Source organism: Halichoeres trimaculatus, unplaced genomic scaffold (genome assembly GCF_033239565.1).
Source record: "Halichoeres trimaculatus isolate MK-OKI-2021-1 unplaced genomic scaffold, fHalTri1.1 fHalTri1_scaffold_11, whole genome shotgun sequence".
NCBI classification, from domain to species: Eukaryota; Metazoa; Chordata; class Actinopteri; order Labriformes; family Labridae; genus Halichoeres; species Halichoeres trimaculatus.
This window is the reverse complement of record NW_027437189.1, coordinates 19556887-19701065: the sequence shown is the minus strand read 5'-3', so window position 1 is coordinate 19701065 and position 144179 is coordinate 19556887. Positions and strand designations below refer to the sequence as shown.

The 144179-nt window shown below is 40.2% G+C and overlaps 1 protein-coding gene across 9 annotated transcripts; it reads left to right on the top strand.

Moving 5' to 3' along the window:
* Positions 1-26464: 26464 nt before the first annotated feature.
* chl1a (cell adhesion molecule L1-like a) lies at positions 26465-104318 on the top strand. 9 transcript variants are annotated; one of them, XM_074680556.1, is made up of 31 exons: positions 53739-53867; positions 55897-56072; positions 57765-57873; positions 57957-58144; positions 58284-58406; positions 60524-60694; positions 60995-61033; positions 61219-61330; positions 61423-61604; positions 61738-61872; positions 65104-65241; positions 66501-66612; positions 67391-67557; positions 68070-68235; positions 68713-68843; positions 69074-69178; positions 71262-71459; positions 71816-71886; positions 71974-72196; positions 73114-73229; positions 80272-80476; positions 81349-81471; positions 83138-83320; positions 95513-95551; positions 95984-96046; positions 96496-96609; positions 96934-97095; positions 97484-97615; positions 98904-98976; positions 99170-99239; positions 103834-103972. In XM_074680556.1, exons 2-30 carry the CDS (start codon positions 55925-55927, stop codon positions 99237-99239), a joined length of 3798 nt encoding a protein of 1265 aa, XP_074536657.1. In that variant the 5' UTR covers positions 53739-53867; positions 55897-55924; the 3' UTR covers positions 103834-103972. The 9 variants fall into 9 exon arrangements, with proteins under 9 accessions (XP_074536651.1, XP_074536657.1, XP_074536656.1 ...); XM_074680555.1 differs by having other exon boundaries at positions 97484-97663; XM_074680550.1 differs by lacking the exons at positions 53739-53867; positions 99170-99239 and adding an exon at positions 26465-26797 and having other exon boundaries at positions 97484-97663; positions 103834-104318.
* Positions 104319-144179: the final 39861 nt, after the last annotated feature.

Here is a 144179-nt window from a genome sequence, read left to right as displayed (position 1 = left end):
TTTGAATCCAAATAACTTCAAGTTTTAAACTGAGTACTTTATCCAATAGACACTAATAGTACAGTGCTGTTTTACTTTTTTTTTCCAACCCAAACTAATTTGTGCTTGTTAGGGGGTACTTGGTGGAAAAAAATACGTGTCATAGGGGGTACGTCACTGAAAAAAGTTTGAGAACCACTGGCCTAAAACACTGCATTCTGCTAAAGTTGTCTTGGGCATTCATGTGCTCCCTAAACAAATGCATGTGTTTGGAATAATCATGTATTTACAGCAATGGGTGATAGTACACAGGGGGAACAGTGGCTGTGACCTAAATTGCATACCGTAGCCTACTTCTCACTTGAATGGCTGGTGTGACCGTGCCTTTACACTTACTATTTGAGTAAAGCTGAATGTGGAATGCTGGACACTTCTCACACTTTACAGTCGCCATATTGGCCACATAGAAGAAGGGGTGGGAATGGATGGGAATGATGACTGACGGTTGCAATCAGTAAATAACACAAGAACACCTGTGAACGGTTGTGAAATGCGATTGCCATTTCCACTAAGTGTAAAGCAGCAATGCTTGATTCGAGGCAACTCTACCCTGTGAGATTTCAGGCACTGTTCTAGTAAAAACATAGTGTACACAGTGTACTCCATGTAAAGTCTTGTTTCCACCAAGTAGTTCAGTTTGGTTCGTCTCAGCACGGCATGCAACATGTGGCGTTTCCACTCACTAATCCCGGGACAGACCCCCAAATAACTGAGACGAGCCATCCCACTTTTTTGGACCCTTCCATCGGGGTGCCAGACTAACCAATCCGATCCCAGAAGGTGGAGCCACATCACTGCAGACCACTGAATGGCTAAAAGAATCGTCACTTACCATGTGACTGCAACTGTTTCTCCTTGCGGCACACAGCCTTCTCTCACAAAGAAGGTGAATTGCTGGATGTGTTGCTGTTTATTTACTCTGTCATGTTTTTCTTCTTTGTCGGATATATAAGTGGGGTACCCTGTGTCGTGCTGCTACAGCGTCATGCTACCACGTAACTGTTGCTGCAATCGGCATCTGGCTTACACGCAGCCTACCATGAGGGGCCACAGTTGGCTGTTGAAACACAGGACCAGGCTAAACCAAGCCAACCCATACCAAATCATACTGATCTATACCGGACTGCTTGGTGGAAACAAGGCTTAAGTGTACTAACAGATGTATGTGATTTGAGACAATAGCCATGGTTACATGAGGAGGGGGAGGCGGCATTCTATTATTATGGTCCCCGATTGTGGAATAGCCTCCCGGAGAGCCTCAGGGGCGCAGAGAATGTTGATATTTTTAAAAAGAGGCTCAAGACCCATCTTTTTAAACAGGCTTTTAACTAACTAGATTAACCTCTTTTTATGCTTACCCCTATTTTTACACTTTTTTATTATTACTCTACTTTATACTATTATTATTAATTCTATTTTGTTTATTAATTAATTAATTAATTAATTAATTAATATATTTATTTATTTATCTATTTATCTATTTATTAGATTAGTTTATCCTGCTCTATTATGTTGTTTCATTTCATTGTTGTTTGATGTTTATATTAGGATAAATATTTATTTAATCTCTACTGTTTTATTCCTTCAGTTTTAGCTTCTAGACCTTTTATCTCATTCTACTATTTTAGTCCCTCGGTTTTCCAGTGTTTCCTCCTGGGGGCCTGCCACACCGGGAGCTGTTTTTGGCCCACTGATTGGGGCGCTGTCCCATGGATGGCTCCGGCCCTGGTGGCTAGAGAGCTCTACACCTTGGTGTGGAGCCTCCTGTCTGCCTGGGCTGGGGTGGTCCCTGTGGTGGCGCCCCTTTCAGCCATGGGCCATGGCTCCTCCTGGTGTGCGCAGCCCCCAAAGGTAGCTTTTTCCTCACCTCAGATCTTGGTGCCCAGCCATGTCTCCTCATCAACAGCCTGTCTATGTGTGTGTGTGTGTGTGTGTGTGTGTGTGTGTGTGTGTGTGTGTGTGTGTGTGTGTGTGTGTGTGTGTGTGTGTGTGTGTTTGTGTGTGTGTGTGTGTGTGTGTGTGTGTGTGTGTGTGTGTGTGTGTGTGTGTGTGCGCGTGCGTGTATGTTTGTGTGTGCCGGTATGTATGTCTATGTATGTGCGTGGGTGTTACCGTGTTGCAATGGGTATATTTGTGGGGGTGGGAGGTTTGGGGTTTTAATGGTATTCCTTTGTTTTTGTTTTTTTTTTTTTTTTTTGTTTGGTCTTGCCTTTTGTTTTTATCCTCTGTGAGGCACTTTGTGTTGCACAAGCATGAAAAGTGCCATACAAATAAAATAAAGTTGAAGTTGAAGTTGAAGGAGTTTTTCGTCTTTCCGAATGGAATCTTTCTAAATGACTTTTCCGAAAACAATAGTATACATGGAAAGGAATATTCCAATCTCTGGTCTACATGCACCACTATAATCAAACAGAATAGTCAATGGGGCATGCGCAGAAAAACGTAAACATCACATGATTTATCAAAGCTGGAGGACGACAGTTTGTTTATATGTATTGCAATACTCTGTATTGCGAGTTTGTCGTCCGCACCCTGACAACTTTCCATTTGAGTGGATAGATGATACCTCAATCAGTTTGGGGAAAGGAATATTCCACCCCTGTGAAACCGATTAAATGTCCATTCATATTGGCACTTTTCTTTCGGAATGAGGTGTATACAAAGGTTAAATTCTTTCCGTTTGAGCAAATAAACTGAATGCAAGCGGAATATTTGGGTCCATGTAAACAGGGCTAGTGTCTTTAGGGAAGAGAAACACTACTGACTCCAGCTACAGGTGTCACTGCAGTCAACACCAAATGTCCTTAGAGTGCATTTAACTAAGAAAAGAGTCTGTTTGATTTTCATGACCCCATACATTTGAGAGGGTCGTGCCAATCCAACACATCTTGCTGGACACACTTTAAGCAGTCACGGCTGAAGCTCTCACCATATCAAATATGGTTTCAGTATCATGCTTATTCAAAAAAAAAAAAAGAAAATAAATAGAAATGAATAAAAAATCTTTTCAAGCAACCATTGCTTCATAATTAATAAATAAATGCTGTAAAAAGGATTGGGCTATTTAAAAAATTTAGCTCTGCCTCACTCTGTAGAATTTTTCTCTTCTTTGCTAAACTTTCTTCTCCACTTTTGATGGTGCTCTGGAAGGAGGGTGGCTCCCTGCCGCTGCTCAGCCCAGCAGGGTGACCCTCATCAGAAAAACTGTGGTAGGCCAGCCTGGCAGTGCTGGCGGAGGTTTTCTTGATTTTCTTAGCCACATCCTTGCCATCGCCAGAGCTCACATTGGGAGAATTTCTCATCAGCTTCATGCTGGAATTCTTACTGAAAGGTAACCCGAGTCAAACGGTCTTTTTTCTTTATATCAGTGCAGAGATGACACACACGTCTAAGCACGCACTTGCTGGGAGCTGTTCGTCAACAAGGTTGCTCAGAGTTACAAAAGGATGCTGAAGAATTTGTCAGGTGTTATTATTTCTTCAGCGTTCACCTTGACAGTTTCCATCAGGAAGTCAACAATGGTCACCCTATCACCCTCATCAGTTTTAAATCTTCTCTTTAGAGACCTGCTGACATGTTGTACTGGATTTAAATGAAACTAACAAAACAAAAAGAAAATGAAAGATTTTCCTTTTGGTTTTTCATTTCATCAAGTCTTAATGTTGGTGTACAAAAAGTATGATTTCTGTAAAAAAAAAATACTGCCTCTATCTAACTGCTTAGACTGTTTGCTGAGCGAGTGGCACAGATGACCTTATTTCCTCAAGTGTTGATCAAGGCGAAGAAATGATAAAATTTGATTTCAAGTAATTTCTTGCTGTGACTGGCAAACACAGCATTTTTAAAGCAACTTCATCTTCAGATGATATTATATCTTGTGAATTCCTTACTATTGCTCAAGGATCTGCATTAAATGGTCCCATATTATGCAAAAATCACTTTATTAAGTCTTTTAGTGAAATTTGTGGGTCTCTGGCTTTCCTCCCAGACCACAAAATGTGATATTTCATGAAAAAACCTGTACCTAGTAGTGCTTGTGAATGTAAAATCCTGACCTAAAACGAGCTGTTTGGATTTTGGGGATTTGCAGATGTCAGCGATTCCCTTTTTTGACCAATCAGGAGCAGGTCTGACCTGATTGGTCCACCAGAGGAGCTACCCCTGCACCCACTCCCTGCCCACTCCCCTCCCCGCTGCTGGAAGAGGAGAATGCTGAAGTAAAAGGGCCATCACTGCTTTGTTTTTGGCTGTGAACAGCCACATAGTTCCATGCACAAGCTTCCCATCTCGGAAGAAGGCAAGACTAAGTGGCCAGAGTTCATTTATCAAGGAAATATGCCAGCTACACTCAGTAAAACTGTGCAAGTGTGTGCTAGTCACTTCACGGCTGACTGCTTTTCCAGCTTTGGACAGTACAACAGAGGGCTAGCAAATAGACTGGTCCTGAATCAGGCACATTACCATTACAAACCTCTGACCCTGGAAATGTGAGTATTTTAAATGCTGTGTGCTGTGGAGCAGATGTAGGAGCTTTTCCTCAGTGTCCCCCTGTCTCTGTATTAGCTTTAGGATGCTAACTTTAGCTGCGGTTAGCCTGTTGTTTTAGCCTGTAATGTTACAGTAAACCAGCTTCGTTGTTTTCTAAACATTGTGCACTCAGAGCTTGTGGCACCGCTCTCAGTGACGTGGAAGAGCAAGGCGGTATCAACAGTGGCTCATTTACATATGAAGGCCACGCCCACTAAATCAGAGTGTTCTGAACAGAGGGGCTATGAGAGCCTGGAAACAATGCTGCTGTGCTTGATTTATTGGCTTTTTGGACCAAGAACCATTTCATGAAGACATCAATGATCCATATTAAACTGCAGAAAAGGAGCATAATATGGGACCTTTAGGACATGATCCAATGGCTTCTCAGGGCTGTAGACGATATTCCTCATCTGTGGACACAGCACAAGGCTATGCTCCAAAGTTATATAATGATCTCTGGTCTTGAGGCATAATGTGTTTAGTTTCACAACTACTGAAAATACAATCTGCTGTGTTAAATACTTAATTCTGATTGGTCAAAAGTGACCTGAGGGAAACCTAATCCCAGATGTTATATAATCGTAATCTGTGGAGAGGAGGTTGATACATTTCACCTCTACAGGCTGACAATGCAGACTGTCTCAGGCTGATCCTGCAGATCTGGATAAAAACAGTCAACAGATGCAGATGTCAGAACAGACTGATTAGCTCTTGAGCTTCAACCATCCTTGAGAGTCAGGGTAGCAGCAGTATAGCTGGTGAGTGCATCTCTGGGTTTCTGATTGCTAAAAAGTAACCATGGGTGGCAGTGGTGAAAGCATCAGTGTTCAAAGTTGTGACTTTACCTCATTTATGTTTAAAGGTGTTTCAACTGCAAAGCTCCTCGAAGAAGGAGAGCTGAACGGGGGCAGAAATGTCAAAATCCTTGAAGAGGGGCTGCTTATCTTGTCTGATGTTACCGACAGTGGAAGTGCACAGTTCAGTTTTACTTATGGAAAATAAACAAGCTAAGGTCGTGAATGGACTGTGATTTAAACTGTTCAGTCTAATGCTGAATCATGCTGCAAGGTTACTGACAGAAGTTGTGCTGTTGATGTAATACTGACTCTGGAATCAGGCTATTTAGCCAAGCTTTATGATTCTGTCTTATACCAATAAAATTAATTTAATCCCTTAAAATCAATTTACATTTTGTCTATGTCTGTAGTTGACAGCTGGGTAAAACTCCCCTGAGTGAGACAGGTCTCATGTTTGCTAATTCTAATTTGCATAATTCACCCAGCCACCCATTCACTACAGATTATCTTGAATTCAACAGAACAAGACACAAGTAAATCACAGTTATCACCATTTTTAGTGTGTTCTTAGTGACACACCACAGCATAGCAGAGACTTTATTACTCTGGTCACTGCTTGGCAGCTGAGGAATACACATCAACATTTCAGCTGCAATGCAGCCCAGAGACCAAAGATCTATCTGTGAGTTGAAGGGAGCTCCCAGCAGGACCTCTGGGGATCTGAAACACAGTGAGAAACAGAAAAATATAAAAAAAACTTGTTAACTGTCAACTCTTATCTCTTACTTTCTTGGATATTCAACATTTTGGTGAGGCAAAGGCCTAACTGAAAACTTGAGAAGCAGCCTGCAGAGCTTCATTGATTTGCTGTTCTCTTTTTCTGATATACAGATGTGTTGTTAGTCAGTTACTTGTACTATAAGGTCTGAAGAGAGGTCTGAAAGCTTTTGCTTTTAATGGTCCCATACATGGTCAACATCATAATGTTTTCTGGCTTTATAAATAATCTCTGCACTCTCAAAAACCCCAGCACCACAACCAACCGAGAACACAAATACCAAAAAAAAAAAAATCTCTTAGGCAGTCATCATTTAAAGGTAGAGCCTGCAGGAATTTTCCTTACTTGCAGTAAACACAACATTCAAACTGGGCTCCTCTTCCTTGGCTCAGTGCCAGCGGCAGCACACACCCACAGCCTCTGACCGTGACTATGTGAACACACTCACTAGCCTAGCAACCACTTGTAGCATCACGTTTCTATGAGGGGTTCAAGGAAGACACAGACACTGGCAGACATGAGGTCCAGAAGTGATGATTGAGCAGGACTATTCCTGTAAAAGTTGACCTTTTTTAGGGAAAATCCTGCAGACTCTACCTTTAAATCAAAATAAGTCAACCAGCTACTTCATTGAGACAGACAGAGGTCTTGAGAGAGACCATCATGCTGTGCAAATTAAGGATTAAAATGAGTGGCATCTAATTTTAAAAAGGGTTATTTATAGTTTAACTATGAACAACTTCAATCACTTGCACTCTTATCCTAAAAATAAAACAGATAACTAAAAGCACCAGTGACTCAGATGGATGACAAACTGGATTTCCTTCTTATTTTGATTATTTGAGGTCCAATTCTGCACATGAATAATTACATAAAGAAAGATATATCATATCCATAGAAAAACAGTACTTTGTTTATCGCAAACTTACGTAAGTTTGAGCTTGATAGAAACTTCTACGGGTGTGTCTTAACTGAAAAAAAAGACCAGGGAGAGAAAGGATTGAACCAATTATATAATCAATAACTGTTTGTCTGTACCCAGTACTTTTCTATTATTAACTGCATTTATTCCAGAAACATGTGGATGAAATAGAAGGATCAGAAAATATGGTTTTATGTTATTATTGCGAAGTTTAGTGAAAGGCTGCTGTTTTTCTGTGTGGGAACAGGTGGGATTTGGAGACTTTAATCAACTGAGCAGACGCTCCAAGGTGACAGCGGTGTCATTGATGTTTTGAGTTGAGTTTTCACAGAAAGTTACTTTCTTTCAAGACTTTTTTCAGGTTGTTTTGAGGTTATCAAAACAGCAAACACAGTGAAATGACTAAAAAAAGATGAAGATGAAGTCCCCTCACTGTGACAGTTTGCTTTTGTCTTGGTAGAATACAGCAGAACCTCAGACAACACGCAGGATGTGATTAATTTTATCTTATTTTATGCCTCAGATTAGCTTATAATATGGTCTTCTTTATTGCACATTTGAATGTGAGTGAAACTCTAAGTGTGTCTCATCACGATGGCCAAATTAAATTAGCTCTAAAGTGTCAAAAATGGTCAAAGGTCAACACAGTGTGAACAGTCCACTAAAGCATGATCACTGGCAGACTGGTTAGAAAAAACATCTGAAGGCCTATTCCTGGTGGGGTGAATGAGACACACTAAACTTTGATGCCCCCATTATGCTTGGACCATAATGACAAAGCACAAGAGAGCAGGTCGCAAAAAAGTGTGATAGGTATTTTTCCTCACAAGCCCCAGACCCATCGTTATGTTGATCCACAGTGAAATAGACCAGTCAAGTTGTGTCAAGAGTAATAACTAAAAACATTGTGTTCGGAAGTAGACTCTTTGGTGAGTTGAGAAAAAGACATTTTGTGGCTTTCACACAGCTTCAAATAAAACTATGAAAAGAATCGTGTGGTGCTCTGAGCAGGTGCAAGGGATTGAACACACGGCAGAAAAAAATAAAATAAAATAAAGTCTGGGTTTCTTTGCTTCACTTTCACTCAACTAATGCCAGGACTTTCTCTGTCAGAGCCAAGGGTCAAAACAAACCCCTAAAGATCAACAGTTACATAAATACGAACAACAAATAACATGTAGAATGCATTTATAAAACTATCAATACCCTAATCTCCATCAGTAAAAACAACTTTGATTCCTAAAAATGAGTCTAAAATATGAGACAACACAGGAGTGCAAAAATCTATTGTTTCTCTGGTGTCCGCTTGAGGCTGGCTCCAAAAGTATAGGAAGTCACATACACACCAAGAAGAAAAAAACGGCAGTTTTCAAAGCAAAAATGAACAAAATTATAGCCTCTTTCTCCTTCATGAATCAGTGATCTCACTATAAGCACACCCTGTATGGGGAGATTTTCTTTCTAACTCCGCAGTTTAAAAGGTATTGAGATAATTGACTGTATATAGAGTGGACTCCGACATTTACCATTGTACGGTTTTGAAGCCAAAATTCATCCGTCACAAGCACAGCAAAAACAATACAATATTACAAAAATAAAATATATATTTTTTCTTTCAGGAGTCTAATCGCTTCCTGACTCTACCTCCCAACATATTTTACAGTCCCTGAAAAAAATACACAAGAACGGCAGCTGTCAATCATCGTTAAACCTCGTTTTTAACCTTGTTTTTAACCTCTTATAGCTACTGAAAACGAAACTTTTCAGAAAAAAAGAGGACTTGAATCACAAATAATATCTTCAAATCACCACAACAATTGGACGTGAAAAACATTTCTACAAGGTGTACTTATTTTTTATAATTTGACCACAGCCCATCTGGAATGACTGGAGAGCTGCATTTTTTTTTACTTATGCAGCAGCCAGCCACCAGGGGGAGCAGTTTTCCTGGCTACCTCACTTTGAGCTGAGCAAGATGACGTTCATTTTTTTACAGTCTATGATTGAGATCATGAGTTCGCCCAATCAGAGGCAACATTCAGCTCACCTGAGTGACAGGCACCCTATTGCTGTTAGTGTGGAGACTTGATGCCTGCATTACTTTTAATATGACCATGCTAGCCGATCTGCTTCAAAGGCCTTTTTAGGAACAGATGGATGACGTTGCAGAGACTAGGTCTGTTAAGTAATACAGTCTATTGCCAGTACACATAAAAAGTTGCTGAGAACGCATCACATTTCAAGCATCCAGTGCTGTTGTCACATACTAAAAGCATCATCTTGGGCCCCTGTGAAGCAAACACACACACACACACACACACACACACACACACACACACACCACACACACACACACACACACACACACACACACACACACACACACACACACACACACACACACACACACACACACACACACACACACACACACAAGGCTACCATGACCTGGGTAAGCTGAACCATCAGCACAACACATTACCAACAGAGCTTCAAAGACACTACACTACAAGAAGTCAGTGGGTAACACATAGGAAATTTTGACTAAACCAGTCTAGACATTAAACAAAAATCAAATAAGACAAACCAGCAGTTAGAATTCATCCCAGATTATGATTGTAAAATAGTGTTTTAGTGCAAACAACAATGATGTTGTGTTTTGAATAGAATAGAATAGTCAGGAAAAATGATGACACCTTATTCTTTATGCAATAATCATTCAGCTAAGGGTCTTGAAGAGCAAGAAAGTGCAAGTTTTGAGAGCCACAAAGTTACGGTCTTCTCCACTTGAACATTAACTTTGTCTTAAATAATAATAAGAAATGATATTAATAATAATAAAAAAAAAAACATTTTATATTTGAATATGATTATAACAGATTCAAATTTTAAAAACCTTGAAAAGCTTTCAGATGCTAGCCTGTGTCAGTAGAGATTGTTTTCACCTGAGCTGCCTTATTTTGGTGTTGGAATGGTATGGGTATCACACTTAACTTCAGTTCAAACCCTTCAGACTTAATACCTCTCATTTAAATTTTTCATTGTTTTAGAACAATTAAATTAGAATATCTTAGCTGGAGCTCAAAATCTTATTCGTTAACAAACAGTCATTTGCATCATTGTTTTCTGGTACTATCTGCTCTTAGGTCTGAAGCAAGCACTCAAGAAAAATGTGCCCGGGGTTGCTCTGGCTCAGCTTTGTTTAACTTTCCTATTTCAGCCATCATTTCTCACCAGACAGCATAAAACCAGCGTGAGTTTATGAGCTAGTAGTGGCTGCCTGTTGTAATATGTGGGGTCACTAAGAGCCATTGGGACTCAAGTGCACATGCACCAGAAAACCCAATATAATGAGCCAGACAAGTGGCTGAAAACACAGAACTGCAGAGTGGGGTGTTAAAATTACTCTAAAATGGGTGAGTGTGGCTTCTTTGTGTGCAAGTGGGGCATGCATGGGGGCTGAATGACATCACTCAAGCTAAGTTCTGATTGAAAGAAGGCTGAAGTGTTGTGGGTACAGCTGAACCTGTTTTCCATTGTGCTGCTCAGCGCACAAAAACACAAAAAGTGCACCTTTTTATGGAAAGCTAATGGAGCAGGGACATGCAGTTGAAATCCAATAATTCTAGTTGAGTGTGCTGCTGATAAGTCTGATATTGATGGCATTACAATTATTTTTAATTTCATTTTCTGGTTTTCCAGAAATTTAATGTGTCACTGTGGGAAAAACACAGATCTATGCAATTAGAATTAATTAGAGCTGAATTTAATTTAGCTGCTTTAGTTTCAGATAATTGAACAGAACAGCACCGTCTCTGCTTTTTATTAAACATTTCAATATGCCTGCAATAAAAAGGCTTTTTCATGCTGCTGTATAACTGTATAGCAACTGTTATGTGATGTTCCAGCAGACTCGATAGTAATCCTGTAACTGTTTACCTAATGATATCATGATGAAATCTTTTACTTGTACATGCCTGTCATCCTATTACTGGCTATTCTGCTGGAAGAGATTCTTCCTCTGCAGCTCTTTCTGAATTTTCTGTTCTTCTTTTTTTCTTCACTGTGAGGATGTTTTTTCCACCATTAATCTGAACTGAGGGTCTGAGGATAAACAAAGGGCGGTGTATGATGCACAGACTGTAAATCCCAGTGAGACAAATTTGTGATGGGCTATAGAAACGGAAATTTACTTCACTCGACTCAACTATAATTCAAAACTGGATTCACCAACAGAGAGAAATTGACTTTGGTAGCAAAAGGCTGACGCGTCACTGTTTTTGATAAGCATCGGCTGACAGCTTTGGTTCATGGTGAAAAGATGTATTCCCCATGACAAGACTGGAAAGAAACGGCCTTCTTTTTCCAACACTATCTTCCTTTTTCGCTTCCTTTCTTCCTCACACACTCTCTCATACACACTACCCTTCATTAGTCTCTGTGCTGGTCTCTTTGTTTATTTCAGCCTCTTGCTCTCAGACACAAACATTGAATCTCTCTTCTTTACTACTTCAGTCATGCTGCCCTTGTGTGCATCACCAGCAGCTCAATATCTGCACTGGGCCTCAGTGAAGCCTAACTGCATTATGGTAGGTCCCGTAGTCCCTCAGTCTACTAGTAACCCCATTAAACCTACATTGATCATCCTCGTTTCAGGCCCAGGTTCCTTTAGCATGGCCAGGGCATCATTAATAATGCTCCATACAGCAGCCATTTGACATTTCCTTTAATTATGCCTGTAATTTATTCATGCACTTGATCCTAGGAGCTTGTTGTGAAAAGCTTCCTCCAGGAATATTTTATCCTGCTTCTCTCGAGGCCAACGGATTAACCATCTTAATAGCAAACCCCTGAAGGTATTACTTCCTTTACTGTCTGTGAGTGCATCTGCGTGTGAGCACGCGCATTAGGTGTGTGTGTGTGTGTGTGTGTGTGTGTGTGTGTGTGTGTGTGTGTGTGTGTGTGTGTGTGTGTGTGTGTGTGTGTGTGTGAGTGTGTGTGTGTGTGTGTGTGTGTGTGTGTGTGTGTGTGTGTGTGTGTGTGTGTGTGCGTGTGTGTGTGTGTGTGTGTGTGTGTGTGTGTGTGTAAGATGGCAATGAGCATTGTGCCTGGAACGTGTGTGTTAAGCTGCAAAAGTCATTAGGTCTTATTTCCCAACCATTCAGACGACTCAATGTAAATTCTCCTGTATTACTAGCTTGTCTAATTTTGGGAGAGCACAAAGGAAAGTGCAAATGGTTGCAAGATCCACGCTTATCGCACACTGCAGCGACCCCCATGTTTAACCCACTTCTGCAGAGGAAAACATCACCGCTTAATTTGCACACTCTGCAGGTCGTTAACAGACAGGGAAACACAGCAATTTCCCTGAAAGTGGCGCAGGAAATCTCAAATGCAAACTCTTCAAACAGGATTTAAGATGTTAATTATGATGTTTCGTGAGAACCTAACATTGCTCAACTCCTGACTGCACACCTGACAGAAAGCCTCCATGCTGTGTGAGGGGGAAATGTCTGTTTGAAGACTGGGGAGTAGAGGCTCTTATATGAAAGGAAAACGCACTCAGACTCACAAACACTGGTAGAAATGGAAGGAAATTTTTCATTTTAGAATGGAAAGTAACTTGACAATTTCTCTATTTGTCAAGATATGAGAAAACACTATGAAGCTAAAAAATGCTGCAGCTATTGCTTCAAATATATGACAATCTTACATCACTTTCACTTCTGCTGTAATCATTCTCACGTACATAAATCCTCTTCCTTTTTTCATGACCATTTGCACTGTTGTATGATACATCTCAACATAAAAAAACATCTCTCACCTACGTGCTTGTCAATCGTCTGCAGTTCACTTATATATATATCACACAGACGCTCTTAATGATGCCTGCTCTTTCTGTCTCTCATTTAAACTCAGTCAGCTTCCCATGTTGATTCTTTGATATGAAAAAAAAAAAAATAGGGTGTCTTTAGTTCATTAGCCCGACTGTTTTCAACTGCCTCTCATAGAAGACTAATGGGCCAGCATACCTTTTATTGCATACTGCAGTTCCATGGCTGTGGTGGTCCATTACTTTGGAGGATCAAGAATTTACTCTCTCTTGCTGCTGATAGAGAGGCCTTGCTAGGGGCTAATGAAGGGAAAGATCCACTTTAAGATAAATCCTCCTGTAGGTCAATAAAAATTTAACTTGGCTAAAGAAGAGAGCTGGGAGCAGAAAGCTGCTTGTGGGGTCTGACACGGGGTGAGTCAGGGAAAATCAGCAGGGAAATCTGTCATTATGTCTATATTAAGACTGTAATATTCTATTTGAAAGAGCATGTTGAGAGCAAGAATATAGCATTCATGGTTAGAAGTTCAAGATAAATGGTCTGCAGAGCTTTAAACTATCAGTCATTTCTTACCCACAAAGCACCAAAGCAAAACAAGTTAATGCCAGGAAATTTAGAGACATTTAGACCATACTTTTGTTTGATGCCCAAACAAGCTTCACGATGAAATATGCTCTACATTTGTAAATAAAGCAAGTTCAGAACACATGCAGAATTTTAAACAACAACTGAAATGCTTTTAAAGGTCCCATATTATGCTCCTTTTTTTGCAGTTTAATATGGATCATTGATGTCTTCATGAAATGGTAGTAACATGTTTTGGTCCAAAAAGCCAATAAATCAAGCACAGCAGCATTGTTTCCAGGCTCTCATAGCCCCTCTGTTCAGAACACTCTGATTTAGTGGGCGTGACCTTCATATGTAAATGAGCCACCGCTGATACCGCCCCGCTCTTCAGTCACTGAGAGCGGCGCCACGAGCTCCGAGTGCATAATGTTTAGAAAACAGCAAAGCTCGTTTACCATAACATTACAGGCTAAAACAACAGGCTAACCACAGCTAAAGTTAGCATCCTGAAGCTAACACAGAGACAGGGGGGACACTGAGGAAAAGCTCTTACAGCTGCTCCACAGCACACAGCATTTAAAATACTCACATTTCCAGGGTCCAAGGTTTGTTGGTGGATGGTTGGTAATGCGCCTGGATTCAGGACCAGTCTATTCGCTAGCCCTCTGTTGTACTGTCCAAAGTTGGAAAAGCAGTCGGCCGTGAAGTGACTAGCACACACATGCACAGTTTTACTGAGTGTAGCTGGAACATTTCCTTGATAAATGAACTCTAGCCTCTCAGTCTTGTCTTCTTCCAAGATGGGAAGCTTGTGCATGGAACTATGTGGCTGTTTACAGCGGGGAGGGGGTTCAAGGGTATCTGCTCCGGTGGACCAATCAGGTCAGACTTGCTCCTGATTGGTCAAAAAAGGGAGTCGCTGATATCGGCAAATCCCTGAAATCCAAAAAGCTCGTTTTAGGTCAGGATTTTACATTCACAAGCACTACTAATTACAGGTTTTGTCATTAAATGTCACATTTTGTGGGCTGGGAGGAAAGCCAAAGACTTCACTAAAAGACTCAATAAAGTGATTTTTGCATAATATGGGACCTTTAAGTGAAAGTAAAGCAAGCAAGGAAAAAAAGTGAAAACGCAACCGTAAGTAAAGATGATCATTTACAGATTTTTATAATTTATTAATTTATTTTATTAACTTTCCATCAGGCTGCATGTCTGTGAGGGGTGACCACAGTGAAAACTGTGCAAAAACACAACTAAGTAACACTGTTTGAATCCACTGACTGTCAAACATTGAGCTTTTTAGATCTCAATTTATTTGTGCTGAATTTCAATGGTCAATGTAAACCAATTGTAAAGCAATGATGAGGCACTTGACCGATCAAAAGATGTCCACATGGACCAGGACGAGTCTTCCACAATGTTGACTGGCCAGTGGTCACTTAACACCCATTGAACAAACTCTGTAGTTTTGATTTACACTCTCAAAAATGGCACTTCTCTGGATTTTGTAATGTTGTTGTCTGCTGATCTGACTACAGCAAGAGCAAGAAGATGCTGCAGAAGCTTAACTATGGTGGGCTGAAAGATACAAAATACCATGTTACAAGAGCACTAAGGTAAAAAAAAAAATAATAATAAAAAAAAAAAAAAAGTTAACACTGACAACTGATTTTAAAAAAAGAAAAAAAAACCTCTAATCTGTTCAATAAGACATGATTGCAGATAACCTGTTGGCAATGCTAAAGGTACCACTTTCAAGCCTAGCTAAAGTCATGACTCTCATATTGCCATGCAACTTGTACTACTATTATTAGACTCTGTCAGACTCTGAAAACAGCATGTATATTGTACTACATTGAAAACCTGCAGCATGTTTGCTTTTCACAGTCTTTGTTTCTCTGTGAACATTTCCTTTTTAGTTGCAGTGCATGTCTACGATGGTATCTATTTTGGACTTTTGCACTGTGTGGATGAATGTGCATCATTTATGAACTTGCGGCACCCAACACAAGAACCCATGAGCAAACGCTTTGCAACATTTGGCAACAACAGCAAGGAAAAACTTCCTTTAAACACATACAAACCTCAAGTAGATCCAGATTTATTTGTGGATAACCCTTGTCTGCGATGGGATGGTCCAAGAATGGGACAGGGATGTATATACTTACAGAGAGACAGACAGAGATACAAAGTCAGCCCCAGCATTTGTAGCAGATAAAAGCGTCATTGCCCAATGCAAGTAAAGTTATGTTTAATATCAGCATTAGCGGCATAGCATAAGCGTGACTTGAAATATATGAATGCAAAAGGTCTAATATGGTCATGTGCAACTGTAATAATGATGTCTTTTTAATATTACATGACTTCCACTGACTTCACAGGCAATTAAAGACTCAATCTTACACAAGGACACTCAAAGATGCATGCTGGGAGAACCATTAGTGGACTACCCACATCACTGCGTTACATGGTGTGAAACTAAAGAGGCTTTTATATAATAAACACATCATTCCCACAATTACAGAGAATGGGCTCCATGTAGCTTTTTTTTTTTTTTTTTTTTACCAATAATCAAGAAGATTTTTTTTACTTTGTAAAAAAAACATGAATCACAAATTACAGCTATAAGGACAAAATCTTTTCACTGGGAAGATATTGTGAGTCAGTGCATACAGGACTCCATACAGGAATTCATACAGAATAAATACCCTTGATTCATGACACAAAGAGGGAGCATGAGTCCAAAGGGGTGGGCAGAGCATGAACAGAGTGGACCAAAGCTTTTCTGCAGTAGCAGATGGTGCTGTGAGTGTAAGGCTGACCATTCATTATCACCTCTTTTATTCTTACTCTTTTACACTAAGTCATGCAGAGTGATGCTGCAGCCAGCATACTGCAGCCCACTCCTTTGTTACACGGAGCACCACGGTTTATTGGAAACATGGTCATCAGACCATAATCCCCAGTTGGATCATAATTAACTTGCATTTACAATACCACTGCTGTGCAACAGAGGCTACCACTAATCATCTCCACCACAGCTTCATTGGTTTAATCAAAGTTACTCAAGTACTCTATTGTAACAACAGTTATACATAGTATTGATCACTACAAAATGCCACATTGGCATCACTGAATGACTTTTTCTAGCTAGTTTACACACATTAGGGGACAGACAGACACATTTTAGTGCTTACAATGGTCAGTTGTGCCAGAGACCGTCAGATTCAACTCAATGGTCATTCAGACAGTACAGTTTGAAGTGTTATTAGGCAAATGCAAGGTTAAGTGTTTTCAGTCGGCATTTATGAGAGTGTACTTGTAACCACTGGTTCTTTTCAGTGAAGCAGTTGTCCAGTATGGAGAATATGATTACTGAGAACTTCCTTTTGATGAATGTGATTGTTTATTTGTCTGTGAGACCATTTCACCCTCAAAGTGACAAAAAAACAAAAAGGCAGCCTCACACAAGTGAGTCATTTGGTGGCTACTTTACTGCACCAGAGATCTGATTATCACAGCTTTTACAAAGGCTTTGAAAGTCAACATAAGGCAACTTAAAGAGGCACAACAAGGCCAGACAGTCTCTTAATCTGAGCAGCAGTACATCACCCACACATTAATTTGGGGTTTAGTATCTTACTCAAGGGCTCTTTAGCGGTGTTTGTGGCCTGTAACAACCACCACTGTGCACTTGATAGCAAATAAACTGTCCTCACTCAATCCCAGGAATTAACCTACCAGAGTCTGTTGCAGTAGTCTGCTGACAGCCAGTATCACTTCCTCAAGGCCAACCTTGAAGTTTTGACAAGATTAAAAAATTGCACTGACGTCATCATCCGTGGATGCCTTTATGGCCACGGTGAAGGAACCCTAAATCCTAAACTCACACAGAGAATTAGACTCACAGCCTCCAGCCCTGCACTGCTGAGCAGGAAACATTGCAGAAAGGAGCAGGTGGCAGCACACACATTGCTGCCCACGTCCTCATGCCAGTCTGAACAGACATTTTCAGTGGTTATAAATTCTGCCAATGGCTACACATTGTGGTAACAGAGTTAAAATTGCTTTAATGCTTTCTTTTCAGTCAGGACAGGGGGATGGGGAGGTGTTAAGTATGGTAAAAGATGGGGAGAGGAGATTTTCAGATGGAGCAATTTGCCATGTGTTGTTGAATTTTCATACAGGGGGTCTGTCCTTCGTTCATGTTCCTGGCTACTTAATTCAACAACATGATGGATATGTGCAGATTAAATCCTGCTTTTAGACAACTGTGATTGTTTGTATCCACTGAGCCCGACAGGTCTCATGTGACTCATGTTTCACTCACCTTAACATCCCAGCTGTTGAGGTTGTGCAACCACAGCTATTTATTTTACCTGCTATAAATATTTTAACTGTATAACTATTGTGGGGGACAGCACAAAGGTAGTTTCAGCTGAATATTCATTACTTATAAATATTTTAGCTCTCATTTCACCGGCTTCTCATTGATTCATCTTATCTCTGTGTGCGCACGCGTGTGTGTGTGTGTGTGTGTGTGTGTGTGTGTGTGTGTGTGTGTGTGTGTGTGTGTGTGTGTGTGTTCATTCATGAGAGTATTGTATGCTGTCTACAGAGTTCAATTTTGCTGCCGAGTATTAGCTTGTCTGACATCTGGGATCGATAAAGCTACATAACCTACAAGGTCAGCTCAACACACATGAGATTTTTTCTCCCAAGAAATTGCATGAATCTACAGGTCTGTCTACCGATTCATCTTTCCCACCCTGAAAATAATATTTAAAGACAAAAACATTAAACAGCTTTTTAGATTTGTTCTCAATACACAAAAGTTAAGTTCACAAGTAAGCCATTCATCTTTATTCTGATTCAACTACACACACGTACATTGTTCACTTGAGTATCTGCAGAAATAAATCAGATATCTCACAGGAGACTACAAATGAACCAGACAGTCACGGTATTCATGAAAACTCACCTTTGAGTAAGTGAGTAGATGCTATTATTAGCAAGAAAAAAAAAGTGTTTGAAAATCTTGCAGCTTCAACCGGCTTGTGTAACCCAACAGGTGCAGCCTGGTCCTGTAGCTCGCCTCCTTAAATGAAATGTTTGCCTCCTTCATGAGTAAACGAGGCAGTTGGGAGTTGTGTTTGCTTTCATTTTGAGAGCATTAGAGGCCTATACGTGAGTGAACCCTGCAGTATAATGGAACAAACAACAGAGATGTCACCCGAGTGGGTTCTCTCCCATACTTTCCCTCTCCAGAGAGGGGCTCCTCGACATAATCACACATCATGGATGTTCAGTGAGCGTGCAGCCCTGTTGCTGCCGGCATTTGTTTTCACACATTGTTCTCAAGAGTTCAATGAAAAGATCTATCCTGGGTGATTGGGATTTGGATATATCAGGGTCCAAGGTGCAGACCACAATATAGATTTTCAATAGTCTCTTACTAATGAATGTTTTCACTCTTTTCTTGTCGATGACCTAATGATCCCCCACACTGAGAATACATTAAAAGCAACAAAAATATTAGCTTATGGCCACAACAAAGATCAAATATACTTTGATTTGGGAGATTTGCTTCAGTTGCTATTAGACCCTGACATCAACGGGACAAGCACCAACACAAAACGGTCCCATCAGCACACTCAAGGAAGTGCTAAGACACAATCAACCCCAACAGCTGGTAACAAACAGCCACTCTGCACTTCCCAAGTGTTAACTTGCACATTTGTTGGTGACAAATGATGCAGAAATAGTGTGCAAAGGCAATGTTTTCTCATTACGGCTTCCACAAACAGCGGTAGATCTGCTAGGCTCTCAGATTTTCATGGATGATCATTAGCTGGTTAAGGGTGAACACATCTGTTCCCCGATGCCTTTCCCCGGCGTAGCATTCAGGACGTCAAACACATGAATAATTCAAACATCTTGATTAACATTGTGGATTCCTCAATGGTCAACATGCTGACTTATGAGCACACATAGAATTGAAAATCTATATTACTGGTTTATGCAGGACCAGACCTGGCATGTTCAGGGCTTTAGGCAGTTGACCTGACTCCTCAACCCCTCATCCCCAAAATATTAACTGTAATAATTCAACACAAATCACAACTTTCAGAATTATTTAATTATTTTTGATACTTCTGTTCAAACACTATTAGAATTATAGTTAATGCTATATGTCTTTGTATAAATTTCCCCAAATCTTTCAATTTAGCTCTGACAAGAAACTGATGGAGATTTCCACTGATGAAGAAATAGAAAAAGATTAGCCTGTACATAACCATCCTTCTGTAAAATCTCTTGTCCAATCACCACCTTCAAACACCACAGCTGGATCTGTTTAGTGTCCCTCTCATGTAAAACCCAATATTCTATTTTTATTTTGCACCTTTTAATCTTTTCCTGCTTTTTCTTGAGTTTTTATTTTTGCATTTACTTACAGCAAACACACTGTCATCACCAGAGCTTGACATAAGTACAGACAACATGTCAGAGTCTGTGTTAGAGCTGAATCCCTGCTTTAGAAAGACAGCACTCCTCAGAATGCCATGAAAAACCAATCAGAATTAAGTATCACACTTAGATGTGTGATACCAAATCATAAAAGTATGAGCACACACACGTTTTTCAGTACATGCATTTTTTGGTAAAACTTAGCTGAGAAATAATGGATTAAATGAGTTTCTGGTTTTAGTGTTTATCTGTTTCAGAGGCATTGTTATTAAGCTAGCTACTAGCATTAGCCATTTGGACAGTTTCCAGTTGTGTTTGGATGGTACTGCATCAGCAGCAATGCTGGCACTGTGCCGAACTATCATAGTGAAGAGGCAGCTGAGCGTGAAGACTAAGCTTTTGATTTTTCAGCCAATCTACGTTCCAACCCTCACTTATGGTCATCATCTTCAGAAAGTAACTGAAAGGCTGGGATTGCAGACACAAGCTGAAATGACTTTCCTCCGAAAGTGTGGCTGGGCTCAGCCTTTGAAGTAGAGTCAGGAGCTTGGACATCCTGAGGGAGCTCAGATTAAAGCCAGTTGAGGTGGTTTGGACATTTGATTAGGATGCCTCCTGAATACCTCCCTTCACAAGTTTTCAGGTCGCATCCAACTGGGAGGAGACCATGGGAGTAGATCCAGAGCTTGCTTGAGAGATTATACAGTCGGTCTAGCATGGGGTTGCCTCAGGGGCCCCCATGGGGAATGGGAAAATGTTGCAGGGTAGAGGGAGGTCTGGGATAACTTGCATTGCCTGCTGCCACCATGACCCTACCATAGATAAGCAGAAGTCAATGAATGGATAGATGGATGGAAACATTTGGTTTTATGAGTCCAGACTAGCTGACTCCACTTCCAATGGAAAGAAAAACCTGCTCACCTGAAGAGATGGGCTTTTGTTTAAAGCAGTGTTTTCTTGTAGGAAAGTTAACTAAAGAAAAATAAACCACCATATGACCTCACAGATTTCTCTAAATGCTCTATGTTAAGTCTAAATACACAAACAAAAGTAAGCAAAAATAATTCTGTACTAAAGTTTTCAGTTGGTAAATGCACACTTAACACACTTGAATCCCATAACGATCCAACGTTCATGTCAAAGCTTGGACAAACAGAAGTTTTGTCACACAAAACAGCATTAAATCAATCTGTCCTTACTTGCATGTCAACTAGGCAAATTAATTTTTCAGCAAAACAAAATCAAGCTAGAGTATAGAAACACACATTTGTACCCCCACATTTACAGTATGCTCAAGGGAGGGCAGAGAACAACACAACAAAACATTAATGAAGCCCTTAGTCACATATTCCCAGTGTGCATGTGTATTAAAGTCATTTAACATTTCAATTTAAATATTTCCCCTGGGCAACAATAGTCTAGCAAGCTGCCTTTAACACTGCTAAGTAGTGATGATGTAACATCTCTTATTCCACTGCAACTCTGATATCACACACATTCTCAGACATACTCGCCCCCCTGGGTCTTGAGTCAATAAATGAAGGCAGTTGTCTTTGAATGCACTTATCGTATAACAGTTATTCCCAGTCCATCTTCATTTGGCCCTCATCATGTTATTTTTTATCTTGTTAGGCAGCAAATATGAGATAGTCGATTGCTACCACTACTGATATTTTGCTTTACAAGCTCTCATTTGAGTTTTCTAAATACAGTAAGTCATTACAACATGCATGCATATGAGCATTTCCTCCACTATGAGAAACTTGATGTCTTATGTAGCACTCTTCCCCTGAGAGAGCATTGCTCAGCACAGCTTTGTTTTCTTGCTCTCCACATCCCTTTCTTCACTCTGGCACCCTTATGACACTGTAAAGTAGGGTTGGTCAGATTCAATGCAGCAAAAGACCCCAACTGTTTTCTGCCAATGGATGCAGAGAAAGATCTGACAACTTCAGGTCAATGTGCCCACATGCTGGGCTTCAATACAAAGCAGCTCATAATTGGATGATTTTATACAGTGAGCTGTAGTTCAGCCTTGTATTAAAGATAATCCTTGAAGCGCTGCTAATATTCACACTCTGATGATAGCCTTGCAATGGCAAGAGGACAGCCAGTCAAAAGCAGATGGCAGATGATTCCTTTGAAATGTTGGCTGTATAGCATCAGAGACCTCAGTAGGTGTGAACCATAGAATTCTAATTTCATCCTCACATTTTCTTTTACTGCATGCATTTAGTTTGCATTCTGGCCAGATTTCTGTCATCTAGAGGCAGGACAAGACTCCCTGATAAAAATAGTATGCTTCAATCACCGATGCAGTTCATAATGCTTCACTTATAAAAAAGTGTGAGAATAGCAGGAAGCCACATCAATCATATCTCACACTCACTTTTGTTAACTTTATATATGCCCTTTCACTCTTACACATTACAGTACAACAGTTTCTTAACTTTGTCTTAATTGCATCCTTTAAGAGTTATCTAAAGTTCCATGCCACAGTAAGAAAAGCTCGTTACATTTGTCCATGGTGTTTTTAGTGACAGGTTAAAACATGAGGAAGAACTTAAATTGTTCAGAGAAGGTAACGCAGGTTCAATTCCTTTCAACCAAGGTGAAGGGCTTTAGAGCTTCGGCACTTTGGAACAATTTGACAGCTATTTGCAAAATATTCCCTTTAAAGGCAAGGTCAGTGAATTGATATATTATGTTAAAACACTCTACCTGGATGGCTAAATTAACTTCACAGACAGCACTGTGGAAAGGCAAGCATACTCAGAGGCTCCCTCTGGTGTTTAACTCCAATAAATAAAATACTATATGTCAGCAGCAGTCCCTGCAGTAGAGACTTCAGAAGAATATTTCTTGCCTAACGTAGCAACTGCAGATCTGTCTCATATCTTCCTCCTTTTGGTAAGAACAAAACACAAAGCAGCAGCATTTTTAGTCCAGTATTTTCAGCTATTGGCAGAAAGCCAGATTTTTTTTCTTTTTTCCTTTTTTGGCTTTAATACATCTATAGGAAGAAGGAGCTATATTTCTACTGCATGAGATAACAGAAGTAATATAGTGCTATAATGGTCTTTTATTTGTTAAATCCTTTTTTTCATGCAAACCTCTAAAGATACTCACAGCTCCATCTGTCAAATGTTATTTCCAGAGATGATGGTGCCAAAAATTGATGAAAAATCACAGACATTAGAAGACAAAATGGTGAAACAGCTTCACAGTTTCTGATCTCCAGACAGTAAGTCTCTAAAAATACTATTTCTGGACTGTTTTGCTGCTTCCCTGGTGTGTAAGGCCATTTATGATGTCACTAGGGGGCATTGTTATACCACAGGAGGAAAGACACTCTACCTATAAAACATACATCTATTACCATGGCAACCAGATCCTCTGCACTCCCTTCTCTGTGGAGTATACTTTTCATTTCTTCTCTGTAGATCAAATACACAGAGGGCAGAGGTCAATGTGAACTAGACTAGGGCTGTATATATTGACAAAAATAAATTGCTGTGAGTTTTCTGACTTAACAGTGGAATACGGAGTGTTCAATTTGGGTGAAATGTTGTTTCTCCCCTCACACAGGAGTTACTTCTATTAATGCTCACTAAAAAGAGGAATCTATAGAGTTCACTTGTAGGCAGTGAAGTGCCTCAAGCAAAAGCAAAATACAACTTGAGGTCAAGATTACAGGTCAGCACAGCACAATGGCCTCATAATGGGTGAAGATGTAAGAACTCCAAGCCTCGCTGTGGTCCCTCCCTCTCTGAACAGAGGGTAATGTCAAGGTTCAGGACACGTTGTTCACCTCTGGTTCAAGTGGTAATTGGAATGCAAGCGTTCTCTCTATAGCCTTACAATTAAGTGTGGACATGGTGGGAGCAGAGCGTGGCACAGGCAACTTCAGAGTGAAGAGCTGTGTTTATGGTCCACACATGGCAGCTGAAGGCTCTGTGCTAAAATGTATTTGCAAATTCAAAGCCTTGAACTTGATTCAAGACCTAATAAAGCTATTTAATACATATCAGGATTTTAAAGAGAGGTAGGGGAGCTGAGGGTACTGTAACACCCCTTGGGTTGACTGTTATTTATGCCTACATTCACAGTGTTCTGCCATGACAATTTTATGCGTAATCTTGAGTTTTTTCTCCTTCAGTTATGTTGTGATTGCTGGTCTTGATTTCACAGCAGTGTTTGAAGGTCTTAGTTTCAAACATCTGGTTCATTCCACCAGGAGTGTAGATCTACGGATAAGACTGGAGTGCATCTTTGACGCGTACGGTTCATATGGCTCCTTTCCAAATGCTTCATGAGTAGGTAAATCAATCTGAGCCTCTCAACATTAATTCAAAATCTAAATGGTGGCTGGCAGCTGATGTGCACAAAGAATATTCTAGTTTTCACTGTGTTAAGTGTTAAGACATTGGTAAAAATTCATCTGTCAAATGCAGAGTCCAGAGGAGAGTTGGGTACGTTAAGGTGCACTGTAACCCCCGCCACCCTGCCAGCCAACAGTTTCATCAGCACACCCTATTGAAATGATTTCCCCTTGACTTTGATCTCTACTATAAAACACAACTGTTCTAAATATTAACCATTAACTATAAATAAATACACTCCTAAATGTATAACAAAGTCAATAAAAATGTAAATTCTGTCAATTTTATTTTATTGTCCACTGGAATCAATTTAAAGAGGTAATTTTTTCTTTCAAGGTTGAAAATTGTCCTTCTGACACCCTGTCTGTAGCTTTACATGATTTACTGCTCAAAAAATCCCTTTTTTCCCCCCTGACACTGGTGACTGGAAAACCCTTAATCAGCCTCTATCTGGAAAGCATTATTTTGGCTCCTGTCTCTTTAAGGTTCCCACTCCACAAACCCCCTCCTCTGTGAATGGCCGGCAGAACTTGGTTTGAGGTTTGCTGCTCCAAAGTGCCTTGGGTGTGGGGTTTAGGGGAGGTGTTAAATCAGTTTTATTTCCCCCATTTTTCTCTTTTAACATGGTGCAATCAGTTAATAATGGACTTGGATATGTTATTCAATAATGGTTCATGTTCCTTTTATCCTCAGACCTTGCAACGTCACCCCTGAGTTCACAGATAATTTAAGTTGCTTGTGTTTTCAAATGTAAGTATTCTTCTTTATTTCGATGAGGGCCCTTTTTCAGACACCTGTGCTCCACATTCCCTCAGATACTTGAACAAACACTTCAGGTGACTGAATGTTTTTACTCCAGGACCGTAAAGTGCACAGCACACTTTTCATTCTTGCTCAGTGTTAATGGTGTTTGTTCACTCATTGAGCTGATATGCAGCTCTCTTGCAGCTGAAGTATTGAAATGAACTCAGAAGGGTGTGTCACTGTACGAGCACAAGCACAGCTGTATGTGTTTTCCCCTCCTTACTCTGAGTGTACATGAGAGAAAGCTATTGAACTTTTCCATTTATATTTGAAGCAATTTTAACATGTCGCCTCTAATTTGAGCGAGTCAATACAATAGAGAAGGGCAAAGTCATTCAGCAGTCATTTATCCTCTTCAGGTCCTTGGAAAGGGCAATTACCTGCATGAATGAACTGCGATTGTCTTCCAAAATCACAAATAACAAATGTACCTGATGCTTTTGGGGGGACTCAGTACTGTTTTTTGGCCTATCAGAAGTTGTCAGCAGGAAATGGAATTGTAGGGGGGGATTAAGACTGACTACTGCTCCAATGAAGGATGGGGCATGAAAGTTATAGTTATTATTTGATATTGCTCTCTCTTTATCAAAGCTATAATTGTTATTAGAGAATTATAAAATGATTTTAAAGTTTTATCTGGTTTGCTGTGGAGTCCCTCTCTCTCTGAGGTTTATGAATTATAGTCATAGGCTGTAAAAAAGTCAAAAAGTAAAAGGAATTTATGGTCTGAATGACTTCAAAACCCAAAAGAAAATTTTTCATGAAGACTGCGTGTGAATACCTACCATAAATGTAAAAGTGACTGGAGAAACCTCTTCAATGCTGCTCAAATAACAGGAAGGAAAAATATTAGGTCTTTGACATTTCATTACATATTGTTAGATTCAGACCTCACTATATTTTTTTCTCTGTGCTTTTGCGGGTATTTCCTGGACTTTAAAGAAAACAACATTACTGCAATATTTTACATTCAAAGAGTCATAAGAAAGTGCTGAGCTGTTTTTTTTTTTTTTTTTGAAATAAGTAAGAAACACGTTTGGCAAAAAGTGTAAAGCAGTATGTTCTTTGGCTAAAATACCAAGTTTAAGTGTGTGCTTCTTATTCTCTCTTGGACACACGTTCACGTGATGAATTATAACCACGGCGTTTTAAAACGAACACAGCTCTGAAGTCCGTATCTCTGGTATCTCTACATTGGGTCTAGACTTCCTGTAGACGTCACTGTTGGCGGGCAGGTAAACAACGTGAAAACGTAATGATGCCCTCGCGCGCTTGACATGATTGACATGCGCCATGCGCGCGCGCACGCACGCTAACTGAAATATTTCCCTACACTTTGTACACGCGCTTATAACCGAAGCCTGTGGTTGCTATCCGGTTATAGTATATGACAGCAGTCATTCCACACGCGGAGTCCCTGTGTGTCCTTTGACCCCTTTCGTTTCTAAAATAGAGATACGACCTTGTGGAGACTTGAGTCATAGTTGCAGTTGTTGAATGCGCAGTTTTGGCCGTACGTCAGAGACTTTCTCACGTTGGGCGTCTGAGGGGGGAGAAAAACACAGCAAGAGTTGACATGCCTGTCACTTCTTCTGCACTGACTTACTTCGCGGAGTAAGAGTTGTCTCAACTTTTGGACGTTTTCATCATCTCACCAGTTGCTCTTCGTATGGGTAAGTTGTCATTTCAGCAAAAGTTAGTGAGGGGAAAAAAGCCAACATTTGAGCTTTAGATGTGTGCTTTATATTGGAGAAGAAAGTTGGCTTGGAGTCAGAATGTGTAAAAGCCATCAGTCAAACCGGAGCATCACACACAGCAGGTCCTATTTATCACTTTAAACCAGGTAAGGACTTTACCTGAGCGTTATGTGGTTCCTGTTGTGCTCAGAGGCAAAACAATCAGAAGGGAACAGCAGGACTTCACATGCAGGTTATAGTAGAAAAAGACTTGAAGCTGACAGTAAATAGGCTAAGACAAAGTCTGAGAATACGCTTTGTGCCTGCCATATATGAAGATAATTAGCCACAGTCCTCCAGAGATTAACATTTTTATGAGCCAACTGTTTTATTCTCATTACATTATAAAACCTTTCCCTATTATTTTGTAAAGCAGCTGTTTATTTAAAAGTTATGATGTCTTTCATGTGTTTTGTATTTACGGCTTATCTTCTGACAGCATATTCTCGCTATTATTCCCTAATGGATTTAAGTGAATCATACATTTCCATCCGCTCAGTGAAGGACTTTGAAGGACTTTTAACAGTCTTTGAAGATGTGAAAATTTGGGCTACTTTAGAAAGCAGGTTTTTTTTATCAGTACATTCACTACAGCTGATGAAATATGAATGATACTCAGAGTTAAAGTTTTTATTTACCTTCTTCCTATGAATGACTTCCAGATTTCCATTTTTTTTTCAAAGACTGATGATTTTCCTGTTCATTTGTGTTCAACCCAATCGAAACTTGCGATCTCCCTCTTTCAATAGCCAGAACTCTTCAATGAATGCAAATGCTTTACAGTGAGCTCACATCTCTGCGTCTCTTCTTCTGTTCGGACACTCAGAGAGTGAAGAGGAGTGTTGGCGACTCCAGAGCTTTGGCCACGCTCGGTCCTGTGAAGGCGGCCCATTCAAGCCCCTGCAGCTTTGTCGTAGCCAAATAGGTTGAGTCTCCCTCTTTGTGTGACCCAACTTGACTGAAATGTGGTAATTGGGGGGGAATCCTGGGATCCTCAGCTCCCTGTGGTGTTGTGTTGGCCAGCCTTTCAATGAATTAATTTACAGTACAGCAAGTTTTTACATGAGAAACAGGTCAGCTTATGATCCAAACTCTGAAAAACATCCAGTAATGTGTTTACTCAGGCATGCTTGGCTGTCTTTCTCGCAGATACTCTTGCATTCAAATCCAAATCCACAAGGTCAGTTATGAACTGTATGTGAATGTAAAAGAGTGGCAAAAAACTGATGAATACATCTTCTATCACTTAAGTCTGGCATGCTGCACTCTGACTGCACATATTTTCATATTCATGTCCAGCAATAAGTAACTAGAAGAGAAAGTTGATAAAAAAAGACTGAAAAGTTATGGCTAGTAGTTTTAATTATGTATTAATCTTTTTATTTTGAGCTCATCAGCTGTCAAGGTTCCTGGCTTATTTTTTTTTTTTCATCAGTGGTGACTAGCTTTGTTTGCACGATGGATGAAATACAGCTCCACAATAAAGTTTAATTTTTGTAAAATGTTAGAAAGTAAAATAGTTCCTCCATATTCACCCCCAACCGAAACTTATTTCCTTACATGCCATGTTTAGTGTGGCAAACAGTCCAAAATCAAAAGATATCCACTTTGCTGTCATGTATAAAAAAGAAAATCATTACTTCCTCTATTCCTGGGACGGACCACTGTCAGGCAAAGCGACTGAAAGCGATCCAGAAACCAAAAACCTGCCTATTGATTTTTTTTCTTTTGATTGTTGCGACTCTGCTTGAATTCATCAGCCCACTGAAAACACCCAGTCATTTCTAGCTGAGCCTTTTCAGCGCGCAGGTTTAATTCATTCTCTCTGTCTGAAAATCACTGTGTGGTGCAGCTTGTTTTGACTAAGGGCTTCTCCGCAGAATTAGATTGAATCTTCCAAATCCATTGCTCACGGCATTTTCTGGCTTATTACAGACACAGAAAGGATGATAAATTCTAAATGTCAGAAGAGGAGTGGTTTGTCTGAGTGCACTTCTCATGGAGGGAAGTGCTTCAGTGTAAACTGACAGTGGATTCATGCTGGAAAATGTCATAATGCTTTGACACCATGAAATGGAAATCAAAACTTTCCTGAGCAAATAGCTCCCCAGTGGCAACACAGAGAGGACATAAAAGTAAGTGTTCCAGTAAATCACTTTGTTCTGCCTCCTCAGAGATTGTACACAGCTTGAGTCGGGGACAGGTATGTGTGTGTTGCCACTTGCCAGGCATGCTGTCTCCACCTCTCTAGTTAGCCTTCCTGAGAAAAATACAAGATAATTGCTTCTCATGAGCTCCTGTTATTGTATAATTGAAGCCTGTTGGACAAGTTTACCTATAGCAGCTCAGAAAATCTGCTGTATAGGTCAAACTATTATTCCCCAGATATGGCATAGTAAAAAATACATCCCCATACCTGACATTTGGGTGCATGAGTGTCTGAATCCTAAGCAGTTTCTGGTCATTTGCTGCTTCTGTCCCTTTTTTATTCTCTGTGGTTGTACTTTCTCTGCAAAGTGAAGTCCTGCACTTCTGTAGATTCAGGACAATCAAAGCTTTAGGCTGATGTAACCTAATTATGTCTTCATGTGGTGTAACACAATTTAAAATCTGTAAATCATTGGTTAAAAAAATAAATAAATAAAATAAACAAGAATACAAAAAAAGGATATATAATTTGTTTTTGATTGTATACTTTAAAAAGAAATCAGATACCTTCAAGCCTAAGGAACATAGGAATAATACTGGCGGTGGGCCTTCATTCAAAGATGATTGGATTTTTTTTTTTTTTTTACACACTGTGGTTTCATTTTTCACTGCAGTAACTCAAAGTCTCTTGAGCTGTACAGCATGGTCAGACTGAAAGAATTGTCACATTATAACAAGCTATGGACATGCATTAACTCTTTATAAAATATTTACATTCAGTACTGTCACACCTGTTTACAGTCTACAAATCAGAGGCATCATGCCATCTGCAAAGCAGTTTTTGCCAACAATGAGACTGAGCAGAAATGTTATGACGGCGAGACGACACCATGGGTAGGGATGGGTACCAAATTAGGTACTTTTATAGGTACCAACTGAATCATGTCAAAAGTACAGGGTATGGATTTATGTAAAATCAAAAGGTACCATGTTTAGGTACCTAAATGAATCTTTGTGACAGTAAGGAAGTGGAAGAGTCGGTAATTTAGACCTGAACATGAACACAGCATTTCAAGGTCATATATTAAAGAATAAATGTGTAAAATTGAAAAAATTATACATTAAAAAAATAAATAAATAAATAAAACAGATACTTTTACCACATAAACACAGAAAAGTACCGAAAATTGGTACCGTTTAGTACTGGCAACGATTGCCAGGTACTGTGCATTGGTACCGTATCATTTTAAATGTGAAGGTACACATCCCTGGCCATGGAAAGCAAGATTCAAGAGATTTTTGAAGCCTGAACACAGAGTGTATGTCCATTATTCAGGACTTGCTGGAAGTTGTTAGAAGCGTAGATGTATTTGCTTTTCACAGAACTTAGTAGGGCTGGGACAATGTGCTTTTTTTCCCCCTGATTGGATGCTTTCCCTGATTGGAGTGCCAATTTGATTTAAATTGCAATTTTTCAATATTTCAAATTCGTGGTTTTCTTTTTTTTTAACCAGACCATGTTTGAAAGTTGAATGATGATCTACAAGTACAACATATCAGTAGCTATATTTTAACAAAAACGCACATCATATGAGTCAGAGAAAAATATAAGACTTTTTAATAACTTGACAACCCGATTTAAAAAATAATGAAATAATGTTTAACCATGATGCTAATAGCACTTGTGGTGCATTCAGGTACCCACAGAAACTTGAAAATCTACGCATTTTTTTTGTCAACAGTTTTTGGATCAAAAAATGGTTTATAAATGCCAGTTATTTTTAAAAAAGTGGTATTTTGATCCCTCCAGCCGTATTGCTGTTTCAGAGGGATAAGTATTACACCATTACTGGATTATCAGGACATTTTGTGGACAGCATATTTACACAATGTTCTGTTTTCATAAATGGGTCATGAATGAGTTGCAAACGCTGCCAATTGTGTCAAGACTGAAGATAGCATATATTTAGCTGCTGTCAGCGTCTGAGCTGCTCATTGTTATCCATTAGAAAAATCTCAGCAGTGTAAGAGCCTTACCAAGCAGGGGGCGAGATTCTCAGTCACTTAATCTGAGACCAGCTCGAGGGAGAAATACTCAGTCACTCGTGCCAACAGTGGAACACTATCAACATGCAGCCTCTTCATGAGAGAATATCTTTTTAAACCGACAACCCAAAGGAGGGAACAATCTGAGTCACTAATAACTTTGTCCTTTTGCCGCTGTCAGAGGGTTTCAGGTGGTTAGATAAGGTGATAATCAAGAGGAATGTTTGTTTTATAGAGATGATGTGGTATTGAGCATGTGTTCTTGGCCAGTGATGTTGTCTGCAGCTGATGAGGTGACACTGATGAAGCTGCAAAGAATAGGTGTTAATGGGGTGATAGAGTCATGTTCAACAGATGTGAAAATGAAGCTGAAGATATATTATAGATATGGATAGATATGACCAGGTGACAGGATGAGCTTCAAGCTTTAAGAGTGAGCAGCGCGAAGGAGAAAATGCACAATGAATGAAGTGAAATGAACAGTGAATCAGCACGCTGCATCTCGTCTCCCTGACTGAAATCGCCAAAGCTTCATTTGTCGTTAGTCACAACAAATCAATCTCTGTGTTGGAGCTTTATCGACGAAGCCGTGTGTGTGTGGGCGTCTTCTCACTTAGAAAACTAAGAAAGAGAAGCAAACACATGTGAAATCAAAACCGATTATTTAACCACCAACAACTTATAAAATCAAGTCAGTCAACTGTTTTGTATACAGAAATAAAACATCAGTCATCACTGCAAAAAGTAGTTTTATTCTGGGAAGCACAAAATGCAAAAGACTTTTATGAGCAAAATGTTGTGATTGCAGCATGAAAAACATTATCTAACTGAGTGCACTATCATTATTGGATTCCTTATATTGTTCCAGTCAATCTGTTGAAAACCAAACCACAAAGATGTTATTTATGTTGGAAAAAGCAGGCAGATTTCTCCCTGAGGTAAGGAATGATTAAAAGAAATGTGATTGTGATCGGGTGAGGCCCAATACTCACATCCTTAACATATCAATAGACTTAGAGAAGGGATTCATGTGGATTAACTGTTAAAGCACTTTTAAGAAGATAATCTGCAAATACTGCATACGTGAATAAATTTAGCAGTCTGTGTTCAGAGGAATGTGAGATAACAGCTGTCAGAAACAAAGCGTCATACTTGGTGTGCACGTGTAAACAGGCAAGCTAAAATTGAGCTAGTATCTGTTTGAAAGAGTCTCAGCACAAAAACACAATGCATCACCTGCAGCAGAGGACTACAATGAAAGTTATTAAGAGGAATTTGATCTCAAGCAGAATTAGTGTGTTTGATAAAGAATAGCAGGTGGCTCCTCTGCTTCGTTCCCATGCTCCTTCCTGCTGAGAGCGTTAGTCGCTGTAGTAGTTCCCTGCCTCTGTGCCATAAAAGGACACGCAGGCATCCCTTCCTCTTGCTCAATAATTTAATGATGCTTGGGTGGCTTTGATCAGAATGTGGCCCTGAAAGAGAAACTAAATGGCCGGAGCACTGATGTGTGTGTTCGGTAAGGGAGAATTTATTGCTCCCCTCTGAGGAGAGCCAGTCCACGTTTGGAATGCTTGTGAAATATTTACTGGAGTCACTGACACAGGAACTTACTGCCGTCAACGCTTCGGTTTAAAATAGAGGGATCACTGCCAATAACTGGTTGTGTCCTCACACTGCCAGTGTTACCCCTTTTTTTTTTTTTAAGTATTCTGACAGATTTGTTAGCATCAAACATTCACCCAAAGACAGGATTTAGCTGGTATCCTGCGGAAATGTTTTCTGTAAATGGATTCTAGCAGTCTTGTTACCATGGTGTCTGGCTTTCTGCCTTTCAGCTCTGGCACGTCCTAACAACCAAGAGCAAAGGTCACGACCGCTCCAGCCGACAACTGTTTGGTGAAATAAACGCCCCTCACAGGGGGCACAAATAACTTTGCACTCTGTCTGAATTGGAGGATCTGAAGTTTCTCGAGCAGGCACAAGAGGACAGGGATGATCTGGCTCAGAGGGCGATCGCACATGCTGTCCTCAGACATCCTTCACCTCTTAAGCTGCACTTTTGGGATCTTGAGATTCCTTCCGCAGCAAGTGAGGAGCATGCTTCGCTGGCACTCGAAATGCTCCTCATGACATTCATCTGGACCCCGTCTTTTGAACAGTGGCCTCACTGTTAAGTCCCCCTGTTCAGGACAACGCACACTTTGAGACAGAAACACCAAAATAAGATGTGACATATACAGCACATCGCCTTGTTGACAGTGACAGAATGTTCTGGTTACCAGACTATGAAGTAAACAACCTCTCTGCATGCGGCCCACCTCCTGCAGATTTCTTAATGCATTATTCCAATTTATTTAGCTGTGCTCCACAAACCTGCAGAGAGGGGAGAACTTTAGAAACACTTGTTCAGAATTAGGCAGGTCACGGAATCAACATTAAATCTTCTCCTCCTACAGCCGGCACATGTGTGTGAAAACATGATGATAAGAGCTCTCCTGTGTTTGACAGGAGGGAAGAATTTGGAGATGACGTATGGTCTCCATGTCCACACATGTTTCCCTGCTCTAAGGCTGGGATGATCTACAGCCAACGATTCTCACAGCTAGTACTAAGCCCAAATAATGATTCTTAACTTATTTGTCTGAGTGCTTTTCCTGTACATTGTGTGATTTTATGTACAGCTAGGAGAGAGTAGTGAGGGACACATTTAAACCTTTCTCCCGAGTAAAATAAAATATTTCTCAGAAGCAAAACACTTTCAGTCATTAACTCAAGTTTTACAATATGACTGTGTTATATATAGGGATTGGTACCTTTCACATTTGAAACGGTACCGATACCCGGTACCTGGCAATCGGTACCGGCACTCAATTTTCGGTACCTTTTGTGTTCATGTGGTAAAATTTTTTATTTATGAATAAAATATTTTGTTTTCAACTTAAAATATTTATTCTACAACATATTACCTTGCAATGCTGTGTTCATACCCAGCATGGAAAATCCCCAACTCTTCCACTCCCTCACAGTCACAAGGATGCATTTAGGTACCCAAACATGGTACCTTTTGATTTAATGTCAATCGGTACCCGGTACTTTTGACAGAATTCGGTCGGTACCTTTAAAAGTACCTGATTCGGTACCCATCCCTAGTTAAATACGTATCATAAGTAATTTTACCAGGGGATGCACGATATTGGATTTTTGCCGATATCCGATATGCCGATATATCGAAACCTCTTTTGGCTGATACCGATATCGATAATCACAAGTTTGTTTGTTTTTTCACTGTAAAGAAAGCTAAGTCTATCCTGTACTGGAATTTATATGTTACTCTTATTGTGACGGTCTTATTTATTTAAGAAACACACATAAAACAAGACAAAAAACATTTGATTTTACCATAAAGAAGAAATGTATTATTTTTTCAAACTCAAGACGTTCAGTATTGAAATACAGAAAAATAATTTCTTTAGATCACATGAACTTTAAATGTACAATGCATTTTTAAACATAACCAAGTTGCATTTGATTGTTTTAGAGCTACTGTAACAACCTGGTGACAGACACAGAGCTCTGCAGTGCAAATAAATGAAGTGCTACATTTTATTTAAGGAGCTTATTTTTCAGATGGAAAATAATAATAATCCTAACTGAATAGCACCTTATCGGCTGTGACTATCGGCAGAAATTTTCATATCCGACGATACCGATATTGTGCCGATAATATCGTGCATCCCTAATTTTACCAAAGGTTAACTTCACTTGCTTGTGTTGTCAGTTTGTATTCAAACTTTTAATATCCATGGTAAACTAGAAACAATAAAATTTGAAAAAATAATCATTTTAAGTTACAGATTCTACAGAAACTACAAATGTGAATGACAAATTGCAAATGTGATTTATGGCGCATTCAAAAAGCCAACCAGTGCTCAGAAAACTTCATTGGATGCATTCATAACAATCTATCAGATCTCTATTCAAAACGCAACAATTTAACCATTTTTTTTCACCTCTTGAGAGACGGTCACATAAAGTGCTTCACTTTTCACTAAACTGCATCATGATGTTGTTTTGGCTAACTAAAGAACTGTTCATTGACAAGAGGTTTGGTTTCTTTGTTTCATTTCGCCAAACTAAGCCAGACTGAAGCCTCTGTGTACTTTACTATCTACTATCAAACTGAAACTCACTGTAAAGAGATAAGAAGACACTCCACCTGGAAAGTAACAGTAAAAAAATGAAGACTCTTCTGTCAGGAATGATTGCCACTGAGTTGGCTGATAAAAATTAAAAAGAGATTTGAAGAGTGATAAAATGAAGGTACCTCAGGAACAGTTACCTAAAAACTTTTTTCAAGAATTGATAAGAAGGCTACTTATTGTCTGAGAAATGTTTGTTGAACACCATCATTAATTTCAGTTGTCATTTATGAGTTCAATTAAAACACTGCCATGTAAATAAGAATTCAGCCATGGAGTCGTCAACTTCAGCGAGTTGTGTATGAAGTTATCTCCAGAAAAGTGTTGTGTTGTGCTGTGGCCAATAATTATTTTGTTGACTATAAATCTGTTGACTGTCATGTGGATTCAAGAGAAAACTAATGAACAGACAGAAAAAAAGAACATGACATCTTCAAATGTCTGAATGAGCCAAGGGGTATTCTGTAATGTATGACAAGAAAATCTCCCAACTTTTATTCCCAGTTGACTGGTTGATTAATAAAGTGAGCTTTACATCACAGTGAGAGTCATCAAACTGAAGAGCAGAGCGCGTAGTCATGTCTGAGCTGTCTGTGCTGTGATTTAATGACCACATGTTAGAAATATCATTTTAAAGCACTCTTTTATAACCATTAGAAGCAGCTGCCTTTTCAAAGCTTGGCATTTCTGCCCGGCGGTGAGCCCGTCTCACAAGTGTTGTACGAGCTTGTTTGAATTCCTACAGTGTGTCATGGTGAAATATGTTATTTTATCTTTGTCATATTTTTGCCCAGCACTCTGAAACCTTTAGCTTTACTTTTGAAGCACACCATGGGAGGATTAATGATGACCCTTGCACCTTCAGACCATTGATTTTGCTCATATGCTGCTGGTATTCCTAACAACAGGCTCTGAACTGAATCTCTGTCTCTTTCCTGCTGCTGGAATTTGATTCATATGCTAATGAGCTGAATTCCCATGGATTTTTCTCTCCTGTGCCGTAGATATCACCCCAAATACTCCCTACCTTCCCCCCTGCTTTCTGTTTTTGTCTTTCCTTTCACTCCCTAACTTTCATGCTTTCTCTGGGTCTCAACCTTGCTCAGAATAATCTTACACAAGATGCTTTATATGGTAGCATGCAGTTCCACCTTTTTCTCTGCTGCCTTCAGGCCAAGTAGAGGTTTAGCCAAATCAGCATGCATCTCCCTGCTTCTCTCAAATGCTTCTGAACAGATAAAGGAAGAGGAGGCAACTCGGAAGCGTCATAATGTTTGTGAATGCTGCTCAGAGCTTTAACTCAGTTAAAGCCATTCTAATTTGATTTAATTTAATGAGGTCATAAGAAATTGAAGTTTTCTGGACTTGGACAGGTGACATTTTTGAAAAATGTTACAGTCGCAGTAGATAATGTTAGTCGAATGCCAGATTCAGTGCTCATTTCAGCCAAGCAGCAACCTCTGATAGCATAAATATAAGGTCAGTACAGAAGAGTAAAAGACTTCAAGACTTCCCCCAGTGTGCACCAGGAGCTGACTTTAAGCGCCAGTGAAACCTAATTCATTGTAAATGCCACACTTTACAGCAGATTTAGATATATTAATAGCCTGGAACAAAACCTGTATTGGTATCTGAACTAGAACCCGACCGATATGGGATTTTTGGGGCCGATGTCGATACCGATACTGGGGGCAAAAAGAAGCTATCGGATATAGTATGATATCTGATATATCGACTGATATCCGATCTATTGGCTGATATATGTAATAAATTCATTGATATACACAGGATAAATACTGTATATGAACACAAGTTATGACTAGCTATTGAAAAGTTCCATCTTCCATTTAATACATGGGACTAAACAAGATTTTAAGTAACAATGTAGCTGCTTTCAAAACATGCAATAAATACAATTACAACAAAATACATTCAAACATTTTCAAAAATTATTTCAAATAAGACAATAACTAGTGAATTTATAAGCCCTGGTTTATCCTGCATGGCGTTACGAAGTGAGACGCTGTGTAGTAGCCTTATATTAATTAACACACAGGAGCAGGAGCAACAGAATCTCCGCGGAGCAAAGCTTTTTATAATCTGCAACATTTTGGCCGATGTTGATTAATTGGTGACAGGCTATAATCAGCTCTAATTGGTATCACTGGTACGGGTGTTGGATATGCCAAATACTGCCATCTTTAGGCTGCATAACCTCTCTTCAGAGTTCATTGACTGACATCACTAAGACTATGTCCACGTTTACAGTTTATGGAAACTGTCAAAACTCATGTTTTGTTACAGCAACAATATTTCCTAAATGGAAGATTTCCTCAACCCGTCCAGGGGCTGTTTTGACTTTGATTTGAATACAGAGCTTTGCGGATATTGTGAGGTGTTTCAAATCTCAGCGGCCATTTACACAACAACGGTTTTAGGGTTGTTTTCGGATGAAACGTCATGTAAACAGGGCCTCAATACTACATTACTGTCAATATTGTAATCCTTTGACCTACACCTCATTTGACCATCTAATAATATAATAACTACATACTAGTTACAGATGTTTGACTATTAGTTAAAATTTTAGATTGTTGCCTTTACAGAGACACCGAACTTTTGTATGTACTCTAGAGGGTTCGAGAACGGCATCTACTTTAATGTGGGTATGCGCTTTACGGATGTTTTGGGCATTCTCTAGGTTAAGTTCCATTTTATCTCTCTCTAGATACCAAAAATCAGAAAAACAAATACAAAATTAAATGTCAATAATGATTTTTCTAAATACACTTTTCTTTTGTATACAGTTAGTGGAGGGAAAGGTTTAGAATTGTAATCAGTGTAATTGCTGTGGACATGGTACAAAGCACAAATGGCAGATGGTTAATGCTGCTGATCTGGCCAGAGAGGCTTTAGAAGTTGCTGCTGGTTGTAACGAACTGCAAACAAATGGGACTCATAATCTGTAACTTATATCATATATTATATACATTTATTTCTTTTAAAAGTTAAATAATTCTAATTCTCTGTAATGTAGTTTTGGAACCAGAGGCAGCATGTTATATATTTAATCTTAAACAATCATTGAGCATTGCTGACATAAGATTAAAGTGATACTCCGGGATGGAACAAGTTGGGTCCTATCACAAGGTTTAGGGCAGAAATTACCCCTACAGCAGTGTTTTTGTGCAGCAGAAGCCCAGAGCGCTTGCACCAAACACACCCCCCCCTGCTCCTCTGCTGGTTTCCTCTGCACTTAGACGGGGCCATTTTTACTTGACCCAAAACACAAATTAACAGACTCCCACTGAAAAACTCTGATATTGGTCTGCATTCACGCTTTATTTAGAGAATTTTCAGTGCGTTACATTCACACACAAACACCGCTAAATAAGGCTCTAGTTCTCATCGTGTTGTAAAACGGTGCTACCTCCGCTGCAGAGCCACAGCTGGGCACGAGGCGCTCGCCGCTTAGTGTATCAGTCTGCGCGCGCGGCGTGCCAGATATAAACAAACTCAGGCAGTCTGCCAGGACGAAGAGACACGATGAGAACTAGAGCCTTATTTAGCAGTGTTTTTGTGGGAAAGTAACGCGATGAAAATTTTCTAAATAAAGCGTGAATGCAGACCGATACCAGATTTTTTCGGTGGGAGTCTGTTTATTTGTGTTTTTGGTCAAGTAAAAATGGCCCTGTCTGAGTGCAGAGGAAACTGGCAGAGGAGCAGGGAGGGGGTGTTTGGTGCATGCGCCCTGAGCTGCTGCTGCACAAAAACACTGCTGTAGGGGAAATTTCTGCCCTAAACCTTGTGATAGGACCCAACTTGTTCCATCACGGAGTATCACTTTAAGAAAGTCCAGAACTCTAGTACATGTCCAAAAAACACATATGGCTTTCGTATTCTTAGCATTTGATTGATTGGAATTCAGATCAGCATGATGCAGAGGTTTAATTTATGCTCAAAGGAAATGCATCCCTGTTTTATAGCCTTTGGATGGATCTGTTTTTAGTGGCTGTCACAAGTATTAGGAGTAAATAGTAAAATATTTTTTCTTTTTTTTATTTTCGTGGTTTTGGGTTTGTGTGTGTGTGTGTGTGTGTGTGTGTGTGTGTGTGTGTGTGTGTTGGGGGGTGTTTGACTACCATGTTGTAATGGATGTCGTCCTCCTTACTCCTCCCTTATCTTTGTGTGGGAAAAAAAAGGTATTTGCTAATTGTTAGTTAGCAGAGTTGCCGGGGGGCTGTTGCACTCTCTGATTTACAGTAAACAGGCTTCCGTTGATTCTTGGCTGTGAATGCCAGAGCAGCCACCCTCAGTTTAATCACAGCCTGCCAGCATGCTCAGTTTCTGTGTTGAAACATTTATGAACCTGTTCTGTGTCTTTGCTTGTTACGTGGCCCACCAGTTTTCAAGCTGTAAGATGTCAAGCAGTGTATCATCTGCATACAGATTGACCGGGCCACCATGTTCCTCTGAACTTTTCTCCTTTGCTGTAAGCACCCCCCTGCATACACCCGCTCCCAAACTTCCGACCCAACACAGTGGAACTCCTAAAACACTCTTTAATGGACCCTTTGAATAGCGAGCGCAGACCAGAACAAACACTTTCATTCATGATGTTCCAAAAATGCAAATGAATCAAGGTCCTGACACTTTCACAGGGGTACCCCTGTCATGTGTCTGTGTCCGACAGCAGCGACGCTATCACTCACACAGAGTAAGGCAAGGTACAGCTCCTATGTCAACTGTCCAGAGAGTAATTTAGACTCACCAAGTTGATGAGTCTCCTCAAGCTCCACTGGCTCAGAGCCATCTCTTTGGAGCAACGTATTCAGGGCAAACCGGGTGAATGCAACCTGAAGTAGGAAATTGGAGCTGTGAATTGCCTCAGCTGCATCGAAGTGCTGTATTTATAGAAAATCCCTGTCAAACAGTTGTTTTTCAAAAGGGGGGTGCATGGTTGTTTTGTTTCTGGGCTCTTCTCTCTGATGAGTTTCAGTGGAATATTTTCTTTATTACACTTTGCAGATGCAAGCCCTTGTCAGAGCTTGCTCATATGTAATGATGGTTGATGAATAGTTTTGAGGGTGCATTTTGAGGTGACTCATAAGCTTTACTATCCTGACATGTTGCAGCAGATGCTTCTTCTAAACCATTGATTGCCAGCTCATCATGACTGGACCAATAAGTCATTTGTTGCTGATTAGCTTCTCACGAGTGTGAAGATGCTCTACATGCCCAAGATGCCAGCTGGATTGCCTTTGGTGTTTTTTTTAATCCAAACAATGCGGTTAATGTGGAGAATTTCAGCAAATATTTCTCTTCACCCTATCAAGATCTACTCCTTAAAGTAGCTCTTCATTATTTATTTTGAATGAGGCTTTTAAGCTTTCATTTGTGTGTTGTTACAGACCCATATGACGGTGATTAAAAGGTATCGTTTTTTAATCTGCAGAGATTAAGCTTGATACTTTTTGATGTGACACATGCTTTTGGTTTTGGAGCCCTGGCTCAGACTCTTTTTAAAAACACAAACAGCTGCTCAGGTAGAAATATCACCCCTCGTCTTTTTTTGGTCTTGTCTGAGAAGAAACTGGGCTGCAGGTGTTGGCCGTTTAGAGTGAGACCCAAAAACGTGTTTTCAAAGTGACAGGAAAATCGCTCTTTTCTTTTCTTTCTTTTCTTTTAGTTTGCCCAGGGCTTGAGCACTGACGTCCATAAACTATGTTTTCGATGTTTAAAAGGAAAGGTGGGAGAGAACATGTGGGAGAGTGAGAGTGCTCACAATGTTGTTTGCATGCTACAAGACCAGACAGGTCTCGCCCTGAAGTGAGGCTTCACTTTGCTTTCTGTGTCTGAGCACTTTGGAGATGAATTTTAATCCCCAGGATGAAACTGTGATTTTTAAAACATCATAAAATGGCATTCACCACGAGTTGTCTCCACTTACGGAGAAGTCTGTTACACCGTGGGTGGCTGTTATTGTCAGTTCTTTTTTTTATCAATGAGAGAAGTAAAGAGATGACAAGAGTTGAATTGTCAACGTGTGCTCTCCGTAGCATCTTATCTGACAAACAGAACATCTCCTGCTGTTATATATGTGTTACTTTAGTATTTATAAATTATAATAAAATTGTCTTTGGTTTATTTCATTAAAAACTTCTTACAGAAAACAAAATGCTGCATCCATCGGTGGTCTGCAAAGTGAAGGGACAGTGTATGAGGGTTCTGTTTTTTTAATCATCTCTCGAAACCCGTTACGCAGGAAGGGTACAGATCTCTGCAGATAAACAGAAGTTTTGACTAGGGATGCACGATATTGGATTTTTGCCGATATCCGATATGTCGATATATCGAAACCCCTTTTGGCCGATACCGATACCGATAATCACAATATTGTTTGTCTTTTTCACTGTAAAGGAAGCTAAGTCTATCCTGTACTGGAATTTATATGTTACTGTAATTGTGACGGTCTTATTTGTTTAAGAAACACACATAAAACAAGACAAAAAACATTTGATTTTACCATAAATAAGAAATGTATTATTTTTCCAAACTCAAGACATTCAGTATTGAAATACAGAAAATAATTTCTTTAGATCACATGAACTTTAAATGTACAATGCATTTTTAAACATAACCAAGTTGCATTTGATTATTTTAGAGCTACTGTAACAACCTGGTGACAGACACAGAGCTCTGCAGTGCAAATAAATGAAGTGCTACATTTTATTTAAGGAGCTTATTTTTCAGATGGAAAATAATAATAATCCTAACTGAATAGCACCTTATCGGCTGTACTTATCGGCAGAAATTTTCATTTCAGCCAATACTGATAAACGTGTTTTTAAGCTTTTATCAGCTGATACCGATATTGTGCCGATAATATCGTGCATCCCTAATTTTGACTGCTTGATTTGTTGCACAAATTCAGTGAAAAACTTTTTTTTTCTTCCCTTTTAAGGAACTTAAAGAGCTTTTACACATTGTCCAGAGTGCTATATTGGCAGTTCAGGTTTGTTTACTTCACATATTTCTTTTTAAATAACGTTTTAAAGAAATATAGGTAAAAAGTAAATTAGAAAATGCAACGATATAAAACTAAATAAAGTTGATCAAGAACAGGCTGACACACAGCAATAGCTACTGAATTAGGTACTTTTATGGGTCTCGACCAAATTCTGTCAAAAGTACCCGGTACTAATCCATGTAAATCAAAAGGTACCATGTTTAGGTACCTAATTGCATCCTTGTGACTGTGAAAGAGTGGAAGAGTGTTACATTTTGAATAAAGAATATGTTAAATAAGAAAAAATACATTTTATTATTAAACAAATGTATATTTTTTTACCACATAAACACAAAAAGTACCGAAAATTGGCACCGTTGAGTACTGATACTGATTGCCAGGTCCCGGGCATCGGTACTGTAGCGTTTCAAATGTGAAAGGTAGCCATCCCTACTGACACATCAACAAATTTATGCACAGGATGGCACATATATCATGTGTGACTGTCACATCAACTACACTGGCTGTTACCAGGTACAAGGTATCAGGACTTCATGATAAAACAGCTCTATGAACCCACACAAGGCTTATCTCTCTGAACCCTGTAAAAACTGACACATCTAAAAAAAAGGGCAGAAAATTTTAACATTTTAAAACTGAGATTTTGAATTACCATTACCTATTCCATTTTTTTAATCACATTTCTTAAAACCATATGTAACACACTGAACAGTCTTTGCAACTTGTTTAAGTAAAACTTTAGTAAAAATTTATTTTTCCACTGCAGAAAATACAGTTTTTCAGAAAATGAGTAACAATTAAGTTGTTATTCTTAACACAACTTCTTGAAAATAAGCAGGAGTCCCCCCCCCCCCCCCCCCCCCCAAAAAAAAAAAAAAAAAAAAAAGTGTGTGGATGAGTTCATGAGAACAGCCAAAATACAACTCCAGCTGCCTGTAGTGGAATGATAATCCTCAAGGTAGTAGTATACATTAATTTACATTTTTGAGCAGGTTTTTAAGGAAACTACTTATCATGTTATTGAGAGAGAGGTCTTTCAAACTTATCTATCAAATATGATAAGTTTGGTTTTATAAGGTTAAACTTAATGAGGCAAGTGAGGGTAAATATTGGTTAATATTTATATGAATAACAAAATCTTTAATGAAGTAACAAGTGGAACCTTGTTTGACTCCCAAAATTACTTGTAAAACAACATTAATAGAAGTTTGGAAGTAAAAACTTTGATTAATGATGAAAGGTTTTCAAAGTTGAACTTCTGCAGGCTTAGTTTGGACTTCAAAGAACTCAGAGAGTGGATCAACAGGGATAGCCATGTTGAAGCAACATTTTTGCCATTTGTTGCACTTCTTAAAAGAGACTTCATCAACCTGACTAAATGCTACGTTATTCCCTCAGGATTATCCCATAAAACTAATTACCAGCTTAGTGCAGACCACAGAGCACAGCACTGCTCCCTTTATCTGCCTCTCTGCCTCACAGATGAACAATGTGTGAGGGTGAAGGAAGGTGTGAAGAGGTCTCCTCGTGGCCTGGTGGTGTTTGAAGGGAGGAAGTTGAGTGTGACTGCTTGTCTCCACACTGTCTTTCCTCGTGCTGTGGCAAACTGATTAAGCTGCTGAATGCCACCCTTTGTCACTTTTCACTTCTGAAAAGGACATGTTTCCATAAGTTTCCATAGAAACTCATGTTTTCTTCCTATCCCATGTCATTCTACAGACTTAATTTATTTTAAACAGGAATTCTTTTTTTTTTCCTTTTGGAGGAAATCATCCTCCAAACATGCCAAACATTACAGAAGGAAGCAATATTGGTTTGAAATACCCAACCGTATGTTCTGTGATTTGGTATCAGGAATTTAAATTTGATTTTAACAGCGTGGCAACTGCTTGCGTGCCAGGCCTGCCTGTGTTTATGGAGGCAGCTCTTAAATGACATTCCACAAAGTGCTGTGTGCCAACGCAGGAACCACTTCAAGCTTGGTGGCTCCTAAATGAGGCGAGACACCTCGCTTAACTTCTAAGAGGCACATGTGCTCTGCAAAAGTAACATTTACATTAAAGAATGAGAGAATGATGTTGGTGCTTTAGCAGGGGGGACTGATTATGCCTGTTTTAATGATCTCTTACCCAATGTGGTTTTCACATTTTAAATCACATTAGCTGTGAGGAGTGATCCCAGGCAAAGATTTGTGTGTTCAGGTGATAGTGTGTGCGTGCTAATGTGTTATAACCTCTATCTTTAATCATGCAAACATTTCACAATGTGTCTGCCAGCGTGCGTACAGGTTTTGAAACATGAGCCACTACACGCTTACGCTTGAAACCTGTTGTGCTTGTATACAATGTAACAGAGTAAAGCTCCAGCCTCTTTACATAATACTGGAAGCACAGGTTTGATGTGGATGTGTTTGATGTGTCAGAGTTGTTTGTGAGAATTCCTGCCTTCATGATTACTAGCTTGTTGAAATGCTTGAGGGACCGAAACAGTCAGTCACATGTTGCTGCACCAACAAGTAATGAGGGAAGCACACACTGACCCCGGAGGTAAGAGGAATGTTTTCTGTGACCTTAACTCGCCTTAATTTTTTTTTTTTCGCGTTACAGTAACCCACATGTGTGGTCCTGTTTTATATCACTCCGGCTTTCACACCTGGTTTGAACAGAAGTACCTGTGTTTTTATAAGATATTTCCATTTTAGTATAATTATTATATATATTTTATAATTTTATATATATTCCTGAAGGGGAACACCTCTGTTTGACAGAGATTGTACAGATATTAGCACTGAGCTAGAGAGCTAGCACTGTAGGGCTCTGCCGGATGTTGGAATATGTTCCATGAGAGCAAACACAGTGGAGAAAGGTGTCAAGTAAAGATAAGTAGAGCAACTGTGAAGTATTGTTGAAAGAGCCTTGGTATCACAAGCATGGAGAAATGACAACATATCCACCTTATTTAGATTGATAATTTGACATCTTAAAATACCTCCCTCTACCAGGAGTGTAACTGACATTTACTTAGTTACATTGATCCTGTTGTATGGTTTTAGTGATTTTAGCAACTTAAACTCAGTACTTGGTCATTTCTGTTTTAATTGTGGGGTTGCTAATAAACCAAAGCTAGATACCTGTATGCATGCCATCTACTTTGTTTACCTTGAAAAGCAATTTTCAATTTATTTGTCCCATTCAAATAAACAAGAAACACATAAAAATGCCAACCAAGGCTGCGCAAAATGAGAAAAAATGGATGTCAAGTTGTTTTTTTAATTCTTTGCTTGTAAATGGCCAGATATACCCATCATGTTATTGATAAAATCATCTTGAATAAGATGTCCTGATGGCAGCTGCGGCTCAGCAGTGAAGGCAGTTGTCTCTCAGCGGAAAGGTTGAGGGTTTGTTCACAGCTCCTGCTGTCACATGCTGAAGCGTCCCTGGGCAAGAAAGGTGACAAAGTCAGTGGTGTGTGACAGGGTATGAATGGGATGACTCAGTTCGGTTGGTCCTGTACTTCAGCATCCACTGCCATCAGTGTCTGAATGAGTGAATGTGACGAGCCATGTGGAAGTGTTTCAATCGGTCAGGGACACTAGAAAAGCACTATATGTTACGCTGGGGGGGTAAATGTAAAAGATGTTAGCACGATAAGTCAAATTAGTTGGTATAAATAGTTTTCATAATGTATGTAAAACTATATCATTACAATTTAATGGCAGATTTTTGTTTCTAAGAGCAAGTTGAAGAAACCAAAAGGTTGGAACATTGAAAGAATTAGCTGGAATCCTGAAAAGCTTTTTGAGTCCCTCATTTTTAAATGCTGGAAACATGCCCCTTGAGTAAGTTTATATTTATGTTTATAAACTGTCATTCGTAAATCCTTATGATGTCGTTTTAAAATGACAAATACATATTAAGTTGTGTACTGTGCATTGAATAGTGAACTCGCCTTTAAGGACACTATTGTTTCCTATTGTATATACACTGCCTGGCCAAAAAGGCCCAAAAAAAAGTGCCACCCGGATTTAACTAAGCAAATAGGTACGATCCTCCTATTGGATAATTACTGCATGGGTCATTATCTTTCAGCTTGCAGCAAGTTGTGTTATGTTTAATAGTAAAAGTGAGAGCATTTCCACACGCGTAATACAAAGTGAACTTGAGGGATTGGGACTGAACAGCTGTGTTGCCTTAAGAAAACCACTAATCACTGAGGCTAACTAGAAAAAAGGCTTCAATTTGCTAGGGAGCATAAAGATTGGATTCTTGAGCAATGGAAGAAGGTCATGTGGTCTAAAGAGTCCATATTGACCCTGTTCCAGAGTGATAGGCTCACCCCTGATCAGGGTAAGAAGAGAGAGAGATGAAGTGATCCCCCATCATGCCTTGTGCCTACTGTCCAGGCCTGTGGGGGCAGTGCTATGATCTGGGGTAGCTGCAGTTGGTCAGGTCCAGGTTCAGCAACAATCAGACTACCAATATTCAGGTAGTCAGCTGACTACCTGAATATACTGAATGACCAGGTTTTACCATTAGTGGATTTTTTCTTACCTGATGGCATGGCCAAATTCCAAGATGACAATGCCAGGATTCATCGGGCTCAAATTGCTGAAGAGTGGTTCAAGGAGCATGAGACACCATTTTCACACATAGATTGGCTGCCACAAAGTCCAGACCTTAACTCCCAATCTTTGGGATGAGCTGAAAGAGGCAGTGGTCAGACTCTAATGCAAGACCTTGGTCAAAAATTGGTGCAGCATTGGATGTAAAAAAAAAAAATATATATATATATATATATATATATATATATGGTTATTCAGGATTCAGCTCTATGGTGGTGGTGCTGGATCAAGTTGCACTTCAGAAATTGTCTCTGTGCTTTTGTTTTAGTCACATCCGGAATGAACATTGTGTTATGTGGATGAGTAAATATTTAAGGTGGAGATAGCACAATGTTAGACTAACGAGCAGGAAGGGAAACCCTTAATTACATCTAAAAAAAAGCAACCAGCTGCATTTGTTTTCATTTCTTTTGAGGGGACTGCACTGAAAACACTGATGTGAGAGTTTGCAGCTGGGGAGTGACACTCATTTGCCTGGTGCTTGCTGAGGGTCCTCTTCCACTTGGACAGTGACTTTGTGCTTTTAGTGTCATCCGTATGGATGATCTGATTAGTGGAAAAGGTGTGTGGTGTTACCTGGTTTAGCTGACACATCATTAGCACAGTTTGCAGGGCGTGCAGCTTTTTTTTGTTTTTTTTCCAGAATATATCACCAAAATATCTCCACTGTTGAGCGTGAGTGTTTCTTTCTTGTCAAGGATGTTTTCAGAGTTGTCTCCAGTGCTGCTGTTTTTCATTTTGGCTGTGTTTCTATACTGCTCCAAAAGTCTGTAAGCATGCCCACCTTTAACCCAGTGGCACAATTGGCTGTTTATCAACATCTTCTCTAATGTTAGGTGGCAGCTAACATTTAAGGAGCATAAACGTTCTGTCCCTATCCACTGTTTTGTTGTTATTATTACTCACAGATCTTATTCAGCCCCACATCACTATTTCGAGCCCTCCTCAGACAGTATGGTCATTAGATTTAGTCATTACTTTCTCAAACTTCAATAAAAGTCTGCTGAACTTTTCCAATGAGGTAAAACTCTCAAACTCAAGTATCCAATAGATTGGCTTAAAACACACTGCTCGGATTGGTCTGGATACTGACGCTTTTGTGTGACGCTTTTGTGCTCTGGACTCACTTTTTAAAGCCTCTATTGGAAATAAAGCAGAGATTTTACTAGGGATGCACCATATTGGATTTTTGCTGATATCCGATATGCCGATATATCGAAACCCCTTTTGGCCGATACCTATACCAATACTGATACCGATAATTACAAGTTTGTTTGTTTTTTTTCCACTGTAAAGAAAGCTAAGTCTATCCTGTACTGGAATTTATATGTTACTCTTATTGTGATGGTCTTATTTGTTTAAGATACACACATAAAACAAGACAGAAAACATTTGATTTTACCATAAATAAGAAATGTATTATTTTTTCAAACTCAAGACATTCAGTATTGAAATACAGAAAAATAATTTCTTTAGATCGCATGAACTTTAAATGTACAATGCATTTTTAAACATAACCAAGTTGCATTTGATTATTTTAGAGCTACTGTAACAACCTGGTGACAGACACAGAGCTCTGCAGTGCAAATAAATGAAGTGCTACATTTTATTTAAGGAGTTTATTTTTCAGATGGAAAATAATAATAATCCTAACTGAATAGCACCTTATCGGCTGTGCCTATCGGCAGAAATTTTCACATCTGCCAATACCGATAAACCTGTTTTTAAGCTTTTATCAGCCGATACTGATATTGTGCCGATAATATCGTGCACCCCTAGATTTTACCTCACCAGTCCCTACATGGTGTACCCCCTGCAAGTACAGCTAGTCTGTAAACATTGAACCAGCTACTGAAGCAGCTGGATGACAGCCTGCTGATCACAGAATCACGTGCAAAGTCTTGTACTACCGGATGCTTGTCTCAGGAATCCAGGTGATGTTTTCTGTGGCTGTTCCTCTGATGAAGGGTTACATTTGTCCTATCAGAAAAACAGGTCCTGTAGACTGGAAATGATGTTTGAAGTTTCCTTTTGTTCACAGTACTGTAAAGTTTTCCCCTGACCTGTTTGAGTGAAACATCAAAATTACTGCACTGTGTGTTTGAGCTGTTAACTTTTACTGTTTTGTCATAAAATTTAACCTGAAAATGATAAACAAATTGGTGTGAATTACTCAAGAAGTCTCATAAATAGTTGACATTTTTGAAATAGCCTCACAGCTTGTTCACTACAGGAGCAGTTTTCTAAAGAAGACCAGAAATGATCTTATTCACACCGTCTTTGCTATCATGTTTCAGTTTAACATCCTGAACTTTAAAAATGAGATGTTTGGTTTCCCAGCCCACTGAGTCTCCAGGGGTCTGCTCGTATGCTCCTTGCAAAAACTAAGTTGACAGGGCAAAGCACTCCAGTATTTGTTCATGAATGGACTTTGTCTGCAGGCTGCCTTCCTGTCAGTCAGTCTTTGCTCATGTTTGAGGACGTCTGAGCCCTCCTCTGTCACTGCTGTCACTCCCTGTGTTGTTGACAGCAAAGCTCGTCATGAAGCGTCTCTCTTTTGTGCCTGCATTCTTATGTTCACTTGTGTGACGCATCGGTAAACACCCACTGGAATCTTTTTTATTGTGATTTCAAACAATGTTTGAGAATGAAAAAGAGATGAAGAGAAAAAGAAATATGAAGAGTTCATGACCTTTAAAGTTTGTTGTTATAGGTCTACAGTAAACACCAAGGTGTGTCCAGGCAGCCTTCCATCCTGCCTTTAATTATACTCATTACACACATCAAGTATGTGTAATGACTATAACATTTTCACAGTTATTCGAACCCAGTCATCCTGCATTGAAGTGTGTCTGGCTTTTCTACAGTTTGTTTGGACGGTATGTTGTAATAACTGTGTAATTGTGAGCTTTGTGTGGAGACTTAAGCAAAAGACGTGTAATTATAAGAAAGCACCAGAGGCGACGACCGCTGAGGAGGAAATGCACCACCACAAAGACACAGGGCAGGGCAACCTCTTCGATCTGTCACCACAGGGGATTGAGATGTTGTTAGAGACGTGAAGTTGGAATTCACAAATGAGGGTTGTCTCTGGTTTGTTTTAACGTTCCTGTTGATTAGACAGACACAATGGCATTGGTCATGATCAGAGACCCTGAAAATACTTGGCAGAATCCACGGCGTTCTTGTTTGTTTGTCGTTCTTCTGTCATCCTTCAAGCTGTGAGTCATTACTACAGTTGTAACTCTATAAACCTGAATCTGTAGAATGATTGTTTATAATTATGTTATATCAGTGTTTGGATATGTTTGTAACAGGGACGATTATGCCTGTCACCGATTAATCAACATCGGCCAAAATGTAGCTGATTATAAAAAATTTAGCTCCACAGAGTTTCTGTCACTCCTGCTCCTGTGTGTCTGTGTGTTGGGCTGCACACTGCCCGAGTGCCCGCCCCCTCCGTCCACCATTATCTAATGGAAGACTATAATACAGCGTTTTAACGTTGTGTAAGTTGCTCATTGTGTGTTTACAGTTTGACTTTTTTTTCCTACTTACTGTGTTTAAAGCTTCTTTATTCATTATTGTGTTAACAGCTTGTTCTTGTTTATCATTGGTTAACACTACAGTTCTTATGTTGACAGTTTTATAATTGAAGTTCCTTGTTTTAATTTAATAGTGTTCTGTCTCTGTCTTGAATCATATGGTTATTATAATAACTTGTGATTATATACAGTATATATCCTGTGTATATCAATGAATTTATTATATATATCAGCCAATATATTGAATATCGGTCATATATCGGATATCGGCCAATATATCGGATATCAGCTTTTTTTTGTCCCCAGTATTAGTATCGGCATCGGCCCCAAAAATCCCATATCGGTTGGGCTCTAGCTACAATGTACAAGTCTTTGGATTGAGATGGTGTCTGATCAGCCTTATGTCACTTTAGGACACCAATGACCTTATATTCAGAATTTTTCTGGACGCCTTTGGTTATGGGAACTGTCAATTCATTCTCAACTAGCTGCCTATTAGACAAAAAAAATGACAGTTTTTCCCACTCAGATATCAATAAAAAAACATCTGATACATTAAAAATAGCCTTCTAGTTCCCCTTTTTTTTATTTTGATTTGACATATCATTTAGACAGTTTTCTCAAAATTGGCCATTTTTAGCTTTTTTTTTTTTTAATGAAGAAATTAGGGCTGGGCAACGATTAAAACTTTTAATTGTAATTAATCGCATTATTTCCCTGATTAATCATAATTAATCGCATTGTGAAAGTGCCATAACATCTGTCATGCAAACACTAAATCAGTACTTGTTATACAGTAATAGTTAAATCACATATTTAGTGCAAATCAAATTTACAAAATGTAAATACAAAATTAAAGCTTATTGCCACTGTCAGGGCATTAAAGTGATACTCTGGGATGGAACAAGTTGGGTCCTATCACAAGGTTTAGGGCAGAAATTACCCCTACAGCAGTGTTTTTGTGCAGCAGAAGCCCAGGGCGCTCGCACCAAACACCCCCTCCCTGCTCGTCAGACGGTTTCCTTTGCACTCAGACGGGGCCATATTTTACTTGACAAAATACACAAATAAACGGACTCCCACCGAAAAACTCTGATATCTGTCTGCATTCACGCTTTATTTAGAGAATTTTCAGCGCGTTACTTTCACACAAAAACACAGCTAAATAAGGCTCTAGTTCTCATCGTGTCTCTTCGTCCTGGCAGATTACCTGCGTTTGTTTATATCTGGCACGCCACGCGCCCGGACTGATACACTAAGCGGCGAGCGCCTTTAAGTTCCATGGCGTTGCTCCTCTTCTCCATGCTTGTTTTGGTTACTCATCGTGTTTTACCGCCAATTTCACTTCCAGTTCCACCGCGGTCAGCAACAGACATTTACAAAATAAAAGCATGTGAGCAACATGTACTAATGTGCGATAAAATATTCAACAGCATTAATAGATTGACGGGTTAACGCAAAAATAACGCGTTAACTTGCCCAGCACTAGAAGAAATATTTCTCCACAAGTTAATACAACTGAATAATTACCTTACATTCTAACTACTGGTATCAACATTTGAAGACAGTTAAGCTCTGTCTTCATTCTAAATTGGAAATAAAATCATTATTCGACAAACAGTGCTGTTGCCTTTTACCACTATTATCCCCGTTTTGTTTGATTGAGCTTTTGTTTTTGCTTTTGAAATTCCCAACCATATGTAAATGAATATGTTTAACATCAGGATTTCCGGTAACAGTCTTACCTTTCCCTGAAATAATACTTGTTCTAGTTTCAAAAACACACAGCCAGGTGACTCTAAGCATATATTTACTTTAACCAGACCATGTATGCTCGGCCATGCCTTTGTCCTCTGATTTACATTAATCCTTTGTGCACATTTTCCACAGAGTACTATGTCAGACTCTGAGGAGACATGCTTGTGTGTTAAGGTTTCCCTTCCCTCTGTTTACAGAAGTCTTGCTCTTTTAAACACGGGAAAGGTCCATTAGAAGTGAAGACAAATGGCTTAAAGGGGCTGCTTAATTATGCCCAGCCATCTGGACCAACAGTGACTTTAAGCTGATATGCAGGCAAGCCGTAATCAGTCGCTGGTTTGAAAGTAAAAAAGTTGCACGGTACAGAAGTTATATGTTTCTAATTAAATAAATATGAGTAAACAAGAACATTGGAAGACACATTTATTAGGCGTAGTAAATGTGGTTAGGATTGTTTTCCCTCCAGAGCTGCTTATTAAAGCCATCTTTAAAATATGAAACTACTTTCAGAATAGCTCCTCTCCAGGGTAAGACTTGCTCTACCTCATTTCAAGCTTTAAAATACTGAAGCTGTTAATGTAAACTCCTTTTTTCCTGCTGGGTGTTTGACCCTGCAGGGCAGTACGAGCATTGCTTAGTTGTTGCGGTCATTATGTCTCCATTAGGCTTAGAAAATTATGTTGCAGATAAAATCTCCATTATTCCTACAGTGCAGATCAGGAGACAAATTGGAAAACACTTTAAACTCTGTGCGGTGTCTGTTTTGCTACCTATACCGCAAATCTCCTCTGTACTCCTTGGAATATAAATGAGTCCATTGAGAGAATTACAAATAGATAAGAGGGAGACTTCTGCATAAATGAGGTGTTTAAGTTGTGTGAGAGAAATAAAGATTGAACACTCATCCCCTGATAAGAAACTATACATGCGTGATAAAAACCTCTCCAGGAGGGGACATAGAGAAAAAAGAGGAAAAAGCCATATCATGTTTTTAAAATGGCCTAGTGGCCGGGTATCACAACATCACGTCTATTTCTGGTATGTTCTCCTTTGCCTTCACCATCAATACCCTGCAGCACTGGGTGGAAATGAAAGTACACTTTCACAAAAGCCCTGGTCCTCTGGGAGAAGATGACTCCCTTCTCTTTTCAATAGAGCAGAGACACTTTGCATTAACATCATTCAGACGGAGCCAGTTGTAAATGGGCGTGCGTAGTTTGTTGAAGGATGGATGGAGGGAAATGTGAAAGAGGGAGGGAGACAACGAGAGAGAGGGAGAGACATGCCTGTACTTCCTCTTCTTCCCATTCTTTAAAGCTCAGTGAGTAGCCCCGCAGTGCAGGCTTTGTCCCAGTCATTGTCACAAGCTTAGAGAGCCTCTTTGCCAAGTGAGAGGCTTTGGAGACATATGTCACTTCACCGAGTCTCCTGTTAGCTGCTTGAGTGGAGGGGCGGGCAGGGAGGCGTGTCTGTGCTCCAGCAGAGGAGCAATGTGAGGTGGAGGAGGAAGGCCGTGTCAGAGAAGTTAGTTCAGAGAGAGTTGTGGGAATGATCCCCTGATAGTCCCGTCACAAACTTTTTTTTGTGGACTTGTAGTGGACATCAGTGCCTTGGGCCACTGCTAGAGTTGGACTAGAGATGTGGAATGACTCAAAAAACAGTAAGTCGTGAACTTTGGCTGAAAGTGATTCCTAACTTTGTTGCTGTTGGTGTATCTGAGTAGAGACACAAGTGTGGAGGTCACTTGCGGTCTTTTTTCTTTCCATCTTCACACTCTGTGTCAGTGCAGAGCAGCTGAGGGAGGTAGTAGTAAGTGTGAGATTAAAGCAGGGGAGGGAGTCATTGTATACAGGGTGTGTTTGCAGGGATTAGTCATGTAGTAGTCACACTTGCATCGCCCTGGCCAACTATTGGCTTAGTGAGCACAATCCCTCTGGATTTGTTGCTGTGATCTGCCATGTGCTCAGGTAATAGATCCTTTACTCCCAAAACAAATGCTCTGGTCTCTGTTTACACAGAGACTCCACCCCGTTTGATGCTTGAATGGTTTTGCCTTTTAAAAAAAGGGTGTCAGCTGCGTTTGAGTCATTATTACAGGGGCAGGCTCAGGGATCTTTGTGCATGTAAAGCCTGTCTCTGAAAAGTATTTCCTCCTACAGCAGGCTGTGAGTTTGCAACACATGAATTGAAGTTGTCTGGTTGTTGCTGTGTTGTCAGTATCAACACTTGGGAACTTAAGGCCACCTACCTAACAAGGGTTTCTGTTTTGCTCTCTGTGATTTAAATCAAAACACTGTCCCTGAAGTTTTTATAGTGCAGTAGGTGGTCTCTAATGCAATTCTGTATCAGTGTGCAGCCTCTGTGATATACTGTATACAAAAGCACCAGACAAAGAGTGACAGAGGCTTACAGCTTTATTACAACATGAAAATGTATGCTTACTCTGCTGGAACAAACATAGCGGCTTTGTTTACCATCCAATTCAGTGGAACATAATCACAAAAAAAGACCTTATTATAAATAATACTGCGCTAAAATCTCTCAATTTGTGTAATTGATTCTAAACTCAAGCAGCTTAATCCTGCATCGAGTCTGGCACAATTACCATATTAACCTTTCTCACTAAGAAGGGACAGCACATGCAGCTTTGTGTCCTTGGGAGAACTCTAAGTAGCACTCAGTCATTGTTAAGCAGCGTACTGTATGACTGCCGGAGCTCCCCTGCCTTCATTCTCTTGATAGCGGGATTAGCTGAGGGGGGTGAACCCATTTGGCATTGCCTGCACTGCCGCCACAAACTCAGCACTGTGAGAAGTAAGCCGTGAAATACTGACGAGCTTAGACCAATTTATGGTCTGCCATCTTGGATCTAGTGATCGTAGCAGACAGCAGCTTTGTGCCAGTCGGGTTTACTGTAAGCATGCCATGCGATGCCACCAGCCAGACTCTACAGTTCAAAGGGTAATCTCCAGACAAGTGCTCTGCTGTGTTGTGCTACGACATCACAACAAAGAGGAACAACCGCCTCTCAATGGGTAGTTTACTCAAAAGGCGATTTTGCATAAATTAGACAGAGTATTCAAAATAAGAGTAAACTTTTTCATTCAAATCAAGGATATTAAATGTGCTAAACTGGCTTAAATTTGAGTGCTATAAATAAAAAGGCCAGAATGATTCTTTTAAATATTTAATTTGAAAGTGTTTATTCCACTGTTAATAGTATCTATTGCCTTTCTGGCTGTTCTGCCTTCGAGTGCTAAGCCTTCAAATTCATTCAATAAAAGCCCTTTGGGTAATCTGCATTTTCTTGCGAAACAGCATGAAGAGCATTTTTCTCACCCTGAGGCACAGTATAATTGAAATGAAATCATCCAAACACTTGAATGCATTTTTCTTGGGACTGACAGAAAAATAGCTGGTGTGACGAGCTTTTAGGTTATCAGATCTTTTTTGTTATTTAAGGATTTGCCTCCTGGTTTTCTTCACTTTCTCTTGGCAGTCAGCCACGTTTTATAAAGTGTCTGTTATTAAAACTGCTACCTGAATTGTTGGCAGCTTATCTAGAGCCAAACACTGACCGCTCAATCAATAGCAGTCTCTAATTTTAGAACAGATGCCAGTGATCTCCTCTTGGACTCCTGAATTAGTTGACCTATAACCATGGTTTCTTCCTACTCTACACCCTGCAGGTCTCCTGTGCCTTACACATTCCCAGTGATGCCAGCTGATCTGCATCAACACATTCTCCTGATGTCTGCTGTCTCTATAAACCAGAGAGCTGGGATGAGGATGTTGGGTTGCCTGCAGCTTGTTCTGCTCGTGGCCTTAACTTCCAGAGCTGCAGGTCTGGAAATCCCACTGGAAGGTAAAGAGTCATAATGCAGGCTAGGGCTGGGCGATATGGCCTAAAAATAAAATCTCTGATTTTTTCACAAAAAAATCGATTTACAATTTTTTGACGATTTTTTTTCCTTTAAATAAAAAAAAACAATAAGTACAAATGACAGAGAAAACTCAAAACCAGTTTTGTTTTGATTTTGTCAAAAACTTAATAAAAGTATCCTCTATTTGACTCTTGGAATTTTAATTTTCAGCTCTTCTTCTGTTTCAGTAACTTCAATTTGTAGTTTTAAAGGAGGCAGAGTTATTTACATTCACAGTGAAAGCTGCACCATTTTGTACATTTTAAATTTAAAAATACTGCTAGGAAAAGTGCACTACAGCACTATTCAGTTATATTCTAGGTTTAAATTATTTAAAAATACACTTCATTTCTGTCTAGTTTTATTTTTTCAAGGCTGTAGCCTGTTTATCCTTTAATTTTAATACAAACAGATAAGTAAAAATAAATGCTATGTATTCAAGTGTGGACTCACAAATTTCATGCCTTCCTGCATAAGTCAGTTCCCTGGTCGGGGGCACCCCAGTCTAAAAAGTCTGGTCCGCCCCTGCTTGATATAGCGCACCTCGATGCTGGTTCGTTATGTTGCTCTGTTCGTCAGGGGATGGATTTATGCTGAATGAAGGATTTAGTTGGCGGAGCAGAGGGAGTTGCAGGGAAAGACAGGACTCAGCTTTACTCAAGTAAAAGTCAAACAACTTCTCAGTCATGTCTGTTCAATCGCCTGTCGTCGTCCCGTCTCCCACCCCGCAGTTTACTTTCACAAATCATGATCCGTCCATGTCACCATAAGAGGGGATTTTCTTCAGTAGAGTGGGGATGTTCTGAGAAAAACTAAAGTATATATCGTTACTATCTAAATCTCAAAATGTTCACAGTATTAACCTCGAAGAGCAGCAGGTTTTACGCGCTTTAGTCACATCATTAATAATCTGCAGGTGAATCTAAAAGGGCCCCGGCTTTGTAAATGTTTCAGTCAAAGATCTAAACAAACTCCTGAAAAGTGACAGATTGAAAACAGAGGATTGGAGGAATGGGATTTGAACGTTTACTGACAAGAGGTCTAGTTTATATCAGCCTCTTTGGGTTGTTGATACGGACTATAAGGAACACGTGTCCGTCAAGGTGCTGGGTCTCAAAGACGCACAGGAACATTTTATGACATTTAGGTTTCAGTTGTTTTGTTAGTGGACTGTTAAATCACGCTGCACACACGATGAGTCAGTGCTTGCTGCGGTATAAAAGGTGCGCAACAGCGGGGAGAAAAATATCGAATTTTTCATTTTTCAAATCGTCCAAAAGGAAAAATTGGAATCAATCGCTATAATCGATATATGGCCCAGGCCTAAAGTTGTTTCATTTCACTTTGCTTCCTTTACCTCACTTTGTGCTCATCCTAAGGTTTGGTCTTCAGTACATATTTAATGTTGTGACTGAGAAACATCAAGCGGAGTTAAATTGTTAAGACCATGGGTATTGCACCTGAACTTTCTTTGTGTAGGCACCTTATTTTTGGGGTTATCCAGCGTTGTTTGAATCAAACTGTGCCATGTCACTGGCTCCTTAGCCCAGTATAAGAAGAAAAAAAAAAGCGTAGTTATAAAAGTTAACATTAAACGTTGCTGTGATCTTTCTGTGTTTGTCCTTAAATTACAGTGGAGCAGCCTCCAACCATCGTTTCCAAATCACCTCTTACTGTCATTGCACTTCCTCTTGACCCCAGTGTAACTTTGAGGTGTGAAGCAAAAGGCAACCCACCGCCACAGTAAGTGACGACAACATCAGCTGATTTGCACAAAACATTTTGCACGCCTGTCTTTAATTCACACTAACCCACTGCTTCAACAGGTACAGATGGACAAAAGACGGTGAAGAATTCATCCCTCCTTACGACACAACAAACAGAACAGACCCCACAAGTGGCACTTTTGTGCTTCACAATGAGCACCTCGTCCAGTTTCAGGGTAAATATCGATGCTACGCTTCTAACAAGCTCGGCACAGCCATGACGGAGGAGATCAGACTGATAGCTCCCGGTGAGTATCCTTCACAAAGAGGCTTTTCAACGAGCTGCCTTTCAACAGCTCCATTCACATGGATTTTCTTTTTACCTTTTCATGGTTTCGTGATAAGATTTACAGTTTGTTGAGTGTCTTATTTTTTTTTCCCTGAAAGGTAACCCAAAGTTTCCAAATGAGAAAATAACCCCAATTATTGTTGATGAGGGAGACCCAGTGATCCTGCACTGTAACCCCCCTGAAGGTGTTGCCCCACCAAAGCTTTACTGGATGTCTATAGGTAAGCTATGAAGGAACTGTACATGCATCTCATTTCTGTGATAAGCAGTTGAATAGCTCCTCTTGAAAGACATGACTGTGTAGGCACACCATGCCAATGAATCACGCGCTATTTCACTAAAGTCCCCTTTACAGGAAAGTAATTTTTTAAGACATTTTAGTTTAGGTGACTCAAGACCTGATATTTTCCAGAGAAGTCTCATTTTGTCTTTTCATACTCAAATTCTGCACAGCAAGAGATTTTCAGTCCTGAATGCCCTTTTAGCTCCTTTTGGTTTCAGTGTTTGTGATGAAGGTAGTGGGATGCTGGATAGAGCATGCAGTAGGAGGATGAGGATGAGTGTTAAGCCATTGTCGCTGATTCTTTGTTAACATCACTAAAGCATGTGTAGGGATGTTTCTGAACACCACAAAACACAACAACAGGAGCAAGCAGAAAAGAGAAAAAAGCTTGTGGTTAATGTTTCTGCATCCATACATCAGTGCATCCTGACTTAATGCAGACCTCTTAATGAAATAAGGGGAGAAATTTGGCCATGCACTCTTGCATACCCCTTCCGGTGTCTGGAATTTGTCAAGAGTGCAGTGCATGCATGGAAAGAACCTAAATATGTTTACCACAAAGTGTAGAAAAGAATAAACTCCCTATAGAAGAAGAAAACTTAGTTATTCATGTTTCAGTATATACATTGCAGTTCCAAGTTTTCATTTCTCTTTGTGAAGTTCTGTTTTTCCTCTGCACAGCCTCAGTCTGCAGTATCCTGGTTTCTATCACAGTGCATCAGGCAGCTTATGCAGGTTTCCTCACAACCAGGATAAGGGCTTTCTCAGATTACAGAAACCAGGATGTGATGCTTACATAATTCACACAAACTGGGGTAACTTCAAGAACCTGATCATAACCAGAATGTGAGTGGGAATGTAAACACACTTCCATGTCAAGGACAGACAACTGCAAAGACCTCAGAATGCTTGGTTGGTGCATGGAAGAGTTTCTACCTTGACCCACTCTTCAAAGGCAGGAAAATGTGGGTGTTATTGGCTCCTTTGAAATATTAAAAAAAGGCATATTAGGCACTGTGAGGCCTTGCCAGGTCATGAGTGACAAGCTGGTGAAGTATGGGCATATCATTGCTCTTGAGCCTTGCCTAGTTTGCAGCACAAATCCTTGAACTTTCTCAGAGGGGAGCTTTGAAAGAGGCAGGTGACCGTCCTTGCTCTCCACTGGCCATCAGTGTAGTCAGCAGTGACAAAAAGATGGACTGTCAGAAAAAGGTACACACTTGAGGCACACAAGTTTACCTCACATCAGAGCCCTTCTTCCCTCCACTGCCAGAGAAAATGATTTCGTCTGAAGTGCTTTGTCAATAGGGACTGAGTTTTCTGACCAACCTCTTGAGAACTCCTCAAGCGTCTCCCACAAACCTGTCTGATGTGAGAAAGTGAAATATATGTTTTTAGGGGCTCAGAAGGACCCAACACTGGCCAGGGTGACAGAGAGCACTAGGGCAAAATTCTGTTTTGAAATTCTTTGCAATGTAATCCTCGTTTTCACTCTTAGTTTTATACAGCTAAAAATATAATCCAGCTAAATATTTTGAATTCACACAACGAAATACAAATAACAATGACATGCATTTACAGAGAAAATTTGTACTCACAGATGACATTTATTAGTTTCAACACATATTTACTCAAATGCTATGAAGGGTTTTTTTTCTGAGTGGGGTTTGAACATTGAAAAAAGCAACTCAGGGCTACATCTTAAAGAAGCTTAAATTCTTTGAATGGGTTGAGTGTTGAATGACACTTAGTATTACTGACCTATGTCTTAAATAATGGCTCTATGTAAACCAAAACCTCTGTCCCATTGTGCTTGTAAGTTCACTGCTTCTATGCAAGAAAGCTTTTGGGTGCAATTTTGTTTGTGTACACCATCCTACTTTCTTATCTCATGACCAGGCTTTTGTTAAAATCTGTTTTGCATTTCACTCTTAGAGTGACCCTTACATGCCCTGACATATTATTTAAGATTTCTGTTCAATCAGTGCTTGCTTAAAAGCCAAAGTTGATCCGAAAAAGCATCTTTTATATATACACATAAATGCTCTCTTTCAGATCTAAAGCGAATTGAACAGGACGAGAGGGTTTCCATGGGCATTGATGGCAACCTTTACTTCTCTAACGCCTTACTGAAAGACAGCCGAAAGGACTACTGCTGCTTTGCTTCCTTCACTGAAATACGCACCATTGTCCAAAAAACCGCCATGGCTGTTGAGGTCAAGAGCTGTAAGTTGACTTTACAGAATGAGCTGTACCTCACAGATTTATCATCCAATCAACGGAAGACTGAGTTTCAGTGTATTTACTGTGGTATCAAAGATTTTTTTTTCAACTGCATCTACCAAGTGGCAGGACTTGTCTTGTCATGTTTATGCCAAATAGCATACCTGACAGCAAGGACAAATCATCATGACTAGAACCAGTGCTGTTGTATCTGGATTTGTTTTTCATTCCAATCAGACAGGTCACTGATTTTTATCACGACCACTTCCAGCATTATTCTCACTGTTTTGTTTTTCATTCCAGTAAAACCTGACAAAGATGCAGCTCAAGGCAGCAATACCAGTGAGTGATATCTACACATCAAAGTCTTTCAGGAGTTAACCAGAGCAGGTGTCTTGTAATGTGTAGAGCTGTCTGGTTTGTTTTCATATTGCAAAAAGCTGCAGAAACACCTACTTACCACACGCATGTCTGATTAATTACATGGATTTAAGACTGAGGAGAACTTTTCTCTGTGTGTTATGTAGCTCTGGCCCCCCCACAGAGGATGCCTGGCCTGCTGCTGCCCTCTGGTGTTCAGTCAGAGAAGGTGTTGCTGAAGGGACAGAGTCTAGAGCTGGAGTGCCTGCCTGAGGGATAGTATGTACATCATCAAAGCTGCATCATTATCCCTGGTTAATATGTTATTATACTCATGAATTATTATAAAATGTTGTTACTTCCTGTCACAGTCCCACTCCCAAGGTAACGTGGATGAAACTGGGAGAGGAATTACCTTCACGGGTAGAGTATAAGAACTTTGGAAAGCAATTGTCCATATCTGCTGTGGAAGAAAGGGATGCAGGGAAATATATGTGCTCAGCTAAAAACTCTGCTGGAGAGGTTGTCCACTACTTCGATGTCATAGTGGAAGGTAGGTCACCACCAGGAGTTAATTATGCTTGTACTTGCGGGTGCATTTGTTTCTATGTGAGAGAGCAAGCTGCTGACACAGAGATGGCAGTTGTTTGGTTTAGACCAACGCAGCTCTTCTTAACATCTCCCAGAGCCGCCTAAGTGGCTGACAGAGCCTCCTCAGAGCCAGCTGACTGTGATTGGAGCTGATGTTCACATCAAGTGCTCGGTCAGTGGAAAACCACCGCCAGACATAACGTGGAGGAGGAATGGCCAAGTCTTCAGTGGTGAGTAGGAACCACTCTAGCTGTGGCTTTATGGGTCTCATGGGAATTAGAACAGCGCAGCGAGCAGCTACACCAAATTACAATCACACCAGCCAGAACTCAAGTCCACAATCAGGGACACATTTCGTCACTCAGAAAACTAATCATTCAGATGCCTGATATCATTGGATGGTAGTAGTTAATGATTAAAACAAAAATGAATATTTGCCACAATTTTTATTTTATCATTTCTTCATACACACTAAAAACAGTTGGGCCAAGAATAAGCTGATTCGGGCTGTTTCATAACCCAACAGCTGGGTCATTTTAGCACCAGCCCAGCAGTAATAAATTTGAACCAGCAAGATGGCTTGCTCCATTTTAACCCAACACATGAATCAAATATTCAACCCAAATTCTGGGTCAAATTAATGGCAATTCTGGGCTGTTTCAATGACATGTATTTGAACAGATACACCCATTAAAAGGGGTGGTGTAATTCAGCTTTATTTTTGGACATATTTCATAAAGCTGTGGAGCACTGACAGCCAGTCCATGCTGTGAAACATGGACAATGGGTCCATGCTGTAAAGCACAGACAGCCAGTCTATGCTTGCGGATCGCAAAGGACCGATCCGTAGCAAGGTGTTTGGACATTTAACTCATATCATTAGTTGGGGATACAGCCTGTGTTTCCATGCGTGCACTAAAGTGCTGTACAGCAGACTCTCATATTCACCACATTCCCTCCTCACTCACGGTTACAAAACGCTGTCACAACAAAAAAAATACTTTGCCAAAACGGATATTGTAAAATATAAAGGAGCACTTATTTTGATGTAAAGGAGCAGTTATTTGAACTTTGGTTACAGAGTAATTTGTAATATTTGACTGAAAAGGTGCTGATATGTATGAGTGCTCGGTGCATGGAGCCTGGCGTGGTCTCTCATTGGTGGAGCACATCTGTTAACATGATGACATGATAACAATTGATTCACAAACAACCTGGGTCAGCCGATGTATGTTGGGTTAATGGATTTTTAATTCATCGCCTGAGTTGCACAAAAATAACCCAATAACTAGTAGTGGTTAAACATTTCATAACCCAGCCATTTTTAGTGTGTATATAGAATATTTGGTAGGTCCACAGGGCTTGAAGACCTCCGGCATAGTGCCGGAAATCCGGCGTAGACAAACCTGCCAGATTGTGAAATCCTGCAGGTCGGTCTGGCTGCCCTCCGTTGATTTCACTCGATCGAGTTCCGACTGAACCAGTCAGGAAAGAGAGGCGGGAGCTGCAGAGAGCAGCTCCCGCCTCTCTTTCACAAACAAGCAGCAGCGGCCCAAATCCGCTACGTCATACCGTGGCTTGATGCGTATTGGTCTATGATGAGTGTGACTGGCAGAACGATCGTCCAATATGGCACTGTCCGTCTAATTTGTCAGATAAATGTGCTTCGTGAAGAGAGTAATTAATGACGGAGGCGGAGAGCAGAAGCGGAGTAGCAACCCCTTATAATGAAGCAGTGATATTGAGAGATGTTTTTGGACAACAAAGAAGCTTGGCTTCAGAGAGCAAGTTTACCACGTAATCGGGATACCCGCTCGAAAACTGCGCCGCCAGCGAGTCTGTAATCACGCAATCGGGCGTGCATGGATGTATTTTTCATCCATGCGAATTTCAGTAAAACCGTCACTCCTACTAGCGACTTCGGCGGGTTGAATTATTTAATTGTAGTTTTCTGAAACGGCATCTGAAATACTAAACCCATTGCAGTATGAGACTACGACACCACAACTCCCACGAGCACTGCCTGCACACAGTGTTTGCTCATTGGTCCCTTCGCAAAGTCTTCTACTGAGAGGCGCCCCAGACGCGCTGGTCTTCACCCTTCGTCTCGGACACTGTGACAGCTCCCGGTGTTTAGCGCCTGATAACGTGTTTTAAAACTTCACTCGCGTCTTGTTTGCTCTCTATGGTAAACGGATTCTGGGATTTAAGTCACAATCTAGCGCCAAATATTCCGTAACTTGTTAAAAGTGAGGACATTTATCAGACGGAGCTCATTTAAGCTCACAGTGCACCGTTCTCACCAGTGACACTCACCTAGAGCAGGGGAGGAGGAGAAGACAGGAGCACACGTAGAGAAGTGAAACTGATCATAGATATGAGAAGCCGTAGGAACAGTATTTAAACCTCCTAATAAACAAACATTTTAAAAGTTATATGTAAAAAGTTCACTCTGGAAATAGTGTAAACAAACCAAATCATTCTAAATAAATGAAACTTATGGTCCAGTGTGACTTATGTAGGCCTACGTTATTTTCGTCTTCATGACGCATTTTTTTGACTGATACGACCTCAAAAAATGTATGACAGTACTACGAAGTGACTTGTAGTCCAGAAAGTATGGTACTAGTTTATTAGTGAAAAATTGCTGTTGTAAATAAATATTAAAGTAGACAGTGTTTCTAGAAAGCTTTTTCAGTTTAGTTTTTATTTTTTCAATTAATCTTCAACCTTCACAACTTTCATTGAATGCAATATTATGCTCCTCCTTTAATTACTTTGTTTCAATAGTCTGCATATTTTCATATTTAAGGAGCACAACCATTTCAGAGCTGAATACTTGATTTAGGTAGTCTTTATTTGAGTGTGCACAGGGGTCATTTATATTTAAAAAGGTTTTAAATCTATTTCAGGTAAACTTTAGCATTTCATCATCCGTCTTGATCATATCAAACATAATTATCCAACAACAAAATTGTGGACCCTACCAGAAGCGATGGCCACAGGTACTTATGCTGTATCGCTGACTGACCGTTTGTGTGAACAAAAAATTAGTGTTACTGTGTTTAATGTTGTTTTTATTATTATTATTATTATTATTATTATTATTAAAAACAAATCTAAACGCAGTAAACCCCCCCCCCCCCCCCCCCCCCCCCCCCCCCGCTTTCAGGCACAGGATTTTTTCCTGCTTCAAGCCCTGGGTCCATAAAATGTTGGTTAAAATGCCCTTCAGATAGACATACTTGTTGTGATTACAAGTTAGTTTTTCTCTGACCAGCCCCACCTTAAACTCTAAGGTGGAGAAAAGTTGCAAATGTTTGCATTTCTGAAGCTTGAACTTAAGTTAAACTCTCTGAACTTCAACGTGTTAGCATTGTGTGAGCCTAAAGTCATGTTTCATGTACTCAAGTATTATCCTTCTAAATCTGTTCAATGCTCTGTCGTTATGTTGCTGTCAGATGACTCAGACAACAGACGAGTGCTTGATGACACTGTGGTGCTCCATAATGCCACACCAGAAGACAGCGCTGTCTACCAGTGTGAAGCCTCCAACAGTCATGGCAGTGTTTTGGCCAACGTCAACATCATGGTCATGAGTGAGTAATACAGCAACATTTGAACCCAACACATGAAGTATTCACAAGACTCACTTGAATTGCCAAATGTTTCACTGGTCCTTCAGATTTAAAGGTGGTTTATTTCCTTCACACATAGAGTTATATCTTCTCTAAAAAACTCTTTTAGCCTATGATGATGCTGGAGAAATTCGCCCTTGGGTGTCATTTCAACCGTGACAGATAGCGACATAGCATGACAAACATTTTTTCACCCTTCAATCAACCAATTTTGTCTGACACATTTGCTGCTGCTTCATCATGTTTTTGGCTGTCAGAAGCAGAGCTCTGCCTCTATGAATAAAAATACATGGCATCCAAATCTGAGCAGCTCCAAGATTTTCTGCAATTTATATCGCTGTATTCCCGACAACTTGAGATGTTTCACTGCATGTTGCTCTAAGCTCTTAAGAGCTTTTCACTCCCTGAGCAGAGAGGTCTGACTGGATCTCGTACGCCTTTATTGAGTACTTTTTTATCTGAAGCGCTTTACAATTGTCCTCTTATTCGCAAACACTCACACATCAAGAGCAGTGCAAAGCAAGCAAGCCACAGGACTGACCACTGGGAGCAATTTATTCATTCAAAGCAGGGGATTTAACTGGTCAGTCCTCTTGAGGATTTGGAGCTCAAGATATTTTGCAGTCGCTCGTTAGCATGGTTTTCTGTTTGCTCTTTGTTTATGTGAGTCACTGTCTCGAGGAGTGGATGTTTACCAAATAAAGAGGCCCACATAGAAAAAACGTAAACTTTAATGAGCGTGTGTAAGTCCCTGCAACATCTCTGTCTCGTTTATACCTGGCTGTCTAGAAAAATGCAGATAAAACTCTGCATTGTACCATTATCAGTGAATTCTTCAATGATTAATATGAGAAAATGGAAGCTTTGATAAATTAGAGTAAATGACAATTTACTTGATAAGAAACAACCATAAAAAACAGTTTAACAGTTTTGCATTTTAAATAATCTACATTTCCACCATTGTTCTGTAAGACATAACATATTTTTATAGAAAACTGTGACTTCTCATGTTTCAGGTAGTTTGTACTGTTGATTGTGGGGTTTTCTTGACTTTAGAAAAGGATAAAGTGCTACAAAAAGCTGTTTTACTTGTGCTCTTCTCAGAATTATAAGTGTTTTTTTTCTGTCCTCTGCACCTTTTCCTCATGAAGGAAAGTGCTGTGGACAATAACTTGACATTTTAGCAGGTCTAACCTCCTTCTGCTTTCCCTTTCTCTTAGATTTGGCTCCTCAGATTTTGACAAGAGACAACCAGGAGTACGCTGTTGTAGTGGGAGGAGACATCGTCATGAACTGCAGTGTTTTCGGCTCTCCTTCCCCCTCCGTCTCATGGTAAGTGCTTAGCAGGGAGGGCTGGTATTATTCTTGGTGACAGCTGACAGTGAGAAGTTTCACAGAACATTTTGACACGTATTACTGTAAGACGGAAAAAGTTCACACCTTCATGCTGCCTGATGTGCTATCTTACGGTAACAAAGTTTTTTGTGCGTTTGCAGCACTGTTCCAGTGATTTCTGTGGATTTTACAGGTTTTTGTGCAGTAGTCAAAAGTATAACCCATACAGAAAACCATGCAGCAGTGACTCGTTATATTAATTCCTACACTGCTTCAGGTATCTGCCTGTTTTAGTCTGATGTCGACATGTATGTCTGTTTAATGAGGTAATCCTCTTCCATTTCTTGAAATTGGGCTAATGAAATCCCATTAAACACCACCACAGCTCTGCTACAGCTGCACAAATGGGAAATAGGATCTTAGACAGAGCATGACAAAGCGCTCTTGAGTTTACAAAGACCCTTAACATTTTAGGATATGTCTCTTGATTCTGTGAAACAACACATTTGATCACTTTTTATGCATTTTTAAAATGAAAAATCAAAGCAAAGGATTGAATTTCAGTGAGTTTAATCATGCAGTATATACCTACATAAATAAACTGTATTAAATATTGGATCATCCTCAACAGAGTTAATGTTAAGTGATAGCTGTACAGACTTCTTGACCCTAATATGATCCAGGTCATATAAGGTACTAATTTATGACTTTATGTAATAAATTGTTTTTTTTTTTCTCTTGGTAATTGAGTTGTTTTGACTCTTCTCTCTTCTAGGACCAAAGACGGGACCCATGAAACGCTGCGAAGTGAGCGCTTTACTGAACAGGAAGACGGATCTTTAAAAATCAGCAATGTAGAAAAAGACGACAGTGGAAACTACGTGTGTGTTGCAGTCAACACTGAGGGCAAGTCAGCTGTTATTGCTGCGCTAGATGTGAAAGGTACGCCACTGACATGACTGACACCATGATTTGTCATTACACAGCCATTTCTTAGAAACAATTTCCAAGTAGTTAACATGTGAATTGATCCTTTAAAATGAATGTAAGTGTGACTGTTCTACATCTAACCCATGACTTAGCTTTAATAGGTCATTTGTTCAGTAGACTGTTGGGCTGGTGTGCAAAACTACTCAAAATCAATGTGCATTTTAAAAGTTGTTGGTCTGTCTCTGTATGGTCCTTAAAACGTGCTTGTGCTGAGTAAAAAATAATATCCAAGCATCCAGACTTTAGATAATGTTTTTAATTGATAAACAGATAGGGCAGAAATGATAATGTGGTAGAAGGTATTTAGTAATCAGAAGTCATGGACATCTCTCAGTGCAATCATGAAAAACACTTGAGAAATATCAACAAATGTAAATTTGCTTTACTCCTATGATAAATCTATGAAGCAGTTTATCTTTTTTTACATTTTTGGGCTTTTTTCCCTGTTTATTTTCTATTTTTAGACCTCACTCGAATAATTAATCCACCTCAGGATGTGGAGATCATCAGTGGGACCACAGCACAGCTGATATGTCAGGCAGAGTATGATGAAAGCCTGCAGGGCACTTTTCAGATGGTATGGGAGAAGAATGGGGAAGAGATTCCACTTTTCTCGGAAGGGAATTCAAGGTAGGTGGCTGTGGTTGGATCGTGTCTCCATTAGTTTCCAGGTGTGCTTGAGTTGAAGATTTGTTCAGTGTCTTTATTTTGATGCCGATGCTTAGAAAAGGGATGGAGGTAGGAGAAGGTGCACAACAAAATCCCCAAAGCATTTTCCTTATCATAGGAGTGAAGGGGCAAAGACAGGAGCTGTTTTGGGCTTTTCCCGCCACATGATGAACCACTTTTTGTTTGTTTCAGAAACATGTTAAGGTTTTGATAACAGCTGTTGGACAATGAGTTCAATCTTCAAACAAGTGCTCTAAACTGAATCCAGGGTACAACTATGTGCCTTTTTATGGTTGTGACTTTGTGCAGTGAGATATGGATTTTAAAACCTAAGACAGTGAAGCAGTTGTTCAGCCGTGGTGAATTGTCATTGACACACTGAGAGCGTTTGACTTTATTTAAGTAACTTCACATACGAATTCACACAATTTCTTACAGGTTGAGGTACTCAGCGAATGATGGCATGCTGCAGATCATGAATGTTAACTTGAGTGATCGAGGAGCGTACACATGCATTGCAAAAACCAGTCTAGATGAGGTCAATGCAACCGCCCTGCTCACTGTTCTGGGTAAGAGAGTTCTACATGATCGTATAGAATATAATTTATTATTGATTATATACAACTGGAAATGCCTTTTAAACATATATGATACAGACAGTGACATACATATTTTAAAGGAGTGTGTTACATTGTGGTTAGAATCTCATTATCATGATAAACCCCCCCATAAGGTCTGCTTAATAATTCAAATGTTGTTGTTGAACATTTCAATTCTGAAAATCATATTTGCATTGCAGATGTTCCTGACGCTCCAAGAAATGTTGTGATATCTGAATTTGGTAATCCGAGGAATGTTACCCTGTCATGGGTTCCTGGAAATGATCACAACAGCTCTGTAGCAGGTAAAAGTTAGTGCATAAGAAAAGGAGAGTGTGAAGCCTGAAAGGGAGGTGAAGTAGCAGTCATGCTAAATAATGCATCAGAAAAGCACTCAGTCAAAGATCAGCAGCGGTCACCAGTGTTCTGTTCAGTGTTGTGATTGCAGATACACTCAACAATACACTCAAACAGTCAACACATTGAACTCATTATTATTTAGTTATTGTTTAATTATGAACAATCATGCTGGTGTTTATCTTGTCTGCCTGTGCCAAATCTGGGCCAGCCCTAAGAAACACCCAGTCAGAGTAAAATACAAAGAAAACAAATTCCAGCTTTATTTCTCAGTAAAGCTAATTATGTTCTTCATGCTGTAGAGGCAGTCATCAAACCAGCCTTTTAAAAGGAAAAACACACCTCCCTGATCAGAAACTACCCATGGTCCTGACACTGTGTCATCTGAATTTTCTGTGAGCTAAATCACATTTAATTTAAAAACATGATAGTGATTGATCTTACATGCTAATCCTTAACATTACTAAATGATGTCATGTGCTGAGGAGGATGGACAGAGTCAGCAGCTGCAACTCTTGACTGCTTACTTAAGTTCTTTAATATGTGAGAGCTGCAAATAGCTGTGAAGTCGTTGAGTGCTGATGATTCTGGCAGGAAAGCTGGTGTCTCATTTGTGCTCCATAAAGAGACCAAATTATTTTTGAAACTAAGTGGTAATGAGGTTTTACATCAAAGTTTTCTCTTGTAAGCTCACAGTGTTTCAGGCTTTGCTGTGTATTTTCTTCTTTTAATCAAAAACTGGAATAGACATGCTAGGTGAAGATCTTCTGTTAAACTGAGATCTGTAGATGTTTTATCCGTTAAATTGAACTTTTAGTAACTGGCGTGATATTACTTTTGAGGCCAGCTCATTTAAGAATTTTATTTATGGAACATGCAGTCTGGCTCGACACCAGGTGGATGTGTTTAAGTATTCATTTAATGTAATTTATATGCTATGGAAAATGCCAAAAGCTCTCGCTGTGATTGGAATCATTCCCTTGTTTACTCATTAATTATTCTTCACATGATAAGAAAGTCTGTTGGCTAGATGACTGATTTATTCAACGCACATGATCATTCACTTCTTGAACTGCTTACAGGTGCAGCATTTTCTTTTATGTTATCTTGTTTGTGTGGATCTTACAGTGAGGAACTATGAAGCTATGCAGTATAAGACATTTGATTAAACAAAGATTGGTAAAACTGCAATAATCTGAGTTCTATTGACCTCCTTAATTAGGCAAGAAAGGGATTGTGAAAACTGATGTATATTATCTTTAAGGATAAGATTTCACATTTATTATAACACACTGTCACACATCCAGTAGCTGTGGAACAACATTATTGTTTATTTGGAGTTGTGTTTTTACTTTATGCAATTTCATCCAACACTGACTGTTTGTCAGCTCTAGTTTTGATCTTTACTTCACCAATTTCTGAGGAAAATAAATGTTGAATCGTCCCTTCTCACACCAGTGAGTTATTAACTATGTTTGTCTGACATTTTCTTGTTGAAGCTGGAAATGTATGAGAGCAGGGAAAGTGAACTTCAGCAGAAAAGTTGGGAACCAAACAGAAAAACAATGAGCTTAAACTTCACTGTAAAGCTGTCAATAGCTGAGGAGCATCGGATTTTTGCTGATTATGAATTCCAGTATCAGGAGGGAAGTAGCAGAACCCAGCACAAGGACTGGAAGCAAGTCTAAGAATTGTAATGAGAATTGTATTGTCAGATGAAATCCTCCAACTGTGTTTCTAAGCTGATCTACTTGCTCCTGACTCCAGTCAAATTTAATACAAAGACATGATAGTGAAAGAAATCCTCTTATAGCACACCAACTACAGAATGTAAACTCTTCTTTAATAAGAAATTTGAAGTTATCTCAGATAGGTTTTGAAATGATGTGAATCCTGTGTTGTGGATATTCTAGCAAAAATGTTGGGTAGCTGCTCTTTTAGCTAGACACATACTTGCTCCCATAGGAGTTATAGTCGTTTTCCTATGCTTGTGAGTGAACGTGTACTCTCCTGTATCTTTCATGAACACAGAGTTCATAGTAGAATATGAGGAGAGCCAATGGGATCCTGGTAGGTGGAAGGAGCTACAAAAAGTCCCCGGTAACCAGGCAACAGCAGAGCTGGCACTACATGGACACCTTAACTACCAGTTCAGAGTGTATGCTGTTAATGCTGTGGGACCTGGACCCCCTAGTGAGCCCACTGAGAGACACAAAACACCCCCTGCTGGTGAGACTCGCTCCCCTTAATTAACATTTTCCGCTGCGGTTATCTGTTGATTGTGAAAGCATGCAAAGTTTTAACATTTCCCTTGAAACGCTCACAGAGATGTCATGTGGAGTGAGTGGGCTTTGCCACAGAACTGTGTAGTGGTAGGGGGTTGTAGATATTTTTGGATCCTAGCGCCCTTTATGCTGTTAAGTAGCTGAAGTACAAGTTGCTGCAGAACCCTGACATTTATGTTAAAATGAATAAAGGAATGAGGATAAATATATGTATTAAAGCAGTCAAAGGTTGTAGATGAAAGCAGTACTCTTGATATGTTTAAATTTGTTAAATTGTACTTATGCACAATCTCTCCAAAGCACCTGATAGGAACCCAGAAAATATCAGGATTCATGGACACTTTCCTCATCAGATGGGCATAAGCTGGGAGGTACGAGAAAGGTTATATTGTTGTATATGTCATACTCCAGAAGCCTTATTAAAGGTTGCAGCTCATCCATACACTGGTATGTTACAGCCACTGTTGCCAATAGAACAGAATGGCCCAGGTCTGGAGTACAAGGTGAGCTACAGGAGGCTCGGGGTGGAGGATGATTGGACTTCACATTTGGTCAACAGACAGACCTTTGATGTGAAGAACACATCCACTTTTGTCCCCTATGAGATCAAAATTCAGAGCAGGAACAGTCACGGCTGGGGACCAGAACCTAAAATTATCACTGGCTACTCTGGAGAAGATGGTGAGTCATACAGTTCATATTTCTGTCTTTGATTATTTGATGTTGTATGTGTGCAACTTTCTATTCTCTCTGTCACTTTGTGTGAAACTTCCCAGAGGCTGAAGTAGCTCATGAAGCTCTTGTTGTTCTTTGTGACTTACTGTGAACTTTTTGTGTTATCATTTCCCGCCCTGTCTTCAGTCGTCTTTTGGCATTGTCTGCGGGAAAATGTGTCAGGTTAAGTTACTTCCTATTTCCCATGATTTTGACCCTGTGCTGGTGTGCAGTTGAGACCCCTCTCTCTCTCCCTCTGAAAACAAAAAAAAAAGAGGAGGAACTTTACTCACTCCAGCAGGTGGCAGATAACCTTTGTAGAGCAGGTGGATGTCAAATTTCCACTTCAGACTGAAGCTGTGGGAGACTTGACAGATCACCAGGAACCTTGTGATTTAGACCTACTGAGGCACAGTGTCTGAACCGCTCGCTAGTCTCTGCTATGCTTCTCTCCTTTTCGTACCACCAGTAAAGTAAAATGTAGAGCAGAATATACGAAGAGCATTTCCATCCCGTGTTTGAGAATGTGTTTGCCTCTTATGCAGAAGAAAATAAAAAGATCTTTGAACAAAGATGCCTCATTTGGTATCCAGCTAAAGGTGTATTTGTCCACATTTATGCTGATCTAACAGCAACAGTGTTTGTGTTTATGATGCTCACCAGCATCACATCTTCTCTGCACAGCCTAAATCAAATGAATGGGCTCCTCTTCCATTTTTGTCCTACAAAGAAGACAAATTGTTTGCTTCTGCATCTTTTTATTTAGTTTCTTGTCAGATTTTTCTTCCACACTCTCTTGTTGATTGTTCTAAGGAGTCTCTGCAAAGATAGCCTGTTGTTCACAGAGTGTCTGTATTCCTAACCTTCCTCTGTGTTTTATTCAGTCCCCACTGCAGCACCGCGGGACGTTGGAGTGATGGTGATCAACACAACTGTTCTGAGAGTTAACTGGACCCCAGTTGCACACGCCACAGTCAGAGGTCATCTCGGGGGCTACAATGTAAGTTTTCATTGTTCTTAAGACTTTCTTCTTCCAGCCTACGCTTCTCACTAAAAACTTTCTGTGCAACACAAACTTTAGACAGCAATAACTCCCAGTGATGGATGTTCTACAACAGTAAAGATAATATTCTGTATTCTAGTGTTCTCAGGCTCGTTTAGTTGCATTTCAGAGCTTTAGCTGGTTAGTTGATCAATACACTCACATTGTTATTAAGCATTGAGGTCTAGGTTTTCTAACAAAGAAGTTGCATGTTACTTCACTTTGGGACATTTGTATCTGCTTCGTAAAAAATCATATGCTCATCAGTTTGCTTAGAAGGATATCCCTGAAAGCAGAGCTGCTTAAAAAAAAATATGATATTATGTGTTTCAAACGTTTCTCATTTTGCTGAAATGTCTTCTTTACAGCCTTTAAGGATACATACGTGGTAACCATAATGCTTTGTTCCCATTAGTCCAGGGGACTTTTTCAAAAAAGGCCACATTTTCTCTTGTGAAAATCGCCCAGAGCCATCAGCTCTAACTGAGGTATTGCACGTTAAAGTGATATATGAATTCTTTATTTGTTAACAGCTTGTTTTAGAAATTTCAAAGAAGCTACAGATTTGTGAAATTAAACCTTAGCTGTCCCTCAATTATTTCATGTAAGACATTATTTATCTGCTGTGATACATGCTGCATAGACATCAGCACACTCTGCTTCTTCTTCAATAATGTTCTCCATTAGTGGGTGATATGTGAAAAATATTTCAGGATCCTTTTATGGTAGGATTCTTTTTCATCATATTTAAGATTATTTTGACCCCCCCAAAAGATATTTTTAGCCATAAATAATTGTTATTCTGCTTTCTGGACAATCAATATGCTCCACTTTTCACTTTTTCTGCTCTATCTCATAGCTGGTCTTGTGTCCTCTAATGCATTTTTTTAAACTCTTGTTTATTATGAAGTACCTTCCCACATCATGCTAGACACTTCATTGAAACACGTCAGCTGTAAGAGGTCATGAGTTTCTGATGAATGTACCAAGCTGTAGCTTTACACAAGTAGTCTTATTAACAGGCTTATAGGAGTTTTTGAGAAGTTACTAGATAAATGACAGCCGCAAGCATCAATGAGCAGGCCCTCGGCCCATGTGGCTGTCATTTCATGCTGCACCTTTCATCGACAATATGCGTTGAATGCACAAGCCAAGATTGGAGCTGATCTAATGAAAAACCTAGGACTAGATTGTTAAATTACAGGGATGCATGGTATTGGATTTTTGCCGATATCCGATATGCCAATATATCAAAACCCCTTTTTGGCCAATACCGATACTGATAATCACAAGTATGTTTGTTTTTTTTCACTGTAAAGCAAGCTAAGTCTATCCTGTACTGGAATTTATATGTTGCTCTTTAGGTGACGGTCTTATTGCTGTGAATGCAGCAATGCATTCACAGTATATGTTCTTCTGTGACAAAAAAATTTATTCTTCTTCTTCTTCTTCTTCTTCTTCTTCTTCTTCTTCTTCATTCTTCCGCCCGCTTTTTTGGACCGCTAAAACTCAGGCAAACTTCAACCGATTTTCACCGTTCAAACTTCAAAACGTGTGTTTCAGTTGGGACAAGGGGGCTATGACTCTTCAGACACTTTTCACAAATACTTTTCGAGATATTTCAGAATTTGTGCGTTTTTTGGTCTCATAGAGATGAATGAGGAATTTTCAAAATTTTCTCCTTTCAGGACATTTTTTCAGCCTGCTTCAAACGCTCCTCATTCAGTCATACATTCAGCTACAAACTCCATTCAAACTTTAAAATATTAAGCTACCTTTTGGCTTCATTCAGTTGGTTTCAAATGTTTCCTAGCATTCATAGTTTCTTCACAATGACCCTTCAAAGGTCATGATGCATTTCAGCTCTTCGAGCCGTTTTAACATTGGTGTGTATTGGACGGAATGTTTCGGCTTAGAGCAGGGAGAGGGTGAAACCAAACCTGAAAAATTTCTGGGTAAACTGCTCTTTTGGTCACAATGTTCGCTCCACATAGGCATTTTATATATCAAAATGGAGGAGGGCTTGTCCTGCTTCTGACAAAGTGGTTTTTAAAGCAAAAGGATGGAGCACTTTTTCACAAAATGGCCAACTGTCATGAGAAGTTAAAAAAAATCCCCATATACCTCCATGTTAATTCCTGAGGGGTTTTCTCAGATATCAGTAAATTTTCCCTCATCTATCTATCGCTCTCGTGGGTTCGTTTCTTGACCTTCATGCATGAAATTTAGACGGACAGCTTCCTCTGGGTCTCAGGATTCCTACGGTGTGTTCATTTTTATTCTAGCCCTCACGGTTTTGGCAAGGTGACAGGAGATTCGGACTCTTGCTTTGCCACAAAATCTTCATAAGATTACAGTCACAAGGGCAAAGTTGTGCACCTGCACCTGCTGCCCTTGACGAGCTGGTCACCGTGGTAACCTTTGATCTCATGCAGCTGTTTATAGTAACTCATCAAAACATTCAGGAACAAAGACAAGCATGTGTGTGTTAATTTATCATTGATCACCAATGCAAAATCTGGCTTCAGATAAGCCTCAGCAGACAGGTTTACATGATTGAACACACACACACACACACACACACACACAGGGCAGAAAGTATCACACTTTAACAGCATTTGACTTCCATTTCCCTGAGTCAGCTCCTTATTTTCCTAGATTTTTTTCTTTAAATTTAAATTCCTTCCTTTAATTTCTGAATTGATTCAGCCATTCAAACTTTTAAATCCAATTTTAGATTACACTGATTCATGCTTCATGTTCATTCTTTTTGTCAGAATTGCAAGCACCTTTACACCCTGATTTTAAAGGGAATGTGTTGGGAATAAACAGACTCCACCAGCTCTCTGATGGCAGTTGGTAAACAATGATCACCATGGCAACATCTGGCTTCAGATGGGCCTCAGCCTACAGGCTTACATGGTTAAAAAACTCACACACAGGACACACAGGATTACATTTTAACAGGGTTTAAGAAAGCCGACTTACATTTACCCTCAGTCAGGTCATTATTTCCATCAATGTTCTTTAAAATTTGATTTATTCCTTTAATTTTTGAATAGACGCAACCATTTCAACTTTAAATTTCTTCATCCATTCCATTTATTCGGCCATTCATTTCCTTTCATCCAAGAGTTCATGGCAGGCTAATTCAGCATTCTGCATTAGCAGTTGAGCGCAAGCTTTTACAGGACTTCTTAAAACAATTTTCAGACATATCCTCAGTCATTCATGTTCAGCATTCTACATCAGCAGTTGAGCACAAGCTTTTCAAGACTTCATTCAACCATTTTAAGACAAATCTTCAGTCATTCATGTTCAGCGTTCTGCATTAGCATTTCAGTGCAAGCCTTGCATGACTTCATTCAACCATTTTCAGACACATCTTCAGTCATTCATGTTTAGCTTCTGCTGTAGCATTTCAGCATGAGTTATTTAAGACTTCATTTAGCAATTTTCAGACATATCTTCAGTCATCCATGTTCAGCATTCTGCATTAGCAGTTCAGCGCAAGCTGCTTCAGCATTCTGCATTCACAGCGCAATTTCTTCAGAAATTGCTTTTCTAGTTTGTTTAAGAAACACACATAAAACAAGACAAAAAACATTTGATTTTACCATGAATAAGAAATGTATTATTTTTTCAAAGTCAAGACATTCAGTATTGAAATACAGAAAAATAATTTCTTTAGATCACATGAACTTCAAATGTATAATGCATTTTTAAACATAACCAAGTTGCATTTGATTATTTTAGAGCTACTGTAACAACCTGGTGACAGACACAGAGCTCTGCAGTGCAAATAAATGAAGTGCTACATTTTATTTAAGGAGCTTATTTTTCAGATGGAAAATAATAATAAACCTAGCTGAATAGCACCTTGTCGGCTGTGCATATCGGCAGAAATTTTCATATCTGCTGATACCGATAAACATGTTTTTAAGCTTTTATCATCCGATACCGATATTGTGCCGATAATATTGTGCATCCCTATTAAAATATGTACCCTATAAATAGTCAAAATCCTACTTTTAACCCCAATTTTTGAAGTTCCTTTTTGGAATTCACCATGGCTTTAAGAGTTTTTTGTAGGTCTTGGCATTATAATTATGCACAAAAAACTTAGGCACAAAAACACTGAATTCATAAAGCTTCTGCTGTGACTGAATTTTGTGGCATGTTAATTTAAGACTTTAAGCGCATTAAAGGCAGGCAGTTTAGGGTTAAATTGGCAGAAAGAATAATAATCCTTAAGTTTTCAAGAAAGCCTTTGCCGTACCCGTGGTTGGCAGGCCCTTACTAGATAAATTAGATAAAAGCACTTGACACAAAAAGTGTCCATGTAAACATAATTCAAAACATGAACATGAATGCATTGTAAGACAGAACCTATGAAAATAGACCTCAGGCTATGGTTGGCCCCCACATATTCATGCAATAATATTTTACCCAAGGATCAACTCTGCTAGCTCAGTCAAACCCTGCCTGATGCTGCTTGTGCTACACAAATATCACTTTCGGTTAACCCAGTAATAATAAAAGGGTATGGTGTGGATATGCCATGTTGAAATGCGCCCTCACAGAAGAAGGTGACTTTTGCTGCTCCATGCTCTAGAGATTACCCCCACAGTCCGGCCACAAGCAGCAGATAGAGGCACGCCACTAGACATAAACAACAAAAGGCAAATAGCTGATCATGTAAACAAACCCTCCTGAGTTCAGTCTATGTGGGTGTGCCCTACACCCACAGGATGGAGAAAAGCAACCTTTCTGACTCCTCAGATTTAAGAAGAAGGGGCAAAGGCTTAAAATTAAAAGGCATGAAGCTAAAGGCTACAGGGATAAACTCAGACATTTGTACACATCCAGGCATAATGTAAGCCCAGGGCCATCTGAAGTGAACTTGTGGGATGCACAATGAAAACATTAAGGTCTTCAACAGATCTGTGGAGGTCAAACGAGAAGCTGTGCAGTCTTGTGTGAAAAATAAGTTCATGTCTGTAAACTCTGTGGGCTGAATCAGGGGCACAAAAAGTAACCAGAAAGAGAGAATTGGCTTTAATCCCTGCTATTGGTGGGTTTCTTTTAAAAGCAGTTTACAATAACATGAGTGCTTGGCATCAACTCATCAAGGCCAACTTGACAGATATAACAAAAAAAGACCTAATTAATAAAAAAGGAAAAGTTCTAAAGATACAGTATAATATTCAAAATAGATTAGTAGGAGTGAATTCCCTGAGACCACTTCATAAATGCCCTCCACTCTCAGCTTTATCTTTCTCCAGTGGATGATGCCCTCAGACTCTTTATTACAGCTGCCAACACTTGTGGGAAAACTGTACGCTTTGAATTTAAACTCTGGTAGATAGGCAAAGAACTGCCACAGTCCTGGATGTGGATAATTCACCTTTTTTTTTTTTACCTCTGAGTAAAGAAGTCCCTTCAGGGAAGAAACTGCCAGGGCCTCGCTGACAGCATGCTCACTATCTCCTCATACCATGTCTTCCCCAGCTACCAAGGGACCACCAGGTCCGAGGACTTATACTTCTAGAAATCCTTCTCAGTAATAGGCTGTATTTTCTCCTTGGGAAAGTGGATACCAGAGTGTATTGGGCCAACCATTCCAAGGGGTGCGTTTAGGTCTGCCATGGAAAGGACAGGAGCAGTGGGTATTTGCCCCCAAAGAGAAGAGATCACATTTCCCTCTGCTCATTTGTTCCAGGCTAGTGTGATACTCTCTCAGAAGTCACCACAATGGAGAGGAGTCTCCCCACAGGTTCAGGTGGCTTGGGACAGGGGTTACTATTAGAGACTTAAAAAGACACTCCACCACAGCAACAGATGGCAAGAGAGAATAAAAGGGAGGCAAATGTCTCTTCTCACTTTTGTATAATGAAAACCACTCTTGTCCTGATCAGAAGATGCTAAATACAGGGCAATGCCCAGAATCCCCCAGCTATGCCTTTGAAGGCAAACTTAAGAAATAGAAGTCAGGAAGAAGTGCTTGATGACATTTAGCATTTTTGACACCTGTTGTTCCGATCCATCACCACACGATGGACTCATTGGCAGCAACAAATGAGACAAATAATGTCTAATTGTTACAGGACACTTATCATGCTCTAAATGTGTTTTCCTTTGAGAAACTAAACCCATGCTGGTTGTTAAGGTCTTGCTCCAGGCAGAATGACCTCAGTTGTGACTTGATCATTGCAGCTTTAACTCCCAGGAGCCTAAACTTGCAGGTGCAGCTACCCTTTAGAGGGAAGTCTGAGAAACTGCAGGCTGGCAAGTGTTTTAGGCAGCTTGGATTTTATATTGTGTCAAGAAATGATTCGCAGAGCCTCTGGCTGTGTCTTCTTCAGCATACTTCACCAGGGTGGCACCAGGTAACTGTCAAAATAAGCCCTCCACAGAAATAGGCTCATCCTAGGAAATGGTTCTGTCCCGGTCTGGATCTTCAGAGTGTCAGAAATAGGTGCCTCTGTGCCTCGACTCGAAAGTGCCACACTCACATGAGCAGTAACAGTGGCTAAAACTAAGAAATGACTAAGTGCTGGAGGTAAAGATGTGTATGTGGGATCGTGTACCTGTGAATTAGGTTTTCTCATTTAGTCCATGCTGGGAAGTGAAGTCTAAAAGTTCTTGTGTGATACAAAGTGAACTCATTGAAAGGGAACTTTTTGGATCCTTTTTTCTTTCATTCAGCCTGTCACCTGTTGAGGTGTTGCCATTAAAATCAAGTAGCTGGCAGAGTAACTGTTTAAAGTGGCAATTTATCACACACTGTCACTGCAGGTAATTGGTATAACATTCTCAGATTCATGGGTGATATGTGATGTCAGATTTCAGGTGCCTCATTACAGTAAAAGGCAGACATAACTTTCTTCTCCTACTTGTTTGGTTGTGCTGCTGTTTCCCTCTGTGCTTCTCGTTCTCTCCCTCTGTTCTGTGGCTTGCTCAGACTTGTTCATTTTTCTCCATTACTTCCATCTCACAGGTTCACTGGTTGAGAAAACGAAGTCTGCTGAACCCCAGTAAGATTCTGAATGAGCGACACTCCCTGTCTTTCCCCGGGAAGAGGAAACACGCCATTGTGCCACAGCTTGAACCTTTCTCTGAGTACACACTCACTGTCAACGTTTACAATAAAAAGGGCAATGGGCCCAGCAGTGACCCGGTCATCTTCAACACTCCAGAGGGAGGTAAGATAACACACATGTACACCACATGTGTTTCTTTATAGGCTCCGAAAAATGTACTTGAGCTTTGAGGAGCTTAGAGAAAAGCACATATTGTGCTTTTAAAGCAACTCAGACACAGAACAAAATGTTTTACTAAAGCTCACTTTACACTTACATTACTGTCCATTTCCATGCAAATGTGTCTGGCTTATTGGTGCTTTACTCCCATGTTTGTGCTTCACAGTGCAGAATAAGAAATGTGCTATTTTGACAGTTGTCAAATTTATCTGTCATAGGAGGAAAACTTCTCTGTGCTCTCCTCAAATCTGAGTTGAAGGGATTTATCCAGCAGAATGATTTGTGACGGTAGAAGTAGTTTTGAAAATCGACCATGTCTCGGTGTGATTTGGACACCACTAGTGCACTTGCACTGACAACAGACCCATCACTGTTGTAAATATTCAAGATGAAAAACATGTAGCATGTTATTTGTTCATTATGTAAAAAAAAGAACAATAATAATGAAAATACCAACATCAGACAAAGATGATAATTTTTACGTCTCGCCATGCCTTGAGGGAAGCTTTAAATTATCTGCAGAACAGTGTTCAGTCTCAGCAACAGAACTGAAAAAAGAAGTCATTTGTGATTCATAAAATCCTTGTGAAAGGCTGCTGTGTGCTCCAGCACTGTGAGGGGAGAAGGACACCTTAAAGATAGAGACTGCATTATGCTCCAGCAGTATGAGTGTCTCTCTTTGAGTCGTTCATCATTGGAAGATAAAAGCTTCAAGAGAGAAGAAATAAAATGTCATTATTTGGATAAATCAAAACAATAAGCTGCAAACAAATTATGGATTTACAAAACTTGTGACAGTATTTTTCTTTTCAAAGTTCCTCAGCAGGTGCCCATCCTGACCGCCTCCAACGCTCAGGCAGACTCCATTAGGTTGGTGTGGGGTCCACCGCTGGAAGCAAATGGCATCCTCACTGGTTACTTCCTGCGGTACCATCGTCGTAAGTACATACCATGAAAAAATGCTCACTGATTCAACAGTTTGGACCTTTGGCTCCATGAAAGACTTGTTAATGATAAAGTTGCTCTAACACTGTTTTTGTAATGGGAGGCATTGTGTGCAAAGTTGGTTAAGGATTGTGGCTGTAAAGCTTAAGGAAAGGGGGAAAAGAGGCAGATTCAGGTTCTACATTTGTTGATAAACCTGAACATAGTTCAAACACTATCTTCCTCCCTTCCCTCTACATTCTGTGTTATCATGCTAGACACTAGGTTGCACTGTTTGACACCAAACTCAGCACAATACTCTGTAGCAGCCCAATTGTGCAGGCTACTTAAGATTGTGGTTTGACAGTTTCCTTAGTGCCTCTTATCTGCTATCCTCCTGGACTACAGGTTCTTCTCAAAGAGGATCATTTACGCCAGTGCAGTTGGTACCTCTTGTATGAATTTCTTTTCGCGTTCATCTCTCAGAAGAATTTCCTCTTACAATAAAAGAGAGGGAGAGAGAACGCCCCGCCTTTATGCTCGAGAACTGTTAGGCGAACAAGTGAGTGAGGGGCTTTCATTACGCTTCCTCTGTTTTCAAAGCCTACACTGTCGTTGGCTGACATTTCTGAAATCTTTTGTGTAAAATGTGAAGGCAGAGACAGCCCTTTGCCGCCTCCACCAGCACCCACAGAGTCTGGCCGGCTCTTCAATACACTCAGTCCCCCTTTCCTTTTTGCCTTTCCCATATCAGATGTCAGGCTTTGCACAGATATTCCCACACAATGCAGGCTGTGGGTGTTGGAGACTTCTGACTGAACTGATTCACCATGATATTCAAGGATATTTGAAATTTCTGTTAATTCTGTGAATATAATAAGTGCAGTACTATAAGCACAGACTGATCGTGCAGCTCAGCTATGAAAGAGCTGTGTAATTAGTCATAGTAGAATCTATTGATGTTCAGAAATATGTGATATTTGCAGCTTTTTGTGCAGCAAATGTCAATTTGCCAGAGAGGCGTAGCAGGCTTGGCACACACTCAGTTCCTACCTGCGTTTTTAACATTGGCACAGCAATGACAGGACCCAATCAGTGTGTGTGGGGGGTATGTTTCTACAGTCTGCACACATACTGTACTTTGATCTATTATGCAAGTTTGATGATCCATTATGCTGCTTGTGATTGCGACTCCTCCGATTTCCCACTACTGCTCCTGCCTTATGTTTTTTTTCTTTTGTCTCTTTGTGTTCCTTCTGCTTTCCCACCTGTTTCTGCAATTTCTTCTCTTTTCATCTGTTTCTCACCTTTTTCTTCATCATACCTCCTCCTCAGTTTCTTCTTCTTCCTTTCCTCTCCTCCTCCTCTTTTCATCCGTTGCTTCTTGTTTACACTCTCCCTCCTCTCCCTCCCCTTGAGCTCTCTATCTCCTCCTTTCATCTCCTCCTGCCTCTCTCTGTAATGTATTCCTCCTCAGCTCACCTGTCACGACTTGTATCTGCTCCGCTCACTTTCTGCATGAGCTAGCATGACATCCCTTCATCTTCTCCCTCCCTTAGCCATTGACCCTCATTACAGCTGTGTTCCATTAACATACAACATGAGCCAACAGTGATGACTTTTCCTGTGTCTCACTCATGCCCCCCGAACTGACCTGACATCTTTCTCCTTCCTCCATAGTTAATGAGACCACACTGGAGGTGGTTGATTCCCAGGAGATAAACATCACTGAGGCTGACACCTCACAGTGGCAGCTCCAGGGTTTAGAGGATGGCAGCCTTTACCGTTTCCACCTCAGTGCGTGCACTCGAGCAGGTTGTGGACCACCGGTAGCCCAGGAGAGCAGCACCATTAAACAAGCACGTGAGTAGAGGAAATCGATGTACCTGCCCTGGTAGTACGCCATGATAGAAATCATACAGTTTGAGTAAGAAAACTCTTCCAGTGCTCAATATTTTTGCAATGTGATAACACTTATGAATGATAGAGACGTTGATAGTTGTGAGTTATTAAAAAACACCTTTAAATCAGCCTTTAAAAACAGCTTTATTATGTCCTTCACAAGCCTGAGGACAATCTGTCAAAACAGAGACAAACAAACTGATGATGGTAAAATCTAGTTATGTCATCGTAGCTTTGAAACATTTTTTTTATTAATCTGACTCTGTATAAATGCACTTTATTACCGTGTACAAATATCTAATCTGAAACTGTTTTCACTGAATCTTGCCTCTAGTAGGGTGAGGGATTTTGGAGACCATTCAACGCTGAAAGAAATTGTTACTTTTCATCATTTGAGGCAAAGATTTTGATCTTTGTACGATTTTCTGTTACATACTGTTGCCTCACTGGATTTTTATTCCTCAAAGCATTTTGGTCTTGAGCCATTCAGAGCTGGTATCCAAGTCAAAACACTTTTATATAATAATTTCTTAAAGATACATAGAGCCAGTGTAGCCCCTGTAAAGCTTAAGTGCAGTGCTTCCTCTTAATAGTTTTGTTTTGAAGTCTAGCAACAAATTATTAATAATTTTCTTCCCCTAAATACCATTTATAGCCTGCTTGAGATGAAAGAATGAATAAGCTTTGTGGCAGCTTGATAGCTTAAGAGCGCAGAGTCCTGGCAGCTTTTCTCACATTGTCTGAGATGTTGGACTTCATCTAAACTTGATTAGATGAAAGGATGCTATTTTGGCCACTCAACAGATGTTCAATTTAAAGTTAAGATCAAATTCGAAAGATGTGGGCTTTAAATGAGGCTTCTGAGTTGATCCTGAAGCAAAGATTCTTGGATAGTGCAGCTCTCTGGCCTTGATGCCGAGTAGAGGGAAATAACTTTTTTTTTATTTCTTGGAGCCGTGGACAGATTTGACTCATCTCGTTCTTTCTAGCAGAAAGGCAGAAAGCAAGTGAGCTTTGGGCTTTGTTCAGCTGGCTCTGCTGAAATGTGAAGTCCTGTGTCTTCTGCATAGCTGAAAAAAAATCTCAGCCAATCTGAAAACATCGACTAATTGAGGCAAAAAAGTGACAAGTGTGTGTTTGCTATCAACACAACTTCCCTGTGCAACAAGTAAAGAAGGTGTCACTTCCTTAACTGTAACTGTGAAATCAATACTTTCCTTCCAGGTAGGTGCGAACAAACACCTTTAAATAAGAGGGAAGCATTGTGGAGATCACATTCTAACAATGCATTCAGATGTATTTTAACTGCAGCGCTTTGTTTTCTTTCAAGAACTCCGACCAGAGCCTCTCCAGAATAAAGCTTTGTTTCAAAGGGATGGTAATTTGAGAACAGCTTTTTTGGTGATTTCTACAGTATGATTCCTTAAAACGAAGGGTTTGAATCAAACCAACGAGATCTTCACTGTGCAGGATGTTGATATTTCCTCTGGATGCCTCAAAACATCACAGAAATTCAGTCTCTTCAGAGGCACCGTTGCTTTCCAAAAAATATCTAAAGACACATTTGAAATGATAGACTACACCAAAATATCAGATGGTGGATTTCTTTTCAAACCTGAAAAGTCTGGGGCAGATATATAAAAAAAAAACATTGCAGCCGCTTGTATTTTGAAGTAGAGAATTCAGGTGTTTTCATCTTTGGCTTCTGTGTAAGCTTTAAAAAGTTTCTATATTTCTGATCTATTGGAAAATTCCTCAAGTTTCTCAGTTGAGTCAGAGGTCAGGGCAGGATCTGAGAGGCGATTCAGAGATAAATAGCCTGACACTTTCATATTTATTCTGATTATCCCAAATAAATAGACTCATTACATACAGTCATATAATATACTGCTTAACTCCGTATTATTTATGCACTGACCCAGGGTTCAGCTCTCTGCAGTCAGTCAGTCGCTCTGTATGGTCTCTTTAGAGCTCCAATAGAGCTGATAAATCATAGTGATGTTCTGTCGCACAACTCTTTAATGACCTTGAGTGTTCATCAGGTTGTTGTTCAGGATGTCATCCATTACAGCCGCAGAGCCAGACTCGCCGGGAGAATTAATGAGCTGATAAGTTCAGAGGACCAAACCTCTGCCGCAGAGTTTTTGACCCTGTTTTCCACCGTGTTGTTCACTGAATCTTGTAGAATAATAACAATGAAATCATTTTTTTTTTTAGATACCTAAATCATATATGGTACCAGAGCAGCCACAGTGAAGATGTAGAAAGAGTCTTATTAATTTACAGGTATCTGGGTACGCGTGTTAAAATCTGGAAATTCAGATGATCCAAGAGAAAATGTTAATAACTGCTGAATAAACATCTGACACACTTTAGTTTTAAAGACAGTAAAGAGAGTTGAAGCGTGGTCGATAAACGCAAACCCTTCCTCCTCATAACATCAAGAGATTGAACTGCTGCATGTACAAATATACATGATTACAGCATCATTTAGCGTAGCATGATATCCTCAACACTTACGTTGGATTTTTTGGAGGAGAAAAACAAGTTAAGACTGGTTAAATTGATGCAGTCCACTAAATGTGTCCATGTCAGCCTCTGTATTTACCACCAGGGGGTGCCAAAGCCAAAAAAAGTTCAACAATAATAGAGTGGCTTTAAATTGTATTTTACATAATGAATAGGGATGCAGTTTCTATGTGTTTATTGAGAGCTGTTTATAAAACACTCACTCTGGTGATTTGATGAAACAAAGAAATTTTAATTCAGCCTTTTGCGCCACACATCAACTCTGTCCTGGCACATTTCTTCCTTACTGGAGAGGAACTGAGGATGTGCTGAAGTTCCTGAAACTCTTTGTCTTACGTTACTTCAAAGAAGAAAATGCATGAGATACATAGTATGTGACCACTCTTTTTGACTATGTTCATCAAAATAGTTCAACCCTCTGTGTTTTTTTCAACCTTTGCTGTGAGGGGCCCTGCCTCTTGTAGGTGAATGCCCAGCCCGAGAGCCATTAGTTGCATTGTTTGTAAATTTGTTTGAGACGAGGCTCCGTTGGGAGATAAAGTGGTTCCTTTTCTGAACACTGTCCTCAGGGCACGTTAGTCACAATGCGGCAGAGTAAATTTATGGATGCCAATAGCACAGAGCAGGGGCACAGTGGGTCGGGAGACGTTGATAAGGAGTGATAGAGTGACAGGGAAAAAAAAGAGTTTGGTGTACACCACTGTGTCTAAATGAGCTTTAATGTTTAAATTGACATTAGTTATGAGAGCTAAGAGTTTACTGGCTCAAAAATAGTGTTGAAAATTTACAAACTAATACTGGATCAAGAAAATACAGCTATTAGTATGTGTGTGTCCAAATGTCTTTGTTTAAAAGGTTTGTAATAAGAGGAGAAGAGACGAAATAAGAGTTTGAAAGGCAGAATGGATAAAACATCAGTAAGAAAGAGAAGCAGGAAAGGCTGAGAGAGAAAAGCTAACAGCCATGGCAGAAGACTGTGCAGACGACAAAAGAATATCTATTCTTCTGCATCAGGTCTCATGAGATAACAAAGGAGCAAAGATAAAGCGGACTGCAAACATGACAGAAAAGCACAGAGTCACACAGAAATAACCAGCTCCCCCTGAGAATAAATCATTTGCTCCCTGACACAACATTTGAACACCCAACTCGTTATCTCCAATGCGTTTGCTAATAGTTTGAACTTAATGTTTGAAAAAGTTTATTTGGAAACATAATTATCAAGGGCTGACTTCAGTTTCATTGCAGCTCTGGATTGAGTAATCAGAGCAGAACAGGCTGTGCTGGTGCACAGCAGTGTTAATTTTTTAATGTGAGTTCACACAATGGAATGCAACAGAGAGAATACAATATTCATACCAGACAGTGTGAGAAGTGTTGCAGGCAACATGTACAAAATCAATGATATCTGTGCCACAGGTATTTAAATGATTTTTCCAGTGAGTGCAAATTCAAATCAGTGTAACAGTGGAAAAATTTCACCTGAGAATAAACACAAAGTGAAGTGACAACATGCCCATAATCTTATACAAAAGCTATAAATTGTAGTGGTCATCTTTTGAGGGTCACAGGAGAATGAAGCCAATCCAAGCTTACAGTTGGAGAAAGGGGGGATATGCTCTTTACAGGTTTCCAGCCAGTCACAGGAAGTGAATGCCAATCATAATGAGCATAAATTGTTTCACTGAAGAACATTTTGCATTTAACTTTTACAAGAAACTATGACCGTAGTAAACTTAGAGTTACTATCTGTTGGCTTGAAACACGTGAATAACCTCTCTGGCAGTTTAAATGAAAAAGGTGTAAAGGTGCTTCTAATTAAACTTATAATAAGATTTTGATAAATACCTGGTCAAAATATTGATAAAATGAGGCGTCATAACACTTCATGTTGACTGTCTTATGCTTCAGCAGCTTTTGATGAGCTTTTACACTCTTAGGAGCATTTATCAGTTAACAAAAAGATATCTCCCCTCAGAAAATCAGAGTTGAATAAAAGGGATGATGGGAACTTGTCAACACTAAGTGTATTACTCACAGGAGATTCCAGCTTGACTTTTTCATTAGGAAAGCAGGTAGAGGTAGAAGCTTAGCTATCAGCTACTGCAGACCAAGGTTATAATAGTTAGCTAAAACGAAACTAAAAAGGAAAACTAAAATTTAAAACACATTGCAGTTAACTCAAACTAATAAAAACTAGAAAAGAAAACAAAAACGACAAGTAAACTAAAACTGTATCTTGTGTTCACAAAACTAACTGAAACTAACTAAAATGATAGACAAAATTCCCTTAGTTATAGTTTTTGACAATATCAATAGCCTTTAGGATTTAAATTAAGCCGACACATTTTCCCAACGACAGTTTTCGGCAGTTGTCAGTGCCGTACGGCACCATCACAGCGATGTACTGGGATGTGCTTATTTACTGCACTGACTGGCTGTGCTCTGTGCTGCGACGAAACGTAGAAGAGCAATGAATTAGAGCATCTGTGATAGTTTCATGCACGTGAGTCTGACTTTATTGTTACAGAGTCCAAGTTTCTAATTATTTAAGCTCATATTATTTTGTTTTATATAATTTATGTTTTTTATTATTTTTATTTAATTCATGTGAACATTATTTTATATAATTTATGTTTATATTTTTATATTAAGTTGATATTATTTTCTTGTGTTCAAGGCAGCAGCCAACAGTTCAGTATCAGCATTAACTGAGCAGTGAGCACTATGTTGGACTGGAAAATAATCAGTATGACAAATATTTACTCTGACCTTTTTGAATCCTGCACCTGGTTAATAAGGTATGAGAAAACTTAAACTAAACTAAAACTAAACCTTGTAGCAAAAATTAAAACTAAATAAAAACTAGAATGCCTGCTCTAAAACTAACTAAAACTAAACTGTAATGGAAAAAAAATGTCAAAACTAACTAAAACTAAACTATAATGACAAATCCAAAACTATTTTAACCTTGCTGCAGACAGGGTCAATAAAATCTTATAATTTAGATAATTAAAAAATAATAATAATTAAATGAAATAAAAAAAACAAGTAAGTACCACACCACACAATGTAAGTGTACACTCTGTTTGGAAAATGTTCAGAACCCTTTTGGAAAGCCCATTAACACTGTTTCAGGACCATTTTTTTTGTCATGTGTTACGTATGGAGGTAGATTCGGACCTCAAGCACTCCTAACGAGCCTCTCACTCAGCTCACCTGGTCTCACTGCACACAGCTGGTGCTCAATCAGCGGGGGTAGGTTTTAAAAGGAGGCTCTTTCCCTCATTTTGGTGTGTGACACCAAAGAGCCAACACCTTCAGTTGGTTTTCTTTTGGTTTGTGTGAGTTGAGTGTTTGTGAGAGGGTGCGTGTTTGTGCGTGTTTGAGGACAGTATTTTTAGTACACGAGCTGGGTTTATTTAATTTCTTAGGACAACTTTCATTTAATGTTAACCCCCCACCAAGCAGACTCCACTATTTGTTTAAAAGCCTAATTTAAGTTTGTCTACTCTTTTGGTAGATTCAGTGGGTGGTTGTGGGGATTCATACCTTCACTCCACCTTTTAGAAACCCAAAGGCTTTATTTATGTTTGATAAAGGTGCAGATTTTTCTTTTTGTTCGTTTCCTTGTCCGTGACCCCTGTCCTTCATGTTGCGTGACTTGCAGAAACGTAACAATTGGGGGCTCGTCCGGGATTGAAACACTCTTTTTCTGTAGGGAAGTTTTTATTGAAGGATACACATTATCTGCATCAAGTCATGGAGTTCAAGTTGGAGTCATTTGTTGAAAACCCAACATGGGAGGTTATCAACACCTGTAGAAAGGCAGATCTTATCAAAATTGCTCACCACTTTAACATTCCTGTGGGAGCAGGGAGCAGAAAAGATGTGGTTAAACATGCTGTAGTTATTGGGTTGGTGGAGGGGCAGATTCTCATTGAAGATCCGGATGAAAAGACAGAAAAAGAAGATGACACTGACACTTATCTCCCTAGCACTGACCCTGCGACTGAGTCTGAAGGGAAGAACTTGGAGATGAAACTCAAGCTTGAGCAAATAAAGTTGGAGCAAATGAGGATGAAATTGATATATGAAGAGAAACAAAAAGAACAGGCCATACGTTTGAGAGAGCTGGAGCTTGAAGAGCTCCGCATCAAATCTCTACAACATGGTGTTCCAAGAGAATTTGATTTAGCTCGAAACAGTAGACTTGTACCCCCATTTAATGAAAGGGAGGTGGATGAGTATTTCACACTTTTTGAGAGAGTTGCTAACACTTTAAAATGGCCAGAAGAGTTCAGACCCTTATTGCTTCAATGTGTGTTGGTGGGGAAAGCCCAAAGTGTTTATGCATCTTTGTCCATTGCTCAAAGCTCTGATTACAAAACTGTGAAAGAAGCCATACTCCGTGCATATGAATTGGTGCCTGAAGCATATAGGCAGCAATTCCGGAAGTTAAGAAAAGAAGAGGGTCAAACTCATGTGGAGTTTGCTAGAGAACAAAAAACCTTATTTGAACGCTGGTGTAAGTCACAAGATGTTAAAAACCTGGATGATTTAAAAAATATTATTTTGTTGGAACAGTTTAAGCGTTGTGTTAATGAAAGAGTTGCTACTTACCTCAATGAGCAAAGCAGTTTAACTCTGGAAAAAGCTGCTGTTTTTGCTGATGAGTTCGCACTTACCCACAAATTCACTAGCCCACCAAAGTCACCAAGCACTTTCTCCAGTAAAACCAAACTACCACCATCCTCTAAACCAGTGTTCACACCCGCTGGAAAGCACACTACGAAAACTCAGGTTGAGTGCCACTACTGTCATGCAAAAGGCCACTTTGTTCGTGACTGTCCAGTGTTACAGAAAAGGGGTGATAAGCCCAAAGCTGTAACTTTGGTTGGAAGCCCCCTTATTGATGAAATGTCAGCCCCTGACTTAAAAACTGTGAGTGAGAAAGTGCCAGATGAGTTCAGGCCTTTCACGTCTGATGGATTTGTGTCTTTGCTTGGAGATGAGCACAAACGACCAGTGAAAATACTGCGAGACACTGCAGCATCACAGTCCATTTTGCTGAGAGGGGTGTTGCCTCTTACTGATGAGATGAAGAGCGGCAACAGTGCTCTTATAAGGGGTGTGGAGATGAATTGGTTTCAAGAACCGTTATTTGTTATTAAGTTGGAATCTGAGATAGTCAGTGGCACTGTTGAGGTAGCCTTAAGGGATGGACTGCCAGTGGGAGGGATTACCTTCCTTTTGGGAAATGACTTGGCTGGAGACAAAGTCACAGGTCATGTTCCAAATGCTATTGTTACAGAAGTACCCAGAATTGATGAAGATGATAGGTTGGCCAAGTTGCACCCTCATGTATTTTCGTCTTGTGTTGTTACACGTGCTATGGCAAAAAAGCAAGCTGATGGATCTTGTGCGGAAGATGTCGGAGATCATTTGGTTGATTTGTCTGAGTTTTTTGTGTGTGCACCAAATGATAACTCTCCATCTGTTAAAAGTGAGCACTCTGATGGGATTTTAGTCAGTCACATTGGGTCTAGCACATCTGAGATAGACTCTGTGGGAAGTCTTGAGTTGAACCTGCCTTTGAAAGAGCCAAAGGTGGGAGAGTCTGTGGAGAAGGCGGAGAACTTCTCAAAATTTGGAACGAAGATGTCCCATAAACGGCTGATTGCTGAGCAGGAGAAAGATGTGTCTTTGTCCCCCTGCTATGTCAATCTTCACTCTGAAGAAGATTGTGCTGGTGCTCTGGTAGGGTACTACAAGAAAGGTGGGGTATTAATGAGAAAGTGGCAGTCACATGCCCTGTTAGAAGATGCCAAACCTTCAGTATCTCAAATAGTGGTCCCGAAACCACTTCGGTTGGAGATCCTCAGGCTGGCACATGCTGGGAATATGGCTGGCCATCTAGGGGTCAATAAAACATATGACAGAGTTCTACAGAATTTTTATTGGCCAGGTTTGAAGACTGATGTGAGGAGCTTTTGTAAAACATGTAAGGTGTGCCAATTTACTGGTAAACCAAATCAAGGGGTGCCAGTTGCTCCTTTGCAGCCCATACCTGCTTTTGATGAGCCCTTCAGCAGAGTGCTGGTGGACTGTGTGGGTCCCTTACCCAAAACCAAGAGTGGAAATCAGTTCCTACTTACGATCATGTGTGCGTCCACTCGGTTTCCAGAGGCAGTACCGCTCAGAAAAATTACAGCAAAGTATGTGCTAAAGGCTTTGGTGAAATTCTTTTCAGTGTTTGGCATTCCAAAAGTGGTCCAAACTGATCAAGGAACAAATTTTATGTCCAAGCTTTTTCAACAGGTGATTCAGCAGATGGGAAGCACCCACTGCCCTTCAAGTGCATATCACCCTGAAAGCCAAGGAGCTTTGGAGAGATTTCATTCAACTTTGAAATCTATGCTCAGAGCATACTGCCATGAGTTTAAGTGTGACTGGGATGAGGGTGTTCCTTTGGTTCTATTTGCAGCTAGAGAAGTAGTGCAGGAGTCATTGGGGTTCAGTCCAAATGAGCTTGTCTTTGGACACAGCGTTCGTGGCCCCATGTCTTTACTAAAAGAGAAGCTCCTGGAGGAGGAGTCAGGATCTGAAACAAACCTTTTAGATCACGTGTGTGCATTTCGCTACAGGTTGCGAAGGGCCTGCGAAATTGCTAGTGAAAACTTGAAGAAAACCCAGGAAAAAATGAAAGCGTGGTATGACCGAAAAGCTCGTTCCCGAACTTTTGATGTAGGAGATCAGGTTTTGATCTTACTACCTGTCGTGGGATCTCCCCTTGAAGCACGTTTTTCTGGACCTTACACAATCGAAGAGAAGGTTGGAAACCTCAATTACATTGTCTCTACACCTGATCGTAGGAGAAAAAAAAGATTGTGTCATGTAAACATGATTAAGCCATATTACAGTTCAGACAAACAAGAAGGGGTAAGTAAACAAGCACAGTGTGTTGTGGTGAATTCCGAAACACTACCTGAGGAAGATCGCACAGAATCTGTGCCAATGATGCAGCTCGGCAACTCAGACATTCTAAAAAACCTTGATGGCTATTTGTCTCATCTAGACCCCAGAGAAAAGGCAGATGTAGCCTCATTGTTGAATGACTTCCAGTGTATTTTTTCTGATGTTCCCTCCGAGACCAATGTCTTGGAACACGACATAGATGTCGGCGATGCAAAACCCATAAAACAGCATGCATACAGAACTAACCCAGAGAAACGCACTTTACTCAGGCAGGAAGTTGAGTACATGCTAAAGCATGGTATAGCTGAGCCAAGCAATAGCTCATGGAGTTCGCCCTGCATTTTGGTACCGAAAGTAAACACAACAAGCCCAAGGTTCTGTTCTGACTTTCGCAAGCTTAACAGCGTAACCAAGCCAGATTCTTACCCACTGCCGAGAGTGGATGACTGTGTGGACCGTATTGGGTCAGCTACTTTTGTGAGCAAATTCGATTTGCTCAAGGGATATTGGCAAGTTCCTTTAACCAAACGGGCCAAGGAAGTATCGGCATTTGTGATTCCAGATGGTTTGTTTCAATATCTGAGAATGCCGTTCGGCTTAAGAAATGCTGGTGCCACTTTTCAGCGGCTAATGAATATGGTGTTGCGGGGTCTTGACAACACAGAGGCTTACATTGACGATGTTGTTGTATTCAGCAACTCCTGGTCCGACCATCTCAGGCACATCCAGGCCGTGTTTGAAAGGTTGAAAACAGCTAACCTTACTGTCAACCTGGGAAAGTCTGAAATTGCTAAAGCCACTGTTCAATACTTGGGAAAAGTGGTGGGGCAGGGCAAGGTGCTACCTCTAGCTGCAAAGGTAGAGGCCATCACAAAGTTCCCGGTGCCTACCACCCGCAGGGAGCTCAAGCGGTTTTTGGGGATGGCTGGCTATTACAGGGCCTTCTGCAGAAATTTTTCTCAAGTAGCAGCCCCCCTCACAGACTTGACCAGCCCAAAAGTCTCTTTCCATTGGACCCCTGAATGCCAGATTGCATTCGAAAAAGTAAAAGCACTCTTGGCCACAGCCCCTGTACTAGCAGCTACTGATTTTGGTCGTCCTTTTGTCCTTTACACAGATGCTAGTGATGTGGGTGTTGGGGCAGTACTTGTCCAGGCAGACGACAATGGAGTAGAGCACCCTGTGGCATTCTTCTCGAAGAAGCTAAGTCCTAGTCAGGTGCACTACTCCACCATTGAAAAAGAAGCATTAGCTTTGGTTTTGAGTGTCGAACACTTTGAGATCTACATATCGACATCTGATCCTTTAGTGGTTTACACTGACCACAACCCTTTGTTGTTCCTACAGAGATCGGCCTCCACTAACCGTAGGTTACTCCGATGGAGTTTAGTTTTGCAGGAGTTTCCACTGAAAATCCAACATGTAAGGGGTAAAGACAATCTAGTTGCTGACTGTCTTTCACGAGTGGAAATTGACTGAATGTTTTTACGTTTTTTTTTTCCCCCAGAAATTTCCTCTACTCAGATCAGTAGAGTGTTTTTTGTTATGTATGTAAACAAGTTATCTAGTGTATTGTCCACTAGCTCTTTGTGTTTATAGGGTACAGTTAAATGATATAAATGATAGATCCCTAGGGTAAAATTTGTTTTGGATTTGGAGGTTTGTTTGAGTCAACAAATATTAGATTTGTTGTCTTTTTGGGGGGAGGTGTTACGTATGGAGGTAGATTCGGACCTCAAGCACTCCTAACGAGCCTCTCACTCAGCTCACCTGGTCTCACTGCACACAGCTGGTGCTCAATCAGCGGGGGTAGGTTTTAAAAGGAGGCTCTTTCCCTCATTTTGGTGTGTGACACCAAAGAGCCAACACCTTCAGTTGGTTTTCTTTTGGTTTGTGTGAGTTGAGTGTTTGTGAGAGGGTGCGTGTTTGTGCGTGTTTGAGGACAGTATTTTTAGTACACGAGCTGGGTTTATTTAATTTCTTAGGACAACTTTCATTTAATGTTAACCCCCCACCAAGCAGACTCCACTATTTGTTTAAAAGCCTAATTTAAGTTTGTCTACTCTTTTGGTAGATTCAGTGGGTGGTTGTGGGGATTCATACCTTCACTCCACCTTTTAGAAACCCAAAGGCTTTATTTATGTTTGATAAAGGTGCAGATTTTTCTTTTTGTTCGTTTCCTTGTCCGTGACCCCTGTCCTTCATGTTGCGTGACTTGCAGAAACGTAACACATGAAACTTTAGTTTGGAAAGGCAAAAACATTTTGTGGTCACTATCTGATGACACATATTCTTGGAGTCACTCCCTGAGTTTGGAGGAGCTTCTTCCATGTTTGTGGGCTGCACTGTGGGGTGTCATTGTCAATCAACACTCCACCCACTGGTGGAGCGGCTCTTCACCAGTCACCAAATCCAGAGAACCACTGACAAACAGATCACTCGTGCAGGCACACACCTGCATTTCAATGTGTCAGTGAAAAGGCCCAGCCCGTGCGTGTGTGTGTATGTGTGTTGTCCTTGTGGCTGAACATGCACATGTGTGTGTATGTGTGTGAGTGTTTGTGCCTGGTCTATAAACCTTAAAGCTGGCTTTCCATATTTTTGTAATCTTCTGCTGTATTTCATTTTCTTTTTATCCCACTGAAGATTTGTCCCCGACTCCAGCTGTGGCCCCTGATCATAGCAGTACGTATGGCTGCTTGTAGCACTAACATAGCAGTAGTGGTAGAAGTAGAGGTTGTGTGTCTCTCTGTGTTGTGTTGTGTTGTCTTTTGTAGAAAAAAAAAAAAGAAAAGAAAACAGCTGGACTAATTCCTGAATAAGAGCCCTCGGAACACGGATTATTTCTATATGAAAATACATTATCAGAAAGTGACAACTGCAGTTTGAAAATGCACTTTACATTCATTATTTAGAAATCCCTGCCACAGTTAAGGTCTGTTTACTATCATTTGCCATGTTCTCGCACAGTTACCGCCATTAATCTGGTTTTCCCAGTTGCTCCAACAATCCTGCCTTCATGTAGTCTGCAGAGCTGCCTTGTCGCACAGAATACAGCATTAGACCTGACAGTGTTGTAGCAGGAATCTAACATCTGAGACTTCTCTTTCCTTTCAGGCCACAACTGCTCTCTTTCCTTTCCTGGCTCTATCCCTGCCAGTTCTACTCATCCTCCTTTAGGTATATAACTCACACTTACACATGCTCATCCAGTGATATCGCTGTGATTTCATTTTCACCTACATCACCTTTCAGCTAACAATGGAATCTGAGACGTGAAGCCTTTTCAATCTATTCTGATATCAGCTCGTGGTGGGGGGCGTCAAGAAATACCAGCTTTGTTTAAAAGAGAGTGAAGACTAGATGTCACTCCAGCCCACGATCTCTATATCTACCCTTTATGAGCCTAAATCCAGCTCCACTCAATTAAGTCTGGGGCCAAGCGTTGCCTTTTGAACTGTCGTCTTGAAGGGTTTTCTGCAAGCTGCACTGTTCTCGAGCTGTGGGGGAACCTATTTGCCTCTGCTAATCCTCTTTTCCTGCCTTCTATCTGCTTTTCTCTGTGACTGTCTGTGTTTTTCCTTTCCTCCTTATTTTTCCCCCTCCTATTTTCCTCCTCTCTTTATCAGTTCCAGCCCTGTTGAACATAAGCTCCTATGTGAGTGACACCTTTGCCAAAATCAGCTGGACTGCCACAGAGGAACAGCAGGACTCGCAGCTTTATGTGGCTTATATGAATAACCGTAAGCTACTTTTCCTGTTCCCGCCTTGCTAAATATTTACATGATTTTGGGGTGGCATCATGTTTAGGGGCAACTGTGAAGGCTTCATATAAACATCTAAAAATATATCATAAGCCTAACGTTGACATGGCTAGCTCTGAAATTCCCAGATTTTCTTGACATGTATTACAATTATTTGAAGTTGTGTAAATATAGTTCAACAAATAACTATAATAACTTAAGAACCATTTCCTACTGGGCAAAACTCATCCTATTTTCTTCACTGATAGCATGAATGCTATTACACACTTGCTGCTTGTGCACTTCCTGTGCTTGGCTGTGTAGGTGATGGTAACTGGCGGATTTCAGAGGCTGTAAACACTTCTCAAAGTTTCCACGTAATCGATGGGCTCAAACCTGGGACGCTGTACACCGTACGCCTCATGGCCAAGGGGCTACTCGATAACTCTAGCATTTTCGAGGAAGTTATCCAGACAAGAGTCAAAGGTGAGACTAGAAAACTATGTTTTAGTCAATAGAGTGTTGAGATTTGAGTTCTTGCTTGTCATTCTGCAGCAAGAGAGCATCATTGGAAAATAGATTTTGATTGTGGTGAATGTGTGAGTTCATTTATTATTCTTGCATCTTTGGGTATTTTTTAGTTGTTGTTGTCTAATATTCTTTGAAGACACAGAGTGTTTTTGCTGAAGGGAATATGAGTCAAACAGGACGTGAAAACATCCTCTCAAACTAGAATCCATCATGTTTTTCTCTTTCAGTCAAATAAAAAGTTGTTTGGGGAGCGCTCGAGGGGACTGTCGTGCTCAAATACATTGAGATGTAAAGTGGAACTTTGAGCTTTGTGTCTCTGTGCTGCTTTTGTTTTTCTTCTCAGGTGTGGGAGGGCAGCAGAGCGAGTTCTCGACCCAGGGCTGGTTCATCGGGACCATGTGCGCGGTGGCGCTCCTTACCCTCATCGCCCTCATGGCCTGCTTTTTGCGGAGGAACAAAGGTGGCAAGTATGCAGGTACGCCACCGCCTCCCCAGCGGCAAGACATGTTCTCCATGGAAAAAGGTCAGTCAGTCTTTGAGGAGGGTTGGGTCCAATTGTTGTTTTCTCTTCAGGAAGAAAACCAAAGTCCAACTCGTGAAACATTTAGAGCATTTAGAAGACACCACACGGATTTGTTATTAGAAGTATGAAGACATTTGTAAATCTCTCCAGAATGACGCTCTGATTTGACTTCAGAGTGATTTTGGTCGACATCCTGAAAAATGGAAATTTGCAATTGGTCTCAACCCTGACCCCTATTGCTGTTTTGGAATGCAACAGTCCTGCATGTCGGACAACTGCATGCTAACCTGATAAAACTCAAAGAATCATTAACCCCAAATCAACTTTCCATGAGATGCTTGCAGCACGTGTCGGTTCACTGGCATGTGTGATAATTTGCTTGGCCCAGTTTGTTCCCCTGCTTGATACCTCTGATTACGTACCCTGTCAAGCCAGATGATTGGGAACCATCTGGCTTTGTTCCACACCTCTCCACCCCTCACCTGTGCAGACCTTTCTGGCTCTCGCTCGACACCTCTGCTCTGTTTTGTATCAGAGCCAAATTCAGTCTCACAATGGAGCCGAGTGCAGAGTGTGTCCTCGCTCGGTTTCCTTTTTTCCTTCTTTCAACCTGCTTTCCCGTCGTCTCCCCATCACTCCACTTCTTTGCCTGCAGTAGCTTCTGACATGAAGCACTGAATATTTCATCAGCTTCTTTGGATTCCCCCTTTCCCCGACCAGCTCTTTTCATGAAACCCCTCTTTTGTCTCTCTTGAAAGCGACTGGTATTTCTAAAAACATATTTACACAAAGAGCTGATGTGTAGCACTTTGTGCAGACATACTGCAGAGAGGCTTCTAGTGTACAGGCCTGATATAATGTTTACACGCTCTTTTCAGTTATAATTTTGGAAGTTAAACTCTTACATACACTCCAGAGATTCAGAACTTCAGATCAATTATTCCTGCAGCCCTACAAAGCATTAGCGTGGAGTTTGCCTTTGCTCTAGTCTCCAAGAAATGTCTGACAGAAAATCACTGAAGTTGATTAAATCTAGCACAAAGCAGATGCAGCTGTTTGTGTAATTTCCCTTGGTAACTGTTAAAGACAGGATCTTTTATATTTATTTGAATTTGAAGCATTACTCTTGATTTTTTTGTCCCAACAGTACTAGTAATATGTAATTACATCTATGGATGAAAGGGCTACTTTTTAACAACAGTGCTGAAAAGCCTAACCTGTCTCCTCTCCCTCCCTGCAGTGAAAGCAAAAGAGGACCTCCATCCTGACGTCGAGTCACAAGATATGAATGATGACACCTTTTGTGAATACAGGTGAGCTGTGTAATTCAGCACTGCAGGAAAATGCTGCAATGCACAAGTCTGCTTTGGAAACAACACTTTTTGTCTCTTTGAAATGCATCGTATTGTAGCAATATTAATCTAACCACCATATGTGAGATATTTCCATGCTGAGAAACTCATTTGTCTTTTGTCATTGTAATATTTTTCTCTCCAATCCCAAAAGAAAACCATGCGTTCATGAGAATTTCCAGGATCAGTCTAGCAGCCAGTGTACTCATCATTTAACGGGCTAGGTAATCACACTGTGTTGATAAGAGTAGTGTTTAACAAAAGCTTGAGATTTGCTCCTTTTAGTCTGCATTATGTGCGTTAGTGTCATACTGTAATCTGAGTGTGTCGGCTTAGTAGTGTAGACATTTGTACGGTTTGTGTTTTGTTTTGTTTTTTTGTTTGTGTGTGTGTGGTTGTGTTTGCATCACTTTGATGTTTTTTTCTTGTAGCAATTTCATCTCACTTATGGTGCTTCACCGAATAGTCATCCCTCCATACCCCTTAAATTTGTTTCCCCTTCCATCAAAGTCATATGCAATGAAGTTTAATTGCATTAAAAACAAGTTGTCAAAAGTTTAAAAAAAAGAAAAGAAATAACACATATTTTTTCATTCTACAGTTTGCTAAAGATGTCTAAGGTGTGGTCACATCAGCTCGCACTCCATCAGCATTCCCTTGCACTCTGCATCTGAAAGTGATGACATGTCACATGTCTAACATGGGTAATAAATACACACAAATAAAACCTGCAGCAGCACTTCAGCAGATGCACTGGGCTTGAAGTGAATGTCAGGATGGAGGAGAGCGATTTGTGACTGCACTTTGCCACAAAAACATTCTACGACAACAGCTGTAATGTCATTAATTATTCAAACTCTTAGATCAGAGGCCTGCTGTACTTATTAGGGTCATGTTTGGGCCACTTCTGATGTAGAAACATGGATTTGAGGAGACTGGGTGGTAGTGAAAGATGAAATGTGAATGCTCATTCAGGTTAAAATCACGTCTGAGGAACGTCTTTGACACTTTCTCCATTTTTAATTGCAGCAGACAGAGTTTCCTCTGCAGATGGCTACATTGATTCTCGACGTACAGTAATTGCTGATGGAAAACATCTTACATTCAATGTAGCAGGCGTAAACAAAGCATGGCAATCAGGTGGCGAAAAAACTGAGCCTTTAAGCCTGAAGCAGACAGCTGTTGTACTCCATAATAGCTGTTGAATTTCCATTGTTTGCATTGTTTAGCTGCTCAGTGACAGTTTAGGGAAATCGACTGAATCCTATTTTGCTTGACAGCACTGCAGGAACTGCATGGCAATGGCGTGTTGGTTTGTGCACACGCAACAGAAATCACCTAAAATAGCCTCTTCTGTCTGCTTTGATTCTGCTCGTCATCATATTATTCAGAACATGATTACTCACCATTGTGTGGTTGCTGCCAATTGCAGCCCTGTGGTTCTTGCCAAGGCTGTAATTCTATTAAACATGAAAGAATGCATTGTCCTGTTTCAGATTACATAGTATTTTATAGATTGTAGATTCATTTAAGGATGTAATAAGCTGGTTTACTGTCCTGTGCTGACCCTTTGACTAGATTTACGTGAACACATAATTGGGTTGTTAATCGATACAGGGACTCAGTGAGTGCTGCACAGATGCTGTTTGTTTACAAACTGACTTTAAGAATAGCTTCTGTGAGGTTTAATGCTGAGGGAAAGTGGAGTTCATTGCATAAATTAATATTGCTGTACATCGGTTAGAAGCATAATCCCCTCCTTATTGTTATTTTAAACTGTTTATTATAGAAGCGTTTGTTTTACATGTGTGATTACATTAACACATGACAAAGATGCATTTTAAATTGGAGTGGACAGTAATTGTATTATAATGGCAATGTTAGTAAATAACAATTATATCCTAAGAAATACTGTGATCATGATGCTGGTTTTATTTCTAATAAATTTATATCAGAGCTTTTGAAACAGATGAAGCTGTGCTCATACGAGCTTGTGCAGATGTTTGGCTGCAGCTCTCTGTTTAGAATGCTTCTCATGTTTGGTTTCATGAGGCTGTTCTGACTACTGTCCCCCCAGAGTGCCCTTAGTCGCTCTATGATGTTGTTTTCCTGGCTTTAGAGCTGGATTCAGGGCTCTCTTGTGCCCTTTGAATCTCTGAAGGCAATAGACCACCCACTGGTATGCCACGTGTCTGGGGAGCCGACAAGTGGTAATTATGCTTCAGATGATTTCTCTTTGGAGACGGGTCTCTGCCATCTCAGCCCTCTGTCCACAACTCTCTGTCCACAGCTCCAACAGCAGCTGTCAAAGCTGGGTAGACTCTTAGCCAATTGTGTGATGCAATTTTTTCCTCAGCTTGTTTGCTGTTGTTTTTTCTTTGGATTGTTTTTCTTTGTATATGAGAAAAAATATATATACAGTGCTTAAAAATGTATCGTACCACCATCCAGTGCAAGGGCTTTGGCTCTGCTGCTGTAAATTAACAGTTTATTTCTATATTTATTTTGTATGTTACTGTTATGTTTAACCCACTAGTATGAGGAAGCTCTTATTTTTTAAAATGTCATTTTTAACAGTAAAATAATTTTAGTGACAGTGATAAAATGTTATTATTTTTTATCAGATTAATAATTATGAAATATTTACAAAAGTCAGAAAAATTAAAGCACTGTTTTTTAAATTTATTGTTTTTTCTTTTTAATTGCTAAATTGATTATCCACTTTCATCCTGAGCAGAACACTTTGTTTTAGTGGTTTATATTATTTTTGATCAATGTTTGACTCCACATAGACTATGAGTGTGCTTAAATTTTGTAATAGAAATATAAAAAACACTAGGAAGTAGGGCTGGGCGATTATGGTAAAAATAAGAATCCCGATTATTTTAAGTGATATTGAAATCACAGTTAATATACCCAATTATTCATTTATTAAAAAACTTCAGTACTGATTTAAACACAACTTTAAAGAACCAGCAAGTGGCACATACAGTATTATTGATACACATAAGTCACACACTTGCTGGCTGTGGCTGCACATGGAACACAGAAGAGCTATGAAGCACAGGAACTTGCATACATCTACACTGTGTGGCATATTAACTGTTTTTCTTCGATTATATTGTTTTTATTATTGTCAGATGGCAAAATTAAAATCACAATTAAAATCCAATTAATTGTCCAGCCCTACTAGGAAGAAAGAATCTAAAATAAAAGACTTAATGATCCTGGATGGTTTATTGTTTTTATGACAGGTGGTCTTGTAATTTTTTTAAGCACTATATATATATATAAACAGCATATACCTGCTGCCTTGTTTCTCCTTATTTTTTCCTCATCTTTCACAGTTTTATGTGCAATTCTTTTGATGGCTGCAGATGTGGAAAAGTTTCTCCAAGACATCCTCAAGCTAAGATAAATACTACTCCGGGTGCAATGTGGGGAAAAAAACCTTCCTTCTTCCCAAAGATTCAATGCTGCCCCCAAACCAAGTCAGCATGGGTCAATGGAAAGACAGATTTAATTACATTCTGCCCGGCGATGTGCCTCCATCTCTCACCTGTTTGTGAGGCTTGAGGACAGCCTTTTTCCAGCTACAGCTGAGACTGAACTGGATCTTGACCAACGTTTCGAACGAGAGCTGGGGCTCAAAGCACTCAGCCCCATTTTATCACCGTATTCAAAGTCACTGTGGGTGGGCTGCGGCAGCTCTAAGATAACAGCCACTTATCTTCGGCGCTCTAGAGTTGTCAGAGAAAGAAGGTTTGATAAGAGTTGAAATGCGGACCTTATGTGGCTTGCATGGTAAATGGCCTCATGAAATAGTGCAGATAAGATTGGTTATTAAAAATCCCCATGCAGGAGACCTGATTTGTAATCTTAGCTAGAGCCATGCCTGCGCGCTAAAACGCTTCTCAAAATGTCGAGCTTGTTTTATTTGACACAGGTGTCAACTACAGTACGCCTCAAATGGCACTATCATATAGCAGCCAGCAGAGCGTCGTCTCTGAACACAGACGTTTTGTGTTATGAATACTAAACCAAAGGAGGAAGAAAGGGAGAGAGTGAGAGGAAGGTGTTACCAAACATGGAAGGTTTGGGGAATTAGAAAAAGAGGACAGGGAGGAAAAATATCCTCAGTGTTTTGAGGTGACCCTGCGTCTTGTAGCGAGACACCTGCGAGTTGGCCACTTGCCCAGCCTTAAATTGGCATCTAATCTCCTCAGCCTGCGTGTGGGCCCCTCGGGAATACCAGGAATGACAGGCTGTTTGTCTGGGATTGCATATGGCCCACCTCTTCCCTCCCTCTTTCTCAATCTCAGCCCCTTCCCCACACTTATACACACACATAAACACACACACACACATACACACACACATATACCTCCCACCCGACTTCTTTCTCACTGCACTCTGGCAATTTCCATCGCTGGTTCTAAAGAGATTTGAAATTGCCTTTGGTCCTGAAGCCTTGGCAATTAGCAATTAGTGGAGTGATTGTAGCAAGCCCTCCCTGCCTCCCTCATGCTTCCTTTTTAGCTGTGCAGCCGCTGCATCCTCCCCTGCCTGCTGCCTGTAGTGATGTATTACATGTATGTGTGTGTTTTAGTGCAGCCGAGGGTTTAATAGTCTATATGCTCGGTGCAGGCTGGTGTCTGTGTGTAGCTCTTGGTTATTCGTGATATTTGTTGTGTCAAAGACAGCCTCTTAAGGCCATGTATGTTGCATCAGAACATCTGCCTTGGTTTAATACGATGTGTTTGTTTATGCACTGCGCTGCTGACCCCAGCCATCCTTCTCTGTTCTCGTTGATGGCAGTGACAGCGAGGAGAAGCCACTGAAGGGCAGCAGATTGTGTTCCCTGAATGGAGATGACACGGCAGGGGACAGCGTCAGCAGAGACAGCCTGGTCGACTACGCAGACGGCGGAGGAGAATTCAATGAGGACGGTTCATTTATCGGAGAATATTCCGGACATAAGCACAGAGGCTCTGTTAGCGAGCCCAGCGGACCCAGTCCAGTCACTGCATAAAGCCGGGCTCTAGTTGAAACGGTCTACTTCAAATCCTTTCAAGATACTTTTTAAATTCAGCTTCTCTGGCATTAAGTGCTGATCGAATAGGAAAATAGGAGGGAATAAAAATGACTCAAATGTGCAGAAGTTTTTATAGCAGGCAGAACTTTGCCTGAGGACTGGAGAGAAATACTTCACCCATCATAAACACCAGTGTGAATACTGTGAGTCTCTGTACATACTGTGAGTGAATGATGTGTATTTTGTGAGTGTTTAATGATTTTAATAATAACAATAAAGTGTTTTTGTACCTATGAGGACAGAATGTATTCATTTTGCTCTTAGAAGAAAGGATGAATAATTGGCATGAAACACTTTTTTTTTTTGAAATATGAAACTAACTTCTGACAGCAGATGTGGTTTATTCAGTCATCACACAGAGCACAATGTTTATGTTGCTGACAAAAGACATAATGAAATGGAACAATTTATTTTTACAAGATCTTTTTTATGCCTATGTGATTGAGTTTTGGTCATTTTTGTAACAATAATAATTGCTTTTGAGCTAATTGCTGCTTTTATATTATACAGATATTCTTAATTTTCTATTTGTACATTCATATCCAAACAGTCAAATATCAAATATAATCATACTTTTGTTGGTAAGAGGGGGTAACAATATAAGATCAATATGTTTTGCTTTTAAGATGACCGCTGTGACAAGTACATAGCTGCATTTATCACTCAGATGTTTTCATGAATACATTTACTCAAACAGAAGCAGGTATACACAATCTATACCAGTATCATCAATTTTAAAGCTGATAGTGGCAGTCTGATCGCAATTATTTCCTTAATACAACTTTTCCAATACAAGCAACCAACAAACTGTTTCTTATCCACTTATTTATAAGTCTGTTCCTTTTCATGAAAGTGTAAAACTGGTGTCGTTTGTGAGGATGTTACTATGTTCGACTAGAACAACACCTTTGTCATTTGATGAATGGATGTAGATGAACATACATGACAATACCCATCTACATCTTACCTCTTACTCATCTGAAGAAGAAATCCCCGAGAGGAGGGGGTTGTACATTAATGATTACATTTTTCCAAACAGCCTACAACAAATGAATGTTGTCGACACTGCACACTTCATACTGCCTGCTGCTTTCAAACCTAGTTTGTAGTACGACTGTTCAATTGGGTCTGTTTTGTGCTGTGCTACCCTGGTTTACAGTATGGGAAATTGGAAGTATAGCTGATGGATTTTGTTTTTTTACATTTCCGACTTAATTGTAAATGTCGTGGGAACATCATTTTAATGATTTGTGGTACATGTTAAAATCAATTCATTTAGGAAAAAAAAAAACCAAAATCAACGGGGAATCATAGAGACTTAAGTGTGCCATGAATCAATCTGGTCCTGTCCAGGAGGCCAAGAAAAAGCATTTAAAAATAACATGTTTAAATAATCTTTTTAAATATTTTTTTTTGAATTAGTGGATTTCATCAGGCATATATCTAAAAGTGAGACTTTTTCAAGATCACTCGGAAAGTTGTCACTGTGCCTTTAATTTTCACTTTTACGAAACATCAAAAACTGGGAAACATCAGATTTTCTATAGTTACACCAACTGACATTTTTCCGACCACGTCTTTAACACATTGACTACAATGAATTGTGTAGAAGTGAACGCCTCTTTTACAAGAGGAACTGAGAAGATTTACAGGCGTTTCTTTCACATCACTTCCTTTCCATCTCATGGACAGTCTAACGTCACTGTTGTTGTGTTGTTGTTGACTCATTCCAGAGGGTAGTACTTGATAAAGTGACACTATCTGCATGAATATTATCACCCCACCTTTTTTCATTGACACATAATTTTTTTGCCCTCCACCTCTCAAACTGCAGCATCATTGACCTTGATATACTGGGCTGTCTGTGATTTTGTTGGGTTTCAGCCTGGGGATGATGTTAATAAGATCTTTGCTAAAGCAGTCATCACCAACTTGAAGTTTGGGCCAAGGTTATAATAGTTAACTAAAACGAAACTAAAAATGAAAACTAAAATTTAGAATACATTGCAGTTAACTTAACTAGAAAAGAAAACAATATAAATAAACAAAACAGTATCTTGTGTTCACAAAACTAACTGAAACTAACCAAAATTATAGACAAAATGTCTCTAGGTAACCTTTTTTGACAATATTAAAAATAGCCTTTAGGATTTAAATTAGTCCAACACATTTTCCCAACCAATGTTACGACAGTTTTCGGCAGTTGTCAGTGCCGTACGGCACCATCACAGCGACGTACTGGGACGTGCTTGTTTACTGCACTGACTGGCTGTGTGCTGTGCTGCGACAAAACGTAGAGGAGCAATAAATCAGAGCATCTGTAATAGTTTAATTTCATGTGAGTGTGACTTTAATAGTATTTGAGTCTGCCTTTATTGTTACAGAGTCCAAGTTTCTAATTATTAAAGCTCATGTTACATTGTTTTATATAATTTATGTTTAGCACCAGGCAGCAGCCAACAGTTCAGTATCAGCATTGACTGAGCAGTGAGCACTATGTTGGACTGGAGAATAAACTGTATTACAAAATATTTACTCTGACCTTTTTGAATCCTGCACCTGGTTAATAAGGTATGAAACAACTAAAACTAAACCGAAACTAAACTCAGAATAAACTTAAACAAACTTGTTGCAAAAATCAAAACTAAATAAAAACTAGAATGCCTGCTCTAAAACCTATTTAAAACTAAATTGTGATGGGAAAAAAATGTCAAAACTAACTAATTCTAAACTGTAGTGACAAATCCAAAAGTATTCTAACCTTGGTTTGGGCAAAGACTTGGCTACTTAACAGTCTCTCTTCATGCCTTGGTGATGTCAATACCCCACACTTGTAAGTCTGTTTGTTTTGGTTGTTTTTGAGGCCTACAAAACCTCTCATCCCCATGGCCTAATGACAGGTGAAGGTGGGCCTTAGTGCCACAGAAAGAGTATATGTAAGTGTTGTGGTGCTGGCATTTGAGAACTGTAGAAAGTTTACCAGAAACATCACAGAAGCTAAAGCGATGGAGGAAAGATTTTCTGAAGTTATGGCGTGGGATGACAGACCCACAGAGGGACAAGTCCAAGGATTTCACCAGCTTATGGCGTATTTGGAACAGACTCTGAAGTTGCTGCTACTCTGCAGACATATCCCTACCTGACCTGTCTGCACACATTCACAGTCTGATCGACAATGACGTCAGCAGCAGAAGTTTCTCCACCCAATGGTCAAAAGTTCCCAGTGGTCAAAAACTTCTGACGTCAGTGGCTGATTAAATATTTCAGTATAGAAAAAAATCATTTCATGCACAGGGGTGGTTTGATTTGAAGAAAAAAATAATCACAGTTGAAGGGTCAAAAACTTTTCTTTTGATGATTTGATTTCCAATATTCTTATGTCTGTCTTCACTTCTGTGTGTGCAGAAAGTACACATTTTAAAATACGAAAATGTCAAATAAAATCCACCACCAGAGCAGGTTTTTCCTTTTTTTTTTTTTCCCTTTTGTCGTTATTGGTTGTGGTTTTAAAATAGTCCACTTTGTGCACTGAGTATCCAGAACTGTTATTTCTGAATAAGTTCTTCCCTTTAAAGCTTTCTAAAGGTACAAAGAAGTCAAAGGAAGATTTTTCCCTCTCTTATTCAAGCAGTTCAAGACTTTTATCGTGTACCTTCAAACTGCAGGATATCACAGTGTGAATCATTCTACATCCCCTTAAAAAGATCAGACTGCTGGGCTGTTTCTAATCTTAAAATTGTTCATATTTAGCCTTCCTTCCCTGTCCTTTTGAGAACTCAGTGCAATGATTCATCAATTTTTATTTGCTCTCCTCCTGTAATTCGAAAAGCACTCGCTTACATTTTGAGCTCACAAGTAGAGATGTTTCTCCTCGAGACATGGAATGTTAATCCATAATAAAAGAGACGAAAAAACCCAGACTTAACGCTCAGCTACTTTCTAATTTATTCTGCAGTTTTTGTTTTCACAAAGTACGCACACAGTGTTAATGGAATGAAACAAACATGGCTGAATTAAGCCTGATATTCTCAAAGGTCAAACTGCAAATCCCTAAAAATATTTTTCTGTTATCTCTGTAACACATGCAGAGAAACCTCACATGCATAATACATGTTGCTGAAATATTCATCAAGGGTATAACTGAAATAAAGTCTGGATATGACCTGTTCAACAATCCCACTTAAACAGATGTAGAAGAGGATGCAGAACGGCCACTTTATATTAAATGTTTCATTGGAAAGAGGCACATCTTAGCATGTTGATCACAGGGTTCTTTACTGTAAACAAACTCCTCTGCAGGTCATGGAAAACAAGCAGACCCAGTGAGTTCTGTGAGGCTTTGTGGGAAATAAAAGAAGTTTTCACCCCAAACCCAAAAGAACATGTTCGTATGGAAGAAGTTTAATAATAGAATACAGCCAACACTGTTGTCAGTCTCTGCCCTCACTGGGAAATCTCTTTACCATTACTTGGTGCTGATAATTGGAGCTTTGAGACCAACCTCCAATTATTGACACCAAAAGCAGTGCTCACGCTCACCTTTAGTCTGTGATGGGAAAATATAGCACCCTTGATAAGGCAGATATACCGACTAACGAAGATGGGAGATGATAGACTCATCCGTCATTTGGCGGGAGCCTCTTTAAATCCCTCTAAAACAGCCCTGCTACCCCTCTGACTCACTCCAGGATTTCAGAGCTTTACAATATGAAAGCTCAAGAGGTTCAGAGAGAAGATTTATTTTTATATCACATTGCAGAAATTCCTGAAAAAAACCCAAATTAACGCTTCTCCCAGTACAAGATTTGTAAAATATGCACTTAGAGGAGTGCATTAATCCAAGAATGCCATGTGTCACAGTCAGTGCAGGGGGCTTCTAGAGAAACATGTGTGTTTTATTTCATCCATGTCCAAATCCCCCTCTTCAGTCACATGACTCCTTGCATATCTCCAAAACTCCTCTGAGGGCCTTATCTTGCGTTTTGAATCCACAGCCCCTGCAGCTATATAGGCCGTCTATAGCCTGGTGATTATGAACAGGCATTGTAGCCGTAATCAAACCAGACTCGGGATAGTGGAGTTGAAAAGCACTCCATGCCTCATGGCAAGATAAAGGTCATTTAAAGAGATAATCCCTGTATTGTCAGGGATTACGTCCTCATCCGTTTTAAAATTGCTTTCTCGGTGGAACGTTAAAACCTCTAAACAACAACAAAAGATTACTCCAGTCAAAGCTCCCCTGAGTGTCACAGAGGCAGCTCTGCTAAATCTATTTCGAGGACATGCAGGTGACCCTTTTGAAAAGTCATAATGGCGCTGTTTATGAACGAGCAAAGGTCAGGATGGTAACATGACTTGAATCCTTTGTTCGTCAAAGATGTTTCGCTCATGTTATCATTGGTGAGTGCTGCACACCCACAAAAAAACGAACAGACCCCGGCTCAGGGAGGATCACTCCTTTTCAGTCGATTTGATCGTTGCTGATATTTAGGCTAAGTGCCCTGGAAATTGCCTGGTTGGAGGGAATCGATAGCACACGCTGTGAGTTCAGCCCAGTGACCGCCACGGTAAACCAACTGAAGACACCGCAAGGACGAGACACTGAGTAAAAAATGTAGCACAGGGAGAAGATTTGCAGTTTTCTCAGGGTGCGAGATATTGAGTTTACGCTAGCCCGGTAAAGAAGGAGGTAACATGATGGCCATGAAGATCTCATCAATAATGAACAGGAGCCGAGTTCACGGAGAGGGGAGCTGTGACAGGTGTTGCGGAAGATGCTCTGGTGGAAGACCTTCCTTTTCTCAGCAGCTTTTTTGAAGGAAAGCAGTTAAAGCATTTTGCAGAGGAGTTGGTATCAGAGTTAAAGCAATGTCACGACTTCCTTTTTTTTAAGCAACAAACAGCCAGGCAAGCCTATTGAGAGCGACACATGCAAAAAAAACACCCTCTCTCAAGGACAAGCTGCGAGCACTTTACCAGAGGAAGGGGTGAAGGGTGGGTGGAGAAAATGGGGGCTGAGGATTGAAGGTTATCTGACTGCACGTTCCTCATTCAGCAACATCTCGGATGAAGAGGAGGCGCCGAGACAGTCGGCGCATAACCTTGACACACAATCCGAATGACAGCATTTTATCTTGCATATTCTTCCGATGGCCTTCGCTTCTTTGTCTGTATTTATTGAAGTGGATGTGGGATGAGTGCTCAGGCTTACCTTTTTATTGAAGCCCAGAGCAGACTAACAATAAGAAGACGCAGCTGCTGAGCAAGACTTCAATGTCTAGACACGCATTCGAGAGTTATTGGAAAAGTCTAAAATGTGTTTTTCTCAGCCTCTTTCACAGTCTCCCCAACCTGTTACTTTTATTGATTCCACTTTTAAAAATGTAATCACTCTAAATGCATCAATATCTCTAATAAAATTTGTCCCGGTCACAGCAACACTGCAAAGAACTCCCATTTAATTTTAGACCGAGGCGTCCCCCCCTTCCATTCCTCCTTTTGTCATCTCAACATGGTGCTAAACTCACCTTCTGCTGAAATTTAATTTGTCTCACTAGAATGCAAATGAAATGGGATGATTCTGCATACAGAGAATCCTTTTAGAGGGCTATTATTTCCCTGGTAAACTGCTTTAGATGCAAGCCCAGACACCCTCAAATGCCAGCCAGCAATTGAGTGGATGTTTGTGCAAGAGTGTGTGTGTGTGTGTCTAAGAGAGAGAGAAAGAGAGGGGTATGAGAAGAGCAGGAGGAGACAGAGACACTCAGCCATGGCAGAAACTAATGAGACATGCACTGGTAATATGATTACAAAGTCAGCCTGGCTATGTCAAAGACAAGAGGAGGGAGGGGGGGGGGGCTCCTGTGACAAAGTGGACACTGGGAAGCTCACTTGTTCTGTGTTTGCAGAACATCGCCGTTCCTGGGAGTGAGCGACCCTGTGTGTGGTCCATGCTCAAGTTTGTCATTCAAACGACAAAACACAAATTAACACCATGTCTTACAAACACTCAATGACTTGAAGCTGCTCAGGTGTGTGTGTGTGCATGTGTGTGCGTGTGTGTGTGTGTGCGTGTGTGCATCTTTCGGGGCCTTTTGAGGTCAAATCGTCCTGAGTTTGATCCAGGAAAGGATTTCTCCTCAACTACTGCTGGAGGATTAGATAAGAGGCTTGTAAGTGCCGTGTGGGTGGTGAATAATTCTCACCTTCCTTTCTTAGCCCAGGGCTGTCAAAGCAACAACTTGGCACCAGCCACAATCCATACACAATGTGTAAGTCTGCTCAAAGTCTCAGCAACGGAGTGGAAATATGTGAAAAATGGCATCCTGAAACTTGCACACAAAAACAGCTTGATCAAAATGACTCTCTTATTTGTTCCTGTTTGAACACTCCACCTGCTCACCTGAAGTGATGTTCTGAATGCTATTTTTAGGGCATCAAAATCCTCGTTAATAACGACTCAATTGGTCTATTTTAGAAATATCAGACTGCAAAGTGCTGCAGACTGTGTTCCTTTTCTTCTTTTTTTCTTTGCTGGCAGTAATAAGACTCTGCTATTGTACAAGAAGACCTGCCCTCAGAAGAGACAAACTGGGCCTGAATAACTTCCATGATGTTTGCTTTTATTCTAATAACTGTTAAGTACAAAGAAGAAGTTGGGTAGACATTAAGTGAGTGTGTATTTTCAGACTAATTAAATGGGTGATTTCGCTTTCCTGACATTCGTTAATAAGTAAGTGATGAGCAGCCTCGGATATCAAACAGGAGGGAGAGACACTTAAATGTCAATTTTTATTCCTCCAAAGCAATTCTTTTCCTATAAATTTGTTCCTGCGTTTCTGTTAGAACACCACTCCTGAATAATTCATGGTGCCTTCATTAAAACACCTCCATTTGCATAACACACAGGGCTGCATAAGATGCATTAGGGCTTTTGATCCTGGTGTGCATGTCAAATAATTTAACACAGAACTGGACCGTCAGAAAGAGCAGAAACACATGAGGGCTAAGTGTCTGAAAATAAACCTCACTCTGCTTAAAGTTGGTAATAAAAAATTATCCTGCAGAGATGGAAGTGGGTCAGGGTGAACCCCTTTGGTGCAATAACCCACTTGAAGAAGTAAATAAAGTATGATACAGGAGACATGATTCTGGGGGACATTAGTGCTTCTCTGGTGAAAATACAGCATCGTGATTTGTTATAAGAATTATTTTGACGAGGACAATGACAGTTGTTTGTCAGATTTTGTTATCCAGATGCATCTATAATGATGGAGCAAATTCTGTCATACTTTTTTTTTTTTTTGTCTTTTCACACCAGTTTGCATTCTAACCCAGCACACACTCATCTGCACATCCATCACATTTAAAATGCTTTCCAGGTTGTTCCTCCCAGGCTGCAGCAATCAGGCTAATGAGCACAGATTGAATGATAAAAGCCGCATGGGAAAGACAGGTGTAACCACAGGCGTTTGTGTCCAAAACACAGTTACAGCTGAACTTCATTAATAATGCTAGCTCCAACCGGGGATGTGTCAAATGTGAACTCGGTTGCCACCTGCTACACACACATACACACATACACACAAACACTCTCAAAAGACAGATGTTTAATCTTTGCGTGTCAAAATGTCTGTTGAGTATGTGACACTTCTTTCACCTGCTGTCATTAGTGTAAGTTTTGAGGGTTTTGTAAAACTTTTCTCTTTGTTAAAGGGTGGTAGCGCTTTAAGCTAACGTGTGTTTTGGGGTAGATAGATAATCCACGCTTTAAAGGGCAACTCCAGTTTTTTGACACCTGGACCTTATTTATAGGTGTGTGCATGCTCATATACTCACTCAGACAAACATTGTGCAGCTCGGAGTCCTTCAGAAGTTTAGATCCAACCGATTTTAGCCGTACTTAGCGGGGGCCACGGCAAGGGAGCTTCAGCGCGGGACATAATCTCTGCAAAATCGCTCATTTCAGCTATATTTTTTCATCCATCGCCAGTGTTATTATAAAGTCAGCTCCTCTTCTGTTGCCATGGGCTGTCACTGTCATAAATTACTTTTAGTGAAGCGTGTGTTCATTTTGTTATCAAATTGAGATCAGATCGAAACAAATTTCTTGGTTCAAGACAACTTTTTACTGGATACATCGCACTGAGGTGAGGAACTTAACAGTACAGTTATGTAGCGCTACAGTTTGAAACAAGACATCAAGCAAATATTGTAGCAGCCAGCTATATGTCAGTGACATCAGCAGCCTAGTGCTCCTACGTATTTGCAGGCTAACGTGACAACAAGTGAACACTGTCAGTTTGTAAGTAGTCAAGTAGCTGCTTATATTTAGTGCAGCTGGCAGCCTGCTGCTCTGAGACACGTGATGTGTAACATTAGTAAATCCTGGTTAGCTATGTCCTGCCAGTCATCTTCCAAGCAGAGCTAACATAACCTCACTCTTCATTTTATTGATAGACCCTCAAGTTTGAACAGACCACTGCAGAACAACTGCTATGTGTGGGTTGGAATGGACATTAGTACAAACAGCTTAGCCTGGGAGAAAGGCTAATTAGCCTTTAGCTCAGGCTGTATCACTCTCCAGTTCAGCTTTCTTCTGCTCTTCTGACCCTTTTTCTGTCTGACAGCCTTCTCACAGCACCTTTAAGGGTAAAAAAAAAAATCCCCTTTTCTCACACTTTTGTTTTAGAAAACTATTTATTAGCCTCTGCCTAAAACACTTTATTTTAGCTGCTGTCTCTTTAAGGCTCACATACCCCTTTCCTTTGATTGGTTAGACCCCTAAAGGCCGGTCAGGGGCAGAACTATGGGCAAACTTGATCTTTAAGTCCTGCTCCTCCAACATGTCATAAACCAGTTAATGAATCCTTATAAAATGGCCTCATCATTTCAGAGGTCTTATGAAGATCTCATTCAATGTTTTAGAACTAATCATTTTGAGCAGTTTACAGATGAGTTCAAGGATTTCTGCAACTTGTGAATATTTAGCAGTTTGAGATTTTGCACATTTAATTATTTTAAATCCATGTTTCAGTCATGGGAAAGTGTAATACTCTCAAAGGTGAGATTTGAGGGACAGAATTAGCTTTAGAATCAGTAGGCTTACATCAGTCAGCAAATGATGGAGAATCCACTGAGACTGGGGGCCTAGTCTGTACGCGTTTGCCATCTATGACAAGGACTAGGGCTGACTATGAAAACACCAGGCCAACCAGTGCCCCTGACAAAGCCTCACTGCCAAGTATTTGTCAGGGAAAATGGTCTAGAAGCTTAAACTACTGGGGTTATTGGAGGAAATGTCTGAAAGAATGAGTTGTATCTGTTTTCTTGGAACCGTAAATGTCTGTACATAGCTTCTAAGTACTCCAGAGTAAACTGTAACCTTCGGTAACACTTAACTTTAGAGCTCCGCAAATTTCATTGCACTTAGGTAATAATTAGTTTTTTCTTATTTCTTTGAAATTACCCCTGAAATTTCATGAGAATTTGGTAAAAATTAGCTCATAACTTCTGTCCAGATTTTGTTTTGCAGTGCACCTGTACTCGCAGTGTCTATCAAAGTCACGTAAGGCCAATTTACAACCCCACTTTTGGTGAATATCACATCTGAAGCCTTCAGGTGTATCCTGTAAAACAATATAGGCCTAATCATAGAGGTTTATCATTTTGCATGTGATCTCAATTATGTACATCTAAAAACTCGGTTCTAAAGAACTTGGTGAAATTAAATAACAGATAGCTAACTATCAACTGTTTACTGGGAAATTGAATTATTTACTCAACGTTTCAAAGGTAATTATCAGAGGAAACAATGAGCCTAACTTCTGTATTCAAGAATTAAGCAGCTATTTATTACCTGCTCCTCCAGAAATAGCAGAAACGTTGGGATACTTCTAAAAACATTCTGTGGTGGGTAGTGATTTAATTTCAAATAAATTATTTGCAAATTGTCACCTTCAATCTAGGGTAAATTTCAAAGAAACTGGAAAAACAACAGTAAACTACCAATTGTGACTTGTGACAATAAATTTGGACAATATTTCAAAGAAGGTATTGCCCGGCTTATGTTTAGCCAGGAGAAGGCCTAAGTCTGACTAGTAAAGCTGGGTTATTTAAGGAGTTTGCATGAGCGTAGCTTACATTTGTTTTAGTTAGTCCCACACTGTGAAGTCCTGGAGTAAGCTTCAGTGACAACACCTGCGTCAATTCTCATTAGCCTAAGTGGGAGCACAGCCTGTTAGCTTAACAGTGATTATAAAAACCTGGAATGGAACTGAGGGCAGCTTTACTGAAGGGAATTTTGACACCAAACATGAGTGAAGCCAGAAGAATGTTTTTAAAGAACTTTACTGAGTTTGAAAAAAATCTACTTAAATTAATTGTGGGAAATTATGCTGTCATTGAAAGTAAAGTCCACACTACTGCCATTGAACACAAGAAGAGGAGTACTTGGGATGCAAAGAGCCTCAAAGTGATCAGAATGGATCAAAAGGAAAGTCTAGGCTCAAGCAAAGTCCAAACTCCAATATGTCTTCTTTGTACATAGGAAAGCAGTCTCGGAAAGTCATTTCATCAATCTGATGTTCCAAATTCTCCATGCTCCCAAACTATTTGTGTGCTCCCTTTCACAAACTAAGGGCACTAAACTGAAGTTAAACCTGCCTCTTTGCAGGATTAATATAAACTTCAATTTAGTCCTGGAGTAGCTCTAATCCACCCTCTTGCAATTTGCTTTGTTTAATCCAGAACAGACTAAATCTATGACAATTTTAAGATTAATCTGTGCAAGTGAATTAAAGTTAGGCCAGCTCAAACTGCATTTCAGTCTTGGTCTTGGCTTAAGTCATGTCTGTGAAACCGGGCCTTTGTGTTAGTTTCAAAGAAATAAGAAAAAAAACTTTGTCTAATTATTACCTGAGTGTGATGAAATTTGCGGACCTCTAGCGTAAAGGGTTACCTAACCTTCTCACTATTGAGCTCAATGCTGGGGAACCATTCCCTTTGGGAATATGGACTCTAAAATCATATATTAGCAAATACTCTCATGCACTCTGAAGGGGTAAGTGTTTAAAAAATTCAATCTACATTAATAGCTTCAATTACTTCCTACTACAAGATGTACCCGACTGGTTTGTGGAGTTTTCTAAATTAATGACTCTGCTGGCCCATAAATTCAGCGTTTTATATTTCAAGCAACAGCACCTGATTTGGACTACTCATGCCTGCAGTGTGACCATGAATTAAGCTTCTTCATCAGAGAAATTCTTTTCAGATTGTCCTTTGTGCTTCCATTGTCTTCATTCAGAGGTTATGACAGAAAACTGGAAGGAAAGAGTGGGGGAAGACATGTAAAGAGTCATGTGTTGAATCTGAATCAAAGCTACCAGCCTTTAGTTTGCCTTTAGCTGTTTGATTAAACTACTGAGCTAAACTGACCCTCTGCACTGAATGTTCAACTTCCCTAATTCATCCCTTTTTGGCTTAAGCACAAGAGCAATGTTAAAGTCATAATATCCAATGTGGGTATGCACAAATGAGATGTTTTACCCCCATATTTTCTCATCCCTTTTACATTGCAATTTGTTGTGGAACAGCCAGAGAGCATAATGGATGAAAATTGTGAGTGGAGCTGTTGCAAAAGGCATCATTTGCCCAGTGACAATCAAACAATCGACTCTTAAATCCTGGTGGAACACGGACATGAAAGCCTGCACAGTCAGTTCTCTCAATCCCACTCAACACACTCTGATTACTGTAATGGCTTTTTCCTGCGTTACAGCATGAAAACAGTTGATCCTTATGTATGATGTGTACCATTACTGCAACACACATGCTCACTGGAGCACTTGCACAGATGGGTATTATGTGTTTACTGGGATTCTCACTCTCTGCCTTTATCACTATCTTTATTATAAGCATGTGATCTCCCCTCAAGGCACAGTTCAGGCTCGTCTGTCAGTGAGAGACTCTGGCATGTTGTGTACACAGGGAAAAAAATGTTCTGCATGGATCTCATTGCGTGGATAAACTTGAGTCATTGGTTGATTTGTCTGTAAGTTGTTGCTGCTTCCGGAAAAATATTTTTCAAACTTTTGGAACAAACCAAATTAATTAAACTCTTGAGCTAAATGGCAACGACTAGCAACAGTTGACTGGGAGTTAAAACGCACACACCATCTGATGCCTCTGATGATTCAGAGGATTTATTGTTCAGCAAAGCACTTTGGGATCTGGGGGATGCAAGAAAACACAAAATGTTCTGTTGCAATTATAAATTTGGTGCTTATCCAGGCAGTATGTTTTGTTTTATCAAACTTAAAAAGAAATATCACAAAAAGTGAAGCATGACTCCTTCAGTCCTCTGAAGTCACTACTCTGTGGAAGTGTCACCAACCGTGGAATCAGAGAGACAATTTTAGGGGTTGCATAAACAGTCACTTGTGAATTAATAAAATTCTTTTTTAAAGAAATAGTCGGTGTCACCTGTGTTTATGTCTTTAGTTGGTAGCAGGGTAATAAGCAGGATAAGTGCAGATAACACATCGGCTTTGTGTCTGCTGGGACTCTTATTTGAATAACCACCTGCTCTTTTCCCATTATCCTGCAGAAAAAAAACACATTCATTTGCATTTTACTTTCTCATTCCTCGTAAATAGAAACTTGACAACAAATATGAACTTCTTGTTAACCTGCAGTCTTTTTTTTTTTTTTTTTTAACCAAGCTGCATTCCAAATAGTGGCAACCAAACCGATTTTATAAAGAGGGTTTCAGTTAAACACTAACAATGTTTATTCTGGGCAAATATAGAAGACACATTCGCACATCCTATTCACAAGTTTTCTTGCACACTCGATTGCTTTAAAGAGATACCTGCTGTCAGACTCTGACTACAGATGGATGAAGTTTTTTTTCCCCTTTTGTTTTTAACCTTTTTTTTAAATCCATTTAGTAGCAGCCCAGGGATCACCCAGTCCCTGGAAGTCGACCTTTAAGGACCACAGCATAGTATCTGAGTAGATTATATGCTTCTATTTATGTATCTGCGTCAAGAAGTTGATCAAGAATAACTATATTTAAATAACTGCCAGTCACTCCTGAATCTGACTTTTTTTCCTGCAAACAGCCAATACACACCCGCAGGCCACTTTATCAGGTACACCTTGCTAGTACCAGGTTGGACCCCCTTTTGCCTTCAGAACTGCCTTAATCCTTGGTGGCATAGACTCAACTAGGTACTGAAAACATTCCTCTGAGGGTTTGGTCCATATTGTCATGATAGCATCACACAGTTACTGCAGATTTGTCGGCTGAACATCCATGATGAGAATCTCCCATTCCACCACATCCCAAAGGTGCTCTAATGGACTGAGATCTGGGGACTATGGAGGGCATTTGAGTACAGTGAACTCATCGTCATGTTGAAGAAACCAGTCTGAGATGATTCCAGCTTTATGACATGGAGCGTTATCCTGCTGGAAGTAGCCATCAGAAGATGGGTACACTGTGCTCATAAAGGGATGGACATGGTCAGCAACAATACTCAGGTAGGCTGTGGACTTGAAACCATGCTCACTCGGTACTGAGGGGCACAAAGTGAGCCAAGAAAATATCCCCCTCACTATTACACCACCACCAGAAGCCTGAACCGTTGATACAAGGCAGGATGGATCCATGCTTTCATGTTGTTGACGCCAAATTCTGAGCCTACCATCAGAATGTCCCAGCAGAAATCCAGACTCATCAGACCACACAACGTTTTTCCAATCTTTCATTGTCCAGTTTTGGTGAGCCTGTGTGAATTGTAGCCTCAGTCAGTTTCCTGTTCTTAGCTGACAGGAGGGTCACCTGGTGTGATCTTCTGCTGTTGTAGCCCATCTGCCTCAAGGTTGGACGTGTTGTGTGTTCAGAGATGCTCTTCTGCAGACCTCGGTTGTAACCAGTGGTTACTTAAGTTACTGTTGTCTTTCTATCAGCCGGAACCAGTCTGGCCATTCTCCTCTGACCTCTGGCATCAACAAGGTATTTTGGCCCACAAAACTACAGCTCACTGGATATTTTCTCTTTTTCAGACAATTCTCTGTAAACCCTAAAGATGGTTGTGGGTTAAAATCCCAGTAGATCAGCAGTTTCTGAAATATTCAGCCCAGCCCGTCTGGCACCAACAACCATGCCACCTTCAAAGTCACTTAAGTCACCTTTCTTCCTCATTCTGATGCTCACTTTGAACTGCAGCAGACCGTCTTGTCCATGTCTACATGCCTAAATGTACTGAGTTGCTGCCATGCGATTGGCTGATTAGAGATTTGCGTGAACGAACAGTTGGACAGTTGTACCTAATGAAGTGGCTGGTGAGTGTATGTTAAACTCTTATGAACAAAAAACAAAACCAGAACACTTCTCATACCAAAACCTGGACCCAAGCCTGCAGAGTCTGAATTTTATGCAGCATAATCATCAAATGGAGATTTTATTTTATTTTGTATTACCCCCGTCTGCCTCCATTAATGCTGGGGGAGCATCTGCTGTGGGGTTTTGGTCACTAGCTTTATTTGGCTTAACTGTGATGTCTGGTTTTCAGAGACAGAAAAAATTCAGGAGGTCCACTTGGTTTAAAAGATGTTGATGTTTGAAATATATCAGAATGATTTAACTTGTGCCTCCTGAGATCAACAATAATGGTCAAACAGAGAGAAAAAGAAAAAGTAGAGACAACTCAGTGCGTCTACCAAGGTTATAATAGTTAACTAAAATGAAACAAAAAAGGAAAACTAAAATTTAAAATAGATTGCAGTTAACTCAAACTAATAAAAACTAGAAAAGAAAACAAAAACGATAAGTAAACTAAAACTGTATCTTTTGTTCACAAAACTAACTGAAACTAACCAAAATTAGAGACAAAATGTCCTTTATAATCATATTTGACAATATTAATAGCCTTTAGGATTTAAATTAATCAGACATATTTTCCCAAACAATTTTACGACAGTTTTCGGCAGTTGTCAGCGCCGTACAGCACCATCATAGCGACGTACTGGGACATGCTTGTTTACTGCACTGACTGGCTGTGCTCTGTGCTGCAACCAAATGTAGCGGAGCAATGAATCAGAGCATCTGTAATAGTTTAACTGCATGTGAGTCTGATTTTAATTAGGGTCCTCGGCCTGAGCGGAGGACACTATTGTTTTTCGTCCGTTTCTTTTTTCTTATTATTCCGCCCCGTCTTCAAATGCTAATTTGACCCCCTAAACATGCTCAAAAACTCACCAAAATTGGCACGCACATCAGGATCCCGGAAAAATTCGAGAAAATACCAAACATGACCCCCCTACATCCCATAATAAGCTCAATAGCGCCACCTAGGCACACGCTAAGAGCCCTTGCTCGGTCTAGGAATGTCGTAGAGAGATGAAACCAACACCAAAATGTTCGTGTCATTGAGACGCAAAAATCATACGCTGATACCCCTGACCTATCTCCAACAGGAGGCTGGCAATTTGCCCATCAAAATATATAAATTTTTTTTTTGTATTTGAGTCTGCCTTTATTGTTACAGAGTCCAAGTTTCTTATTATTAAAGCTCATATTATATTATTTTTTATAATTTATGTTTATATTATTTTTATTTAATTTATGTTCACATTATTTTGAAAATAAACGGTATTACAAAATATTTACTCTGACCTTTCTGAATCCTGCACCTGGTTAATAAGGTATGAAAAAACTCAAACTAAAACTAAACTAAAACTAAGCCTTGTTGCAAAAATCTAAAACTAAATAAAAACTTGAATGCCTGCTCTAAAAATAATTCAATCTAAACTGTAATGGAAAAAAAATGTCAAAACTAACTTTTACTAAACTATAATGACAAATCCAAAACTATTATAACCATGGCATCTACCCTAAAAATGCTAGCCCTGAGGGTGATTGTTAGCTAGCATACTTCTGTGCTGTAAACAAGGTACAACCTTACCCTCAGTTACCTCCAAACAATAATCTCTGGTTTACCATCCGAACGCTTTGGGTGTTTTCTTACAACAAAGCATTGCTACAAGGAGCTGAGGTCAGTCTGTTTCTTTTCATCTGACCATAATAAGATTCAATTGTATTGTATGAGATTATATAAAGAAGTCTGGTGTGTATCAAACTCTGTGCACATGATAATGTTCAGAACATCCTCATCCACTGCAAAAATAAAAAAGAAAGAAAATAATAACAAAGATATCCAAGCAAGTGTTTTTGGCATATCTTAAGCAAAATGTTGTCTTTTCTGACTTTTAAAAATTCACATGCACCTGACAGTCCAGACAAATGTCTTTTTTTCAGGATAGTAAAAGCCCAAAATGAGGCCTGAATTGCTTGTAATGAGACAAATCTGCCAGTGGGGTGAGAGGAAATAGCTTGTCAAGTTCCTTGAAACAAAAATAATGATTCAGTTCAAGTTTCATACCACACTGGCACAGTTTTTTTTTTTCCAAAAGCTTGAATTAAGACCTTCTGGACTCATTAGGTAGATGTGGATAACATTACAAAAACAAGACAAAACCATGCATACATGCATTGCATGATTGACAATAGAGAGAAGATTAATGTAGGTTTGAGGTTTCATTTAATTTGATGCCACCAGATTTTTTTAACTATAGGATTTGAATACTGTAAAAGAACTATTGTACAAAATCATATTCTCAGTATAGACATTGACTTGAAATACTGTGAATAATCTTGAAGCAACAACCAGAATATTAACACTGAAAATTGGTGAAAAAGGGTGAAATCATGTCAGAACATCCAAGACCCAATTTCACACAGTTTCCCAACAGTGTGTCACAAAGCACCATTTGCTCTAAAACTTTGATATTTTGTTCATTTAAGCAAAGAAACGATGATAGAAACAATGGTGTCATTTTGCAACAGGGAGTGAAATCTGCTCTGTACAAAGACGTGATCTCAGCACATTTGATTTCTCATTCAGGAGGAATAACTGCAGTGGGCTGTGTGATGTTAACAAGAAGACTCGGGGACATTGGGAAGCAGCAGCTTTAAAAAAATCCCCACAGAAGAAAAGAACACCGCGCAACTACAGGCACTTAGGCAGCACAGCTCCCACTATGAAGGCAGATCGACCCCTGGATGCTGATGTAGTTGATTTCTATCCGGTGGAAAGAATGTCTGCGACAGACCTTGGAGGTTGACAGCGATGTGTAAATCTGGAATGAAGAGTGTGAGGAGTTTTAGCTGTTTTTAAAACTGCCTGAAATTCACGTTGATTCTTCTTTTCAAGCACAAGAAGCAAACGACCACACAAAGACAGACTGTTTTGTTAAATCATTATTAAGTCATACCCCAGGGGTAAAGGGTTGGTCCAGGTGCTTTGACATTTTTTAATATGCTTTCCTTGGCCAAGGTTTCAGATAAATTTCAATGTAAAATCAGAGCTGGGTGATAATGTTTGTGAAAAACACAACAAGACAAAATCATTAAAAAAGTGCAAGGTATGGTTGTGTTTACAGCAGGCACCAAAATCAACATGAACAACATCTCAATGTTCACGGTAAAAGGAGGTAAGAGGAGTTATTTTTCTTTTTTAAATTTGGCTTCATGCTGTCCTTCTGGTACCTTTGCCATAGCTTTGCATTATTTACAGCTTAAAAAATCCCTATTTTTCTTATACTGGTGTTTTAGAACAAGGATTTTTATGCGTCTGTCACAAACACAATCTTGGCTGCTGTCTCTTTAAGGCTCCCTACTCCACAGACTCCCCTCCCCCTGATTGGCTAGTCCTCTGGAGGCTTGTCGGGGCAGAACTATGGGGAGACTTTGGCCCAATTCCAAATGTCCGCACTCACACACTCACTGACTTTGAGGCGCGCTCCTGTAAAGTTCATGAGGGCTTAGTGCTGTCCCACTGTCAAATCACAAAGTGCGTGAGGGATCTCTTGCTGACTTTATGAGCCCTTACTGCACCCTTGCTGTGAGTCAGCATGGTTGCAGACTTACCGTGAGGGAATTACCCAGAGTTCATTTCAATGTGACGTGAAACCATAGAAATGCTGGGTTCCCAGAGCCCACAAACACGACAGGTTAAATGAATGTGTAGTACAGAAATTGAAGAGAGAGAGATGGCAAACAAAAACAGCAGAAATTAGACCAATGTTGATGCTTCATAAATATATAGGTCTACCTATCTTTAAGGATAAATGTATAAAACCGCCATAATCTTCCCAAATATTTATATCTTTACACATAAGGTATGTGCAGTTTAATGAATTAATTCAGATTTTGCATATTCATATTTCTTCCAGTTTGGTGGATAAACTGTTTTGACGTATGGGAGCATACAGATAAAATGTCATTTATTTCAATTCAAAGCTCATTCAATAACAGTTCATACTGCCAGCTCAGGTGAGCGACATTATGACATGCAGGTTATGTGAGAAGTGCTGTCCCAATCCGAGTTACACCCTTTAGAGCCTATGCAGTCAAAAACTTTCCATGTGATCTTGATTAAGTCCCTCAGGGTTTAGGAGGGGCATTGAGATTCAGCCTTTGTGTTTTAGGCCCATCACCCCAATGTGTCATGGTCCAATTTTGTGCAGACCTTGTGAAGATCTCAAGCTATTAGGCTAATATTAGGACTACAGTTTGAGCTGTTTATAGACAGAATCAGGGATTTGTACAACAAATGAAAATGCAACTGCTGCACACTTGAGTCTGGACTTCTGGACATTGTCCATTATAACCAAGGGGCAACATCCAGTTAGTAAAGATGAAGCCTATGCAGAAGTGCTAAAAGTCGCTGTTCGTCGAGGATCTACTTGAGGCTGGCTGCAGAAAGACCGGAAGTCATATACACACCTAGCCATAAAAACAGACTTTTATGGCATTAAAAAGCGTATTTACAGCCTAGTTAAAAAGACAGCTTGGGTCTAAAACGCTGACTTCACTATGCGCACACATTGTGTGGTGAGTGATTTTTTTCTGTCTCTTCGGTTTTGAAGTAAATAGGATTGTATGATTTTCCAATCAGAGGCACGGCTCAGATCACATGACTGGTGGGCGCCCTGTAGCTGCTTGAAGAAAAACTCACAGCCGGGGTCATAGTGAATGTGCCCACGGATTGGCTTCATTTCATGGTTTCAGGAACAGACGGGTGACGTGGCTGAGGCTACGTCCATGTTTTACACAGTCTATGATTAAATCCCATGTTTTAAGTATGGGAAAGCACAAAACCCCTTCTTTAATCAATATCTTCAAATAGTTGGAAATGAATTCATTAATACATTTAAAAATAAATAAATATATAAAATCCATTGAGCTGAGTTTCTTGACAACAGCCATATATGAGCATGCACCATGCATTTTGTTAAGGTAAATGTGTTTCACTCAGTTCTTAGTCTTCTGTCTACAAATGTTCTCCTACTGTGTTATGATTATAACCCTGTTGTTAGATTATGATAGCATTCCTCTTTGAATTTCTTCTCTCTTGTGGTTTTTTTTTTCCTGGTGCACTTTAGCGAAGTTTTTCCTGTGTGGGTCAGGATCTGTCGCTGTTTGAAGCTGCACAGCCCACATTTATTTTTCACAAGAATAAACTTGACTTGACTTCAACATGCACCCAACAAACATGCAAACACACACAGCCCACACACAAATTCAAAGACATATTCTTGGCTCATCGTCACTGTTCATGTTGCGCTGAACTGTGCTGAACCGGCCTCCGTGTCAGGCGTTACCCTTCCTGCTGGATCTGATGTCTCTACTGTCCATGATAAGACGTTAGAGACACTAAGTTTGACTTGTCTGAGCTCATAAAATTAAAGTTCTTACAACTTCTCACACTCCAGTAGCTCAAAGCCCCCCTAAGGAGATGTGTCCTCTGCATCTTTCAGCCTAAATCACCTCATTTCATTTGCTTTATTATACCCCATCACGCCCTATATTCTCCTGTGTGGCTACAAGAAACCTAATTTGCACTGCGTTGTCACAGCGACATGCGGTGAGACACAACAGGGGCGCCTCTTTCTCAATTAGTGGTCAGTCATCCTCCTCTGGAATCCATCAAGTCCTGCCTACCTCGTTTATTCGCACTTCACCCTTCTTCTTCTTAACTCCACATTTTCTGCCTGAGAGAAATCTCCCCTGACATGCCAGATTACTAAAAAGCCTCTCACTGTCCTTTCCCATCATACTTATTCAGCTGTGATGGAGCCTAATTCCGCTCTATAGAAGGCGGAGTGTGAAATTCACTCTTTTCTATATGTCATTTGCGCTATGTGGATGGATGTATTCCCTCACCCAAGACAGCAATTTTCCGTCAGTCGGCCATTTTTCCCTCCCGTTAGTCACTAGTGCATAAGAAAAAAAGAGCAATGAAGTACAATGATGGGTGTGTTTAAACATTTAATGAACATTATGTTTTGGTGCCTTGTCTACAGCACACATAAACCCTCATGTTAAGCCAACAGACCCTGCCGAGACACAGCAGCATCAAAAAGAAGGACAATTAAAGCTGCAAGCAGCGATGAACGGGCCCTCGCCCTGTGTGCGCCAGTCGTAGTGTGTGCTAGTCGCTGCATGCGCCCGTTCAAGGCTTGCCAAGTGGAGCGTGTCCCAGCTACTGCATGAGCAGCGAAATGTGGCTCAGCCAAAAGCCATAGGTCACGGCACGAGGGCTAAGCCCAAAACTTTTGATGCCCGTAGCTCAAAGTAGCTGGCCAGGCTGCAGATATGAGCCTCCGGGTGGCGCTGTGGAGCATTAATGTTAGTGCAACCAGTGATAGAAATGCACTGAGGCTGTGAAACTGAACCTCTGTGTGCATTTTGGCCCTGATCCAACACTGCACAAGAGAGAAAATAACATTTTAATGAAGCAGCCAAAATGGTCAACTTTGACGGTCATTTCTGGCCACGCCCATTGACGTAGCAGAAATCCGATTGGAAGGTATCATTGTCAGTGTGTTTAGTTTACACAAGCCAATTTTGGAGTGGATCTGATGAAAAACCAAGGAATTGTTCCATTTTGTCTGAGGCTAGAAATCGTCAAAATCCGATGTTTACGGGCGAATTGCGAAGTTTCTTTTAGGAATTGACTAGGGTCATAATACATTTTTTTGTAGGCCTTGGCATGCTTGTTATCCCTACCAAATTTCAGATCTGTAGCTCAAAGTAGCCGGGGAGGCAAAATTTTTGAGCCCCTGGGTGGCGCTATGGAGCATTAATGTTAATGCAAATAATGATGGAAATAGAATCGGCATGTGACAGTGAACATGTGTGTGAATTTTGGTCTTGATCCAACTTTGTACAGATGAGCTATTAAGATTTGAAAAAAGTGGCAAAATGGCCGACTTTGGCGGTCATTTGTGGCCCCGCCCAAAAAAATTGTGACAATCTTCTGATAAATTTTTGTCTGTAATATGTGTTGTTCACACAGGCCAAGTTTGGAGTTGATCTGATAAAAAACCTGGGACTAGTTCGTTCAAATACGTACCCTATGAACGCATTTTTGGCCAATTTCAGGCCATTGCCATTAGGGGGCGCTGTACTTTCTGGAGAAAATAATTACATGGCTGAGTCCGGGACGCCACCCTGAGCATGTGTGTCCGTTTTCGTGCATATCAGAAAAAGTTGAGAAAATGCCGAACTTTGAGCCCACGTCGTAGCCACGCCCATCATGATAGAAACAATCTTTTAATAACTTTTAATCTTCACTGTGGATTGTATACACATGCCAAGTTTGGAGTTGATACGTTAAAAACCCTAGGACAAGTTCGTTCAAATACGTTTCCCCAAAACCGCTAAATCACGAAGTTTAGGTGCAATTAGCGAAGTTGGTGTTCGGAATTCTCAAAAGTCGTAAGAGACTTTTTTGTTTGTCTGGGCATGCATGTTATGTGCGCAAAATTTCAGGGCTGTAGCTCAATGTCGGCCCAGGGGCTGCAGTTTTAAGCCACTAGGGGGCGCTATGGAGCGTTCATTTTTCTGCAAGAACTGGAATCACGCGATTTTCGCACATTCAGAATTTTGGGTACACGCGCGTTCGCGATTAATTCAAGTGAAAGGCGCGCAATTTGGGGTTAAAGGCGCACAGAGAAAGAATAATAATAATAATTAAAGCTGCAAGCAGCGATGAACGGGCCCTCGCCCTGTGCGCGCAATTCGTAGTGTGTGCTAGCCGCCGCATGCGCTCGTTCAAGGCTTGTCAAGCGGAGCATGTCCCAGCTGCTGCATGAGCAGTGAAATGTGGCTCAGCCAAAAGCCATAGGTCAAGGCATGAGAGTTGAGCCCAAAACTTATGATGCCCGTAGCTCAAAGTAGCTGGACAGGCTGCAGATATCAGCCCCCCGGTGGCGCTGTGGAGCATAAATGTTAGTGCAGCCAGTGATAGAAATGCACTGAGGCTGTAAAACTGTACCTCTGTGTGCATTTTGGCCCTGATCCAACACTGCACAAGAGAGAAATGAAGATTTTAATGAAGCAGCCAAAAGGGTCAACTTTGACGCTCATTTGTGGCCACGCCCATTGACGTAGCAAAAATCTGTTTGGAACGTATCATTGTCAGTGTATGTAGATTACACAAGGCAAGTTTGGAGTGGGTCTGATGAAAAACCAAGGAATTGTTGCATTTCGTCTGAGGGTAAAAATCGTCCAAATCCGATGTTTACAGGCAAATTGAGAACTTCCTGTTCGGAATTGACTATGGTCATAATACAATTTTTTGTAGGTCTTGGCATGCTTGTTATGCCTGGCAAATTTCAGGCCTGTAGCTGAAAGTAGCCGGGGAGGCAAAAATTTTGAGCCCCTGGGTGGCGCTATGAAGCATTAATGTTAGTGCAAATAATGATAGAAACAGAATTGGCATTTGACATTGAACATGTGTGTGAATTTTGGTCTTGATCCAACATTGTACAGGAGAGCTATCAAGATTTGAAAAAAGTGGCAAAATGGCCAACTTTGACGGTCATTTGCGGCCATGCCCAAAAATATTCTATAAATATTTTAATAACTTTTTGTCTTTAATATGTGTTGTTCACACAGGGCAAGTTTGGAGATGATCTGAGAAAAAGCCTAGGACTAGTTTGTTCAAATACATACCCTATGAATGCAATTTTTGGCATTTTCAGGCCTTTGCCAGTAGGGGGCGCTGTACTTTTTGGTGAAAATAACAACATGGCTGTGTCCGGGGCGCAACACTGAACATGTGTGTCCGTTTTCGTGCATATCGGACAAAGTTGAAAAATTCCGAACTTTGAGCCCGTGTTGTAGCCACGCCCAAAAATATTCTATAAATCTAATAATAACTTTTAATCTTCACTGTGGATTGTATACACATGCCAAGTTTGGAGTTGATACGTCAAAAACCCTAGGACAAGTTCGTTAAAATTCGTTTCCCCAAAACCGCTAAATCACGATGTTTAGGTGCAATTACCGAAGTTCGTGTTCAGAAATCACGCAACTCATAAGAGACTTTTTTGTTTGTCTGGGCATGCTTGTTATGTGCGCAGAATTTCAGGGCTGTAGCTCAATGTCGGCCCAGGGGCTGCAGTTTAAAGCCACTAGGGGGCGCTATGGCACGTTGATTTTTGTGCAAGTTGCAGATTCATAAATTTTCACGGGCTTGCGAATTTTGGGTACACGCACGTTCACGTTTTTTCAAGGCGAAAGGCGCGCAATTTGGGGTTGTTTACACGGAAACAAATAATAATAATAATAATAATAATAATAATCGCTAGGGTTTCAATAGGGCTTTCGCCCCCGGTTCCCGGGGCTCGGGCCCTAATTAAAGCTGCAAGCAGCGATGAACGGGCCCTCGCCCTGTGTGCGCCAGTCGTAGCGTGTGCTAGCCGCCGCATGCGCTCGTTCAAGGCTTGCCAAGTGGAGCATGTCCCAGCTGCAGCATGAGCAGCAAAATGTGGCTCAGCCAGAAGCCATAGGTCCAGGCATAAGGGTTATGCCCAAAACTTTTAATGCCTGTAGCCCAAAGAAGCTGGACAGGCTGCAGTTATGAGCCCCCGGTCAGCGCTATGTAGCTTAAATGTTAGTGCATCCAGTGATAGAAATGCACTGAGGCTCTGAAACTGAACCTCTCTCTGCATTTTGGCCCTGATCCAACACTGCACAAGTGAGAAATGAAGATTTTAATGAAGCAGCCAAAAGGGTCAACTTTAAAAGGCATTTGTGGCCACGGCCATTGTCGTAGCAAAAATCCGTTTGGAACGTATCATTTTCAGTGTGTCTAGATTACACAAGCCAAGTTTGGAGTGGATCTGATGAAAAACCAAGGAATTGTTGCATTTCGTCTGAGGCGAAAAATTGTCAAAATCCGATGTTTACGGGCAAATTCCAAACTTCCTGTTCGGAATTGACTATGGCCATAATACAATTTCTTGTAGGTCTTGGCATGCTTGTTATCCCTACCAAATTTCAGACCTGTAGCTCAAAGTAGCTGGGGAGGCAAAAATTTTGAGCCCCTGGGTGGCGCTATGGAGCATTACTATTAATGCAAGTAATGATAGAAATGGAATGAGGCTCTGACAGTGAACATGTGTGTGAATTTTGGTCCTGATCAGACATTATACCAGAGAGCAATTAAGATTTTAAAAAAGTGGAAAAATGGTCAACTTTGACGGTCATTTATGGCCACGCCCAAAAAAATTATAACAATGTTTTAATAACTTTTTGTCTTTAATATGTGTTGTTCACATAGGCCAAGTTTGGAGTTGATCTGAGAAAAAACCTGGGACTAGTTCGTTCAAATACGTACCCTATGAACGCATTTTTGGCCAATTTCAGGCCATTGCCACTAGGGGGCGCTGTACTTTCTGGAAAAAATAATTACATAGCTGTGTCCGGGATGGCACCCTGAGCATATGTGTCCGTTTTCGTGTATATCGGAAAAAGTTGAGGAAATGCCGAACTTTGAGCCCACGTCGTAGCCACGCCCATCAAGATAGAAACAATCTTTTAATAACTTTTAATCTTCACTGGGGATTGTATACACATGCCAAGTTTGGACTTGATCAGTCAAAAACCCTAGGACAAGTTCGTTCAAATATGTAGCCCAAAATCGCTAAATTTCGACGTTTAGGTGCAAATAGCGAAGTTCGTGTTCAGAAATCACGCAAGTCGTAAGAGACTTTTTTGTTTGTCTGGGCATGCTTGTTATGTGTGCAAAATTTCAGGGCTGTAGCTCAATGTCGGCCCAGGGGCTGCAGTTTAAAGCCACTAGGGGGCGCTATGGAGCGTTCATTTTTGTGCAAGTTGCAGATTCATAAATTTTCACGGGCTTGCAAATTTTGGGTACACGCACGTTCACGTTTTTTCAAGGCGAAAGGCGCGCAATTTGGGGTTGTTTACACGGAAACAAATAATAATAATAATAATCGCAAGGGTTTCAAGAGGGCTTTCGCCCCCGGTTCCCGGGGCTCGGGCCCTAATAATAATAATAATCACTAGGGTTTCAAGAGGGCTTTCGCCCCCGGTTCCCGGGGCTCGGGCCCTAATAATCACAAGGGTTTCAAGAGGGCTTTCGCCCCCGGTTCCCGGGGCTCGGGCCCTAAATATAGCTGCATGCAGCAATGACGGGCCTCGCCCCGCGGAAAATGGTCCGTATTGGGGTAATTCCCAAGCGGGCTAAGTGCAGCAAAATGTGCCTCAAGCAAGAGCTCTGTGTATGGATGAGGTTGTTCCCCCGCAAGCATGCATACATGGTACATTGAAAGCATAGTTGATATGATTAGTGTACCATAGGGGGAGCAGCATTATCACTGTAATTCATGTCAACAGCAGTCAGGAGTGGGAGTGACTTCATGTGTGTAAAATTTGGAGCAAACGTTAAAATGAATGTAATAATAGGATGAAGCATTTCCAGTGGGTGGCGCTATTGCAGTAGCAGAGATTTGAGGTTATAGAAGAGTTGGGGGATGGACTTTCATGGTGTGTGTGAAGTTTGGAAGAAATGAGACCTTAAACGACTGAGTTAGTACTACTTCATGCTGTGTTTTGACATTAGCGAGGTGAAGCTAGTGCCATAGACACACCCTTGACCTTGAGGACATGAGCTGATTTGTAATGCTTTATGAAGGCGTGCCAGACATTTGCAAGTTAAATGAAAAAGAAAATGGCAAAAAATGAAGAGGCTACAAATCAGAGAGTAAAAGACATGACTTCCTGTTAACAGTAAGGGGCGCTGTAGTGTTAGATGAAAAGAAGTATATGGATGTGTTGGAGATGGGAGAGTTAACATATGTGTGCATTTTGGGCCTGATCCAACATTGTACAAGAGAGCTATTAAGATTTTCATGAAGTAGCAAAATGGTGAACTTTGGCGGCCATTTGTGGCCGAGCCATAGAAGATAATAACAATTGTATTGTAAGTGTTCATCTTCAATGTGTGTAGTTTCCACAAGGCAAGTTTGGAGTTCATCTTAGTCCAAACCTGGGAGTAGTTCATTGAAATACACAGCCTATAAACGTAATTTTGGCAATTTCAGGCCATTGCCATCAGGAGGCGTTGTAATTTCTGGGAGGAATAGGGACATGGCTGTGTCCAGGGCTTAACACTGAGCATGTGTGTAAATTTTGGTGCAGATTAGACAAAGTTGAAAAATGCCGAACTTTGAGCCCGTGTCCTAGCCAAACGGAAAAATATTCTGTAAATTGTATTATAACTTTTGATCTTCAATGTGTGTAGTATACACATGCCAAGTTTGGAGATGCTGTGACAAAAGCCCTAGGACTAGTTCGTTCAAATGCGTAGGCTACAAATCGTCAAAATCCCATGTTTACGTGCTAATAGCGAAGTTCGTGTTGAGAATTCACAATAGTCATAAGAGACTTTTTTGTTCATGTGGGCATGCTTGTTATACCCACCAAATTTCAGGGCTGTAGCTCAAAGCAGAGCAAGGGGCTGCAGTTTTAAGCCCCTAGGGGGCGCAAGGGGGGATGGATTTTTGCACAGACAGTGGAATCATAAATTTTTCGCCGAGTTTGAATTTTGTGGCTAGGTCATTTCGCCTTTTTTTCAAGCCAAAGGCACGCAAAATGGCATTGTATAGGCAGAAACAAAGAAGAAGAAGAAGAATTAAAGCTGCAAGCAGCGATGAACGGGCCCTCGCCCTGTGCGCGCAATTCGTAGTGTGTGCTAGCCGCCGCATGCGCTCGTTCAAGGCTTGTCAAGCGGAGCATGTCCCAGCTGCTGCATGAGCAGTGAAATGTGGCTCAGCCAAAAGCCATAGGTCAAGGCATGAGAGTTGAGCCCAAAACTTATGATGCCCGTAGCTCAAAGTAGCTGGACAGGCTGCAGATATCAGCCCCCCGGTGGCGCTGTGGAGCATAAATGTTAGTGCAGCCAGTGATAGAAATGCACTGAGGCTGTAAAACTGTACCTCTGTGTGCATTTTGGCCCTGATCCAACACTGCACAAGAGAGAAATGAAGATTTTAATGAAGCAGCCAAAAGGGTCAACTTTGACGCTCATTTGTGGCCACGCCCATTGACGTAGCAAAAATCTGTTTGGAACGTATCATTGTCAGTGTATGTAGATTACACAAGGCAAGTTTGGAGTGGGTCTGATGAAAAACCAAGGAATTGTTGCATTTCGTCTGAGGGTAAAAATCGTCCAAATCCGATGTTTACAGGCAAATTGAGAACTTCCTGTTCGGAATTGACTATGGTCATAATACAATTTTTTGTAGGTCTTGGCATGCTTGTTATGCCTGGCAAATTTCAGGCCTGTAGCTGAAAGTAGCCGGGGAGGCAAAAATTTTGAGCCCCTGGGTGGCGCTATGAAGCATTAATGTTAGTGCAAATAATGATAGAAACAGAATTGGCATTTGACATTGAACATGTGTGTGAATTTTGGTCTTGATCCAACATTGTACAGGAGAGCTATCAAGATTTGAAAAAAGTGGCAAAATGGCCAACTTTGACGGTCATTTGCGGCCATGCCCAAAAATATTCTATAAATATTTTAATAACTTTTTGTCTTTAATATGTGTTGTTCACACAGGGCAAGTTTGGAGATGATCTGAGAAAAAGCCTAGGACTAGTTTGTTCAAATACATACCCTATGAATGCAATTTTTGGCATTTTCAGGCCTTTGCCAGTAGGGGGCGCTGTACTTTTTGGTGAAAATAACAACATGGCTGTGTCCGGGGCGCAACACTGAACATGTGTGTCCGTTTTCGTGCATATCGGACAAAGTTGAAAAATTCCGAACTTTGAGCCCGTGTTGTAGCCACGCCCAAAAATATTCTATAAATCTAATAATAACTTTTAATCTTCACTGTGGATTGTATACACATGCCAAGTTTGGAGTTGATACGTCAAAAACCCTAGGACAAGTTCGTTAAAATTCGTTTCCCCAAAACCGCTAAATCACGATGTTTAGGTGCAATTACCGAAGTTCGTGTTCAGAAATCACGCAACTCATAAGAGACTTTTTTGTTTGTCTGGGCATGCTTGTTATGTGCGCAGAATTTCAGGGCTGTAGCTCAATGTCGGCCCAGGGGCTGCAGTTTAAAGCCACTAGGGGGCGCTATGGCACGTTGATTTTTGTGCAAGTTGCAGATTCATAAATTTTCACGGGCTTGCGAATTTTGGGTACACGCACGTTCACGTTTTTTCAAGGCGAAAGGCGCGCAATTTGGGGTTGTTTACACGGAAACAAATAATAATAATAATAATAATAATAATAATCGCTAGGGTTTCAATAGGGCTTTCGCCCCCGGTTCCCGGGGCTCGGGCCCTAATTAAAGCTGCAAGCAGCGATGAACGGGCCCTCGCCCTGTGTGCGCCAGTCGTAGTGTGTGCTAGCCGCCGCATGGGCTCGTTCAAGGCTTGCCAAGTGGAGCATGTCCCAGCTGCCGCATGAGCAGCGAAATGTGGCTCAGCCAAAAGCCATAGGTCCAGGCATGAGGGCTAAGCCCGAACATTTGATGCCTTTAGCTCAAAGTAGCTGGACAGGCTGCAGATATGAGCCCCCCGATGGCGCCGTGGAGCATTGATGTTGGTGCAACCAGTGATAGAAATGCACTGAGGCTGTGAAAGTGAACCTCTGTGTGCTTTTTGGCCCTGATCCAACACTGCACAAGAGAGAAATGAAGATTTTAATGAAGCAGCCAAAATGGTGAACTTTGACGGTCATTTGTGGCCACGCCTATTCACATAGCAAAAATCCATTCGGAACATATCATTGTCAGTGTGTGTTCTTTACACAAGCCAAGTTTGGAATGGATCTGATGAAAAACCAAGGAATTGTTCCATTTCGTCTGAGGCGAAAAATCGTCAAAATCCGATGTTTATGGCCAAATGGCGAACTTCCTGTTTGGAATTGACTATGGTCATAATACAATTTTTTGTAGGTCTTGGCAAACTTGTTATCCCTACCAAATTTCAGACCTGTAGCTTAAAGTAGCCAGGGAGGCAAAAATTTTGAGCCCCTGGGTGGCGCTATGGAGCATTACTATTAATGCAATTGATGATAGAAATGGAATCAGGCTGTGACAGTGAACTTGTGTGTGAATTTTGGTCCTGATCCAACATTGTACAGGAGAGCTATTAAGATTAGAAAAAAGTAGCAAAATGGTCAACTTGGGGGGTCATTTGTGGCCCCGCCCAAAAAAATTATAACAATCTTTTGATAACTTTTTGTCTTTCATATGTGTTGTTCACACAGGCCAAGTTTGGAGTTGATCTGAGAAAAAACCTAGGACTAGTTCGTTCAAATACGCACCCTATGAATGCAATTTTTCCCACTTTCTAGCCTTTGCCACGAGGGGGCGCTATAGTTTCTTGAGAAAATAATTACATGGCTGTGTCCGGGACGCAACACTGAACATGTGCGTCCGTTTTGGTGCATATCGGAAAAAGTTGCAAAAATGCCGAACTTTGAGCCCGTGTTGTAGCCACGCCCAATGAGATAGAAACAATCTTTTAATAACTTTTAATCTTCACTGTGGATTGTATACACATGCCAAGTTTGGAGTTGATAAGTCAAAAACCCTAGGACAAGTTCGTTCAAATACGTAGCCCAAAATCGCTAAATTTCGACATTTAGGTGCAAATAGCGAAGTTCGTGTTCAGAAATCACGCAAGTCGTAAGAGACTTTTTTGTTTGTCTGGGCATGCTTGTTATGTGTGCAAAATTTCAGGGCTGTAGCTCAATGTCAGCGGAGGGGCTGCAGTTTTAAGCCCCTAGGGGGCGCTATGGAGCGTTCATTTTTGTGCAAGTTGCAGATTCATAAATTTTCACGGGCATGCAAATTTTGAGTACACGCGCGTTCGCGTTTTCGCCAAGCGTCGGCGCGCAATTTGAGGTTGTTTACACGGAAACAAATAATAATAATAATCGCAAGGGTTTCAAGAGGGCTTTCGCCCCCGGTTCCCGGGGCTCGGGCCCTAATTAAAGCTGCAAGCAGCGATGAACGGGCCCTCGCCCTGTGTGCGCCAGTTGGGGTGTGTCGCAGCCGCCACATGTGCTTGCCCAATGCCTGCTCCAATGCCTGCCAAGTGGAGCATGTCCCAGCTGTTGCATGAGCAGCGAAATGTGGCTCAGCCAAAAGCCATAGGTCTCGGCACGAGGGTTAAGCCCAAAACTTTTGATGGCCGTAGCTCAAAGTAGCTGGAAAGGCAGAATAGCGTCTGCAAACTGTAACCTGTACTCATTATCCTAAAAGGCAATAGTTCACACCTACACAGGCAGCAGCACAATGCAGAAGCTGTCTCCTGAGAAACTGACCAAACCTGTTTTTCCCTATAGACATGGAACGATCTATTTAGATAGCCTATTGTACCCTGTACTTATCACCTGAAAAGGGAGTACTTGATCCAGACACGCCTGACCACTTTATCTGTCTCTGGAAATGCAGCAGCTGTCCTCTGAGAAACTGATGGAAGCACTTTTTGGTAGCATAGGCCTGTGTTGTGTAGTACAGAAAGTAAAAAACTAAAGAAATTAAGGAAGAACTGGCTGAGTAAATGTGAAAGTAAATAAAGTAAATGGTAAAAAAGAGCATTCAATGTGTTAATATGAATCTGTTTAGTTTTCAATTATATTCATCACACTTTAAAAAATGTGATTTGGAGCAGAAACAGACTGCTGAGGGCTGGCAGTATGACATGCTGACATTTCAGGAGATGAAAATATGCCTCAACATCAAGTTGTCCAAACACCTGAAAACTCACAAGAAATGTAATGTTTGAAACAGCGTTAGGTCGGGCATGTTCAGTCGCAATATTATACATTCCTGTGTTATTGCAGTCATCAGAGCTGACTCCAAAAGCATCAATGCATCAAGCTGATGTTTGGAGAAAGGCAGAAAGTATAAATAAATGAAAAACAAATTCAATAAATGACTTCAATATAAAACAAACATGCTTACTAAATAGAGATAATTTTCACTTTGAAATGTGTTGAACTTATTAGACTGATCACTTTTAAATAGTGCAATGAGAAATAATAGATTTAATTATAGTTTAATGTCTAAACAATGTAATAGAAAACACATTAATTTTTATTTATTACTATAGTTCTGAAAGACATGTAATCTTTATCAGCATAGTGAAGCATGCATAAACGTGGGTAAAGTCCATTGTGCTGATTTAACTGTCTGGTTTTGCTGCTACATTCACCCAGTGTTGTAGAATTACAGCACAGACATAACATGCTGACATTGACATTTAATTAATATATATTTTTAATTAAAAATTTGTACATACTAGATGAGCTGTGAATCTGAAAAAAATGTTGTCCACAAAAGCAGAGACATAAGTTTGAAAAAGAGTTCACTTGTTGTGTGGGTTTGTGGACTGAAGGTCAGCCCTATAAACACATTTTCTGTTGAATGGCAAGGCAGGGATAAAGTATTTTAAAAAATATATATATATACTTTTGTTTTTCTGGGGGTTACCTTAACCTAATGTTTGAAATGAGGTGTGGTTTTTACAGGGTTATTCAAATGGTGATAAATGTTTTATAGTTGTCCCTATCAGAGGGCGTAAGTGATCAGTGGTAGAGCTGACATCATGTTTATACTGTGCTGTGATTGGTCGGTTTGTCCAGGGGTGTATGAATAGGCTGGCAAAGTGATAAAAGCATGGCTATTCTGGGGGCGAGTACCATTCAACTGGTACCCTCAGAGCTAGCTTGTTGGCTTCGGCAAACTTGCGTCCCAATCTGAGCAATCTAGTGATTTTACACCTTATCTTTCTCCCTTTACTCTTCAGCTTTTTATTCTGTTCTTAAGAAATTTTTCTTTTTTTATTTTGTTATTTTTACATCTCGCCTTTGGCATTGACTGACTCTGTGGACACAGTAAGTAAAAGCACTTTGTTATCAAGTACAACTGTACAAACTGTATAACTGTTGGTTTGAGTAAGTGGGTTTAAAGCCAATGATGATTTGCAGAGGAATTGTATTGTCTGTATGTGAGTCACATGAGTCTTCTATGTGTGGTGGAGCCAGGTGGTTTTTTGTAAACAGTGATCCAGCATGGCTCTTTTGTTCAGGAAATTAAGTTTACAACAGAGGTCTGGGGCGTTATCATTTGTGTGTTGTTATGTAACTGTTTGTAGATCGTGTGTTTTTGTTATAAAGCTGGTGGAGATGTTTCAATACAAAGTAGTGGAGGTTTTAAGAGTTTATGGTAATACTGAGAATAACAGTTTGTTTAATTGTTGGACGTGTAAGAGAGCGCTGCTATTTTGAATGGCTTTAGGGTAGAAATGCTCTAACCCTGTAGACCTTTTCATTTCAGTGTTGTGGGATTGTGGCTTAAAGTAATTTTTGCCTTTAAATCAAGAACGGAAGGGTTTTTAAAATGTGTGCTTTAGTAAGTTTGTAGTAGTAAATCTGTATTAAGATGGACAAATGGCCTTTTTAGCCAGTGATGTTGTTCACAGGGATGGAATGCTTAGTAAAGAGCAGCTCAGTGTCCACATGGACGTGCACGGTCAGTGGGCAGTAGACTTTGTTTTTGAGCTTCAAGGCCTTATACATCTGTTACTTAATCACTTGAATTGTTGTATGACTTAATTCCAAAGTCACAGTGTGACATAATGTCGTTCATAATGGCATTAAGTATATCTTGCACAGTGTATAGAACAGCAGTCTTTGCTGGTGGCATTTTGAATTGGAAAAAATACGTTCATGAAGCTTAATAAGCACTTGATCCAAACTTACAGAATAGTGTCTGCAACCTCTAATCTGTTGTCATAATCCTAAAAGGCAATAGCTCACATTCACACATTCCTGACAATTCTCACCTGCTAGGACAATGCAGCAGCTGTCCCCTGCCTATAGCCATGGAACGATCTATCTGGATAGCCTATTATAGCCTGTACTTATTATCTTAAAAGGGAGTACTTAAAACACAGAGGCACCCCTGACCACTTTGCATGTCTATGGACAAGACACTTCTGTTTTTCAAGACACAAAGGCTTTGAGAGAAGTAACCATAGGCCTTCTATATATGTGGTAATGCTGGATGGAACAATAAATTGAAAATGTTTAAACTGTTTCATTTCCCTGTTTTGGTTCGGGGTGCCCGTGCGTAATGTGCAATTTTTGTTGTTGAACAACTGAATTTGTAGTGTGTAAGGTACTCTAATCATAAGTTTTCACAATGCAAAGTGAAGACTTACAGTCAGAGATTTGTGGGAATGGTGGGCTTGTGGGGAGCAGGCAAGACAGAGGATCTGATGTGGCACTGTGTTATTCTTGTATCTGTGGGCAGTATTATTTTACTGTGAGCTCTGATGACGGCAATAAGAAAGGGGTTGTTGAAGGGTTGATGTCTTGAATTGTCAGTGTGTGCTACTGTGAGCCCTTCCTCTATCTAAAACACAGACAATCATCAGCTACAGTAGTCTCTTCCTGCTCTAAATTGTGGTTTTTGTAAAGTCTTTCATATGTATTTGTGTGTAACATTAAACAAAACACATGCATGTTAACAGATTGTATGTTGCATTTTTTGACATTAACTTCATTTACTTTCACATTTAATGAGGCAGTTATTTTGATGGAATTATTTATTTATTTTGTTTTCTTTCTCACAAATACCAGTCTTTACATTATGTGGGCAAAGAATGTAAAAAATGAAGAAGGGCACAGTAGTTAAGTCAGGCAGTAAATTGAAGTTGTGGAATTCACTTTTATTTATTATGACTGTTAATAAAATTGTAAACTCTGTGCTGAGTAATGTTGGCTATATCACAATGTGAATTGTAAAATTCTCCATTTCTCTCCTATTCCAGCTGCCTTCAGCAGAAAGTCCCACCCTGTGACATTTTCGACATCTGGATTGAGTGCGTTTGCAAGGTTAGTTACGTTCATGTTATTATTCTGTTTGTATTCATAGATCAATTTAATAATACAGATGCTCAAAATTGATATTGTAAATACTGTTACTCAGGGGCGTCACTAGATTGGATATTGTACTGGGGCACACCTGAGGCACAAATAATTCACGGGGGTGTGCATACTGTGCAAGAAAAAATAAACGTATTCGGTACTTATTTATTATGATTAACTGAGAACCTCAGACAACCTTTACATCCAACATTTATCAAATCTGCAAGTGGGGTAGTACACACTGGCTAACTACGCTGTCAACCAGGTCTCACTTTCAGTGTGTACTCTCTGTGTCATCTCTCTTCGAGGCCCATCACGTTCCATCTCTCTGCACTCTGCTCCACTTAGTCTGAAGCAACATGAAAATATTAGTGTTTATTGCTGTACAAATATGTACATAGCTGAAAGCCTCCTAAATGCATTTTTTATGGTATTCAGTTTTCATATGGGGTCATAAGCAGTGCAAACGCTACTCTGTTTACAAAGTAATCCCACCTTTCCTTGTGACAAAAAAGTTACATGACCAAAATGCATTCTATAAGAAATTGAGCAGTTTTTTGTTAAAATTGATTTTTGTTTTTTCCTGTTTTGGGAGGTTTTGTATTTCTGCCATCAATGTTGAAAATGAAATGATTCAGAGGCAAAATAAAAATAAAAAGAGAAAGAAACAAAACATGTGGGACATCATTAGCTGATAGTCAACTCACTTGCACCCTTGCTTATCAGCCTACATCTTTCCCTCACCTGTTCCAGCACTGTGTTGTTCTAATTTGTCTGGACGGACATGGAAATTTAGTTAAAATAATCTACTTGAGGCAACAAAACTTGATATTTTTAGCCATGTTTCTGGTGAGGAATACAGATTTTTTTTTTTCTTGCAACAAAACCAGATGCTTTAGCTGTAACATTTTTTTTGGTGACGAAACAAGATTATTTTAGTCAAAGACACTAACCAGACAAGCTTACTGTGCTATTTTCCTGTGAAATAAACTTCTTTGGTTGAAAAATTTTGCTCATGACTTCATCTTAGGAAAAAATATTTTTCTTCCTGAAGATAGACCATTTCAGAACCACAGCACCATCCATAGGCTAAATCAGTCAAGTAACACAAGGGTACTCAAAATCATCATCGATGCAGAGGTCCTGAGCACAACCAGCAGACCATAACCAACATTACATTTAATGCTGATGAAATTCACTGGAAATTCCCCCCACAGCTCTTCCAACAAATTGATATGGTTTTCTTGATACATGGAATAATGTTAGCTAACTTAGCATTAAGTTAAGACAAACTTATGTTGCTTAGCTAGCTAGGATTTCACTTCTGTCATTCCTTGTTGCTTTGTGTCTGCTGCGGCCAAACAATTTTCTGATATCCTTCTAGGATTTATAGTTAGAGTCAAATCAAAATCAAAATAGCATATTTAACAATGTGTTGTTGGCTAACATTACCTACCTCACGTAGTGATTTATATCACCTGCCCCTCTCTCTCTCTGGCTCCCTTTCTCTTGCTCTCTCGCTCTCTCAGCTTTGAGTTGACACAGACGTATTATCAGCTGAAGTTGCTACACGTGGAGAAATTAGCCTATTAATTAGCCATGTGCGCATTGTTTATGTGGAGTGAATACAGTAGCAATGAATGACCAGACAGAGTAGTATGTGCGCTGTGCTAGTAGACTTAAAAGTCTGAAGTCATTTTTTTTTTAATGGTGAAATTTTGATTGGGGCATTGCAGATAAATATTGTGGCATGTACCCACGTGAAATCTGTCTGGCGACACGGCTGCTGTTACTGATCTATTATGTTTGTTCTTTTCTTCATTTGTCACAGATGCCTAGAACGAAATCCTTCCGTCGTTCCCAGGCAGCAGCTCGTAGACTCGCAGAACGACAGCCACTTGACATCACCCCCTTGTGGCGTCGTGCACGAGAAGAAGATGAAGCACGTATGTTGAAAATTATATTTCTTTGTTTTTGTTGAACTTATCACTGTTGGTATATGTTAGAGATGTTGCCTTTACATTTGTCATCACTTTTGTGACTGAGTTGGGGAAATTTGATTTGTCTCTGATAGGTCCGGGCACTGGTTTTCGCCACCGGGTTCAGCGATGGCCAATTTCTGCGTTGACTAGGAAGAGTCACAAATTGGTCATTCCACCTGAGTGTCCCGACAAGGAGGTAAGATTAATATACGATGTAATTTTCTTATATATGTCGCTCTAAGTTGATTGAGCAGTAATTAAGCTCATACTTTGTTGTTCTGCTGTTCCAGTTTGTTCTTCTAGTTGGTGACTCCCACCTGCGAGCCATCGTTGATGGTTTCGTGGAGATGCCAAAGGGACTGTTTTCCTTTGGCATCATGTCAACACCAGGGGCTGCTGCTCACGAGGAGAGGATCGAGCTGATCCATGCTGTGGTTCCTCGAAGTCCTGCAGCAGTGGTCCTCCTGGCACCCAGCAACAACCTGACCCACTCCCAGACCATTGACAGCGCCAGTGCAGACTTCGCCATGCTTCTGTGTGCAGCTATGGATCGTTGGTCCAATGTAAGTTTTGACACATTATTGTTAGCAATTTGAATGGCATATTTAGTTGTTTTAGAATGAAATTTTGAAAGCTTTACTAGTTTATTAAAAAGTGTATAAATATTGTGGCTTATTTTTCAGGTCGCAGTGCTTGACTTCCCTCCTCGCATCAGTTCCAACCTGGCGAAGCAAGAGGCACTTAGACAAGAGTACCACAGAGTGGCTGCTAGAATGGGTATGCATTGTGTTAAACAGAATTTGCCTAATTGTTTAGCATGTTTTTTAAAGTGAAAGAAGAATTGCATGTGGTGTTTCATATATATATGTAATTATATATTTTTTTTTTTTACTTTTTCAGGTGTGAGGTACTTTCCAGCAGTGGAACACTTTCCTTTGTCAGAGACTGACTTGTGGGCCAGAGATGGTGTAAGTAGACCTTTTGATTTTGACAAAAAATAGTTCATCTTTTGCATTGAAGGTGTTGTTAATAATTTTATGTTCTATTTTCAACAGATTCACCTCTCTGACTCTGCAGGGATGCCTATCCTTGCACGGCTGCTGTGGCAGGCTGCTTACGATGTAAGTTATCTCTGTGTAGGAAAAGTTTATGGTTTGTCAGATTGAATGTGATAATTTTTTAGGCAATGCCTTTTATAATTCCAATTAATTTCATTAATACCTTTTCAGTAACTTTTAATTTCATATCTTTTCTCTGCCTATTAATAACAAGATTCATTTTTTATGCCACAAATTAGACACTGAAGCCAGTACCAGAGATCACCCAAGTGCAGGTTCAGGCACTTCCCAAGCCATCTGTTCCACATGTGAAACCTAGACTTGTGGTGAGGGGTGAACTTGTTCCTCCTCGTCCTCCAGTCAACCCCTTCACACAGTGGACAACTGTTCAACGGGGCAGAAAGGTAATTTGCAGCTGATTGTTGTGAAAGATTTGTAAATGTTTATAATTTCAGAAAAGAAGTTGAATGGTTACTAAACACAAATTGTGCTTCCTTTTATCATAGAGGAAGGCATCAGGGGAGCTGGCTCAGTCCTCTGGTGTGGTTCCCAAGAAATGGATGGTTGGAAAGCAGGTTTGTAGTGCTTATATCTTACTTACTATTCTTAATTGATTGGCAAGAAAGTGCTGTGCCCAATGCAAGCATATAGTGTATACAAAGGAAATATGTTTTGAGACAGCAAAAAAAATTCCTCCGAGGGGGATCAATAAAAGAATATTCTATTCTATATTCTGTTCTAAAAAATGTTTGTTTAGTTTTGATGAATTAACTGAATGAATAAAGTGTGATTATTTTTTAGAGCTGTTAAGTTCAACAACTGTGTTTGCATTGTACTTTGACAGGTTGTGAAGGAGTGTACCATCCCGCTAACGCCAGTCTGGTTTAGCGCTGCCCTGTTGGATGAGATGGAAAAGCTTGTTCCATCTCATCTGCCCAGTCCTACTGGGTCCACAGCCGTTCCCAAGGGCAAGCAGGTAATATTCATAGTCTCTGTCTTTCTCTCTTATGACATGTTTGTAAACAGCAACAACTTCTTTCATTGTGTCAAGGCATTATGGTAACATTACCTCTTTGCTGCTTTCATTAGAAGGCCGTTGTGGGACGGAAGAAGGCTGCTGTGTCCAAGAGGAGTCGGTTCGTCCGGCAGGTGAGTTTTGTTTCATTATTTTCTTAAAAATGTTTAATATTATTTGGAAACTTTTAAATTTATCAATACATTCATACATAGTAGCTTAACAGGTGAGGAACACCTCATTCATGTGTGCCTATATTTTCTATTTCTAGGCGGACGCAGTGCCGTGTGTGGTGAGTGTGACGTCCAGGGACACACCTACCACTGTCATGCAAGAGACGGTGGAGGAGGAGGTTGGTTAAGTTACTTTTGTCAGCACAAAAAGTACCTTTTATCGAGTTCGAGTGGAGCAGCTGTTTTATAGTTAAGCAGTTGTCAGTGTTTGTCTATTATCAGGGACATGCTAGCTGTGATAATTTTACAATTTCAATATTGATTAAAATGCTAACATTGAACCAATAAAAACACAAGAAAGAGAATGAAATACTCTTATTGTCCTATACATATTTGTTGTCTCATGACTCATTCATTTGTTTTGTTTTTTTTTCAGGTGCCAGCATCCCACAGGTCCCCAGTGACTTCATCATCCCCTGCGTCCCCTGCGTCC

What these genes read in the sequence shown, in the direction of transcription:
- chl1a (XM_074680550.1), top strand. Translation starts at nt 55,925, where the DNA reads ATGCCAGCTGATCTGCATCAACACATTCTCCTGATGTCTGCTGTCTCT. An exon ending in ACACAAAACACCCCCTGCTG is followed by an intron (nt 71,460 to 71,815) that starts GTGAGACTCGCT and finishes ATCTCTCCAAAG; the next exon opens with CACCTGATAGGAACCCAGAA. An exon ending in AGATGGGCATAAGCTGGGAG is followed by an intron (nt 71,887 to 71,973) that starts GTACGAGAAAGG and finishes GGTATGTTACAG; the next exon opens with CCACTGTTGCCAATAGAACA.